The sequence below is a fragment of the Thrips palmi genome, unplaced genomic scaffold, assembly GCF_012932325.1.
Source record: "Thrips palmi isolate BJ-2018 unplaced genomic scaffold, TpBJ-2018v1 HiC_scaffold_11, whole genome shotgun sequence".
NCBI classification, from domain to species: Eukaryota; Metazoa; Arthropoda; class Insecta; order Thysanoptera; family Thripidae; genus Thrips; species Thrips palmi.
Genome location: NW_023144622.1, coordinates 1,989,248 through 2,124,009, shown reverse-complemented (window position 1 = coordinate 2,124,009; position 134,762 = coordinate 1,989,248). Strand labels below are relative to the sequence as shown.

General features: G+C 52.5%; 12 protein-coding genes across 33 annotated transcripts; 8 read left to right on the top strand and 4 right to left on the bottom strand.

The window, feature by feature from the left end:
- The first annotated feature begins 56,914 nt into the window (after positions 1–56,914).
- Positions 56,915–58,783, top strand: LOC117639182 (uncharacterized protein At4g17910). Its single transcript, XM_034374602.1, has one exon. It carries the CDS (start codon positions 57,073–57,075, stop codon positions 58,519–58,521), a length of 1,449 nt encoding a protein of 482 aa, XP_034230493.1. The 5' UTR covers positions 56,915–57,072; the 3' UTR covers positions 58,522–58,783.
- LOC117639178 (EGF domain-specific O-linked N-acetylglucosamine transferase) lies at positions 58,775–62,113 on the bottom strand. Of its 6 annotated transcripts, none has more exons than XM_034374590.1 (10): positions 61,972–62,113; positions 61,479–61,658; positions 61,203–61,409; positions 60,965–61,113; positions 60,717–60,880; positions 60,318–60,592; positions 60,027–60,227; positions 59,813–59,946; positions 59,627–59,729; positions 58,775–59,551 (listed from the first exon to the last, which is right to left on the bottom strand). In XM_034374590.1, the coding sequence occupies exons 1-10, from the start codon at positions 61,975–61,977 to the stop codon at positions 59,375–59,377; spliced, it is 1,596 nt and encodes a 531-aa protein (XP_034230481.1). In that variant the 5' UTR covers positions 61,978–62,113; the 3' UTR covers positions 58,775–59,374. The 6 variants fall into 6 exon arrangements, with proteins under 6 accessions (XP_034230481.1, XP_034230482.1, XP_034230479.1 ...); XM_034374591.1 differs by having other exon boundaries at positions 61,968–62,058; XM_034374588.1 differs by having other exon boundaries at positions 61,815–62,029.
- A 144-nt stretch (positions 62,114–62,257) lies between these two features.
- Positions 62,258–66,462, top strand: LOC117639180 (annexin B11-like). Of its 6 annotated transcripts, none has more exons than XM_034374598.1 (10): positions 62,258–62,395; positions 62,670–62,754; positions 63,132–63,617; positions 63,855–64,031; positions 64,106–64,310; positions 64,387–64,466; positions 64,553–64,625; positions 64,710–64,883; positions 64,965–65,146; positions 65,252–66,462. In XM_034374598.1, exons 2-10 carry the CDS (start codon positions 62,722–62,724, stop codon positions 65,306–65,308), a joined length of 1,467 nt encoding a protein of 488 aa, XP_034230489.1. In that variant the 5' UTR covers positions 62,258–62,395; positions 62,670–62,721; the 3' UTR covers positions 65,309–66,462. The 6 variants fall into 6 exon arrangements, with proteins under 6 accessions (XP_034230489.1, XP_034230490.1, XP_034230487.1 ...); XM_034374596.1 differs by having other exon boundaries at positions 62,346–62,474; positions 65,252–65,393; XM_034374597.1 differs by having other exon boundaries at positions 62,394–62,510; positions 65,252–65,393.
- Positions 66,463–66,641: 179 nt separating this feature from the next.
- Positions 66,642–72,856, top strand: LOC117639179 (ceramide kinase). Its single transcript, XM_034374595.1, has 10 exons — positions 66,642–67,490; positions 67,863–67,967; positions 68,043–68,180; positions 68,256–68,488; positions 68,594–68,777; positions 68,885–69,037; positions 69,114–69,263; positions 69,360–69,556; positions 69,651–69,811; positions 69,898–72,856. Exons 1-10 carry the CDS (start codon positions 67,364–67,366, stop codon positions 69,977–69,979), a joined length of 1,530 nt encoding a protein of 509 aa, XP_034230486.1. The 5' UTR covers positions 66,642–67,363; the 3' UTR covers positions 69,980–72,856.
- A 259-nt stretch (positions 72,857–73,115) lies between these two features.
- On the top strand, positions 73,116–81,810 carry LOC117639174 (tyrosine-protein phosphatase non-receptor type 23). 4 transcript variants are annotated; one of them, XM_034374577.1, is made up of 18 exons: positions 73,116–73,339; positions 73,690–73,892; positions 73,966–74,143; positions 74,220–74,364; positions 74,454–74,551; positions 74,650–74,826; positions 74,922–75,175; positions 75,309–75,441; positions 75,536–75,905; positions 75,979–76,178; positions 76,267–78,363; positions 78,439–78,633; positions 78,705–78,848; positions 78,911–79,039; positions 79,127–79,311; positions 79,397–79,701; positions 79,822–79,971; positions 80,815–81,810. In XM_034374577.1, exons 1-18 carry the CDS (start codon positions 73,256–73,258, stop codon positions 81,090–81,092), a joined length of 5,325 nt encoding a protein of 1,774 aa, XP_034230468.1. In that variant the 5' UTR covers positions 73,116–73,255; the 3' UTR covers positions 81,093–81,810. The 4 variants fall into 4 exon arrangements, with proteins under 4 accessions (XP_034230468.1, XP_034230470.1, XP_034230472.1 ...); XM_034374579.1 differs by having other exon boundaries at positions 73,256–73,339; positions 79,822–79,875; XM_034374581.1 differs by having other exon boundaries at positions 73,256–73,339; positions 79,822–79,966; positions 80,815–80,979.
- Positions 81,811–82,056: 246 nt separating this feature from the next.
- On the top strand, positions 82,057–91,060 carry LOC117639176 (uncharacterized protein CG10915-like). Of its 5 annotated transcripts, XM_034374585.1 has the most exons (14): positions 82,057–82,497; positions 83,049–83,150; positions 83,238–83,283; positions 83,371–83,471; positions 83,579–83,683; positions 83,771–83,950; positions 84,030–84,190; positions 84,271–84,392; positions 84,537–84,674; positions 84,752–84,861; positions 84,941–85,409; positions 86,001–86,289; positions 86,447–86,513; positions 86,608–91,060. In XM_034374585.1, exons 1-14 carry the CDS (start codon positions 82,372–82,374, stop codon positions 86,620–86,622), a joined length of 2,031 nt encoding a protein of 676 aa, XP_034230476.1. In that variant the 5' UTR covers positions 82,057–82,371; the 3' UTR covers positions 86,623–91,060. The 5 variants fall into 5 exon arrangements, 4 of the variants coding, with proteins under 4 accessions (XP_034230476.1, XP_034230475.1, XP_034230478.1 ...); XM_034374584.1 differs by having other exon boundaries at positions 82,058–82,497; positions 83,238–83,471; XM_034374586.1 differs by lacking the exon at positions 82,057–82,497 and adding an exon at positions 82,657–82,675 and having other exon boundaries at positions 83,238–83,471.
- Positions 91,061–91,175: 115 nt separating this feature from the next.
- On the bottom strand, positions 91,176–95,059 carry LOC117639183 (SPRY domain-containing protein 3-like). 2 transcript variants are annotated; one of them, XM_034374604.1, is made up of 8 exons: positions 94,714–95,059; positions 94,319–94,619; positions 93,990–94,196; positions 93,740–93,908; positions 93,299–93,637; positions 92,994–93,172; positions 92,755–92,905; positions 91,176–92,676 (listed from the first exon to the last, which is right to left on the bottom strand). In XM_034374604.1, exons 2-8 carry the CDS (start codon positions 94,561–94,563, stop codon positions 92,542–92,544), a joined length of 1,425 nt encoding a protein of 474 aa, XP_034230495.1. In that variant the 5' UTR covers positions 94,564–94,619; positions 94,714–95,059; the 3' UTR covers positions 91,176–92,541. The 2 variants fall into 2 exon arrangements, with proteins under 2 accessions (XP_034230495.1, XP_034230494.1); XM_034374603.1 differs by having other exon boundaries at positions 94,319–94,576; positions 94,714–95,058.
- Positions 95,059–104,245, top strand: LOC117639175 (zinc finger matrin-type protein CG9776-like). 2 transcript variants are annotated; one of them, XM_034374582.1, is made up of 15 exons: positions 95,059–95,332; positions 96,319–96,606; positions 96,693–96,908; positions 96,995–97,118; positions 97,220–97,429; positions 98,572–98,644; positions 99,043–99,168; positions 99,252–99,430; positions 99,581–99,694; positions 99,783–100,052; positions 100,135–100,231; positions 100,982–101,100; positions 101,183–101,293; positions 101,363–101,713; positions 101,954–104,245. In XM_034374582.1, exons 2-15 carry the CDS (start codon positions 96,518–96,520, stop codon positions 103,919–103,921), a joined length of 4,047 nt encoding a protein of 1,348 aa, XP_034230473.1. In that variant the 5' UTR covers positions 95,059–95,332; positions 96,319–96,517; the 3' UTR covers positions 103,922–104,245. The 2 variants fall into 2 exon arrangements, with proteins under 2 accessions (XP_034230473.1, XP_034230474.1); XM_034374583.1 differs by having other exon boundaries at positions 95,060–95,332; positions 96,995–97,082.
- Positions 104,246–104,460: 215 nt separating this feature from the next.
- On the bottom strand, positions 104,461–105,874 carry LOC117639184 (nanos homolog 2-like). Of its 2 annotated transcripts, none has more exons than XR_004587354.1 (4): positions 105,767–105,874; positions 105,568–105,683; positions 105,369–105,470; positions 104,461–105,288 (listed from the first exon to the last, which is right to left on the bottom strand). XR_004587354.1 is itself a non-coding variant. In XM_034374606.1 (4 exons), the coding sequence occupies exons 1-4, from the start codon at positions 105,850–105,852 to the stop codon at positions 105,147–105,149; spliced, it is 468 nt and encodes a 155-aa protein (XP_034230497.1). In that variant the 5' UTR covers positions 105,853–105,874; the 3' UTR covers positions 104,461–105,146. The 2 variants fall into 2 exon arrangements, 1 of the variants encoding a protein (XP_034230497.1); XM_034374606.1 differs by having other exon boundaries at positions 105,369–105,492.
- Positions 105,875–108,902: 3,028 nt separating this feature from the next.
- LOC117639487 lies at positions 108,903–111,151 on the top strand. The gene is made up of 5 exons (XM_034375193.1): positions 108,903–108,961; positions 109,709–110,113; positions 110,583–110,730; positions 110,815–110,922; positions 111,005–111,151. Exons 2-5 carry the CDS (start codon positions 109,746–109,748, stop codon positions 111,149–111,151), a joined length of 771 nt encoding a protein of 256 aa, XP_034231084.1. The 5' UTR covers positions 108,903–108,961; positions 109,709–109,745.
- Positions 111,152–111,370: 219 nt separating this feature from the next.
- LOC117639673 lies at positions 111,371–113,260 on the bottom strand. The gene is made up of 4 exons (XM_034375548.1): positions 112,857–113,260; positions 112,503–112,591; positions 112,088–112,208; positions 111,371–111,995 (listed from the first exon to the last, which is right to left on the bottom strand). The coding sequence occupies exons 1-4, from the start codon at positions 113,258–113,260 to the stop codon at positions 111,857–111,859; spliced, it is 753 nt and encodes a 250-aa protein (XP_034231439.1). The 3' UTR covers positions 111,371–111,856.
- A 4,651-nt stretch (positions 113,261–117,911) lies between these two features.
- LOC117639306 lies at positions 117,912–120,010 on the top strand. 2 transcript variants are annotated; one of them, XM_034374846.1, is made up of 6 exons: positions 117,912–118,096; positions 118,375–118,678; positions 118,762–118,909; positions 119,009–119,098; positions 119,210–119,410; positions 119,657–120,010. In XM_034374846.1, exons 1-6 carry the CDS (start codon positions 118,084–118,086, stop codon positions 119,849–119,851), a joined length of 951 nt encoding a protein of 316 aa, XP_034230737.1. In that variant the 5' UTR covers positions 117,912–118,083; the 3' UTR covers positions 119,852–120,010. The 2 variants fall into 2 exon arrangements, with proteins under 2 accessions (XP_034230737.1, XP_034230736.1); XM_034374845.1 differs by having other exon boundaries at positions 117,914–118,096; positions 119,006–119,098.
- The last annotated feature ends 14,752 nt before the right edge of the window (positions 120,011–134,762 follow it).

The window sequence follows — 134,762 nt, the reverse complement described above, 5'->3', positions numbered from 1 at the left end:
TGTTTAGAGATTCTGGCGCTCAAAACGCGTCCGGGATTTTGCCCGCCTGCACCGGTCGTCTGGCCCACTGTGGGGTCCAGGGGCGGGTCCTGGTTCGGGTGGCTGACTTCCTTTCCGTCCGAACCGTGTCGTCGGCTGAGGTTAGCCTTCCTGGCCCCCTTCCGTCGCTCTGTCTCTGTCGCTCTCACGGGACGTTGCGCGGGGGTGCGAGAGAGACAGAGCGACGAGGCGCGTTTTCGGAGTCGGGGTAGGGGTTGGGATAATCCCGATAATGCGTTCAGCCTTTGCTCCGTTTGGCCGTGTCGCCTCTTTCATTTCCTTGCAGAAAAATCTGATTAGATTGCGCCGTGGCGGCGGGACCGGGCGGCGGGACCGGGCGGCGCTACGGCAGAGGGAAGTGTGGGCGATCGCCTCCGCCGGCTTCCTGTGCAAATCACGCCGGCACACTGCCGGGCCGGGAGGGACGCAGAGACGGAGCTTTACTTTTCCTCGCTTTTTAGGAGCCACATTTTCGCGCCCCTTGCGTTTGGAACGTCAAACTCGGTCCATCCATCCCGGGGGGAGGCTAGGCGGCGAGCTGGAGGCACGCTGAAGGCGGGCTGGAGGCCTGGCTGGAGGCACGCTGGAGACCGCCGCGTCCACTGTGTACACTGTAGCAACTGTACACAGCGCCAGTGGCGGGTCCAGAGCCCGGCCCGGGTGAAGTAGCGCCTTTTGCCTTAGCGCAGTGTGGCGGTTTGCCTACCTTTCGGTCGGCTGCTGCCTCCCCCACTGCATACCGCACGGTCTTCGCCCACTGTGCGCGTTGCAGGCCGGGGGGAGCCAGGCCCTACCGGTGTTGCCGAAGCAGCTACAGGCACACTTTAAGGCGCGATCCCCGCGGGACGGGCCGCTGGAGCTCTGCAGGAGCACTCACTCCAGGAGCCCCGCTCCAGCTACCGCGGCGGGGCGCGGCGGGGCGGGGCGCGGCACTCCGGGGGCCCGCCGGGCTGGGGAGGCACGGGCCGCACCCCGGGGACGGCGTCAGGGACGCCAGGTGCGAAGCGGAGCGGAGAGCGCCAGGGATCCGGGTAAACTTGTCAGATGAAGTAGAGGACGGAGTGCGAAGCGTGCGAAGCTAGCTAGCACCATACCAGTGTTAGGTTAGGGTTAGGTATCCATCAATGGAAAGATATCGTCAGCCAAAAATATCAGACCAAAACCGAGCCAAAACAATCGTTCCAAGTCGTTTTGCCTTTAAGAAGTCTTAAGGCACTCTTAAATTATCAGAACGGTGTCAGCAAGGAAAGCAACCAAATTTTAACCAGTCTGTTTATCTTTCTCCCTTTTTGCAGTATGCGGCGCCTCCCCTTCGCAGCCAGCCGCAGCCACTCCAAGTAAGTGAGTCCACATCGCGGCGACCGCCGCCAGCGAACTGCCAGCCTGCCTGCCTGCCTGCGCCAATGTTAAATAAAAACGGGCCAGGCCGCGAGCGGAGCGAGCGGCGAGTTGAAGCGAGTTGAAGGTGTCGGATGATGAAACTGTCCCAAGTTGTGGAGCGCTGTGCGCGGTGCTCTCTCTCTCTCTCTCTCTCTCTCTCTCTCTCTCTCTCTCTCTCTCTCGCGATGAATAACGAGCCGAGCCAGGATGAGGGACGCTCTAATTCGGCCATCAGTCTGGCCGGCCTGCCCTCCGTCATGCGCCCCGTGTCTTAGGAAAGAAGCGAGCAGAGATGAGAGGAGAGATTGGAGACAGAGAGTGAGGGAGGCGCGCGTAAGGGTGCTTCTACTCTGCGTGGTTCTGGTTGCACATTGCCGTGCCGGACTGGACAGGTGCTTTGTCGCTCTGCCTCTCTCGCACCCCCAAAAGGACGCCCCCCAGAGTGCAAGAGAGAGAGAGAGAGAGAGAGAGAGACAGCGGCACGCTACCGCCGCATCGGTGGTGGTCAGTATAGTTTGGCGGGTCCACTGGGTCCCGGCATCTGCTTTGAAATGACAGCAATCTTGAGGCGTTCGGTGCGCTCCCCTGTGTGCTGCCTTGCTGCAGCATCGTCCATCTTCTTTCCTGGACTGTCGCCCACTTTGGCTCTCTCTCTCTCTCTCTCTCTCTGCCCTCCCCGCGGGCGCGCAAAGCCCGTCTGTGTGTTGCATCCCCTACAGGCCTCGGCGGGCCGGCTAGCCTCGCTCTGCCCTCCTGCCTCCCCTAGATCAAAGGGACACGCATGCAGGCTGTGTTGTCGCGCTGTTCTAGCGGGGCTGTGTGTGTGTGTGTGTGTGTGTGTGTGTGTGTGTGTGTGCGCGCGCGCCCGCCGTGCCCGCCCGCCCCGTATATACGTTCCGTTAAATTTTAATACCACCTTTGCCTTCTGAATAAGTTTGGCCCGACGTAATAATAATCCAGCTGTCCCTGTTCTCGCTCGGCTCCGCTCTATTTGGGCTCCGCGGTCGCGTTTTATTTTTCTCTTCTTTCTTCTTCTCCTTTTTTCGTTCTGCATCGCCCTGTTGCCTTTGGCGTTGCGCGCGGATACGGAACGCGCCGCCGCAAGGAATTCAATAAAAATTGCTTGCCGGGCAGTTTGTCATCCGATTGGCGTGCGTCGCGTCGCCGTGTCTCTCGGCCCGTTACGCCGCTGGCCCGCCGCGGCAGACCGTCGCTCTGTCTCTCTCGCACCCACACGGGACGCCCCACGAGTGCGAGAGAGACGGCGCGCTGCAGGCCGTTGGCTTGCCGTTGACTTGCCGTTGACTTGCCGTTGGCCCGGCGGCCCGTTAGCGCAGATAAGACGTTGTGACGGACACGAGTGATGATGCGTGGCGGCCGAGGCGGCACACTGTGCACAGTGGCCTCCGCCGAGACCCTCGCTGTCAATCCCCGCGACAAATGGTCGCTCTGTCTCTGTCGCACCCACGGCCGCCCCGCACCGGGTGCGAGAGAGACTAGGGAGAGCGCTGCAGTGGTGGCCGGCCGCAGTGGGGCAGGCAAATAAGAACCTGTTTCGAAGAAGAGGCCCATGGCTCGGCCCTATGTTTCGGATGGCTCGGCCTATGGTTCGACCTATGGCTCGACCTATGGCTCGGCCCATGGCTCGACCTATGGCTCGACCTATGGGTAGGCCCATGGCTCGACCTATGGCTCGGCCCTATGTCTCGGCCCTATGGCTCGGCCTTTGGCCACGCCGCTGCCGAAGCATCCCCGAAGAGGCGGCGCCGAGGTGGCCTTTTGTTTCGGCCCTCCAGAGGGGGCTCCGCTCGGCCCCGACCGGTCGCCGCCGTGCCCGGCCGTGCCGCCTCATGCAAGCCGCCGGATGCTCCGCGGGGCCCTCGAGTCGAGGTCCCCTTCCAGGCCTTCTTCCAGCCTGGCGGCCCGCTGGGCCCGCCGCGAGCCTCTGGAGTGGGGAACGGAAACGCTTTTGTAGCCCCTGGAATTTATATTGCAGTGGAAAGTTCTTGAGGAGGAGAGATGCGACGCGTTGGGCGCCTCCCTGTGTGTCCGCGGATGCCCCCCCTCCTTTTCCACCGCAGACACACACACACTCACACACAAACCGCTCGGCCGCAACTTCCACCCAACTGAAGCACATAGGTACGCCCGAACCGAGATCCACGCATCCCTCCCCCTGTTCACTGGAAGTGGTCCCGATAAAACTGAAGTGACCATTCCAGGAGCAACCGGACCTACCATGCGACTGCATTGAAAGATTTTTATTTGATTCAACAGGGTTTTTTATTTCTTCGCGAAAGCTCATGTTTCTGCAGGTCTTCCTGCAGGAAGGTTGTAAACTGTGAAGCAGGCGTTCTCTGGCAGTATCGTCTTTCCCTGAGTAGTTAAGTCCCGGACAAGGAGACGGGGCCGGGGCCGCCAGGGCCGCCAGGGCCAGGTCTAGTTGTGTCAGGAAGGTAAGGGTGTTTCCTGGAGGACTGCTTGCTCCTTGTCCAAAAGGGCTGCGGTAGCAGGGCAGGGCCTCTCCCTCTCTCGCTCTCTGTCTCTCTCTTGTACACACACACACACACAGGCACGTACTTTACGCCCATCGTGCTCTTAAACTCGGCACCCCGTAATCGCGCAGGTATTACAACCCCAGCGATGCGCCCCGGCCGGCCCCGGCGAGGGGCGCCGTCGACGCTCCGTCTCTCTCGCACACTCGGGGCGCGCGCCCTTGAGTGCGAGAGAGAGAGGGAGAGAGACCCTTCTGACCGAGATAAGGTATGGTAATGACCCTGTCGGCCCTTTGCCAGAATGTTGCACGAATTCATCAAGCTGCGCTGCGTGGCGTGGCGTGGCGTGGCGTGGCAGCCTCGAGGTCCTCCTCACAGTCGGAGCGACGCCTGCTTCATTAATCGGTTACACAACGACGACAAACCGTCAACAGCGGGCTAACAACATTTTTTCCACTGCCTCTTTTTTTTAAAAAAAAAAAAAAAAACATACGCTTAAAACGAGGGGAAAGGAAATGGAATTTTCGTTAATCTCTGCGTGACGACCGAAACGTCTCACACGGAAAAAAAGAAATTCGCTGATTCAGCGAGAAAATCGCTGATTCAGCGAACTTCGGCCTTCTAGATTTGAGACGAGGGGCAAATTCGCTGAAACAGCGAACTTTTGTTCGCCAGCAAATATTCGCTGGAATAGCAAACAAATATTGCTGGGATTGCGATTCATGAACGCTGGGGTAGACATGGGATATTGGCTAGGAATGTATTAGCGACTTCTGTTCGCTAAAATAGCGAACAGTCTTTGCCCTAGCAAAAAGCGTATCGCTGGCTCATCCAGCGTTAACATGCTTGCTGCTTGACGTTGGTCCAACCCAATTGATTTGCACCGTACGGTACCAGGTGACGCTCAGCTTGACAAATATTCGACCTCAGTAGGATTTGAACCCGTGATCTCCTCAATACGAGACGCACGCTTTGCCTCCAGACTACCATGTCATTCTCCTCGCATCAGCCAGAGGTTCGCACTTGTGTCCTGCGCCCACCTTTGGCATGGTGTTTGTTCGTTTAGCAAATAAATTCGCTCGTAGGTAGGCAAAATGCGATTGCTAAATTAGCCAACTGGGATTCGCTAAACTAGCGTTCTAAATCCTTGTGTCAGCGTTTATTTTCGCCACTTCAGCGAACTTGAGTCTAGCAAACGCAGTTTCGCTGGAGTAGCGAAATAATTTTTTTCCGTGCATCGGTTACCAGAAAACGGGCAAGGAGGAGGCGAACCAAGGACTGTCCTAGAGTCCCGTGGACTCTACCTTCCCCTCCCCCTTTCCCCTTCTCCTCCCCGCCAAGCCAAGATGTTTGCAGCCGGAAACGCCTTGCAGATCCCCCCCTCCTCTCTCTCTCTCTCTCTCTCTCTCTCTCTCTCTCTCTCTCTCTCTCTCTCTCTCTCTCTCTCTCTCTCTCTCTCTCTCGCAGGGCGCCGCGCGCGGAAGTCGAAATATTCAATAAGGAAATTCATTTTAGATTCAACTGTGCCAACAGGGAAGGGAGTGTGAGAGAGACAGCGAAAGGAGAGAGAGGGGAAAAAAACACTGAGGGCGTGCAGGGGGTTGAGCATAAATATGGGGCATTCGTTAGGATTGGGGCGGTCTTACGTCTTATCTGCACTCTGGCACACTGGAATGATTCGGTTCGCGCAACTGCACTCGCTCGCCATCATACACAAAGGCCTTTCGGCTTGATAGTGCAGCAACAACAACAAACAACAACAAAGCACGCCAGAGGCCGTCTTATTACAGCTAATTAATTTACGCCCGCAGAGCAAGGCACCCGGATGAATTATGTAATAGCCGCTATTTTCGCGAGGAGGACGAGATTTTCGCTGAAATTACGGCAGGCAAAGCGGGAGCCTGGCTGGCTTGGCTTGGCTCCGAGAGGCCGCGCTTTGCGCCGCACAGTGGGTCAGAAGGCCGGTGGAGGCGGCCGAAACTCCAGACGCGTTTTCAGCTCCAGAGTCGCTAAATGGGACTCGAACCGAACGACCCCACCAATGGATTCCTCGTTCGGAGAGCAATCCATTGGTGGGGTCACACGTTGGGTTTTCGAGTGCCGTTTAGCAACTCTGGAGCTCAGAACCCGTCGGGGATTTTGACCGCCTCCACCGGTCTCCTGGCCCACTGTGCGCTGGGGCGGAGAGACGAGGCCGGGCCGTGCAGTTTGCCTCCACCAAGTCGGGGAAGATGACGGCGACACCTCGTGCTCCCTCATGTCGATCACACGGGGTGTGTGTGTGTGTGTGTGTGTGTGTGTGTGTTTTAGGTGTGCGTGCTTGAACTTTGTGCCGGGCGGTTAACGATCATTTTACGTTGAACGTGTTTTCTTCTCGCCATGCTGCCGCTGCTGCCGGGCCCCTCTGATACAATGGGCGAAAATCTTGTAGTTCGGCGCGTCGTCGTGGCCCTGGGCGAGGCGTGGGGTGTATGCGCGGAAAGCAGTTGCCTCCCCGAGGCGTGTCTGCCGCCCCCGGCCGCCCCCAGCCGCCCCCGGCCGCCCCCAGCCGCCCCCGGCCGCCCCCAGCCGCCCCCACAAACCCCCTCCTGGAAGCGCCATGCAGGGCATGCAGGGTGACGCGGGCCTAGTCGTAGACCAGGCCTTATCGCGCCATTACACTGGAAGGGGAAAGGGCCCTCCACTAGGTGTGCCTGCACTGTGCACCGCCCTGCAGGGCATGCCGAGGGCACGCAGGGCTGTCAGTCGCTCTCCTCGCCTGCAGACTCGCTCCGTCCTCGGCGCACTCGTGCACAGTGGGCCGGAAAACCGGTGGAGGCGGACAAAACTCTAGACGCGTTTTGAGCTCCAGAGTCGCTAAACAGGCCTCGAACCGAACGACCCCACCAATGGATTCCTCGTTCGGAGAGCAATCCATTGGTGGGGTCACACGTTCTATTCGAGTCCTGTTAAGCGACTCCGAAGCTCAAAACGCGTCTAGAGTTTTGGCCGCCTCCGCCGGCCCTCTGGTCCACTGTGTCGTGGCGCGTCAGGTGCGAGAGAGACAGAGCGACGACTCTCGGAATGAGACTGCTGCACGGGGCAGCCTCCGGCAAGGCCTCAGGCCCAGGCAGCCCCAGAGGGCGCCTTGCCCCGCTCTGGAGCCCGGCCAGGAAGTCTGAGTGTGTTTGTGAGGGCAAACATGCGGTGCTGCTGGCCCTGGCTTGGCCGCCTGGCTAGCTTTGGCTAGCTTTGGCTAGCTTTGGCTAGCTTTGGCTAGCTTTGGCTAGCTTTGGCTAGCTTTGGCCGGCTCTGGTTGGCCTGTGCTGCCGGCCTCCTCTTGGCTGTCTCTTGGCTTGACCTATGGCACTGCGCCCTGCTGCGTCCCTACTTGGTGAACTCATATTAGCAGACCCCGCTGAGATGTCTTGCTCACGAAGGCGACATAGTTTGCTTTCCAAATTGGAAACGTCAATTTCTCTTCTGAAAAAAAAAGGAAAAAAAAATTTTTGGGACGTAGATGAAATTCGAGATGGGACTTAAATTGCTCCACACTGTCAAAAATAAATTGGTAAATCCTGAAAGCTTCTTCAAGGATTTCCAAAGGATGTTTTTGTTTTTACTAGGCCCACTGAAAACTCATCAAACCAGAGGAGGTTTCCAAATTTTCTGAAGGTTGGAGGCAATTTCTTTTTCCTAACTAGTTTCCCGGGGTTTTCCGAAGATATTTTTAAAACAGTGTACAAGACTGGTATAATCCCGGCGGTTTCCCGCCAAAAAACCTCGCGCCTACTCCACGAGGAAAGAGCTATTTCGTCGGTGACAGGCCGTTGTTGACCCACCTGTCGGACAGGTCCTCGAGGCGCCGTGCGCGCTCCGCGTCCCTCTCCGGGCCATTTCGTCTCCAAGGCTGCGCGCCGCGGAGCCGCGGACCGATTCCGAGAGTCGTTTTCGTCGCTCCGTCTCTCTCGCCCTCGTGCGACGTCCCGTGTAGGTGCGAGAGAGACAGCGCGACAGAAAACGACTCTCGGAATCGGTCCGCGGCGCGAGTGCCTCTTCCTCTTCCATCCCCCAGCGTCCCACAGCGTCCCGAGAGCCCCGGCGACAACGCCTAGAGCCGCCGCCGCTGCCGCTTCGGAGGACCCTTTAGGCATCTGTGCATCAAGCCCTTGACAACCACTCGCCGTGTTTGCCGTGGTCCCTTCCCCGGCCTGGCGGCCCAGGCGGCCCTGCCTGGTGTTTGGCTGGTGTGAGTCGAGGCTACACTCACAGCCCTTGTTCGCCGGGCGGGACAGACCACGGCCGCCCCTCAGTGGGCCAGAAGACCGGTGGAGGCGGCCAAAACTCTAGACGCGTTTTGAGCTCCAGAGTCGCTAAGCAGGCCTCGAACCGAACGAGTGACCCCACCAATGGATTCCTCGAAAAATTTTCTTTATTCAAGAAAAAATTGGATTAAGAAAAATTTTCTTGCAAAAACCAAGAAAAGTTAAATTTTTCTTGATCCAAGAAGTCGTTTTTTTTTTTGGGTGTGGGGCACATGGGCAATCTTGTGGGGTGAGGGGGTCGAACTTTCACTTGGAACCAGAATCTCCAAGCGCGTAAAAGCGTTTCCACCGTCGCCGCCGCGACACAGCTGCGTGTGAATCCATAAAGCTGTCGCGTCGCCCCGACAAAGGCGCCACCGCGTCCGCCGGCACCGCGTTGTCACGCTATTTGTTTTTCCTCTTCGGACAGCCGCACCGTTTCTGATTTTCCGCCCGGATGGAGAAGCGATTCTGCCCCGGCGTCCCCGCGTCGCTGCCACCGCGGCCGCCACGCCGCGCCACGCCGTGCCCGTGTTTTACACGCTCATCGTGCCACGTCCGGGCCGCGGCCTCCGTCTCACAGTGTCCGGGACGCACAGTGGGCCAGAAGGCCGGCGCAGGCGGCCAAAACTCTAGACGCGTTTTGAGCTCCAGAGTCGATGAATGGGACTTGAACCGAACGTGTGACCCCACCAATGGATTCCTCGTTCGAAAAGCAATCCATTGGTGGGGTCACGCGTTCGGTTCGAGTCCCGTTCAGCGACTCTGGAGCTCGAAGCGCGTCCAGAATTTTGCGAATCCAGAAAGCGCAAACTGGCGAGCTCCCTTTCCCGGCCGCGCGGTGCAGCGCTGCGCTCGTGGGAGGCGTGGGGACCGCCAGGGAAAGTTGCGAAATTTTGACACTTGGCGGCGCGGCAGAGCCACTGCTAGAGCTCAGGGCGGCCTGAGGCCTGAGGCGGCCGGGGGCGGCGGGCCGCGCCGGAGGGATTCCCAGGAGGAATGATAGTGGCCGGTAAGCACTCCTGGCTAGTTACTAATCCCTCGCGGCCTCTTCCCACGCACCTGAGACCCCCCCCTTCCCCCTCCCCCGGGGCCTGGATGAGGGCCACCCCGCCCTGCGCCGCCCTGAAACAAACTGTAAACCCTCTGCCCCGACCTCATCCGTTGAAGTTCGCAGACGGATTAAGCGGGGCCGGCCGTGAAGGCTACATTCCGCCTAACTTCGGCACGCCCAGCTGCTGCTCCAGTATCCCGCAGTTTTTCTCCCGCGGCTATACATATTTTGAAACACCACTTTACTCCCGCGAATGTGTGTGTGAGAGAGAGACGGTGTGAGTGAGTGAGTGTGGCGGTCTAACGGATAGAGCCCCACACATGCAGACAGACGGACGGACAGGCCCATGCTCACGCTACATTACACCGTGGCGCAGTGCCGTGCTTTGCAGTGCCGTGCCTCGCCGTGCCGCGCCTTGCAGTGTGGGTGCGCCACTGCACTGCACTGCAGCGGGGCTGCCTGGGCTTTTCGGCCGCCAGACCCGTATTACTCGGTGCACTCCTGGAACTGATAGGTCTGGACGTCTCGCCGCTGCAGGCTGCGTCTCTCTCTCTCTCTCTCTCTCTCTCTCTCTCTCTCTCTCTCTCTCTCTCCACTCTCACACACACACACACACACACCCTCGTGTGAGTGCGAGGGAGACGGAGCGACGCTGCGGAGATGGGCCCCGGAAATGAATGAATGAGCTTGGGCGGCCGGATATGGCCGCGATGAAATCCAGGATGAAATGGAGCTGATGGTCAAAGAAGCGGCCCTGATTCGCAGTGCTGGCCGGCCGACCCGGGCAATGCCTGGCGAGCGTTTCAGAAGATCGGTTTGTCGCTCCGTCTCTCTCGCACCCTCACGGAGAGCCCCATGGGTGCGAGAGAGACGGAGCGACGAAAACGACTCTCAGTGTGCTGGCCAATGCCTGGCCTTGATTGCGTTTCCCGGGGCCGTTTCTCTGTATCGCTGTGCGGTCCGGCCAGACTGGCCTCGCGCACCATGTCGGACTCCCGGTGCCCAAACTCGCGCCTGGCGGTTGATGTTTCCTTTCGGGCAAATGTGAATCGCCATCCCGTGATTCCGATGCGCTAATTTGTTTTCAAAATATCAGAATAACCGATGATTTCGTGTGTGGAAAAGGCCCTCTGTTTTCTATTACATCGGGATGATTCATATTGCACGGCCTGTTCGCCGTAATTTATTTTTAAAAAGTGCACTGCAATTACGTGGCGCGATAACCCTCCCCGGTCATGTGTCGTCCCGGGGGTGGGGGTGCGGGGTCGGCAGCGCGTATTGCGACGATTTCGCCTGCAGGAGGCTGTTTGTCATCCCGGGGACCAGGCCGGGGACGGGGCCGGGCCGGGACGGTGCAGCGTCTGCAGAGGAGTGGGGGTAATATCGGGAAACATCGATAGAAAAGTAATGGGGTTGTCGCTGCTTAGTATTCCCGTGACGCTCCCGGGCAGTAGGCCTCACGCCGCGCCGAGCCGCGCCGAGCGCACCTCCCTGACGGAGAAGGCGCAGGCCGCGCAGGCCGCAGGCGCACGCAGTAACTCATGCAATTTCGCTGCGCCGCCTTCTGGGAGCCGGCCGCACGACCCTGCACACTGATTCCGAGAGTCGCTTTCGTCGCTCTGTCTCTCTCGCACCTGACGCCCCATGAGTGCGAGAGAGACAGACAATGTTCTTATATTCGCGCGCGTCTGCGGCCGGCGAGGGCGCCTTGCGAGGAACGCATACCGGCCCGCCACACACGGGTGCGGCCGGGTTGTCTACCCGCACGGCGCTCGGAGGGCTACCATTACCATTAAGGGCTGGACCACACATGATCGTATGCCATTGCGGGCCCGACACATGCCCGCCTGCACTGCAAAACGAGGCATGGCCGTCCTTACTAAGGTGACGCTTTTGGCCGCCTGCGCTGGGCCGGGCCGCCTTGCACCAGTAGCAAAGTGCCTACCATGGTGGAGGCGAAGTGCAATCCCGATAAATCGTGGCAAACGCCTTTCGAAGGGGCCGTGCCGGCCGGCGGGCGGCGGGCGGGGCGCGGCGGCGGGGCGAGGCGGCCGGGGCGGGCGGGCGGGGCGGGGCGGCGGCGGCGGGGCGGGCGGGCGCGGTGCAGCCTGGCGGTGCAGCCTGGCGCAGCACATGCATCACCGAGTAGCAGTTTAGCACGGTCCGCTGCAACTTGGTTCTGCTTTATTTTCCACCCCCTTCCTTCATTTTGCCGGCTGCTGCGGCGTAGACGGGCGCAGAGTGGCGCCGCCGGACTCGATATGTGTTCCGTCTGTCTGTCTGTCTCTCTCTCTCTCTCTCTCTCTCTCTCTCTCTCTCTCTCTCTCTCTCTCTCTCTCTCTCTCTCTCTCTCTCTCTCTCTCTCCCTCTCTCTCTCTCTCTCGCACCGCTGCGGGACGCCCCACAAGTGCGAGAGAGACGGCGGCGCAAGCGGCGTGTGGAATCAGTCGGCGGCTCAACACGCTCTCAGTTGACCAGTGTAGTGGTCTGCACCTGGCTGGAGTGCCGTGCTTGGATCTGCCTGAGCGTGTCCAATCCGAGGGGTGACCCACTGTTAGATTCTGCGTACAATGAATGTGGGAATGTGCTCGAGTGCAAGATTTCTGCTGTATTTGTCACAAGTGTTGCCTACTTACATGCGGTTTTTCCTCCAGAGTGTGGAACTGTGTTCAAATTTTGTACAAAGAAAGTGGGTAGTTGTTCTCCCCTCGGTCCAATCCCCCAGCACTTCCTTGTACCATCTCCAATCTGAAACCGCTTGATTTTTACACTCGTTTGATTCTGGTGGTGTATAACATTTTTATTAAAGTTTGGGAACTGGCCTCTCCCTGCTTGGCGAGATTGCGAGCTCCGTCGTGTGGTTTACGAGACATCGTCCCTTATCAACGGCCGGGTGCGTCTCTGCGTCGCAAATAATCTGTTGTTATGACAGTTCCTTCTCGCCTCTGTGTGTGTGTGTGTGTGTGTGTGTGTGTGTGTGCGCCCGTACTTGTGTTGTTGTCACACGTCTGCAGACGCTCGCCTTACGAGTAGTTTTCTTTGCCGGTCTGCTGGGTACACTATTCGTGCATTATCTGGGTTTGTGGGAAGCCGGCCGGGGCAGCCGGAGGCCCGGCCCCTCCCCCGGAACACCTCAGCAGGTCTGGACGAGGGCAGAGGGCTCGCCGCCAGCCCCGCCCCCCCCGCCCCGCCGCGCCACGCCACGCGCATAAAATTACACTTTTTCATGCTAAACTGAGGAATCTGGCGAGGCAGCGGGCGGGGCGAGGACGCCACATAGCCACAGCCGGGCTAGCCGCTGGAGATTCCACAGTCGGGCGAAAAAGGGCAAAAAAGAACAAGTGGTTTGCCTCGGCGCGCCTTGGCGGTGGCCGAAAGCCGAACGTGGCCCGGGGCTGTGCCGTCGGCAGCCGTGCCGCCGTGGCACAGTGGGCCAGAAGACCGGTGGAGGCGGCCAAAACTCTAGTCGCGTTTTGAGCTGCAGAGTCGCTGAATGGGACTCGAACTAAACGTGTGACCCCACCAATGGATTGCTCTCCGAACGAGGAATCCATTGGTGGGGTCACACGTTCGGTTCGAGTCCTGTTAAGCGACCATAGAGCTCAAAACTCGTCTAGAGTTTTGGCCGCCTCCGCCGGTCTTCTGGCCCACAGTGCGTGGACGAGGCCGACGAGGCCGCGGACTTGGCCGTGACGGACGCGGGCCTTCCGAACGCCGTGCCCGGTGGGGGAGGGGGGGGACGTCGCCTTGATGGCGTCAAATTCTTCCGACTCAATGGTCTGATTCGGCGCGCAGCGGCGCAGCGCGGCACGGCCGCCTTCCCTGCTGACGACCATCGGAAGATCATCAACCCAAAGCCCCCCTCCCCTTCCCCCTCCCCCTCCCCCTCCCCTGCTCACTCAGCCGTTTTGTAAGATTGTCCGGCCCTTCGCTATGACTGTCGCCTCGCCCCCGAGTCCAGGCGGCCGGGCCCCGGGCAGGACCGGACGGCGTCGGCCGGAGCATTTGGCACGTCTCGGCGTCGGGCCGGGCCGGGCCTCGGGCCGCGCCAATCCGTGCCAGGCCGGACCCCCCCCCCCCCCTTCCCCCTCCCCCTCCCCCTCGCTCCTTGACCCTGGCATTCAAATGAGCCCTCATAGATAGGCAACTGCCGGCCGAGACGCCAAAGCACGCCAAGGGAGGGGAGGGGTCGGGCGCCCTGATGGGGCGGGACATCCAGTGGGCTGATTTCGAACGGGGGTTCTTTCGTCGCTCTTCTGTCTCTCTCGCACTCGTGGGGGAGCTCCGCGAGTGTGCGAGAGAGACAGAGCGACACTGTCCTGAGTCGCTCTTCAACCGATCCTGGAACTCGGCGGTGGATCGCTAGCAGGACGGAGGTGCACAAGGATTGGTTTCCTCTGTTCCAGGGGTTCGGCTCCAGGCCTGTAGGCTACCACTGCAGCACAGTGGGCCAGAAGACCGGTGGAGGCGGCCAAAATTCTAGACGCGTTTTGAGCTCCGAGTCGCTAAATGAGAATTGAACAGACCGTGTGACCCCACCAATGGATTGCTCTCCGAACGAGGAATCCATTGGTGAGGTCACACGCCCACTTCGAGTCCTGTTTAGCGACTCTGGAGCTCAAAACGCGTCTAGAGTTTTGGCCACCTCCACCGCGTGCGGTGCAGGACGGTCCGCGGGCGGCCAGCTTTTGGCCGAGAGAAGTAAGCTTGCGCAGGGACGGCGCGTCCGGGCAGAGTCCCCCCCCCGCGTTTTCCCGCGGCCCGAGAGTCCGCGCTGCATTATAAATGTGTCGGAAACCTTCGGGAAAGCGGCTTACGTGCTCGACGCGTGAAGCTCGCGGCAACGCGCTCTGCTCACGGCACTGCAGACTGAGAGACGTTTTCGTCGCTGTCTCCCGCGCACCTCGTGGGTCGTCCCGCATGGGTGCGAGTGAGACAGCGACGAAAACGACTCTCGGAATCAGTCTGCTGTCCGTAAGGCCATCCCTCACGCATTTGATTTTTAACTTCCCCAGCGAAAGCGTGGTGTGGGCGGTCGTTCCTCCCCTTACCCCCACACTTTTCCCTGCTTCCGAACCACGCTCATCTGTCTCTCTCGCACTCCTACGCGACGCCCCGTGAGTGCGAGAGAGACAGAGCGACAGCTTGCCGGGCCCCTCTTCTCTCTGTTGTCGCCCTGGCGGCGGGACGTGCCTTTGTAGTGACTGCAGGCTGATTCCGAGAGTCGTTTCCGTCGCTCTGTCCCTCTCGCACTCGTGGGGCGTCGCGTGTGGGTGCGAGAGAGACAGAGCGACGAAAACGACTCTCGGAGTCGGTCCGCTGTGGAACGGCGGCGAGTACCGCGCGTCCGCACGTCCAGCTAATTCAATCTTATTGTGTCACGTATTTGAAGAGGGTTGGCACTTCCCCTCTCTGCCCCGCCCCCGTGCCTCCAGGTAGGCGACGCTATGGCGACGCCGCCTTTGAGGGGCAGCGCGGCTAGCAGGGCCGGCAAGCGACAGGGAAATGGCGCGACCGGCGTTGGTCTGGCTGCCGAGGCGCAGTTCACATCGCAAGGCGTCTGGCCGCCCAGCAGACTGACGCCGAAGAGTCGTCGCGTGTCGCACTCGAGGGCGGTCCCGAAGGGGTGCGAGAGAGAGAGAGAGAGAGAGAGAGAAAGTTGTTTTCGTCGCTCTGTCTCTCTCGCACTCCTAGGGCGCCTCGTGTAAGTGCGAGAGAGACAGAGCGACTGAGCCCCGGCGGGCGGCGCATCGTGTAATGAAGGAAAATGATAAAAACGTCGGTGAAGACGCGCGCGGCCTTGGCGCTGCGCGTTTCGGTACAGTGTGCGTGGAAGCAATAAGGGGGCAGGGAAATTAAAGCGCTGCGACGGAGCCGGGGCCCTCAAACCCGCCCGGCTCGGCTCGGCAGCGAGCGCTACGGCGGCACCGCGGGACGCTTGCGTCGCAGTGCGCGCCTCTGACGTCGCAGGCCGAGCCACGCCGAGCCGGGCCGAGCCAGGCGTTTGACGACTGGCTCTCAAGTGCGTCGCTCGCAAACTGCCGCGTTCGCGGTGCCCGCCCAGGCGTAGAACGCTGTTTTGCATTGTTCGGGGGTGACTGATGTGAAGCCAACCCGATGCTGCGAGCAGTTGGAACCCCTACCTTAAACTTTGTCGAAGGGTATGTTGGGGAAGAAAGCTCAGGGTAAGAAAAGTGAAGTACACCCTCATGGAGCTGATATCTTGACTTTGAGCACGACCCGAACCAGTTATTTCAACTAAAAATGGAAATCTGGGTGTAATTCCTGTCAAATGGATGCTGAAATGTCTGCAGTGGGCCCGGGGTCTACCCAAATTACCCCCAACTGTGAGCTCAGTGCCCGCCCCCAGCGGCACCTTCCCGGCGCCAGTCTGTGACTAACGTAAGCTGGGTGCCTATACACGCGCCAAGGGATGTTGCAAAGACTTTTAACTTTAAACTATCCATCCACCTGTTGGCGTGTACTCGCTCACTACTGCACTAAGTACACACTCGAGTTTGCATACTGCGTTACCTCCTCGTCTCCGGTGTTTCGACAGGGCGAACCTCCTTGAACACACACCTACACTCTCACACACACCTACCTACACTCACACACCAATACACAACACACACCTACACATACACACACATAAAATATGAGGCCGCCTCCGCGACGTCCCGCCGATAAGCCCGCGTCGCTGCTTTCGGATGCAGACTGCAGACAGCCGAATCCATCGCCCTGATAAGGTCTCGAATACAGAGTACGCTAGCGCGCTAGCGTGGCTACAGACCTACAGACCGCTGGCAGCGAGGCTGGCGGGCCGCCAGCGGGGCGATGCCGAGCAGCGTCGCTCTGTCTCTCTCGCGCCCCTCGCGGAGCGCCCCGCGAATACCAGCAGAGAGAGAGGGAGAGCCTGCAGGCGGGACCGACTCGCGGCTGTATTGGCCGCGAGAAGGCGCTGCGGACTGATTCCGCTCGTGCTCATGGGGCGTGCCCCCACGGTTGCGAGAGAGACAGAGCGACGAGAACGACTCCCGGAATCAGTCTGCTGGCAACCGTTTGCATGCTCAGGGCACTGCAGTGGATTAGCCGGCCTCTAGCAGCCTGCACTTCCAGTGCCCTGCAAGGCCCTGCGAGGCTCTGCAGGAACCAAGGGAGTCGGCTAGACGCTCATCAACAGGGTGGAGCTGGCGGAGCACGCCAGTGAAGCACAAGGGCGCCTCCGACGCGTATGGTACACTCGGAAGCTACCCCTTTTTGGCCTCGGCCCAAGGCTGCGGCCGCCGCGTTGATTGGAGAATATGATTCGGGCGATTGCCGCTTCTACCCGTCGGACGCGCTCCTCGCCGACTGGAGCGTGCTGAAGATTTCGAGTTTTGGACGCGATGGAACATTGAATGCGAAATGGGCGAGACTGGAACTGCGCAGCTGTGCGTCAACAGGTGAGTGGCGTGCTCGCGTAATTAATATGGAGGGGCGATTTAATTGGCCGAGAGACTGGCTGGCAACCGCACGCACGCACAGGCGGCCCTGGCGGCCCTGGGCGGGGCGGCCCGGGGCGCTGGGAAAAGCCAATAGGGCTGCTTGTCGATTCGACCCCGACGCCGCGCCGCCGCTCGACTCCACTTAAACGTGCCGTGTCTGTTCGTTGGCCAGGTGCCCCGGTGCGCGAGGAGAGGGGGTCAAATTTGCATGATGGTGTCTATAGCTGGAACGGGGACACGCCGTCATATTGTTTCTACTTATTCGGGAAGTACTTCGTCGTCATCATGAAACATGGAGGAGTTCGTTTCGCAAAGTTAATCATTTCCGCACCGAGTCACCCCTTCAATTTACATTTTTTGTGCACCTTGCTCTGCGATTCTTTTCTCTCGCCGCGCCACGGTGTCACAGCCCCCACCACGCCGCTACCCCCACCACGCTGGTACTCCCACCACGCCGCTGCCCCCACCACGCTGGTACTCGCACCACGCTGGTACTCCCACCACGCCGCTGCCCCCACCACGCTGGTACTCCCACCACGCCGCTGCCCCCACCACGCTGGTACTCCCACCACGCCGCTACCCCCACCACGCTGGTACTCCCACCACGCCGCTACCCCCCACCACGCCACTTCCCCCACCGCTCAGCAATCACTGTCCGTAGAAGCCTACAGTACATACCCCGTTCGCTACCCAAACTTCGCTGCGACCCCGTTTCTCCGCTGCGTCGTGGGAGAGCTCTCTTCCACTACCGAGCTGCCAGAAAACTTGTTTGACTATCCCCGGCCCTGCCTGCGCCTCCTGCGTCATTCACCCGCCGCCGCAGTGGCCCGTACAACAACTGTAGTTTCTCAGGAGGGGAACAGCAGGCGGGGTGGGCGGCCTGGGCGGCCCACCGGGTGGGGCACGGGACCAGCTTCTCTCCGCGGGAAAGTTTTCTGCCACTGACGGCCGGATTCAATTTCGATGTCTCCCTTACACCGGTTCCCTCAAGGTTCCCTCAAGGTTCCCTCCCCTTATCGCGTTAGAGGTTCCGTTTCCGCCGCCAGCAGGCAGCCCACCGAATTCCGACGGCGTTTATTTTCCCCCCGGAATGAGCTGTATCGTTATCATTTTGGGGCGCGAAGCGGGGGGTTTGTCGCGGGCTTACGCCACAACAGCTTTTATACTGCCGATGGAAAGTTTAATGGATGCGGTGCTGGGCACGGGCCGCGCCTCGCCGAGCCGCATGGGAGTTATGCTAATGGAAAATGGGGCCGACTGACACTGCATGGATTGGGGGAGGGGCAGGGCAGCGGGGCCAGACACGGCCCGGCGGTGCGAAGCAGTGCGAAGCAAAGCATTATAACAACAAAATGATGTTCTGCTTGGGGCAGCCAAAACTAGGGGGCGGATTTATTTCTTCACATTTGACTGTTCATGGCTCGTTGGAGAGGCGACGGGGAATTACCATTATCACGGCGTTTATTCGACACGTGACATTGATTCGGCTTTGCATGTTTACACGAATGTAGCGAAAACAGTTTTCCGGTCCGGCGGGCTGACGCCGGGTGCGGATGCAGAGATAGAAGGGGTGGAGTCCCCCCTGTCCCATGGCACCTAGATGGCCACCTGAACGGTAGGCAAAGAGCCAAACTGCCTCCGTAAGGAGGCGAAAACTGCTACTTCGCGCCCTCCCTCCCCCAAGGCCTCCTCAGGCTCCGCCACTGGCTGACGCCCTGCCTGGCACTGCGGGGGTCTGGTCTGCGCAGGGTCTGCACAGGGTCTGCCCGCCTCGTTCCGCCTGGACAGGTGTGGGCCGGGCGGGCAATTTGTAATCAGGCTTGTGACAGGTAGTGCTGCTCAGGCAAAGGTCCCTCCGCTGCTACCCGCATGGCCCAGCCCGCCCAGCCGCGCCTCCTTTCAGGAACAGGAGATTGCGGAATTTGAGCCCGACAGACGGACAGGCGGACGAGACGAGCACGGCGCAGCACCGGTCCGAGTCCACAGCCATGCGGGTCATCATCAGGCTGGAGACGCTTTGATTCTGATTGGCCAAAGGGTGAATTTTTCGCTAGGCACAGCGCCTCCCCTTGTGGGGCGGCGAGCCTCCAGTGTCCTCCTGGGAACAGCGGCGGCAGTAAGTTGGCAGAAGTGGCCCGGGCATGGCCATGAGGGCGCCTCCACGCCGCTACGCCGCTATCTGACCACTGTGGTTGATAACCGGCCCACTAGAGGCGCGGTCGCGGCTGGAGGGAGGAGGTTAGTGGAGCACTCCATATGGTCCAGCGGCTCGGGGGGATATTTTGATGGGAGGGGAGCCGAGTCCTTGGCGGTAAAAGAGGGCCGTGTGTGTGTGTTCGGAGCGTGCGGACGTCCCTTATTGGTCCGCCTTGTCTTGTCTTTGGCTGGTCGCGTCGTAAAGACACGGCAGTCCATTGAATAGGCCCCATAAAGCCCCGGGCCGTTACGAGGGCTGAGCGCCGCGTGCCTCGGCGTGCTCGCTGCCGGTGTCGAATCTGCGTGTCCTGCGTGCGCGCGTCCCGGGTTTCGGAGGTTCGCGACCGGGCGCCAGCTGATCATCGTCTTTTTCGTTTTCGCACCGTTCCACGTAATACCTGCACGACGGGCATAAACTTGGCGCGTTATCCGTGTTCGCTGCCCTCATTAGCCCGAGGCGAGTACGGGAGAAGGTGCGTGCGGAGGAAACTTTGTTGTTTTTGGAGCTTTTAACGTGGAGCGAGGAGAGCAAGACCCGGCTCTGCCGCGCGAAAACAACGTTCAAGACGAGATCCGGCGCGCGCTCGGCAGCAAGTGCAAATATTACTCTCCGTCACTCCTCTGCGGCGTGGTTCGCGCTCCTCTCGAGAACCTCCCCTCCTCGCGCGGAGAGATACGTCCACTTCCCTCGGTGCGACAGCTTGATAATGGGGCGTTAAAATTTGCACCGCGGCTCCCGGTTACACTGGTTAACACGGCGGCGCGGCGTTAGGGCCGTGCGGCAGCGCGGTGCCAACTTCATAAGCGTCAACATTGTTGCAAATCCGCGCGGCGGCGCGTCGGGCACGGCTCCATCCCATCCGGCAGCCAGCAAGCGGCAGCAAGCGGCATCGAGCCCAACGAGAGCGCTGTTGCGGCAGCCCTTCGCCCAGGCGGCCCTGGCGGCCCTCGTGCCGTGTAATGAAGCGATACGGTGTAGCTTGCGGCCTGTGTAGTGGTGTGTGGGTGAATGTGTGCGTTTGTGTGATAGTGGGCGCGCGCGTGACAGAGGTTCGGTAGTTCCCCACACTCTTTATGGGCTATAGACGCCCAGCAGAGAATTAAAAACCACGTTAATATGTGCATGCAGGTGACAGAAAGAGACAAATAGAGAGCCAGCCGCGTACGTTGTAAGCTACTACAAGGAATCCTCACTGTAAATATTACAAATTGGGTTCTCAGGCCAGTTTTGAAACGAGGGCACTAGCTCGTAACAGCTGGGGACCACTGGTAACCTAGATATACGCTTCGCGAGCCCAGGTGACCCAAAGAACCCCATCGCGACCCCAAATTTTCTGGGCGTTTAATTGTCTTGGTAGTTTTACTGCCATGATTGGGGCTGAAAAAGTGTGGTGGAAGGGGAGAGCTGACACAAGCCAGTATTGTGACTCCACACATTGACCAGAGGCTGTGTCACTTTGGGACGGGTCGACAGAGGTGGAAACTCGGGCAGAGAAAAAAGGGAGCTCCGAAAAATGGGCTAGGAAATATAAAGGGAAACTTCAGGCGACGCGGGGTAGGCTTGTCTCGTCACAACAAGGCAGGCGGTGCGTGAAATTTATGATTTTTACAAAGTGACGCAGACGTGGGGCAGCACCAGCAGGCTCTGCGCGTCAGATCGGAAAATTCCGTGTTTCGAACAAAGTTGGCTTGAAAGAGTGCTTTGTTGCGACGAAAGGGGTGGGGCGCTGAGATAAGCTCGGGAAGGAAAGTGGCGGCAGCTGATTTTGCAGTCCCTTCTGCACTAAACGAATTCTTCACGTATTTTTACAGTTACGTGTTTACATGTCTTATAGTAGTCAGCGTAGCTATCTTTTCCACGTATACAGACACAAAAACAACACCATGTTGGTGCAAATAATATACGAGCTTAATACTCTTCCTCACGTTCCAATAAGGCGAGTGGGCCTGTGTTTGGAGGGGACCTTGGGACCCTCCCCTTCACTTCGTGCCGTGTGGAGGGTAGGGGCGGGGGGCTTCGACAACTTTGCCGCCACAACTTCCGAGGCTAAGTTTCATTTCGTCAACTTTAACGCGGTTGGCTATATCTTTGATTGGATTGCGGCCTGAAACAAGCCCCCGCTGTGTTCCCATCCGCTCTATTCAAACACGGGCCGTAACAGGCAGCGCCGCGACACGCTGTGACCGTGATGCATGGCACAATACGTCCAGGTGCACCTGATTGTAGGTCACCCTCCCCCCCCCCTCCCTGCACGGCTAGCCTCGCGCGGGGCCCCGCTTGCGGTTATATTGTGAGAGATTAATTAAGGTTTACCGTCAGAGGGGTTCCTTCTCTCTCCCACCCCATCGCTTCCTCGTGTCGCGCACTGCCGCCACAGAGCCAGGCACAGCCTCAAGGCGCCCCGGGCCGCCGGGCCGCCTCCACCTCGGCCACTAGAAGCTAACCGGCGCTCGTTAGAGGGGGCTGTGGGGGCGGCGGAGCGGGGTGGCTCCCGGGGGCTGATTAGCAAACGTCTCAGATAAGAGGTCCAGACGGGCAGGCCTGCCAACGGAACGGGTCGGAAGCGCCGCGGCTGGGAAATTTGTCGTCGACGTGGGTTTGGGTTAGCACTGGTGCGAAATGCCCCGCGCGAAACGGGAAACACTGCGACGCGAATGTGCAACGGTGGTTACAGAGCATGCCTGAAGAAGGTCGCCGACGGATGACGGGAAGCAAGAAAGTCGCTCTCCTTTCCGAAAAACAGACGCGGGTGCTTATTATAGTGGAGTTGTTTTTGCGCTAAGTCTTCTTTGATGCGGTGACGCCGTCCAGAGCCCCAAGGACGCGACACTGCGCCGCGCGCTCACCCCGCGCAGCCCCCACATGGCCCCACCCGTCTCCCTCGCGCTCGCTGAGCGCTCCGAAAGGGCGCGAGGGAGACGGCAGTCGCGAGTCATTAGAGACTTATTCGCCGGGGAAACGCGGTAATGCCGCTGTAACGAATGGTCCAATACCGTCCCCGTCCAGCAGCGCCGCATCATTCATCATGCCGCCCAGTTATTTTGCGCAAATAAAAATACAAAAAACGGGGAAAGAGGAAACGGGTGGGAAGGGCAGAGTGATACAGAAACAATCCCCTCACGCACACAGACGGGCGTGTCCACATTCACGGACGCACGTATTCACGCACACACGCGCGGCCGAATGAAAGCACACGTTGTAAAGCAGGCTTCATCCATTCTGGTGGGAGCTTGTCGGTGAGAGCTCCGGCGCACCGGCGGCACCTATAACGACAAGCGCGGCGGTAGAGAGCAGTTAACTGGACTTTGGCCGCGGCTAGATGATTTTTCGCTCCCGTTCTTTATAGGCGCTCGCCATTGTGTCAAAGAAAAAGCAACTACGACACCTTTTTATGCCATGTACACTCCCAATATCCTACTCAGATTTTTCTTCGTACACCCTTAAAACCTTACGAATTATTTTGAGCATACATACGTACAAATTAATGCACTTTGTTATACGAAGAATTTGTTCGTAAATTTCCTTTGTATTCTTATGTATGCTCAAGATACTTTGTTCTTACAAACTGTTTTGCTTTGTAAGGGCTGAAATAGTTTGCTCCGTGTAATACGAACGAAAAGCTAAGTATTATGACTGCTCGCTCAGCGAAGGTAGTAACACATATGGTGAAGAGTTCTCAGTATCGACCTACTTCTTCATATTACGAACAAATTTCTCTGTATCATGACAGATTTGAGTCGTAAAGTACTGTGAATTAGCTCAGTATTATGACTGCACGGCATTTTTCAGTTGGATATTGGGAGTGTAGAGCATGGCGATTAAGCGTCAACCACTTCTCCCCGCTGTGGAAATCGCGGAACGGGCGGGAGTCGAACCTGTTTCTCCCTCACGGCGCACAGCGGGGGCTCCTCGAGGCACTGCGCTCAAAGCAGTCAGCGCGGCAGGCAGGCAGTGGCGAGAACGACTCGCGAGAATACGAGAAATATCCCGCGTTGCTGATTCGCCGGGGCCTGGCCGGGGCTTGCTATTGACAGCGCTGCACCGCCCGCCCGCCTGCACTCGCGGCACAATTCCTCATACTTGTCACCCCGCTAGCGGCGCTTGCCTTATTTGCTCAAAGGGAGCGGGGCCACGGGCGCAGACGGGGGTAATGTCACAGACGATATTCATCTGCACGCTCCTGCGAGTGGGACCGAGTTTGCGACCTACAGTGGCACTGTTTACTTTTTCCGGTTCCACTTGTGAAGGGAGGGGAGGAGCGACGGGGTTCCGCGAATCGTTCCCCTACGAGTCTGCGATACCGAGTCATGTCTCCACGCCTCTCAGATGGACTTGCCGTTTGATTGGTGCTGTCTTTGGCGGTTTGCTGCGATTCTGTGCTGCGCAGCTCTAGCTCCAACGCGGACCCTTCCTCCGGGCTGGACTTTCCTAGATCCCTCCTTCCTGCGCCACTGGGCCGCCTGGGGCCGCCTAGAGCCTAGGCAAGAGCCGCGAGGCAGGGCTGTGCTTGGCTTGGCTTGCCTTGCCTTGCCTTGGCTTGCCTTTGGCCTGCCTTTCTTCGTGCGTGGCGCTGCTCGTATTTGACGTCGGCATCGTCAGGTGGTGGCTTTGTGTCGCCGCCCCGCTCTGCCCCGCTCCGCCCCGCCCCTCCAGGACGTCAGCAGCGCAACCTCGCTTTACCCTTGAAAGCCTCCCTGCTTGCTCTATTTGCTAAGAGAACGAATGGCGCGCCCTTCCCCTCTCCCCCCGCTCTCCGCAGTCTGCTCGCGTCGGCCTGAAGCTGCGGTTTGGTTGGAGTAAGCGTGGAGAAGTTTTGGCCCAGCGAGCAACGCAACGCAGGGCTCGAGTGGCCTGGCCGGGCTGTGGCCTGGGTGAGTCGGAGGCTGATTCCGAACACAGCTTTCGTCGCTCTGTCCCTCTCGTCCACTGAGAAGATGCCGTGTGAGTGTGACAGAGGAGGTTCAGTCGCCCTCCGCCGCTGTCATCAGAGGGAGAAGGGGTGAAGTTAGCCGTCCTCGCGGTGCATCCGCTTTAGCAGTTTGGGAAACTGCATCTGGCAGTCGCAGCTGTCAGGTCGAGCCCCGCACCCCGCGGGGCCTCGCCCGCCTGCCTGGACCACCACACTGGCCGGACACTGTCGGCACGCACGGCACCAGGCCCAGAGGGCGCGTGCGCCGAGCCCGGACACGACCTGAATGACACAGAAAGTCTTGGAATGAACATTTTCCAAATCGCGACGCTTTAGTGCGCTAGAAGGAAGTTCCACCGGGGAGACAGAAGAGGGTGTGGGTGCAGCGCTCTCAAATCCCCAACCTCCAATCACCGGGTGGCGAACCTCCCCGGGGACGATCTTGCCCTCCTGCATCGCCCCTACACCCCAACCGCCTCGTCAGGGTACTCTGCAAACGCGACCCCACCGCGATGACGTATGCAGGAAAAACACTGCGACGAGGAGTTGACCCAGTGGCCCCGTTGCCGAACTAGGTGCTGGAATCCCGGCTGAGGCGCCGGGTCGACTTCGCTCCGGCGATCCAGTTTCTTCAGCTCCAAAGTGCAACTTCGACCAAAGCCAAAGTGGCCTGATTTAGACATGCGGGCTGGCAAAGGAGTGGCAACCTGACTTGCGTCGTACTTCCCTGCAAAAAGAATCGTGCATTACTCTTTCGCAAGAATAAGAGTCAATCAAGATAAGTATGCGGTCGTCTGGAACTGGGCAGATCCTCGCCGCAACGGCCGTCGGAGTGAAGACGATGCAGACACATGCGAAGTACGTACCCGCTGACCCAGTGCCCCGCTTCGTGGAGGCCGCGGCGTCTTGTGCAGTGCTTATGTTGATTTGTGCGGCTGGGTCCTTCGGGACGTCCGGAGGAACGTTACACGGACAATGATAATGACCTGCATGCCTGGCCCTGCCTAGCCCCGGGTAGCGCTGAATGGATAGCCCCGGATAGTCCTTCTTGTCGGGTCTTTCGAGACGCCCGCAGTGTGGGCCACGCTGCAGGGTGGTCCGGGCCGCCGGGCAGGCAGGCGTCTTAATGCCCGTCTCTGGTCGTCCAGGTGAGCAATTAGAGAGACACCTCATCCCCGGGCCCGGGGCTGGATTAGGTGGAGGGGAGGGGGCAAGTACCAATCGCCGGTTAATGTTTCCGCAAAGTCCCGCCTGCGCCGCCAGCGCCTCCTAGGGTGGTGTTCCCGCCGCCAGTGGGGCGACGCGATTTTAATCACGGAGCTTTGCCTGTCCCGATTCTCGTCGATACTCTACCCAGCAGACTGATTCAGGGAGCCACTTTCGACGCTCTCGCACTCGTGGCGCGTCCCACACAGGCGAGAGAGAGCCAAGGGCGACGAAAACGACTCTCGAATCAGTCTGCAGGGAAGGGAAGGGCACAGTCAGAGGACGCCTGGGGAATCGCGACGAGATCAAATGCCTATCGGAGCCGAATCATCCGAGCACGCGGAGGCAGTCGGCTCTGCTTTATATTTCTCTCTCGTTTGTCAGAGGCTCGTAACGCGACTCCCGAGTTTGGAGCAGATGTATTCACAAGCGCCGAGTCACCCTACACGTCTATGAAATAGGCCGTGCTTAAACTTTCACAACACCATTTTTGGATTAAGGCTCTGAAGGTGTCGTCATTCTTTTTAGCCTGTCAATTTCAATAGCCGAACTGAATTTTTTGCAGCTCCCCCTCTCTTGAAAATGAAGTGGCGCCCACCAAGCCGTTGGCCCACCTCGTCCAGCCCCAGCAGCCTTTGGCCCCGCCGTGCTTTTTTCTTTTTTGTCTTCCATTTACTTATTCCTCCCTGCGGACGAAAAGCCCCACGTCTGCTCTATCGGATTTGGTCGCATCCCAGCTGGGCATGTGATCTCTATGTAAACTGGGCCGGCCGGTGCGGCAAAGGTGGCAGGGGGATCTCACTGCAGCAGGCAGCCTTGCAGCAGTGGAACCGTGCTGCCAAGGCACAGCCAAAGAAACGTGGAATTCCGTTCCGAGGAAAGGGTGAAGGCAGCAGTGCTCTTGGCGACGAATGTGAAGCAAAACGAACGTTAAAATTTTGGTTTCAGTTTCTGTCATAGTGTGTAAGAGACAGTGCGCGGCGGTCTTGTACGCGTTTCTACTTGACTGTAACGCGCGCGGGGAAAAACGGGTGCCACTTTTTGTCCGTGCCTGGCCGTGCCTGGAGTGGGGCCTGGAGTCAACGCCTTCCCCCGCGTGACGAATCCGACCATCCTCTTATTCACTGCGGGGCTGCCGCGGCTGCAGCGGTAGTTGTGGTGGTCGCGGTCAGGCCGTCGGGCCGTCGGGGCGGTGGAGCAGAACTGACTGGTCTCGCTCCGTTGGGCCCCTCTATACTGTCCGGCCTGCGACACAGTGGGCCACAAGACCGGTGGAGGTGGTCGAAATTCCGGGCGCGTTTTGAGCTCTAGAGTCGCTAAATGAGTACTCGAATCAAACGTGTGACCGACCCCACCAATGGATTGCTTTTCGAAAGAAAAAGCCATCGGTGGGGTCCGGCCCCTTAGTGGCTCTAGAGCTGAACTTGCGTTTTTGGCCGCCTGCGCCGGTTTTCTGGCACATTGCGCACTGCCCGACTCCCAGCCGATAGGCAACCCGTCAGGGAGTAGCCAGACGAAACTTAAGGAAAACCCAACTCCGGCGTTGTTTTTCGTTCCGCACGCTGTTTTGTTCCGCTTGTTGTAACGCCTGGCGGTGGCGGCTCTGAAGGGCCCCTCCTTCGACGTGTTTATCCAGTGGAGCAGAAATAAGATCGTGACCGTGTTCTCGGAATGATTAAACATTCGGACGTGACGTCATTTTCGGAGGCCCCCGCCCCGGCCGCCCCTCGCGCGGTGACACGGCTCGGGCCGCGCGGCTTCATGAAGCTTTCATTCAAATTAAAGCCCTGAAGAGCTGGCGGCGGACGTCACGAAGAGTTGCGGAGCGTCGCGGAGCGTGCCACCCGCACACGCGCAGGCGGCCAAAACTCCAGACGCGTTTTCAGCTCCAGAGTGGCTGAACAGGACTCTAACCAAGCGCGTGACTCCATCAATGGATTCCTCGTTCCATAAGTGGGGTCTACACGTTCTTTACGAGCCCTGTTTAGCTACTCTGGAGCTTTAAACGCGTTTCGAATGTTGGCCACCTGGCACCGGTCTTCTGGCCCACTGTGCTGCAGTGGCGTCGGAACGACGCGCCGCGCCGTCCCTGGTCTGGCAGTGTAGTTCTGGTGACACGGCCAAGTATTGACACTCGAGGGTGCCAGTCACACTGGCGTGGCAGGACAGTCACTCCGTCGCGATGGGCCCCCTCGGGTAAGAAGCGTGGCCCGGCTAGAAAGAAACAGTGGAGGCGGCAATTGCATAGTCAGTGCATCGAATCGGCCTGAATCAAACTCCCTCGGGAAGGACGGCAGGGCGGCCGAACGCGCAGCGCTGGAATGGAAACATTTTCCGTGTTTAGTTCCTCGGCTGGGGAACCGATTTCAAACGGGAGTAGTAAGTGAGCCCCTTTCTGACGGGCAGCCATTTTGGTGACCCATTCGACTGCGCTCGTCCAGTCGCCTAGTCCGGGCTAAGGATCTCGTCTGAGCCGCCCTTAACGCGTATCGCAAGTGAGGCTTTGCGCGCAGGCATCGCTCTTGCGCGCATTCGCAGCGAAAATCCTTGGAAGGACCTGCGACTTTTCCTCTTCCCTCCTTCCCGTCCAATCCTCCGGGGATACCTTCCCGCTCCTCCGCCGTCCTGTTTTGGCCTCGTTCCAAAAGCCCCGTAGTCCACCTTATCTAAGTTTCTGCTCAAGAGTTGTTGTTAGCAGCAGCATCGATTCGCCGGATCGACTAGGCCCTTTATGTGTGCTCGTGTGTGTGTGTGTGTGTGTGAAGGAGGGTGTTTTTCTTGCGCGCGTACACCAGCAATAGAGAATCTGCCTCCTGGCCTGGATTTCCATTCCGCGCGGTGCGGAAAACGGGGGCACTTGAAATGCACTGTACTGTACAAATCAACAGATGGTCGCTATTCTATTAGTAAACCCGCAAAAGTTTCTGCGAAGTTCCCTCGGTGATTGAGAGCAGTGATAATGTCGCTATCCTTCGCGGGTGCCCTCCCTGCGTAAGTATCATTTCACTCCCGACAGCGTCTCCCCAACACTCTGAAAAAAATAAGTGGCTTGAAGTTTCATTTTCTTCCTCGCGTTTTTGACGTTGTGTGCACCAGGTGATCCGAGGGGGCAACCACTTGAAATTTTTTTGTACACAGGATTCTTTAAAGGCAGGAATTTTGTCGAGATTCCGCGAGATTTCGCAGGGTTTCACGTCAAAATTATGCCAGATTTCGCGAGATTTTTGGTGTGATTTCGCCAGATTTTGATGGGATTTCGCGAGGTTTCGTCAAATTTCGAAAGGGATTTCACGAGATTTCTACCGATTTCACGCAAGATTTCGGCCAATCAAGTGCACACAGGATTTCGCGAGTGGTCGCCCTCTCGAGATGATCACTAATTAGCGAGAGTCGATTGCTGGCAAAGATCACCTCCCCGCTGATGATTGCCCAGGTTACTCATCGAGTGCACTGTTATGGAAGTGTCCAAGTCGACGCCCCGAGCCCGAAAACGCCTCAGCGGCACGGCGGTGCGCGTGATGCAGCACGCTGACGTCGGCCTCTGTCTCTCTCGCACCGCCGCGGCGCCGCGCGACCGCCCCGCGAGTGCGACAGAGACAGAGCGACGCGTCACGGTGCTGGGCACGGCCAGGCACGCCGTCCAGCAGCCCGCCGCCATAATGATCCCCGTCTTTTTGTTGTTGTTTTCTTCTTCTCCGGTCGTGGTGCGTCCCGCGTCGTCCTGCGTCGTCGCCCCGGCAAAGCGGCAGCCAGCGGCAGCAGCGCGGCGGAGCCGGCGGAGCCACGTCACAGCCGAAAAATAAAAACTTTCCTTGTTGTTTTTCACGCAAGCCGTTTGCGCGCGCGATATATTGTTGGGCGGACGTTAACAGGGCCGCGCTGCCTCGCGCTGCCTCGCGCTGGTTCGACCCCCTGTTGGCCCTGTTGCCGGTGACAAACTTACTCCCGCGCGCTGGACGCTTCCGGGCCCGCCTGGCCTGGCCCGGGCTGCCTGGCCGGCCCACTGTGCGGCCTGCCCTCCCGGCCAGCACTGTGTCTCGGCCGCGCACTTCCGGCGGTGTCACGGCCAGACGGCGGCACATTCCGAGAGTCGTCGCTCTGTCTCTCTCGCACCCTCACGGGACGCCCCATGAGTGCGAGAGAGACAGAGTGACTCTGCTGGCCCGGCGGCACGCTGGCTCGGCCAAAGCCGCTGCGGGTAGCGCGGAACTTTAGTTGCGATTGTGTGAATCGGACGCTGGGGCGCCGCGCCGCCCGTCTTTTTACCACGCAGTGGCTCACGCCGTCGCTCTGTCTCTCTCGCACCCGCGGGGCGGCGCGTCTGGGCGCGAGGGAGACAGAGCACAATCAGTCCGCCGATCCGGACGATGGAGTGTAGATCCGGTTTCTTGGATTTCGGTCCGCTTCCTTGGCCGCTTTGCGCGCCTCGCGTAGCCCAGCAGCCTCGCGCAGTCGCGCCCGGCTGTCTGTCACTCTCGGCCGCGGGGCGGCGGGGCGGCGGGCAGCGGCAATGACAGGCGAAAAGTTCGAAGCGAGAATAGAGCCCGACAAAATGGCGCCGGCCCAACCGGACTTTTGAAAGCCCCAAGTCAGCGCTCGGCGCCGCCGCACGGTGTTCCGGCCAAAGCCTTCCTCCGGCGCGGCTGCTGCCCGCGGCCGCAGACGCGTTCCGAGAGTCGTTTTCGTCGCTCTGTCTCTGTCGGACCTGTACGGAGAGCCCCACGAGTGCGAGAGAGACAGAGCGACGACAACGACCCTCGGTCTGCTCCCTGCGTCGCCGCGGCGGCCGCGCCATCGACGACAGGGAGCGCGTGTGTGAATTAACGAGCCGCCCGAGTCGGTTTTCTATCTCGTTTACCAACAGAATTTTATTTTATCGGCACGTGCTTTTTTATTAATTTTTGTTTTCTCCCCCGCGTTGTTGTGTGCGAGGCGTTATCGTGAGCGACGAGCGCGCACACTGGCAGGGCCACCAAATTGGCGCCAGGTTTAAATAGTATTTACGGGCGCCGCAGTGATTTGGCGCCAGTGCGGTGGGCTTCCCCGGCTCGCCGTCGATGGCTGAGTTACGGCCGCGGATGAGTAGCGGAGGCACGCAGCAGACTGAGTCGTTTTCGTCGCTCTGTCTCTCTTGCACCTGTAAGGGATGCCCCGTGAGTGCGAGAGAGACAGAGCGACGAAGACGACTCGGAATCAGTCTGCAGTCGCAAGGCGACGCGGCCAAGGAGCAGTCTCCGTCTCTCTCGCACACAAACGCGGCGAGCGTGAAACGACAAAGGACAACACAATTAAAACTGGATTTAATCATGGCGGTTGCTGCTTTTGTAAGACACACTGGTATTTGCACTCACTTATCCCATTCAAAAATTTTCTCATCGACAAGTTATACGTACTTACACGCTTCGGATGCTTTCGCGCGGCCAATGCTTGTTTCTTTTACCACCGCCTACTCTCAAAATGAAATTTCTTTTAGTGATGTGCTCTTTTTTTTTCGCGACGAAACCCCTCCGCTCCGCATGCTGCCTCTCTCTTTTTTTCGAATCTGATCCGTCGGCACTTCGGATTGATTGAAGCCGGAGGCGCGGTTTGCTGAAGGCAGACGCGGCGTACTGGAACTGGAGGCCGAGCGAGAAGCCGAGCGAGAAGCCGAGCGGCCGAACACTGACTGGAGCGCCTGGAGCCGGAGGCTAGCCGCTGTCATTTGGAGAAGCCAGCGGAGTGACTCCGGCGCGCCGTCTCCGTCGCACTCGCGGGGGCCGCCGTGGGGGTGCGAGAGAGACAGAGCGGCTCGAGACAGGGCAGCAGGCCTGGAGGTCCTCGGACACGGCGAGCGAGACGCGTTAATTTTTCAAACGCCGCCAGCGTGCGCTCCGTGGGGGGGAGGCGTGTCAGGTGCGGGCCGCGCTTCGCTCGCTCCGCGCTCTCCGCGCTGGCTTGTCTGCCCAGAGGACTGGAGCGAGCAAGCAAGCAGTTAGTCCGAGAGCGGCAGGCCGGCCGGCAGGATGTGGGGTTCAGCTCCGCTCGCTCCGCTCCCACCGCGCTACGGGGCCGCAGCGCCACAGCACCACAGCGTGGCGGCAGCGGCAGCCCCTCCCCGCTGGGGCCTCGCTGGCCGCGGGCCGTGGGGGGTCCCCGCCAGTCCCCGGCAGGCAGCCCGCGGCGCCTCCAGTAGTGCGCCAGCGTCGACACCACCACCACGGCCTCCACGGCCGCGCCAAGGATTACGCCGCGCTGCTCCGCCACGCCGCTCCGCCCCGCCGCGTCGGGCCGTCAGGGTGAGTCAGGGGGTGCTTCACCTGCTGCGCGCCGCTCGGCGTGATGCGACGCGACGCGCTCGGCCACCAGGTTCATTCCGCACACTGCGTCGTTCCGTCCCTATCTCCAGCGCGGAGCACGCCGGCAGTGCGAGAGAGACGGCGCGTCGAGCTAATTCGATTCACGGCGTCTGCTATTGGCTGCCGGGCCACTCCGTGTTTGGCGTGTCCTGCCCCCGGGGCTGGCGGGGCTGGCGGGGCTGGCAGCCCGGACAGATAAGGGGAGCCGTGCCTGCTGTTGGCTGCCGCCTGCCAGCCCTGCCTGCCTCTGCCCCGAGGTCAAGTCCGATACAAGTTCGGCCCCGACGCCTCCCCGACGGTGGCACCGCCAGGGCCACGCCAACCCCTATCTGCGCGTCGTTCCCGAGACGGCCTGCCTCCCCGCGTGACTCCCCACTGCCACACTGCAGCGTAGCAGCGCACTGGCTGTTGGGCAGATTAGCCCCGCTGTGTTGGGAAGCTGTGCCCGGCTGTGCCCGGCTGTGCCCGCAGAGCGAAGTGCGTCGCGACCAAATTGGCTTGGCGCACTGGAAAAGAAGGGGATGTCGTTACCATGGTGGAAACCTTGCGGATCCGTTTTGAACTTATGTGAGGCTTTACAAACTGTGTATTTCGCTGTACCAAGAATGATTTCGTAAATTTCAATGTACTTTCAATGCGAGCTTGCTCAAAATACCTCGTAAAAACATGCCAATTTTTTTGTGAGGCCTGAAATGGCTCGAAGGTTTTGAGAGTGAAGGAGCGAAATAGAGTGGCCATCGGACAGAACAACCTTTTTTCACTGGGTTTCCCATGCGACTTACGTCCTTATGCCCAAAGGCCGCTGAATTACTTCCCGAAATCTACTTTTCGTTTCAATTTTGAGTGCGTCATTTTTTCGGAGTGGCTGCGGTGAGTTTCCTCGTGGACGCCGCAGGAATGATAGTGCAGTTTCCCCGCGGGGTCGCGCGAGCCGCGGCCTGATGACGATTCTCGTGGGGCAAGGATCCCCTCAAGGAAGTAACAAACTACCCCCGCTGGCTCCGATACCTTTTTTATACGGTGGGTTTTCCTCCCCCGCTTTTTTGTGCTCTTCCAGTGCTCGCGGTGCAGGCGGGCGCTCCGGGCGTTTGGCGGGGTTGGACACGCCACGCACAGTGGGCCAGAAGACCGGTGGAGGCGGGCAAAACTCTAGACGCGTTTTGAGCTCTAGAGTCGCTAAATGGGACTCGAACCGAGCGTGTGACCCCACCAATGGATTGCTCTCCGGGCGAGGAATCCATTGGTGGGGCCACACGCACGGTTCGAGTCCCATTTAGCGACTCTGGAGCTCAAAACGCGTCCAGAGTTTTGTCCGCCTCCACCGGTCTTCTGGCCCACTGTGCCACGCCACCCTGGCGGCCCTACTGGCCTGGCCACCGCACCGCGGGCACGCTTGACAGCCACAGTCCTCGTTGAGTAATCGGCCCGGATCAGCTTGCCAAACTCTGAGACACTGTCCGCCTCCCGATGCCCCTCCCTCTTTCCTTTTTTTCCAGCCTGTGCCATTTTTTGGGGGTCCTTTACCGAGGGAAAAAAATGGTCATTCCTCAAAACTTTTTTCTCGTCGCTCCCTGACAGACCCGCATTCTCTGTTTCCGATCATCGCGCTGTGTGTGTGTGTGTGTGTGTGTGTGTGTGTGTGTGTGTGTGTGTGTGTGTGTGTGTGTGTGTGTCTGTGAGAGAGTAAGGGTCGGCGAGCTGTCTCTATCGGAATTTCCCAAGTACACCCCTTCGCGAGACGAGCCTTGCTATCAGACTCTGCTCGCTCATTCTCTTCGAGTGAAACCAAAACGATTTCCGCCTTCCATTGCCCAGCCATCCGCCGCCTTGCGCCGTGTGACGGCCCCTCACAGTGTACCGCCATGAATCACCGAGCTCCTCCTGCCGGTCTAAAACGGCTAAAACGTCCACGGCGACTCCTTTGTATAATGTAACTTGCTCTGATTTTTCACCCCGCCTTTTTCGTCCCCCTGGCCCAGTCTGCGGCCCAGTGTTCGCGGCGCGATAAATCTGTTGCAAGCAGCGGGAAGCCCGAAGCGCCAAGCGCGAGGCAGCGGGAGTGCCCGATTACAATTTTTTTTTATCAACCCTGCCGACCGCACCGTGTCATTTCAAGGAGGCAGTGTGCTGTTTTCTTGTTTTGTTTTTTTGTTTCGTGGCTCGGTGAACCAGAATTTTAAAGCCCCTGTCAGACCACCGCGGCGGCGCCGGTGTGAGACGGACACAGCATGTTTTTTTTTTCTTGGCAGTGTACTTGAGGGCGCCGCCGCGCTGCCGTCGACACCTCGGCTGCGGCTTTGCGAGACAGACAGGACAGCCCGGCTTGGCTGCACGCCGCCAGCGCACCGAACTTTGCACTGCTTTCCTGCCTGTCTACGCGGGGCGTTCGCGGGGCGTTCGCGGGGCGTTCGCGGGGCGTTCGCGGGGCGTTCGCGGGGCGTTCGCGGGGCGTTCGCGGGGCGTTCGCGGGGCGTTCGCGGGGCGTTCGCGGGGCGTTCGCGGGGCGTTCGCGGGGCGTTCGCGGGGCGTTCGCGGGGCGTTCGCGGGGCGTTCGCGGGGCGCTATCTTCTAATCACTCCTCACACCTTTTATGCGCTTTCTTTTCATCAATATTCTTAACACCTTTTATGAATTTGTTTCTCCAAGTTCCCACATTGTCCCTGCTCTTTCTCCCCTTCTGTCCGCACACCTTTCCTGCCCTTTCCTCCCACCTGTCCTCACACCTTTCCCTCTCCCTTTTCACCAGTGCTCCCGTCCCCGCGGCAGCCCCGCCGTCGGTCCATCAGTCACGCGTGCGGCCATGGCACGGGCCACGCCACGGCGCGCCACGGTCGCGACAGCCAGCAAGGGAGGAAGGGGTGGGAAGGGGTGTCACGCTAAAATTCGGAACGTGTTCGTTACGGCGGGCAAACGTCGGGGGGGGGGGAGACTGGCAACTTTTAGGGCCTGTTTGACGGGGTGGCGCGGCAGGGCCGGGCGGGGCACAGCGCGCACAGACATAGGTAGGCACACAGGCGGACAGACACTCACGCACACAGACGCAGGCATTGTGTGCCGCGCAGCCGCGCCGTGGACAGAGATTATATCGAGATGGAGCGAGGGCGCTGACAGTGGCGGACCTGGCGGGCCCGGCGGGGACGGAATGGTAAACGCGGCCTGATCCTCTGGTCCGGCACGCCATGGGCACGCCATGGGCACGCCATGGGCACGCTAAAGCCCTAGGCAGACAGCCAAATATTTGCACGGGCTCAAACCTAGCCCTCCTGGCCCTCCTGGCCGCGCTGCTGCCTCTGCGCTCCGCGAGAGGTTTGCTGTGATGACGGTTCGTGATTCTCTCTCTCTCTCTCTCTCTCTCTCTCTCTCTCTCTCTCTCTCTCTCTCTCTCTCTCTCTCTCTCTCTCTCTCTCTCCCTCTCTCTTTCTCTCTCTCTCTCTCCTCTTTTCCTTTGCCAAGTGCCCTAATGAGAATTAAGGTCCTTCACTAACATGTAGCGGATGTGAATAGTCGCTCTGACGAGCCGGCCCGTGTGGGCCCACCGTAAATGACCAAACTGGGAGGGGGGAGAGAGAGAGAGAGTGTGTGTGTGTGTGTGTGTGTGTGTGTCCGGAGGGATGGCTTTTCGCGATTAAACCCCTCTCCAGCGGTATGGAAAATTGCGATAAGGAAGGCAGACTCAGCGACTCAGCCTTTTGACACACACGGCCGGCCGGCCTCACCTCCATTCCCGGGAAGGAATCCTCATCAGGGACCGTCCTGTCAACAGGCAAGCGGCACGCCAGCGGCACGCGTGTGGGAGGGGGGCAGAGCCAGGCAGGGCATAGGGCGTCGAAGTGGAGCGCCGGCAGAGGCAGCACTGGCCAACAACAGCAGCACCAACAAACAACAACAACAACGTAGATACGTTAGTTTCGCCGGAGAAATAATCAGCCGAGTGAAATTGTCGGGCATGACGCAGCGCTCTGACGTGGAGGCGCGCGGCGTGGCGCGGCGTGGCGTGGCGTGGCGTGGCGCGGCGAGGTGTACGGAGGTCCTTGGACGCGCTCTTTGTCCTCGGACGTCCTCATTACGGCCTACATGTATCCTTATTGAGATTAAGAAGACACGCTTTCGTCATTCATTGGGATTTACGTCCCTTTTATTGTTGTTGTTTGTCGTGCCTTTTCCCTTGTTTTTGTTTTTCGTTTTTCCGGCCGCGCGTCCCTTTCCGGACTGGAACGCAGCGCACTGTGGCGCGGTGCGGGTCAGCTGAGCCCAAGGCTGCAGACTGGGAGTCGTCGCTCTGTCTCTCTCGCACTCGTGGGCCTCCCAGTGCAGGTGCGAGAGAGACAGAGCGACGAAAACGACTCTCAGCCTGCTGCAGCGCGCACCGCGGCTCAAAGTACCTCAAAGTGTAGCAGCCTGCCTAGTCACTTTGCTCCTCCTCACTTTGGCGGTGGCAACCGGAGGGAAAAAAATAGAAAGAAGAGGAAGGAAAGAAAAGGGAAGAAAAACGGGAGGAGGGAGGGAGATGGAGGCGTCATTTCTTGGACCTAACGCGCCGCTGCCGTCGGCTGCCGTCGCCTCAGTCCTTCCATGCGGTCGTCCGGGTCTTCCACTCGCTTGGCAGCGCCAGGCAGCGCCAGCAGCTTGTGCCGCGCGCTGTGTATCCGCGACGCAGTGTTTCTAGTGGCGTGGAGCCCGTGGAGCCCCAACCTTTGTAGTAATGCGAGTGTGCGCTTGTATGTGTGGGTAGCGTGTGTGTGTGTGTGTGTAAGAGAGAGAGGGGGGAGGTATAAGACTGTGTATGTGTGTGTGCGAGATGAATAGACCCGAGGGGTCCCTTGCCTTGCCCTGCGATCTAACCGTGTAGGAGCGCGCTGTGCCTGGCTGTGCCTGGCTGTGCCTGGCGGTGCCGCCGTGCCAGGCAGGCCGTGCCCGCGCGCACTCCGTGCAGGCCGCGAAGCGCGAGGCGCGGCGCGCCGCCAAACCAACCAAACGCTCGTAAGGCGCTTAGAGCAGCGCGGCGTGCACGTGGCGGCCCCAGTAGTGCTGCCCCGGCCCCGGGCCCTGCAGGCCGATGAATCCGAGCAGTGCTTGATCGTCGCTGTCTCTCTCGCACCCGTGCAGGACGCCCCGTGAGTGCGAGAGAGACAGAGCGACGACGACAGCAGTGCTCCCGGTGCGCGGGTACTCACTGGGGCCCACCGTGACTGCGAGGCGTCCGTCCCTCTCTCTCTCTCTCTCTCTCTCTCTCTCTCTCTCTCTCTCTCTCTCTCTCTCTCTCTCTCTCTCTCTCTCTCTCTCTCTCTCTCTCTCTCTCTCTCTCTCTCTCTCTCGCTGGGCGCGCGATGACAGCAGCGTGGCCCGGCGCGGCCGAAGACAAGCAAGAAACGCGGGACGTTGATTTGATCGAGAGCAGAAAGAGAGAAAGACGGAAAGCGGGGCGCCCGTCCAGAGGGCGACTCTTTTTCGGCTCTCTTTTTCAAGTGCATCTGATCGGCGAGGCAGCGCCGGCTGGTGCCGCGCCGGATTGTGACGAAGGCGTGACGCCGCCGTGACGCTGCCGTGACCCTGCCGTGACCACGCCGTGACGAGCAATGGCTCCGCGCTACGCGGCTACGCGGCCCGGTACACCGCCCAAAAGCAGCAGCGAGGCGCGCTGCCGACGCCGGCAGACTGATTCCGAGAGTCGTTTCCGTCCCTCTGTCTCCCTCGCACTCATGGGGCGTCGCGTATAGGTGCGATAGAGAGACAGAGCGACGAGAGCGACTCTCGGAATCAGTCTGCAGACGCCTTGAGACACTGGCCGAGCGGTCCGAACCGTGTCGGACGACTGTCGGCTGGTTCCGAGATTAGTTATCGTCGCTCTGTCTCCCTCGCACCTACACGGGGTGCCTCATGAGTGCGAGAGAGACAGAGTGACTCTCGAAATCAGTCTGCTAGCTGGACTGGCCGATATTACAGTGTGGCGCACCCTGCGGACAATTTTGTCCAAGCCGCGGAAACTTTTGTCCCATGTTCAATAACGTCGTGAAGTCGACTCGCGCCGTGCGGCTGAAGAGAGAGAGAGAGAGAGAGAGAGAGAGAGAGAGAGAGAGAGAGGCCTGATTGGAACGACGATTCTTTTGGAAACGCGCCGCTCGCATTGGCGTCCCCTGCGGGCGGGGCGGGGCGGGGCGGGGCGGGGCGGGGCACCAGGGCCCACCTGAGGGACGCGGGCCCCGCGCGGCGCCCCCGCCATACATTTTTAATTTATTTATCCTGACGGCCCGCTAAATTCTTCAGTGACAAAGTTTGGCAACTTTGGCTGGGGGCGCGGCCCGGTGCGGCCCCGACCCGGGCCGGGCCCCGCGGAGGGGCGGAAGGGGCGTGGGAGGCTCCTTGTGGCGGCTGCGGTCTGCGGAGTGCCTGCCGTGCCTGCGGTCTGCGCGAGCTTCCCTGACTGCCCGACTGCCTTGCAGTGGCGCGGCAGCGCGGTAGGCAACCGTATCAATGCCCTGCACAATGGAGCGGCCTACCGCTCGCGGCAGAGCCCATGCCGCCCGTCTCTCTCGCACTCGTGGGGCGCCCCGTTGGGGTGCGTGAGAGACAGAGGCGGCTTGGCGGCTTCGGAAGCCCCGGAGGGCCACAGTGGGCCAGAAGACCGGCGGAGGCGGCCAAAACTCTAGACGCGTTTTGAGCTCCAGAGTCGCTAAGCAGGACTCGAACCGAACGTGTGACCCCACCAATGGATTGCTCGTTCGGAGGGCAATCCATTGGTGGGGTCACACGTTCGGTTCGAGTCCCACTAGCGACCCTGGAGCTCAAAACGCGTCTCGAGTTTTGGCCGCCTCCGCCGGTCTTCTGGCCCACTGTGCGCCCGGAGGCCGCCGCCAAGACCCTGGGGCGGCGCGCGGCCCGCTGGTATTTGGAGAGGCCCTCGGCCGCCTCGGACCGCCGCGGACGACACGAAGGCAGCCTTTGAGGACGGCGGGCGAGGCGGGCGAGGCGGGCGAGGCGGGCGACGCTCCGAAGGCCACGGCGTGGCCGCGGCGTCGGGCAGGACGGGCGGCCCGGTCGATTTGCCCAGCCGTGTCGAATCGAATCGGGGTCGGATGGTCGGATCGGACCGAGTGGGCTGATGCCAGGCTGAAGCCTTGTGTTTCCCACGACAGTGCGGTGGCCGCCTGGCGGGCTGCTGCCGAGCGCGTCGCTCTGTCTCTCTCGCACCCCGGCAGCACGCCCCGTGAGTGCGAGGGAGACGGGCAAGGCCCTTGGTGGCCCAAAGGGCCGAAAGGACCGAGCTGGGGCCGCATCAAAGATTGACGGCGCCAAGAGATAATGGCGCTGGGCGGAGGCGAACCCGCGCCCCGCGCCGCCACTCGTATTATTGATAATCGTTTTCAGCCTTCAGCGAGCGCGGCCAGCGTCCGCCTGGCGGCGCACTTTGCCAGTTTATCGAAACATGATTTCGTTTACGGATATTCTCTCATGCAAGACTGTTTTCCCTAGTGGTCCGTAGGTGGGCCGATCTAATACACAGAGCCCTTTTCGGATATTATTATTCATAATATCGGGGGCCGGGCTGGGCTGGGGCGCTCTAGCCGCCTCCCGATACATTCGACTGGGTGGCGCCCCGCGGGGCAGCCTCCGAACCTCGAAACATGTTTCCGCGTTTTCGCATGGCGCCAGCAAGGCTACGGCGCAGTGGGCCAGGAGACCGGTAGAGGCGGCCAAAATTCGAGACGCGTTTTGAGCTCCAAGTAGCTGAATGGGACTCGAACCGAACGTGTGACCCCACCAATGGATTCCTCGTTCGGAGAGCAATCCATTGGTGGGGTCACACGTTCGATTCGAGTCCCGATTTAGCGACTCTGGAGCTCAAAACGCGTCTCGAATTTTGGCCGCCTCCACCGGTCTTCTGGCCCAGTGTGCGGCGTGGAGCAGGCCCCCGACAAGGCGACGGCGCCTGAAAAATGTATCGCTTTAAGTCAGTGCCGCGGCGATCGGCCCATTTGAATGCGGGTCACTCGGCAAAGACGCGTTTGGACATTACAATTTCAAAGTTTGTCCGGGCGGCCGAGGGCAGGCCGGCAGGCAGTCGCCGTCGGGGCGACACGGCGCCGCTCGGGACACGCTCTGGGGGTAATTGTCCGTCCGGTGGACGCAGGCAGGGCCGGCCGGGCCAGGTTGTTGCGGAGGGGGCCGAGGTAAGCCTGCTATCCGTCAGCCGCGGGCCGCGCGGGAGTCGGAGACGGGCCTCGGACGTGCGAGCGGTGCGAGCGGTGCGAGCCTCGGCCAGAGACAAGCGGGGGCTTACCAGCGCCAGGCCGCGCCGGGCCGGCCGGCCGGGACAGCGCGCGGACCGGACCGCCCCATATCATTTCCATAGGCAAAGGCGGCGGCCCGGCAGCACGGCCTCGGACAATGACAAATGGGCCTCGATGTCTTCGGAGGGGCCGAGGCCGGCGCGAGGGCCGCGGCGACGCACCGCGCGCTCCACCGCGGGGACAGACGAGAGAGAGAGAGAGAGAGAGAGAGAGAGAGAGAGAGAGAGAGAGAGAGAGAGAAAGAGAGAGGCAGGTGAGGACAGTTTGCTGCGGCTTGGCCCGGCCGTTTCGCTTGCCGAAGAATGGTTCCAGCTCGAGCGATTCAGAGGGTCGGTTTGTCGCCCTGTCTCTCTCGCACCCTTATGCAGAACCCCCACAAGTGCGACAGAGACAGAGCGACTCTTCTAGATTCGGCCGTTTTGACGATTGGCATCCTGAAGGACGAAATTCGTCGACATTCAATGGGCTCGACCTCTCCCGGCCCTACCTACGCCTACCTACGCAAAACGCGTCTAGAGCAGCGGTTCTCAACCTTTCTCGGCTCGCGACCCCAAATTTGTAGCCAAAAATTTCCGCGACCCCCAGGAAAAGTTTCGCGACCCCACGGGACCCCTCCTTTAGCATGCCACTGCGTCTGATCCGAGGCGGGCATTTTGCTCCCTCAACGGGCAATTGGTCTTTGGACCTTCCTTTAGCATGCCTCTGTTACGGAGTGCGATTATCAGTCTTAGTTTGGGAGCAGTATTGTCTCAAAGTTGGCCAAAACGCTCAGAAATGTCTTAAAAAATCATGTTTTGGGTCGATTTTAAGCAGCCACTGCGTCTGATCCGAGGCGGGCATTTTGCTCCCTCAACGGGCAATTGTTCTTTGGACCTTCCTTTAGCATGCCTTTGTTACGGAGTGCGATTATCAGTCTTAGTTTGGGAGCAGTATTGTCTCAAAGTTGGCCAAAACGCTCAGAAATGTCTTAAAAAATCATGTTTTGGGTCGATTTTAAGCAGCCACTGCGTCTGATCCGAGGCGGGCATTTTGCTCCCTCAACGGGCAATTGTTCTTTGGACCTTCCTTTAGCATGCCTCTGTTACGGAGTGCGATTATCAGTCTTAGTTTGGGAGCAGTATTGTCTCAAAGTTGGCCAAAACGCTCAGAAATGTCTTAAAAAATCATGTTTTGGGTCGATTTTAAGCAGCCACTGCGTCTGATCCGAGGCGGGCATTTTGCTCCCTCAACGGGCAATTGTTCTTTGGACCTTCCTTTAGCATGCCTCTGTTACGGAATGCGATTATCAGTCTTAGTTTGGGAGCAGTATTGTCTCAAAGCTGACCAAAACAGGCACAACGATTTTTCAAAGACATTTCTGAGCGTTTCGGCCAACTTTGAGACAATACTGCTCCCAAACTAAGACTGATAATCACACTCCGTAACAAAGGCATGCTAAAAGAAGGTCCAAAGACCAATTGCCCGTTGAAGGAGGACGAAATACCGCCTCGGGTCAGACGCAGTGGCTGCTTAAAATCGGCCCAAAACACGATTTTTCAAAGACATTTCTGACCGTTTTGGTAAACTTTGAGACAATACTGCTCCCAAACTAAGACTGATAATCACACTCCGTAACAAAGGCATGCTAAAGGAAGGTTCAAAGACCAATTGCCCGTTGAGGGAGCAAAATGCCCGCCTCGGATCAGACGCAGTGGCTGCTTAAAATCGGCCCAAAACACGACCCCAGCTACCTCGCCGCGACCCCTTAAAATTTTTTCGCGACCCCACTTGGGGTCGCGACCCTAAGGTTGAGAACCACTGGTCTAGAGTTTTGGCCGCCTCCACCGGTCTTCTGGCCCACTGTGCGCCGGGCGGAAAGGGTGAAGGGTGTCGGGACCTTCCCGGCCTGCGCCGCCTTGGCGCTGCCGCCGCCTGGCAGTCGCTCTGTCTCTGTCGCGCTGGCGGGGCGTGCCGTGCGGTCCCGTGTCGGTGCGAGAGAGACTGGAGACAGCAGCCCCGGGATCCGGTTGGCCCGAGTTGCCAATTAGTGGCGTCGCTGCCATCGTCGGCATCGCACCGCCGAATCCCCGGAGATGTCTCCGTCGCGATTACTTCGCTCCCCACGCCGAAAATGGGAAATGGAAAATGGGAAATGGGGGGTGTCGCGCCGCGCGTCTCGGAAGCAAGGCCCTTCCATGCGACTGACAGACTGTCCGATTTTCGCCGATTCCTCATTTTACGTTTTCATAGCCTGACTGCACAATTGCACGGGCAGTAGGGGAAGAAAAGTACACCCCATGTGGCCTAGTGCCTACATCTCGGCATCCATATGACAAGAATTTCATACTCGGATTTTCATTTTAGTCGAAATAACTAGTGTTCGAAGTCAAGATATCAGCTTCATGAGGGTGTGCTTTTCTCACCCTATGCTTTTCTTTCCCAACTTACCCCTAACGTATTCACTGCCCATTTTGTGCTAACGTTGACAGCGTGAGCTTCCCTGTGCACCCAGGCACTGTAGTGATTCCTCCTCCCCTTTTTTTCGTGAAAATGTTTCTGGTTTCCCCTGGAAGGCTCCGCGACAACGACAAGATACACGCAGTCATCCCCTAGGCATCAGGCCCAGCCAGGCCCGGGCAAGGCTCCGCCAGGTTCGCCTCGCCTCGCCCGACTCGTTGGGTTCATTATTCACTACACCTTGACAGGCTGTCGCCTCGCTGCCTCGTCGCCTCGCCGTCGACGTGTTTTGCAGTGTGCCACGCACTGCCAGATCGACAGCCAACAAGGCCCTCCGCTAGGCAACACACTTACACACTCTCTCTCTCTCTCTCTCTCTCTCTCTCTCTCTCTCTTCTCTCTAACACACACACACAGATTAACTCGGTGTGGCACCACTTTCTTTTTGCCCTTCACTCGGCAGAGCGATTTCGAAGAGTCCTGTCGTCGCTCTCTGTCACTCCCTCGCGCCCCTTTGGACACGCCCCGCGAGTGCGAGAGAGACGGAGAGAGCGACACGAAAAGACGCAGGCCGGCAACACCTTGGCGGGAAAGGGAAGGAAATTGACTGGCGGCACTGGAACTCCCCGAAAGTGTTTCCCTGCGAAGCGAATGGAATACCGTTTTTCTTTGAGCCGCGGCGTGGCGGCGTGGCGGCCTGCATGGCCCTGACTGGAACGCCTCGCACACACGCACACACGCCACTCTCTCTCTCTCTCTCTCTCTCTCTCTCTCTCTCTCTCTCTCTCTCTCTCTCTCTCTCTCTCTCTCTCTCTCTCACGCACACATGTTGTGATCCCCGCACATCATGGGGAAGTCCGATTGCTCTTGCGTTAGTTCGCCAGCGAACACAAGGCGGACGGGGCGAAAGATATGGATGGAGGCCTGCTGGAGAAATCAAGTGTGACTTGCAGTGATCCGGAAGGGGAATAAGAGAGTGAGGCAGAGAGAGAGGGGGGGGGGCGAGCGTCACAGTCACACCCTTCCACTTCCCGTATGAAGTTTGCTGACGTTGGGGCTGTGTTTGCAAAGGCGTCCGCAGGGGCGGTGTGTCCACCTGGGGGGGGGGGGGGGGCAGGTAGGTAATAACAGTTGGGCCGGCGCGTTCGCCGGGCCGGAGGGGCGGAGCGGGGCGGAGCGGGACACCAAACAGGCCAGACACCGAACTCTCGGGGGACGTTAAAAATGAAAACCAAAAGGCCTTACTTTCCGGCCCCAATGCCACGGCGTGACGCCCTGTCACCTTGCGAGCCGTTCTCGTCGGACCAAGTGTTCAAATATTCGCGCGGAGCAGACTGACCTGACGACGTTCTCTCTTGCTGTCGTTCGGACCGGACTGGGTCGTGCAGAGAGAGAGAGAGAGAGAGAGAGAGAGAGAGAGAGAGAGAACCGCGATTCTGTACGTGACGTTGATTGGCAATAATGGCCGTGGGGGATGAAAAGTTTTATTGGAATATCATTTTTGCGTTTTTGCCGGAAGAGGAAAATCAGGTGCAGGCAAAGTTGGTTCGACCTGCTGTCAAAAAATTAAACCGTGTCCTGAAATGAAAATGTTTGCCAGAGATAGGTTTCGGCAACCGCTGATGAATACAGTTTTCAGATAACGATGACAGTTTCCTTGATAACGGTGACTGCGCCGCTTCCGAAGTAAGTCGCGCTGACTTCTTTTCCGCTCCATCGCGACGTCGCGACCCCCGACAGATTTGGGTCGTTTTTCCCGGACCGGCGGGCTGTGCCTCGACTCCATGAATGCGCGGCGCCGCCAGCGGTGCTGCTGCCCCGGGCTGCCCTGGGCTTCCGCTGCACCACTATTATTGAACTTTGCTGTTCCTCCACTCGCTCTCCGCTGACGCGGGGCCGGGCCTGGTCGGGCCTGGCAGGGCCTGGCGGGGCTAAGGAGCCCTGCAGGCTGGCTCCCAACCCCGTCGCTCTGTCTCTCTCGCACCCGTGGGGCACACCGCAAGGGTGCGAGAGAGACAGAGCCGCGCCGGAAGCAGCCTGCAGCACGTCTGCATGTAAATGCGGCCCGCTTCGCACCCCGCGCCTCGCCGCGCCTCGCGGAGTCCTCCCCGCAACTAGCTGCGTATTCAAGTGCAAAGTTTGCCCGTATGCAGGGCGTTCCGGGGCGTTCCGGGGCGTACCGAGGGGCGTACCGAGGCGTACCGAGGGGCGTACCGAGGGGCGTACCGGGGCGTTCCGCGGGGGAGCCTGCAGGCTGCTGCGCCGCTCCAGCTGCTCGCCGTCCCTTCCCATCCCTGGTGCATTTCCAGGGATTTCCAGGCCGAGCACCGTGTTGCCAACACCTTTTTGTCGACTGGTTTTCGCTTCCCGCGTCCAACGCGTCGCCATATCCGTCCTCGGAATGGCGAATGGCGCGTCCTCCTGCCAGGGCTGCCAGGGCTGCCACGACACATCGCGGCCATGTGTCAGCCAGTGTCGGGGTGGCAGGCCTGATCGACAGCGACAACGGCCTATCAAAGCATTCATTTCCAAGCCCGCCGCGCTGCCAACGCGCCAACGCACCGGGGCCGGTTTTGTTGCAGCGATGATACGCGCACCATAGGGGTGAGGCGCCTCTCTCTCTCTCCCTCTCTCTCTCTCTCTCTCTCTCTCTCTCTCTCTCTCTCTCTCTCTCTCTCTCCTCTCTCTCTCTCTCTCTCTCTCTCTCTCTCTCCTCTCTCTCTCTCTCTGTCTCTCCTATCCCTCCCTTCCTCTCTCTCCCTGTCTCTCTCGCTACACACACACACACACACCTATCCGGGAGGGCAGAGGCCTGCCCGGGATATGACGTGTCCTGCCTGCAGTCTGCCTTTGGCTTATTCGCAGCGCCGCCAACTCTGACTGGCTGTAATTTCCGGAGCCGTATATGAAGCTGTGTTGGCAGCAGTGCGAAGGACTCGCATGGCGAACGTGTGTGTGTGTGCCCGCGTGTGTGTGAACGCGCGTCGGGAGGTGAGGCGGTTTGATGTGTCGCTCGCAACTTCCAAGTGGCGCGAGGGAGGTTCTGCAAAACTCCGCTCATGTGCCACCCCCCACCCCCGCGCGCCTCGTCGACCTGGCCTGCCTGGCCTGGTGGCACTTCTGCGGCCGCAGCGCGGGAAAACTTTTCCGGAGTGCAGGCCGCAGATTTGGCTCCGTCGGCGCGCTGCTCCGCTGCTCCGCTCTGGCGGACGGGACGGGGCGGGACCGACTATAGAAAGGGCGGGAAGGGTCGCCTCGCCCTTTGTGACGTGCACTGCTAATTTAGGGCGCGTCCCTTTATTTTCCCGCCGCGCCCTGCACCGTTTGTGCCGGTGGCAGATTAATCGAACGAGTGTGCTGTTGTGCCGACCGACGCGCCGCGGCGGCCGCGGCCGATGGGGACTCCAACGCGAAGCCGCCAAGCTGAGACGGCACTGTAAAAAATTCCGTACTTTTTTCTCACAGTGGACCGTTCACTGGAACGCAGGACGCTGCTATGAACGCATGGCCGTGATCCCCAAGGAATGGTTTATCAGGACTGCAAAAAAAAAAAAAATTTCAGAAAAAATTTGGGATAGCTGCTGTTTTTTTTTCGTGGGCTCGGCTCGCACCTCGGATACAACCCAATGCATGATTCTCGCACCCTCTCACCGTCGCCGTCGGCTCCTTTGCAGCGAGTGTAGGGGGCGCAGGGGTCCTCCTCAAAGGACAGAGACCGAGAGGCACGCCATCCCCCCCCCCCTCTATCCCTCCGCTACATCAAAGTCGCAGCGCCCCCGCGGTGCTCGCTCTGCTTGCTGGCTGGAGGCTCCTGATAATAAAATAATTCTCTGCTCATGCGTGTAACGTAATACAGCCGTCAGTGTGTACACTGTAGTGCGCGTCGCGCGACCTGGCCCCGCCATGCTCCCCTATTATCTCTCTCTTCCCGCGTCTTGGCTTTGGCTTTCGTTCTGCGGCCCGGTTTCGCCGGAGCGGCACACAGTGGGCGTTTCTGGAGCTCAAAATGCGTCTAGAATTTTGGCCGCCTGCGCCGGTTTCTGGCCCACTGTGCGGCGTAGCCTGGCGTAGCGTTTTGTTTTGGGTGTCGGGTTTCGGCACAGCGCAGCCTGGCTCAGCCCCGCGGTGTTTGGACAGACCTATCGGGTGGAGGACGAGGACGCCGTCGTCGCGGCCCTGGATGCCTGGCAGTGCCCTGGCCGTGCCCTGGCCCTCGGCCAAGGCGCCTTCCTCCCGAAAGATGACACTGTCGGAGAGCAACACAACCAAGTTGGCCTGCGGGCAGGGCCGGGCAGGGCCGGGCGGCGGGGGTTGGATTGCCAGGGTGGCTTAGGCTGTGCGCGAGTGAACGGATTTTTGCCTACCTTCAGGCGCTAGTCAGCTGTGGTTTTCGACCTGCTTTGCAAAAGGTTTTCCGTCGCGCCCTCTGTAAGAAAATAATCTCACTCACCCACGTTTGACGCGAACGAAAATGCGATATAACCCACCACCGCAAGACATTCAGAAATATTGTTTTCTCCGAAATGAACCATGAATTTTGATTGCAGGTGGCCAATGGTGGAAACTCTCGAGGACGGTGCAGCGGGCAGGAGGCGAAGCTGGAGGCGAGGCTGGAGGGCTGGCCGCGCAGCCAGACCGACCTACGAACCGCCGTCTCGCATTCGCAGTTCGCACCGTCGGCACCGCGGCACCGCCGGCAGCCCGCGAGTAAGTAAGGCCAACTTAATTCACTCCTCCTGTTCCCAGTTTATTGCATTTTTCTTTTTTTTTCGCCCTCACCGCGCCGGCGGTCGGCCGTCTCTTAAAGTTCCTAATCTGCATCCACCTCTGGCCGCCGGTTGCCGCCCCGCCCCGCCCCGCCCCGCCGCCACTCCCATTTCCAGGCGGGTGTATTTTACGCCCGGGACGGCGGAGATATACACTACCGCGTCGAGCGGCAAAAAAAACACACAGAAGAAACAGATGGGGGCGAGAGCGTGCGGCCAAGAAGCGTGCGCTCAACACTTTTTCATACTGTACTTACTGCCGCCGGAGGCCCGCAGTCCGCAGGCAAGACGGTGGCGCCAAAGTTTTTCAAATTTTTGGCGCGCTTTTGCTGGGAGGATGCATCGCGGAGGGGAAATACTGCTAATATCCTCCGCCGCTCCTCTCCTAATTGGCTGAATAACGAGCCGGCCGGAGCCATTCCAGTTCATTTTAATTTTTTAAAGAGCCGGCCCAGTCGAAACGGGGAAAGACTCCCACTTGCCGGCCTGAATTTATGCTGCCAGCGCGCTAGCGCCGCCGGCAATGGGGACAATCCGACAGCCTAATTTGGGGGATGTTTACCTTGATGGCGCCCGGCTAGGACGCTACGCGCGCTACGCTGTATTCCGAACGGCACTTTGAGGGCCGGCGGCTCGGCCCGGCTCGGCCCAAGTAAGCACGAAGACGGGGCGATCCTCGGCCCACAAGCCGTCGCTCTGTCTCTCTCGCACTCACGGCACGCGCCCTGCAGGTGCGAGAGAGACAGAGCGACGTAAAGGACTCTCAGCCTGCAGGCGGTCTCCCGAAGGCCACTCCAAGTAATAGCTTCCACATTAAATAGTATCAAGAGAGGCTTTGATGTCGCCTCGGTCGCCTCGGACCGTGGTGGCCGGCCGAGGGCCTTCCAAGGCTGAGCCGCACAGTGGGCCAGAAGACCGGTGGAGGCGGCCAAAACTCTAGACGCGTTTTGAGCTCCAGAGTCGCTAAATGGAACTCGAACCGAACGTGTGACCCTACCAATGGATTGCTCTCCGAACGAGGAACCCATTGGTGGGGTCACACGTTCGGTTCGAATGCCATTTAGCGACTCTGGAGCTCAAAATGCGTCTAGAATTTTGACCGCCTCCGCCGGTCTTCTGGCACACTTTACGACCACAACCAGGACGTGGCAGGAAAGACTCGCCGAAAACGAAAAAGGGTCGAAAATTGACAGGACCAGTATCATTACTGTGTTATGACGCCGCAGACTCGGGAGTCAGTTTGCTAGCAGACACTTACTACTTGAGGTATCATCTGCGAAAAACAGGACCCGCTAGTGTAGCGCAACAGCGTCCCCCTCCCCCGCACCAAAAAAAAGTTTTTGAATGGTTTTTCTTATGCGCGCATCGTTAGCAAGTTGGCAGTGGCGCTCTGCTCGCTCTGCTCTGCCACACAAAGAAGAAGGAGGAGGAGGAGCAGTCCCTAATTCCCTCCTGATTGCTCCCCTCGGTCGCCCATACGAGTCGCGCCAATACGGGCAGAGAGAGAGAGAGAGAGAGAGAGAGAGAGAGAGAGAGAGAGAGAGAGAGAGAGAGAGAGAGAGAGAGAGAGAGAGAGAGGGGAGGGGGAGAGAGAGAGAGAGAGGAGAGATGGAGAGGAGAGAGAGAGAGAGAGAGAGAGAGAGAGAGAGGAGAGAGAGGAGAGAGAGAGAGAGAGAGAGAGAGAGAGAGAGAGAGAGAGAGAGAGAGAGAGACGCCCCATTAGCCCGTCCTTATTCCGACGCATCGATGGACACGTTAGTCCCCCTTCTCTGCCGTTACTCTGATTCCGGGATCCGCGACCGGCGAGTGGAGTGGTCGCATCGCCACTGCAATCATCATCTCATTTTCGCCGCGCAAACTCCGCCCGCGCAAGCACGTCTCTAAAATTTTGAAGTAAAAAATTCTGAAAAGGGGAGAAAACGGAGGGCAGCCCGCTGGCGCTCCGCGGTTTGGTGCGACCCTGTGACTCGCGGAGGGATTCCAGTCGACGAAAGTGGAGAGTAATGCAAGCAGTGGCCAAACACAAAGACAGGAGAGAGAGAGAGAGAGAGAGAGAGAGAGAGAGAGAGAGAGAGAGAGAGAGAGAGAGAGAGAGAGAGAGAGAGACCGGGCCCCGCGGGGGGCGGGGGCGGCTTACTAGCACATCGAGCTAACGAGGAAGTCATTTAGCAAATCTCCCGCCACTGTTCATCCCCGGGGAGCACCTGGCCGGAAGCGCAGGGGGCGGGGGTGTTCTTTAAGTCACGTGGCGCGGGGCCCGGGGCGCGGAGGCAAGGCGGCCCGCTGGAAGCAAGCTGGAAGGGTGCTTGAGCCCTCGCCGGCCGGGCCCGGGCCCATCCCTGCTAATAACACAATGCTGTCCAACTCAGCGCCAACTTTTTCATCCCGGACTCGGGCTGAGCCGCGCCGCCCCGCGCCGCCCCGCGCCGAGCCACCGTAAGCGCGCGATCCTCAAAATGGTGTGCCCTTGAGCGTCAGCTTCAGGAAGGCGAGTCTCGAGTCTTGTGTTTTTTCGGCTCGGTTGTTCCTGCCCGGGCTGTGCCTGCAGACTGATTCCGAGAGTCGTTTTCGTCGCGCTGTCTCTCTCGCTCTCACGGGGCGACCCGCATAGGTGCGAGAGAGACAGCGACCAGCAGTGCAGCCTCCGGGCGGCGCCACGGCGTGGCCCTCAGAAGGACAGTTGTTCGCACCGTCTCCCTCGCACCCTTTACGGAATTGGGAAATGGAGTGGCCGCCCCTCGAGTGTGTGTGGAGAGAGAGAGAGAGAGAGAGAGAGAGAGAGAGAGAGAGAGAGACTGTGCAGTGCAGTGGATCGAGATGGCCGTTGGGCCGTTCGAGCCGTTTGCCTGATGACCGCCACGGCTGGACCGTTAATTAAGAGGGGGTGCGCTGAAAGTTAATGGGCTATGCCCGCTATGCCGTGGCCGGCCGTGGCGATGTGGTGGCGAAGTGCAGCTGCTGCAGGCTGGCCGGCGGAAGGACAGACAGCAGCTGCGCCACACGAGCGTGTAAAAGAAGCGGGGACACTGTCAAGAGAGGAGGCTGCAGGGGTGGAATCACGACCAAAGTAGTGCGAATGAGTTGCCCATACACTGAAAACGCGCACACTCGAGTTTTCCGTGCAGTGTACCTCAGGCTATCGATACAGATGAACTTAAGTGTCTGACAAAATCGTGCCTTTTGTTTTGTTACAGTGGCGGCGTGCGTTGGCGACTGACTCCTGAAGGCCGTGATGTCTGAAACTCCCTTAAGAAGAGACGAAAAAATAAAAAAGCGAACTCTGGTGAGGGTGGTCGCGGCGTGGGCCACTGCAGTGCCTGCAGCTAGCGGGGTGTCAAACCGGCGTGGGGCTTAAATGCTTCCGTTGAGTTACTGCTTCGCGAATTCCCCCCATCCTCCAAACGGGGCCAATGGGCAGTGCCAACCCCCCCCCCCCCCTCGGATTTGCCGGCCCGCAGTCCAGCCTATCCCGGGGCCGTTAAATTATTGAGTCATTAATAGCCAATGAGTCGCCGTGGCGTCGCCGCCAGGCTGTACCGCTGCAGCTTGCGGGGCCGCAGTGCACGCTTCACACCATGTACGCCCCCCCCCTGCCCTCATTTGGCTAGATCACTGCACGGAGGGCCGAACGCCCTCTTGGCGGCGCCACGCGGTACACAGTGGATTTGCCAGAAGGCCGTCACGGGCGGCCGAAACTCTAGACGCGTTTTGAGCTCGTTCGGAGAGCAATCCATTGGTGGGGTCACACGTTCGGTTCGAGTCCCATTTAGCGACTCTGGAGCTCAAAACGCGTCTAGAAGTTCAGCCGCCGGCGCCGGTCTTCTGGTGTACAGTGCGCTGCGGGCGATGACGGAGGGAAAAGAGGTGTCGGTACTTGAACCCCCGACACCCGGCGCGCGACGACGACGGTGGCGGCTCCCCCGGGCCGCTGGATTGGTTGGCGCCGAGCGGCAAACGCGCGCCTTGGCGGCACGCTGCGGGACGGGCGACACGTCGGCTGCCCTGTTTTCGGGGCATATTTTATTTAGCTTCATCGCGACGCGACGCGACGCTCCTCCGAGGGAACGGCAACGGCGCGTCCGCTGGCGTCCGCTGGCGTCAGCGCGGACAGGAGAATGGGGAAAAAGGAAGGCCGCCACGCGAATGGAGTTGCTGGAGGGGGGGAAGGCTCGCGGCAAATGTTCCACGAGGACCTGACCTGCCGAGCAAAGGGGATGAATATTCAATGAACGAGAAGGCCTTGTCCGGGCGTGGCGGGGCGGGGCGGGGCGGGGCGGGGCGGGGCGGGGCGGATGTCCGAGCCACGGGGGAGCGTCACCCGAGGCACAAAGCGACGCGCCGCGTCACGCCGGCGTGCCCTCCATGCCCTGCAGGGGGCCGCACGGCCGGCCCTTGTATTCACGAGTATTCACAGGAAAGCGCTGATTTCGTGTTTTTCGCCTTCCTCTCCTCACCGTGTTTGTCTATTCTTTTCAAACGAACCCACTTCGATCGGACTTTCCGCGTCCGCGTGCCTGCAGTGTGGCGCCAGCACTCTGCCCCTCGCGCGCCTGCACAGTGGAGGCGGACAAAACCTCGGAGCTTCAGAGTCGCTAAATGGGACTCGAACCGAACGCGTGCGACCCCACCTATGGATTTGCTTTCCGAACGAGGAATCCATTGGTGGGGTCCCACTTCTGTTTCGAGTTGCTGTTTAGCGACTCTGGAGCTCAAAACGAGTCTGGAGCTTTGGCCGCCTGGGCCACTGCGACAGCCACGGCGCCACGCGTCCACCGCCAATATTCGCCCCTTTGAGAGGCCACCGGCGAGGCGTGCGGCGTGCGGGGGGCGGGGCGTGGCGGGGCGGCGGGGCGTGGGGCGGGGCGGGGGGGCGGGGGGGGCGGGGGGCGGGCGGGGCGGGCGGGGCGGGGCGTGGGCGGGGCGGGGCGGCGGCGGGGCGGGCGGCGGCGCGCCCCGCAGAGACGTTCATTCCGGCCGTTCTTGTTTGCAGCGCGGAAGAAATTCAAAGCGGAGCGGCAGCGGCGGCAGCGCGGCGGCCTCGGCCGAACTAAACCGCCGCCAGCAGCAGCAGCCCCCCGGCCGCCCGGCCACGAAGCCTGAAGCCACCCAAGTGGAAGCTGGCCGGAGCCGTCTACTTTGGTGCGGCCCCCGCCCCCCGCCTCGTCGCCGGCCGCCGCCTCCGGCCGCCTCCGCCTCCGGAGCCCGCTGAAGAAGAGCCAGATGTCGCTCCCCTGCCGTTGTTTATGTCCCTGCGAACCCGCCGCGGGGCGGCGCGGGGCGACGTGCAGTGTGTGTTCAGGAAGCAGGGTGGAGCGGGAGCTGAAATCTTGAAGGGAGCGCCTGACGAATATCAAATACGTCGGGTGCCCGCCAGACGGGCGGGGTGGGGGAAGGGAGGTACCGGCGAGCCGCATACGGCAGCAGGCAGCAGGGTGTAGTCTCATTCCGAACGGGCCCCCTCTCCGTCTCTCTCGCACCCGCGCGGGACGAGCCACGCGTGCGAGAGAGACAGAGCGACGGCTGGCGCTGCCGGGTTCCCGTCCCGCGTCCGGCCAGGAGGGCGCCGGGAAGGCAGGCCACCCGGCGCGGAGCCCTGCGCGGCGGGCTGGCCTACCCGGCGGTCGGCGGGCGCCGTGGCGGCGGCGCGGCGGCGCGCGTCACACCGCAGCGGCCTCTCTCTCTCTCACTCGCGTGGGTGCGAGAGAGACAGACCGACGACCCCCTCGCTCGTCGGAATCAGTCCGCGGTCTGCGCGAGGAGGCACGTTCGCGTTCTCGCCGCGCGTGCGGTTGGCGGAGCCATGGCGGAGCCCTGCAGACTGATTCCGCACTGTCGCTGTCTCTCTCGCACCGTCACGGAGCGCCCCGTGAGTGCGAGAGAGACGGAGCGGTGCGTGCGCAGTCACTTCACTCGGCGCGTGCTGCGCGTGCTGCGCGTGCGTCCCCCAGTCTGCCAGTGGAGGCGACGTGGACGCGACGCCGCCACGCCCTCGCATCCACTCCACGCGAAACGACGCCGAGTGAAATAGGGCGGAGGGAAGCGAATAATCGTGTGGCGTGACGAGGAAATAAAAGAGGAAGAAAGGGACAAAAAATGGAAAAGGAGTGCGGAAGAGAGGAGAAAAGTGGTCTCGCTTGCTCGCCCCGGTGGCCGTGATAAGGCTAGTGAAATGCGTGCGGCCACCGGGTCAGGCGACGCGGCAGAGAGAGAGAGAGAGAGAGAGAGAGAGAGAGAGAGAGAGAGAGAGAGAGAGAGAGAGAGAGAGAGAGAGAAAGGCGCTTCATAAATCTTGCGGCCTTAGAGTGTTGGATCAGCTGTCAAAACCCCACGCAAGACAAATTGCGTCTTTTCGGGGTGACGGTGCGAGGGAGAGGGAGGGGGGGCTCATCAGGCAGCAAAGGGCTGTGATTGGTTACGAGCAACAAAGACGCCGTGGGAGTGGGAAAAAGAAAAAAGAAGAAACGGGGAAAATGGAAAGGGGGGGGGGCATGGTGACACCGCGACAGTTGGCCGCTGTGTGCTGCTCGCCGGGGCTGGCAGCGCTGGCGGCACGCTGAGCCGTGGCGAGCCGAGCAGTTGGCTGCTGTGTGCCTTTGGCTGTGCTTTGGCTGTGCTTTGGCTGCGCCACTCTCTGAACTGTTTCAATGCGTGGTCTGGTCTGATGGCAATAGCAATGTCGGCGGCATGTGTGCAGCCAACTGCGGGGCAGACACAGCTCCAAGAACGCCTCCCGCACCGCCCCACCCCACCCCGCCCGGCCGCGCCGCGCCGCCACGCCCCATCGCTCCGCGAGATTGACTCACAGGGGCTCAGATGTGAGGCCTGTACACACAACACCACCCGGGGGGAGGGGCGCCCCAGTGGGGATGCAAAGACACTCGCTAGGACGGACGGGCGCGCCCCTTCGCGCAGCCCCGCGCGGCCCCGCGTCGCGCGCTACATGCCGAACTTGATTGATTTTAAACTCGATCCGTCTCTGTCGCCCCCAAAGGGGCCCCACCACGCCCCACCACGCCCCACCACGCCTCCCCGCGCGCTACACGCTCCGCGGCGTGCGAGAGAGACAGAGCGAGGACTGGCCCGGAAACAAGTTCGGTGGCCGCTGCTTCCAGGGGCGCATTTTCAGAAGTCTCGCTTCGACGCGGGCCCCTCAGCCAGCCAGCTAGCCAGCCAGTCGGCCGCCTCGACACCCTTCAGCGGCGCTGGGGGGCGACTCGGCCGTAACATTACCATATTTATTGCTAAGCGTTCGAGATCCGAACACATTGACCGCGTTGAGCGGGGCGGGGCGTGGCGGGGCGTTGCCGACGACAGTCCGTGTTCCCACACGGTCGGTCGTCCCCGCGAGAGAAATAACGCGACGCGCTTCCCGGCGACACTTGCAGCTTTATCGCGCCGCTAAACTCGGCCTCGCTGCCTCGCTGTGTCGCTCGCTGGAGCTGGAGGATCGACTCGGCGCCCGATGGCTCCATTTAATGATTCCACGTGATAGTCCTGCCGCTGTCAATCTTGCCGCTCGCGCACAGTGGGCCAGAGGACAGGCGGCCAAAACTCGAGACGCGTTTTGTGCTCCGGAGTCGCCAAACAGGACTCGAACCGTGCGTGTGGCCCGACCAATGGCCTGCTCTCCGAACGAGGAAAACATTGGTGGGGTCACACGTTCGGTTCGAGTACCATTCAGCGACTCTGGAGCTCAAAACGCGTTTAGAGTCTTGTCCGCCTACACCGGTCTTCTGGCCCACTGTGGGGCGCTCCCCCGCAAAGTGCAGCGAGACTGGGCGGCAGGCCGATTCCGCGGAGTCGTGGCGTCGCTCTGTCTCTGTCGCACTCGCGGGGCGTCCGCCCGCAGTGGCCCTGAGTGGGCCTGAGTGGGCGGGGGTGCGAGAGAGACAGCGGCGCGGCCGTCCCCGTCGGCCCGGCGGGGCGGCGCGGCCCGGAGCTGTACTGCAGTGGGACGTGCCGCGTCCGACTGGCCGACGCTGCCGACGCTGCCGACGCGACGCGCCCCTTTGGCCGCCACTCCGCCACTCCGGTCGGCACGTCGGCCAATCACAACCCCTCCCCTCCCCCCTCCCCTCCCCCCAAACCGCAGCGTGACCCGAAACCTTTATCATTTCCATTATCGCCGAGCAAAATGGGGTCCGAGGACCTCTAATAGAGTTGGACTGCCGCCGTGCCGCGCCTGACCTCGTCGGCCTGCTAGAGGGGGGGGGGACAAAAAGCGCGTCCTCGCTCTGTTTCTGTGACACCCCTATGGGACGCACCATGAGTGCGAGAGAGACAGTGACAAAAGCGCTCTTCGGACTTGGCCCATTGCTGTTTCATTGATGTTTTCTGTTCCTCTCCAGATCACCGCCGTCGCCGCTGCAGCCCTGCGCCGCCTCGCCGCCACACGACGCGAAGCTTGATTTTGATTGTTGCTCAGAAAGCCGTCATGTTAAATGGCTTTCTAGTAATAATCAAAACCAAGGAGCGTTGCTCGTCGAATCAGCCGCAGCTGCGCCGAGGCAGCATGCTCACGCCACGTCCAGGCTGCCACAGATCGCCGGGACTTGTGTACATGATGTTTATTGCTATTCTGCTGTACATTGTTTCGAAATAAAACTGCTGAACAGTATTGGAGTCGAGGCTTATTATTCGTGTTTCCACACCCTGAGTCCTTGTTGAAAATCTTTTCGAGATGACAAAACCCCCTTCGATAAACATGCTACGGGCCTAAGAAAAAGATGTCCGCTGCCCCATGTTCTTTGACACATTCGCTCCGATGCGAAAGTTGATTTAAGTTCTGGTGCGGCGGGGCCGGGCGGGACGTACGCGAGGGCGTACGTGGGGTCCAAGGCTGAACGTGGACCGAGGCCCTGTCCGGCCAGGCACCCTCAAAATCTGTGACCCGACTATTGCGCTATCACGCTCTATTACACCTCAAAATAATCGGGATTTAGCTAAAAACACCCCCGAAATAAAAATTGGAGAATTTCCACTGGCGAAAATGGTATAGAACATGGACGAACATAATCTGTTCGTCCGCCTAGTGCCGCGTTCGACCATGGAGTAAGGTCGAACGATTTGCCTTGGCCCTCGTTCGGCCATGCTGTGAGGTCGAAGCAGTTTGTTCGACCGGAGATGGACTGTGGTAGAAGACTGTTCGACCGTATGGTTGACGGCTATTACGCTACTCTTAAGCGTGGTATTACAGAGTGACCCGACTATTACGCGACTTCATACCCCCTCGGCCGCGGCAGCCTCTCATAACCGCCGCTGGATCCATCTACCTGCATCATCTGCTCCTTAAAAGACTGCTCCCACCACAAATCGGATGTTCGTGTGTCATACCCGGATCTGCCGACATAAACCACTCCTCTCAGTAAGGACGCACGCCGGGCGGGCCCGGCCCGAAAAGGCATACGATCCATTCGATCATGTGTGGTCCAGTGGCTGTGGACGATGGGTTGCCTACCTTTCCGGCGTATGTTCAAACGATCCCAGTTTTTCGCAACAAAAACACCGTTTATGGCCGAAATGTTCCTCGAAATAGTCACCAGCACCATTTGGGGCAGTTCCAATAATCCCCACCACGAGCAGAGCAGGCTGAGCTTTACCTTTTCTCGTCTTGACAAACAGAGGGGTACCTTTTCGCGCTTTCCGTTTCTGCCAAAAACATAAAATTACTGTCAAACTTCAAGGGTTTCCAAACGAAAATTGGATTTGAAATTTAAACTTCATTCAATTACTTACCATAGAAGTGTATGGTATGCAGGTGGTTCCATGCATATAATTTAGATTCTAAAAATAAAAGAGCCATAAAACGGCATAATGAAACTTCCAACAGGTGTCAGTCTTGGAGGTCGGTACCAACCTCTAAAAGTAAATGTGTACATTTGTTTTGTCTTCAGATTAGCCTGAACCCCGTCTAAAAGTGTAAAATCAATTTAATTTCTTCAAATAAGAATCAAAAATGTAAATTACAACGTTAATTCTCTTGGATTAACGGTTTTGTTGTTTTCTAGGCTGGTTTCTAGGTGTGTTGGTTATGGCAGGTTAGAAGGCCGACGGCCGACGGCGTCTGCTACGCGCTGTCTGCTGGAAAACAAATCAGCATCAGCAGAGGAAGACGCTTTTGGCGCAACACTACAGACTTTTTCCTTCAAGAAAGCCCACACCCCTTGTGTTTGGAAATCGTCCTCTTCCAGATTCAAAATGCTGAACCAAAGTGACTACAGGGCTTACCATGAGCGCATGATTTCGGGCAACAAAGGAACGACAGCCAAGGATGTCATGCTGGTCGTGCTGCCTTCAATCTTGTCGCTGCACATTTTAGCTGGCTTGCAGTCTCATCACTTGGTTCCAAGGACCCTCGGCAAACACAAAATTGCCGCATTCTTTGCCGAATTCTTCGTCGTCATCATGCCTTCTATTTTAAGCTTAACTATTTGTTCGTACAATACTGCCACCATTCCTATGTTTATGTGTTTTGCTGGCCCAGTGCTTGGTCTCAAGTGGAAGATAAGTGAAAACAGAGGAAGATGGTCCCATATTTATGCTGTTTTTTTTAACAGTCGGACATTTAGCAATATATTATCTTTTAAACTACCTGCTAAACCTCGATCCTATATAACAAATTTTCGGGCTATCACCAACATGTTGACTGTATTGGCTATTTTTGCTGTAGATTTTCACATATTTCCTCGACGATTTGCCAAGACTCAAACTTTTGGGTTTGGTGTTATGGATCTCGGTGTTGGATTATTTGTCATAGCAAATGCATTAGTAGCTCCTGAGACAGATAGCTCAAAATCTTTATCAGTACCTGTTTTGAAAACATTTCTTCAGAGCTTACCATTGGTGATTCTTGGTTTTGGAAGGTTAATAATGACTGCACAAGTTGACTACCAAAAGAATGTCACAGAATATGGTGTACATTGGAACTTCTTCTTTACGCTGGCATTTACAAAAGTGGTAAGCTGTATTATTCTCAAATATGTTGATCGCAGCACTTACGCATATGGGCTCATGTTTGTGGGATTAACAGTTACTCATGAAGCAGCATTACAGTTGGGTTTGCAGGACTGGGTCTTCAGCAATGCACCTCGACATGGTATCATTTCAGCTAACCGAGAAGGCATTGCATCAAATATGGGATATGTAGCTCTTTATTTTGGTGGTATTGTATTGGGTCGGGATCTACGTTCTTTTGATACTTTCAGTATGATGGGTAACATGAGCATGTTAGAAAGGCTCCTTTTTGTTAGTATTATCTTCTGGTCTGGTACAGTCGCATGTGAGCACACATTTGGAGTGTCTCGGAGACTTGCTAACATGGGCTACATTCTTTGGGTTTTGGCATTTACATCTACTGTTATTGCATTCTTACTCTTTATTGAAATAATTGTAATCTTGTCTAAAGTAGTGGATGAAAGACGATTTAATAAAAATGTACTTTTTGTGCCCAAAATCTTCGAAGCTATAAATAGGAATGGGCTCCTATTTTTCCTCTTAGGGAATGTTTTAACAGGTATGTTCAACATACTAGTGCGTACTTTTACATTAAATTCTGTCACCAGTTTTGTTGTTATTAATATTTACATGCTAACCAATTGTGCAGCTGTTGCAATCTTACAAGCATGGAATTTCACTCTGAAATTATAACTTACTGAAATTAGAATTTATTTCTCAAATTTACTTTGTAATTGAAGCAATGTCCTCTGACATAAGAGACTAAAACAAGTAGAATGTGTGAAATTTGTTGAGTATGTTAGAAATTCTAATACAGTAAAACAATTCTACAGATGCCAAAGCAGGTCTTCTGCTGTAGTTCCCAGCTGATTAATTTTGAGGAAGCAGTAAATGTAAAATTCAACAAATGTATTCAAACAATCTTGCCAAAGAAAATAAAACAAAATGGAGATAAGTTTGTGATTGTTATTCATACTGTTCTTACTCATCAATCAAAGGCAAACATGAACTTAATAAGAGAGAGTTGAGATTCAAGTCACTGGCTCTCAAAGTACTGAGAACATAAATCACAGGCACCACATTTACTAAGTTGCTTTGATAAAATAGCATATAATATGAAGCATAATGAATGCCAATAATCAAAAATACTGTAAGCACAAAATGTCAGTCTTATTAAACAATTCATACTCTAAATATGATAATGCCCAATTATTTCACAAAAACATGAATTTGAGGCATCCAAGTGCACAAACTATCTGCACACATTCAGCACTTTCAACCCATAGCAACAATGTAGTGAATTTTAACAGATCTAGCATATCACATACAATTATTAATCTCAATCAAAATATAAATAATAACCAGGCAACCTTGAAGTTTCCCTGTTTCCACCATGGAGCCTGAAAGCATGCTTTCCCATCAATGTATTTTTTTCCCCTTTCTGTTTCTGAAAGAGCAATCAGAAAACTCCTAAGCAAAACTAAACCTCACAACAGAAAGAATGAGTCCCAGTCAATTCTGCATTGAAATAAAATTTCATGTAAGGCTACAGCTCAATGTGAGTTGCGGGATGTCCATATTTTAGACTGGTAGATAGAAATTCTTTAAATGCAGGATGTGCCTGAACATGGTCTGTTGCTTTTTTCACAATTGCTTCAAATTCATCCACATCAAAACGGTAATTTGTGAACTTGGCATGAGCTCCCATCTGAGGATGATGACCCTAAAAATAATTCAACATGTATCAAAAATAATAAACTGAACACTGCTACCCACATTGAGGAGAGTATTCACTTACTTCATCCTCCTGGTGGACTTTTTCTGAATCTTCCCATGTCAAGTACTTGACACCTCTCAAGCGTGCCAAATCCATGTAGCAATTTTCATCCTCACAGTTATATCTGTCAAAGAATAGTTTAAGGACAAAGATGAAGATATGTGATCAGTTTTAAAATCAAATTGGAATACTTTAACCTTAACTCACAACTCAAATACAGCAGCCCAATCAGGAAGAAACAATAGATGTGTTAACCCTGATCCATGCATTCCAATGAAAACATCACTGTTGTGTGTCAGCTCAAGTTGCTCAGAGAATGGCATTTGATGAGAGTAGTACACCTGAAATTAAACATACGATCCACCTCACTTTTACTAGAGAAACAAGGAATTTGTTTTGATTTTAAGGATAATCATCATACCCTTTGTACTTCATAGTTTGAATTTTCTTCAAGCCTTGTAACAAGTTCATCTTCATTAAGAATGCGACGGTACTTAGTTTGACGAGAAAGCAATGTAATTCGTATTTTGTCATCCCTCCGTTTGAATTGTGGGATTTTCATGCGGTGGAGAATGTGTTTTGAAAAGGCATGAAACAACCCACTTTTTTCACAACCATGGACCTACAAAATATTTGAAATGTTAAGTTTAATCAAAGTATACAACACATTAGAATTAAGAACCATTAGTACTTTAAGTTGAAAAACACTTACAACAGGGGTGTTATAGAAAAGTCCAAAAATCATCCTTGGCAAGAGGGGGAAGACAACATTGCGAAAACAAACAGTTTCTCCTCTAAAAGTCTTTAGGTCCCACACTGGGTGCTTTGTGAAAGTTTCCATAACAGGAGCAAAGTTTGAAAGGTATGAATAACTCTCCCAAATCAGGATGTGGACATCACGGGAAAACATCTCAGGATGGGAACCATTTAAATGCAGTGCAGCATAAAGGTTGAAAAAATCACAGAAATGGTGATACATGTTAACTGCTAAACAGGAAACAAGGAAAGGTAATTCACTGTGAGAAATAAATAACAAACAAGAAGTAAGTAGAGAAGAAATGCTTATCTCCAATGATAAAATTTTAGAGAGAAATCTAAAGGGATGTCTCACTTGCATCAATCTTGAGAATGAATGTAGGCTTCTCAATAATTACATCGCATTCATTATTTTCTACTGGCCTATGTGGCATCTCAACAAAATTTCGTAGCTCAGGTCCCCATGATTGCAATGCACTTAAATGATCACATTGATCTTGAAGACGTTTCTTGTGTAACCTGAGGGAGAAAGGAATTTTTTGTTTCGTTTAAAATGGTGTTTCAAACATTGAATAATGCGCCAGTCTTCAAACGGTGACTTACTTGCAATATCCCCCAACCTGGCCGTTTTTAAGGACATCCATAGCATATCGTATAGGTTCTTTCCTATGAATCAGGTCAGTGAAATTAAACATAATATTTCTACCTCTGCAAAACCGCAAGTGATCGGCACATTCAAGCGAAGAGTCATCCTTAAAAGAATGGAAAAAAAGAGAAAATTGGCATACAAAAAATCTAAATCTAACCTGAAACTAAAATTTTCAAAGAATCAATGACTCACTTTGAAAAGTGGTTCGCACATTATTTTCATTTCTCGATTCCTTTCTTTGATGTATCCAAAATCAGCTTGGTTATTGAAACGTTGAACATGTTCTTCACTTGATTTTGCCCAACCCTTGTAATCACCACTACACACAGGAATTGAATATGCTTTTGATTTTGGACAGATGTCCTCATATCCCCAACATTTCTTTTCCTTAGCAATATCCTGTAAAATAAAAATATTGTAATACATAATAATACTGGATCAAGGAAGCTCAACATACCGCCAACTTACCCTATATGGGCAGTCTTCATCATTTGCACATTGTTCTGCTAGATCGGGGAAGTTGTTAAAATAGAATGGCATATGCTCTGTGGGAATGTCAACATCCGAAAAATTTACAGACTTTTCCCCAGTACAAACAACGGTCAGACATGTAATGGGAACAACTAAACTCCACAGCAAATGCATTTCCTGCAAATTATAAGTAATAACACTAGAGAATGAAATTTTACTTTCAAGTCATGACAAGGACCAAAAGATTAATTTCTATTTAGTTCCTTGTTCAGAGCGCATACATGAGGAGCCTCTAACCTACGTTTATTGAGTATTACATGAACAGGAGCACACCTGTGGATTGTCACTCAAAATTCTTCTAGTGCACAGAACAGGCCGGACATACCGGTCAGGTTTCACGGTCATACAGGTATGAACCACTCAGAATAACTGCTCTTTAATCATAAATTACGATATATTATAAATCACATTAAACTTAATATTTACAAACATTCATGTTGCTAGGGACTTGATGCTTTATTCGCAGGTAAAGTTGGAGAAAAGGGGTGGTGGGGGTGAAGGAACAGTTATTCGCAGGAATACGGCCCGAATCGACAGAAACCGCCGGTTAAAAGACGACACGATTAACAAAGATGTCTTCTGAAAGCTCTTATCCTTCCAGCCAGCCAGACGCCCTCCGAAGCGCTTTCGCCTCCTCCTGTCATTGCGTTCGTCACACGCACACGCACACGTCAGTCACACAAACACGTCATCAATCTCTGACGTCATAGCTTTCTGCTGAAGCTAGCGCTTGAAGTGAAGTGGTGACGCATCGCGTGCGTCCGTGTCGTGTCGTGTAGGCTGCTGGGCGTTACTCCCGTCACCCGCACTGCAACTCAACTCCAATTTCTCGCAGGCTATCTGGATTATCTCTGGTGAGTGCTGACTGTCAAGTTGTGCCGTTGGTCCGAACCGCATCACTTGCCCCGGACTAGTCTAGCTGAGAAGCCGCAGGTAACCGTTCCATTCCCTGGTTTTAGTGGAGTCTTCGTGAGTGCCGCTTTCACCAGTTGTGAAATATTTTTTCTGGCTGTTCAGTCTACTGTTCACCATTTGTTCATATGCTTGCTTGAATGAGTCTTGACTTTGCTGCCAAGTGGTTTGTGGGCTGTAGGTCATGTTTTGACATTGGGTCATTTTTTGTTTCAGAGAGGACCAAAGCAAGAGGCCTAACGTTAACCCTCAACAACAAACAATCACCATGAGCTACCCAGGATACCCATCACAGGGCTACGTAAGTAGATACAGACAAGTGTATTGTTGGTTTGTTGCACTCCGTGTCGTAACATGAATGGAGTGCTTTGTACAGGCATTCTTGTGAATTGAGGCTGCTTTGGGTGCTGTTTAAATGTTACAATCTCTGAATTTTGTTTTGTAAAATTATCAGTAGTTTTCTGAAGTGTGGGATTGGACTTGCTGGCTATACATTGGATTCTTCGTGGACTGTCACTTTAAGGTTTTAGATATTTAGTAGGCATTTGAAGTAGTGCTTATGTGTGGTTGAATGATTAACGCATGTCCATTTATAAGTGTGTTCTTAGGCTTATACTGGGAACCCTTCTAAAGTGAATGAGTTAAGATTGCCAATGTCTTTTCTCTGTTCTGTTAAAGGGTGGCGCAGGGCCTTCGTACCCTCCGTACCCCAACTCTCACCCCTACCCCCCGCCTCAGCACGCTACTACAAACTTGAGCTACCCTGGTATTGGCTTCCAGGCACCACAGTCTCCTTATCCATCACAAGGTGCCATGCCCCAGCCAGGTGGCTATCCTTCTCAAATGCCTTACCCACCTGCTGGGCCTCAGGCTGCAGCTCCTCCTTCCTATCCGCCTTATCAACCTCAGCCTCCTCCCACTGTCAGTCCATATGGCTCTGCCACTCCGTACCCACTCTCAAGTAATCAGCATGCTCCAACCCCCAGCCCGTATCCCCCTGCCCCCAGTTCCTACCATTCCACTCCTAGTCCCTATCCACCAGCAGCTTCGAATTACCAACCGCCCATCCCCCAAGCTTCGATGCATGGCAGTCCTTACGCTCACTCCCAACCAGCAAACATGTACCCTTCTGGGCCCAGTTCTCACAGCTTGACAGTCAGAAAGGTAAGAATACCTTTCAAATTGCCAATCCCACGCATTCCAATTTCATCTTGCTGTATCTGTCCAAATATTTTTCATGTTGTGCCGCTTTACATTTAGAGAAATGGCTAGTCTCCTTGTAGTTCTATTAAGTTCATGCTTTTGTGGTGAGAAGAAAATTCAGAGATGGGTCATTCACCACTTCCATACATTTTATTTATTAAAATTATAAGTTTTGCTGAGGCTTTTCTTTCCTTACAGGGTAACCCCACCGTGCACCCTGTCCAACCATTTGACCCACGATCAGATGCTGAAGTGTTGCGCAAAGCTATGAAGGGATTTGGCACGGATGAGAAGGCCATCATAAATGTTCTTGCTCGCAGAAGTAATACACAGAGGCAGGAGATTTTACTGCAATTTAAGACTTTGTATGGGAAGGTAAGCAATCATTAGTTATCTTGAAATTCCACTTTAATAGCCTGCCCTTTCAGTGCAATTGTTTTTTCCTTCAGGATTTGATTTCCAATCTGAAAAGTGAACTAAGCGGCAAGTTTGAGGACTTGGTTATTGCATTGATGAAACCTCACTATGAATTCATGGCAAAAGAGATACATGATGCCCTGGCAGGCATTGGTACTGATGAAGAAACTGTTATTGAAGTTGTCTGCTCGGCTACTAATGGAGAGATTCATGCTATAAAATCAGTTTATCAGAACAGTATGTATAAACTACTATACAAAACGTATGAGCTTAATTGTGGCTTGTGTTAATGTCTTCTCTTTTCCATTATCAGTGTATGGCAGAAGCTTGGAAGGAGACCTGAAAGGAGACACATCTGGCAATTTCAAGCGACTCATGGTTTCCTTGTGCATGGTTAGTATCATAAATGTAGTTGTCAAAAAACTTAGCTTAACTGCTGGGCATTGTCTCATTTTTTTTTTTTTTGTTGATACTTTAAGGGAAATCGCAGTGAAGACTATAATGTGGACCCTGCTGCTGCTCAGGCTGATGCACAGGCATTGTTGCGTGCAGGTGTGTAGCCCAGGCACTCCATTTATTTTTAAACTGTGTGCTGGATTATTTTTTTCAACCTCTAAAGGTTTGTTTTGATTTTAGGTGAACTCAGAGCTGGAACTGATGAATCAGCTTTCAATGCTGTGATATGCCAACGCAGCTACCCTCAGTTGCAGGCTGTTATGCAGGAGTACCAGCGTATCACTGGGCATAGCCTTCTGAAGGCTGTCAAGCACGAGTTTTCAGGTGACATTGAAGAAGGACTCATGACTATCTGTAAGTGCTATTTAACTGATTTTCTGCTTGCTGAAGTTATGTTCGAATTATTAATTTAAATTATTATTATTATTATTCCAGTAAAATGTGTGGAAAATCGTCCTGCATACTTTGCTGAGCGCTTGTACAAGAGTATGAAGGGTTTGGGTACAGACGATCGATCGCTAATTCGATTGGTGGTCAGCCGGTGTGAAGTTGACATGGGTGATATCAAGACAGCATTCGAAGCAGCCTACGGCAAGACACTTGCAAGTTTTATTTCAGTAAGTTCTCATTTCTACCTGGTCAAATTTTTTTCTTATCTTATTGTGTTTTGTTATCTAATCACCATGTTTTGTTTTTTTTTCTCCTTTATTCCCATTATCCAGGGAGATTGTTCAGGACACTATGAAAAGTGTCTACTGGCTCTCATCGGTGAATACTAAATATTGACCATTTCCATTCTTTAAGGATATCTTTTTTCTCTCTTTTTAAAAATTTAAATTAGGCTTTCCTTTATTGACTCAAATTTACCCTACTTTGAATTTGTTAAACTTCATGTGTGACATGAATCTCTATGGTCTTTTCTGACAGTGCTGATAAATGGTATTTGAGAGAGAAATTTTTGTGAGCAAAATTGTTTGTGAGTCTGTACAGAGCTTATAAAATCCTATTCTAAGTACAAGTTTTTAAAAACTGTATATTTTGAAACCTGTTTTGCTTGTGAAAAACATTGTGATTTAATTGCCAAATTTTCCTGTTGAACTGTCAGCAATTTTCCAATAAGTTGAATACTAAGTTGAATAGCTCTTGCCTGAAGTTTTAACCATAAACAGTGCATCTTAGCCAGTCTTTTAAAAGTGGTTATAGCCATTTTACATTGGGGATTTGTTTTCTTTGCACTTTTTGCTATACTGCTTTTTTATAGCAGTGTGGGCAGAAATCCTTGTAGGTATTGCAGGGACCATTGCACTGTTTTCCTTTGCACTTTCAGGTGTAGTGTAATTCCTTGTTGTCTATGAGTAACCAGTAGTATTAATAATTCAGATACTAAATTTAATTGTAGTTTGGAGTTCTGTCTGTCTGCTTTTGACAACTACCTAATGTGTATTGTAAGTTGATCTATGAGCTAAGAGGTTTGGATTTTTTAACTTTTGCACTTTCAGCTGGGATTGAAAGCTTCATCAGTTTTTAAAATTGAGTGTGATAACTTTTTATGTCTGGTTGATCCTACATGTGTTGGAACTAGTATTGGAACGAAGTACAATTGAGGTTTTTAGATAGAAGAGATTTTTCCCTTTGTCTTGTCATTTTTCCATTTTCATTGATCTGTGATGTTTGAAACATGTGTGCCTTTGTAATTGGGTATATATTTCTAAGTTAATTTAAAAATATGAACAAAACAATTTTTTTCTGTTTGAACGAGTGGACAGTACCTTGTGATATCAAAACATTTTGCATTTGAAATTGTTTTGGACGATTGATTTCACCATCAGCTCTCATGTGCCTCAGGTCAGTGCTGTTATGCAAGTTTTTCTAAAATTTATTTTATGAACGTGTTGAACACAGTTAAATTTCAATAAAAGATCGAAAACTATTATCGAGTGTGCGTTAGTAATAATTCCTACCCTGGTATCAGATAGTAACTTCCGTGAAATAGTGCGACAAGAAAGCTATGATTCATGTCTTAACTCTTGAAACATCACTAATCACAGCCGCGACGACGCGACACTAGCAGTGTTCAGCCGTGCTTTGATTGGCTGCGGTACCAGTCGCACCTGGGCTGCCCTGCCAGCAGCACAGCAGGCTGATTACAAACGGCGCTTCGTTTGCGCTTTTGTCGCTCCGCAGTCTCTCTCCCACCTGTACGGTGTGGAGGGGAGGCCCCATGAGTGCGAGAGAGACAGAGCACGTTCGGAATGAGCGTGCAGCTGTCGATATCCAGATGCTTGCCCTATCGGCTATCGGCCGCCACACGCTACGCGACACGCGCCTTGGCTTATCTCCCACTTTGTTTGGAATGCGCGCTACGAGCCAGCAGTCGTGTGGCCTTCCCTTTGCGTTGCGAGGCCGACTCGCCTCAGTCGCGCGCAGCCGTTCCCCGGGGCCCCGGCGCTGAGCCTCTCTAGAAGGACTCTATCGCGTTCTCGCGACACCAGTCTCCAGTTTTACCGTCTTCCCTGTCAATTTACCTCTTTGCCGCGCAAAGTGACGGAAAAAGTGACAGCGCGGTCAGAAACCCAGTGACATCCCTGCGCGCCGAGTGGAAGGCACCCGACGCGAACAGCAGAAAACAGCTGTGCGTGTGTGTGTGAGTGCGTGCGTGTGTTGACGTGCGTGAGTGTGTGGGAGGGAGCCTTGTTGTCGACGGCTGTGCTGTCTGCTGTCGCTGTCTCTGTCTCTGTCTACGGATCTCTGCTTTCTTCTCTCCTGCTGCTCCTGCGGCAGTGCGAGTGCGAATGTCCTGCGTGAGACAGACCTAACAGAATGGACGCGTAAACATGGGGGAGCCAAGTGGCGATGAATGTGAACCTGTGCTATTGAACACGTTCGTAATCAAGAAGCAACGATGCAGGGTCTACTTTCACCGTGGTCTGCTCAAGTGGGAGTCGGAAGCCGATCCTTACAGTAAGTCCTGACAATCTGACCTTGAGGCTGGTTTTAGAATGCAGGGTGCAGCTGTACCCAGGAAATGTTGTCTAAGGCCTTCCCAAACTGCTTCCCACCTGGGTCCGACTTGGAACTGGACCTGGCAGGTTGTTGGAAGGTTAGGGCCTTGAAGTTCCACATTTTTGTTGGGAAAAACCTGCCACTCTTGCCTTGAACTTAAAAAAATGGGCAGTTGTTTTGTTTGATTGGCTTCTGGATTTAGGTCCTCTCAGTAGTTTTTTGCTTTCATGGTTTTTTTAGTGAATGACGAAGCCAAATATCCTCTCGTTTTATTGTACTTAGTCTAATTCACATGTTAACTTGTATGTTTATTTTTTTGTTTTTGTACAGTTCGTGTGTCATTACCTTCGAAGAATGTTGTTGGTGTGGAATACGAACACCCCAGTGAGCTTTCTGCTTACACCAACGAAACTGTTTGTCAGGGAGAAAGTCCAGGTACTACAAGTTAATTAAGGAATCTTGTTATGTTTTGAACCTTTGTTTTTGTTCCTAATCTTGGTCTGTTGTTAGATGAGCATATCAGCTTCACTCTCCACTATGTGGTTCGATCGAAACAGCATAAATTGCGGCCCAGCAAAGTAACACTTACTCATAGCGACCCCAGACAAGTAGCATTATGGGTTAAAACCATAAGAAGCTTCATCAAAGGTGAGTCTTGCATGCAACTTTCTCTTTCAATACTCACTGTCAAAATCCTCTCTATGAGACAATTTTATTTTACAGATTTAACTTATCGTCCGAAGAGTCTGCTACTATTTGTTAATCCTTATGGAGGCAAAAAAAGAGGACAAAAAATTTATGAGAAGAATGTTAAACCTCTACTTGCCAGAGCAGGCATTGAAGCAAGAGTTGTTATTACACAGCATCAAAACCATGCTCATGAGACTATTCTGTCATGTTCATTTGAGGGCATTGATGGAATAGTATGCATTGGTGGTGATGGAACTTTGGCAGAGGTTCGTGCAAGCAACTATTTTCTCCTGAAGTTCCGGCACATTTGTAAAATCCATCCGAAACCCTTCTTTAAAACACATTCTAAATTTTCTGTTTCCCCCCTACAGGTGTTGAATGCTTTGGTACTGCGTACTGCAAAAGAGAAAGGTATTGATACAGACAACCCCAATGCAGAACTCCCACAACCATCTATCTGTGTTGGTGTCATCCCTGGAGGAAGCACTGACACTGTTGCATACACATTACATGGTACAAGTGATATTCAAACTGCTGTTTTCCACATCATTTTAGGCAAGTTCATTGTTGGTTTTGTAGCCATCACATTTTTTTAAAAAAATTGACTTTTTGGTTTACATTGATCAAACCTTTAATAATATGTATGTTTAACTGTTACACAGGTGAGAGTACTGGGCTGGATATTTGCAGTGTCCACAACGAAACTAGCCTTCTTCGTTATTATGCTAGCATGCTTTCCTATGGCTATCTTGGAGACGTATGCAAATCTAGTGAAAAATTCCGTTGGATGGGTCCAAAACGTTATGATTACTCTGGTAAATATCTTTTTGCCACATTTAGAATACTGTATGAAAGCATAACATTGCATACTAACACCTTTCTCTTCCATAGGGTTTAGAAAAATTTTGGCTAACCGTGGTTACTTGAGTGAGATTACCATATTGTCTAGTGATGAAGACTCTCCTGCAACTGGACCTAAGTGCTACAAAAACTGCAATAAATGTGGTGATGAACCAGATAAAATAGAGAAACCACCCTCAGGTAAAATTTCTTGTTATGCTTGTTTGTTTGTTTCATTTGATTGTCAAGATTCCTTTTTTAAATTTTAGTTTAACGACTCAATTTGAACTATTCCAGATTGGAAAACTGTTCGAGGACGTTTTTTTATGGTAAATGGATTGAATATTTCATGTGCGTGTGCAAAGGCCCCAAATGGCTTCTCGCCATTCTGTCATATTGGAGATGGTTGTCTGGATGTTGTGCTAATAAGACACACCTCCTTGATAAATATTTTACGTTTACTCTTGCGTGTTTCAAGCAAGACAAGGACAATGGTAACTGCATTATGTTTGATTCTGGCTTGTTTTTGTTGTGTGCAAAATTTTTCAAATTCAGTAATTTTTATTTTATTTTCTTTGCTTTTGATAGTTTGACCTACCTTTTGTGGAAGTACACAGAGCTCAAGAATTTACTTTACAAGCAATGCCTGATCCACAACTTCAACTACTGGATCCTGACGCTCCTGATGCACAAACAAGTGTATGGAATTGTGATGGTGAAGTTGTGTATGGTACCAATATTAAGATAAGGTGACTGATTTTAAGTAACTTTTATTTAGTGTTACAAGTGTTGTGTCCATGGGAATGGCAATTAATGCAAGGTCATAATTTTTCAGAGTAAGGCGTCAACTGGTCCGCATGTTCAGTCAGAGAATGGAAGAAGATGATCGGGAGCCCTCTTGTATTGTGTGCAAGTAGTGGGATAACATTTACAATCTCTGAGATCAAGATGATGATGGTAAGGATCACTTCAAGGGGCTTTTATCACTATCCTTGGTAAAATTGTATTACCGGTATTATTATTATTAATTATTATTGACCATCACCAGCTCTTCATTCTTTGTTCAAAGTTTTATTGTATCATAACTGTTTTTGATCATGAATGAAGTTCTCACTCAACTTTATAGTGCCATTCTTCTGAGTGAAATATTTTCTCTTATGAATATTTGTCTACTGTTTTTACAGTCAATCCTTTATTTTAAGTGACATCACCCAATCAGGCTCAATTTATTGCTCTGTGAGAATTTATTTCCTTGTTATATGTTTAGTATTAGTCTATTTATGAAAATGATTATATTTAAATATTTTTGAAATTGGTGTTCTAGTGCATGAGTACTTAAAATCTAATCTGTCTGTGGTACAAAAAGAAACATGTGTCACATCACAGTATAACTGTTCCTCTTATGAATTCATACATCACTTCCCTATGAAAGGTTTATAATGATATGAGCAGAATTTTTTTTTCTTGGTGGCAATGTAGAGACCAAACAAAAAACGTTGGTACATATTCTTAGGCTTGAAATGGCTATGAATATGTCAAGTTCATTCAGTTTTATTTTTGTTGAGACTTGCAGATTTTATGCCACTGTTTAACTATTCCTTTCTCCTTTTTTTTTACTTGACTTTACTTTGCTCTCTCTTGTGTGTGTCAAGTATGGTTTGCATTTGATTGGTTTCAGTTACAATACGGTGCAGTATATTACTCAAACATTATGTCATACATTCTTGTGCCAAATGCAGATTCTTTATTTATATTTCTGTAACTTGGAATCTAGTCATCTAGTTTCCTGATTATCATTTTGATTTTGTGTTCTTTATGTTTTGATGATAATGTCAGCAAAAGTTACTTCCGAAATAATCTGTCATATCATGCAGTATTGTGATTCGTATCTAGTATTGAATTTCGAACATCATGTTTCTTGTGTTTCTTCGGTTCCTACCAATTATACAGTGTGCTGGCATTATGCTTGATTGTAATGCATATGACCTCCACAGTTTGTTCTCGTGAGAAAATAATTGTTTCTCTCAAACAAAAGTATTAGGTGTGTCAGTGTCACACGCCTTGTCAACTTACCCATGATATTATTTTTGTGCAATAACAGTAAAAGCATTCTAATGTTACAAATTTAGAAAGCAAGCTGCCCATTATTTAGCAGACAGTACTTGGATACAGAGCGTTTTTGGTTTATGTAGGTTTTTCCTCAGATTGCCACAAGGCAATTGAAATTAGGTGATCGTTGTGCAGTTGGTATTTTGTCATAGTGATATTATGGTGATATTTAGAAACACTTTCATCAAGTGTTTGTGATAAAAGGGAATCTGTAATTTTCTTGTTTTCAATTAGTCTATGAACCAATAACTGTTCAGTCATGTATAGCACTTGTGGACAGTTTATTCTCTCTAGCCTTTCCTTTTGCCTTCTGATTATTTCAGCTGTTGGATGAGCTATTCATTTTCACAAGGCTGTATTTTAATAAGTAATTACACCTGTATTAGCTTAAGGTTGTGGTAGTCCAGTTTGTAACTTCATACATGTATTGGCTTATGGTTATCATAGTCCAGTTTGTAACTTCTTAATGTTCTGGCAAATGGTCAGAAGCTACACCAGGTATAATCTTGAAGTGATGTTGAGCGATTCAGTATTTGTTCCATTCGGGTACATTCCAAGCTCGAATTTTAAGTCTGTTAGCCATATAATCTTATCATGTGTAGTATTGTGCCTGGAGCACCATCACATATAGGGGAAAGAAATGAACACTTGCGTATTACGGCTGTATCAGTATCAACATTTGGTTCAAAGGTGCAACCTACCCAGTATCTAATTATTTGTATTGAATGCAGTTTTTGTACTAACCACAATTCAGTATTCATGAAGAAATATAAGTATTTTTAGTGCCTTTGTTCTTGGGTCAGAATGCTGTTTGAAACTGTTATGACTCTTGAAACGTATTTTGTCAGGTCCTTCTGAATAACATCAGTTTGATAGAAGGTAAAGATTTTACTATTGATGTGAGAAAATTCTTTACATTGCATTTTCGTGTGTGCATTTGCATGGTTTTACTTTTGACGTTGCCAAATATCAATGTGGATGCTGAAACAGCCCTAACTGACATTGGTTTTATTGTTATACTTTTTTATTAATTTATATAAAGATATATTTAGTATGGTTGTGGGATAGACATATAGTCACTTTTCCTTTTTAACTAGACTTTTTTCAAACATTGTGCACTAATCTCGCCTCAAAAGGGGCTGAGAGAATAGCATGTAAAATGTGAGTATTATGAATAATTATTTCTGTGCTCTATCTAGTTAATGCTAGTATCAATTGATGGTAAGATTGGTATGTGTCATTTGGCACACATTGTGAGGTGGGTAGAACTTTATTTTACAGTGCATAATAATACACAGGGCATTTTAAAGAATTTCATTCATGTAAACTTTGTGTTGTGATGCTAAGGACTCAGGTAATTTCAGTACAATGTTGGTGATGGGATGATAACCATTGTCAATTCTTCGAAAGGAGAGCAAACACAACAACTCTGATGTAAAACTTTTCTAAACACATACTTGAGCATTACATCCCAAGGCGACTTCCCCAAAATTGATCATGGAAGGTTCACCCTCCGTTACTTTTTTCTACTTACTTATTGCTCAAGAGGGATTCCAAGCATTTGTTATAAAAGAGTGATATATTCTTAAAAAGTATTGTCTTTATATTTCATATATTTTGTTGTGACTGGTTAAACCTTTTGTGATGCTTGAATGTTGAAGAATGATAAATTTGTATGACATGGATTTGTGTTTGGCTTATTTCTCCTCTGTCTTCCTTGAAACTGTTCGAGATGAACATTAACAAAAGCCACTATGGTTTTTTTTTAACATTTTCGATCAAAAGATTTCAGTAGCACAAACTTTAGTGCTGAAGCACTCTCTAATGAAAACCTCGAGCCAGTTGAGTGCTGGTTCCGGCGCTTGAGCTCCCATTTGAAAAACGCGCTGCTCCGTCGCCACCTATCCTAGTTCCAGCTCGGCCACCAGAGGTCTCTGACTTTAGAGGGGGGAACGGGAACGGAATAGGAATGCACCCTCCTCTCGCCCAAATGTCATCACATCACAAGACGACAAGACAAACAATTTTATGATTGACAGTATCAGAACATTTGTGATATAGGTGTCTTTTCTTAAGCGTTAACAATGGAAGCTGTTCCGCGACTCCCTATGGTCTGCTTTGAACTTAGATCACCATCGGAAAACCCGAGCTTTGGAAGGCTGAAGGAGGTAAACACTCGAAAAAGATTGCATTCTATTGCGACCCGCTATTGTTGTGTTTCTTAAAAGTCACCATACAATTGTTGGCGTAAGAAATCTTCTTGCTCACTTCAACGGATAGTAATTGACTTCAGCTGCGTTGTTTACTTTGTCATAGTCTATCTGTCAAACATTTGGATTAACCTCAATTTCACCCGGTTTTGCGTAGTAGGCTTCCGTCCTCAGTCAGTGAATATTCTTTTCTATTCCAAGTTGACTCTTAATTGTTTTGCTTTTAATCTTTGTTCACTGCAAGTACTCTGTATCACTCGGAGATATCGTTTAACTTAGGAGTTTTAATGCTGCGTTGATTTTAACAGTACATTAAGAACTTCTACCATGAAGATCCTGACACTTACTCTCAAGAAATTGGTGTTATGGAGGCATTACGTGCTGGGGCTGTGAGGCCAGAAAAAGATGTCCTAGGCGTTGCAAACTTGAAGCGCTATTACTGTCAGCTCCATTTCTTAATGAGCAGATTCCCGATGGTCAAAGATGGAGCTGCTGCAATCACGTTTGGCTGGTGTGTAAAATTGTCTTTTGATATGATGTATTCCATATCTTGCATCTGCAATTAACTCTCATTGTCCTCCCAGGCGGGATGTATATGTCGGCATAGCATACTCTGTGGCGGACATTCGGTATGAAATATCGTCAGTTTTGTACAATATTGGTGCCTTACATACACAACTTGGTATGTTGGACACTCGAACAACAGAGGATGGAATGAAAATGGCTTGCACTCATTTCCAGTGTGCTGCTTGGGCTTTTCAGGTAGAGTACCTATTCTTGAAGCTGAAAATAAACATAATGTTCTTGCCAGCATTTTTCATTTACCTATGTTTTGCAGCACTTGAAAGACACATATCCTCCCTCTACTGACGCTGACGTAGCTCCTGATATAATGCTATTTGCATATCATCTCTGCCTAGCACAGGCTCAAGAGTGCATTCTTGAAAAGAGCATGATGGATAACCGCAAAGCATCAATTATAGGTATTAATCCGAATTTACATTCAAAATATGGCCAGTACTTGCATTAATATTGTCGCTTCTTGAAATGCTCTCCTTCTTTTTTTTTTCAGTGAAAGTTGCAGTCCAAGTAGTAAATTATTACAGTCAAGCTTTTAATGCTTTGAAACTAAGTGTCTCTGAAGAATCTGTGGGCACTAAAGTTTACACGGTAATTTCCTTGTTACTTATCATTATACTCAGATTTAAGTGTAGCTTTGTTAAGAATCTAGTTTTCTTCTACTGTCTTGTCCTATCTTTACATTTCAGTCATGGCGAAGGTTAGCAAAATTCAAGGAAATATATTATCGCTGCGTAATTCAACTATTTCAAGGCATGCAAGCAGAAGAACAACAGAAGATGGGAGAAAGGGTGGCCTTTTATCAATTAGCTCATGAAACACTTGAGGAGGCCATAAAGTTGTCAAAAAATCTTGATAAATCTGATGTGAGTCTCAGATCCACTTATTTCTTACTATGGATTATCGATTACACTATAATAATAATAATAATAATAATAGTAATAATAATTTTTCTTTGTAGATGAACCCTAAGCAGGTACAAGAAGCCTTAAGTTTTACGCAGGATGTTGTTGAAGGCAAAAGGAAAGCTGCAAAGAATGAGAATGAATTCATTTACCATGAAGAGGTTCCTGATCGAGATCAACTGCCCAAGGCAATGGGTGTGTCACTTGTTAAGGGCATCCCTTTTAGTATTAATGACCCTGAGGTATCTGGACAAGATATTTTCCGAAGATTAGTTCCAATGAAAGCTCATGAGGCATCATCCCTTTACAGGTATGGACTATACAATTTTCTTTGTCAGATTTGCTAACTATGTTGTGTTTGAGAATCTCTTCTCCCTCTTCTATTTTACTTTGCTGTTTTAAAATTTATCTCTTAATGCTGTAAAATGTTGCCTGGTTTGTAGTGAAGAAAAAGCCAAGCTTCTTCGGAAAGTTGGAGGATCCATTGAAGAAAAAGATCAGCTCCTGACAGCATTTCTTTCTTCATTGCAACTGGATTATTTGCATTGCTATTCCGAACCAAATCAACTACCTCAGGTACTATTCTGATTTTTCGTTTTGTGAATGTACTAGATATCTAACTCAAGGAATATTGAACTTTGAAACATAAACATATTTTTATATGTTGCAGGAGCTAGTGGATCGATGTGCAGCTCTCAGTGCCAAACCTAATGCAATTCAAAGCTTAGTTGAGTCCATGTCTAAGCTCTCTGATGTTTGTGTTGGAGTGGAAACAATGCTTCAAGAAATAAAAATTCTAATTGAGGAAGAAGAGACTTTGGAAAAAGAGTATCAGTCAATTATGGGTAAAAGACCCCCATCAATTGTTGCCACTGACATGACCCGGGAAATGACCAAATATCTGGAAGCTCATGCAAAGGCAAATGATTCCAATCAAGCTCTCCATAGAGTTATGTCAACACATATAAGCAATTTGCGCATTCTATCTCTTCCTCTTGGCCAATTACAAGAACAAATACCACCACCACCATCTCTTTCAGGTTTGTACTTTTGCTTTAAAGCATAACAAGTCATTACAGCAGTGTTCAGTTCGTTTCATTTTTGTTGTATCAGATCCTGAAAGTGAAAAAATTGTCAGAGAGATGCAAAATTTGATGGAGAAGGTTGAAGAAATGCGCAGTCAGCGAGCTATGTTGACATCTCAGCTACGAGATTCTATTTGCAAAGATGATATCACTCAACTTCTTATCACCCACCCAAATGAGAACGTTGATATTATATTTCAAGAGGAACTAAAAAAACATCAAGATATTGTAAGTCCTTCTCTGTTTTTTCCTTTAAAAAATTTTTTTCTGGTTAATTGCTTTTTTTTAAAAATATATTTACTTTTTAAACCTGTAGGTGAAATTGATTCAGCAAAATCTCTCAGCTCAAGATAACATTTTAAAAGCTGTGACTGATGCCTATGCTCGTTATAGTAATGTTCGAAAATCCACTGCTGAAGTAGTGAGGAAGAGGCAGTCAGTCATCAATGCCCTCATATCTTGTTTTGATGCCTATGAAGATTTACTAGCTAAATCTGCAAAAGGTCATGAGTTCTACAATATTCTGGAAACAAATGTCAGTAAGCTACTTGGCCGAGTCAAGAGCACGTGTCGTGTTCAACAAGAGGAAAGGGAGCAAATGCTACTGAAGAGTAATAATGTTTTGCCCCAGAAGATCCAAAACAAAGCTGCAATAATTTCGGATCCGTCTGCCACTTTACCGAAGTCATCTACACCAAAACTTAAGGATTATTTAAATTCTGATGGTGGTATCAATGTGTCATTGAGAAGCAACTACATGAGCACTGAGTTGGCACCTCCTGCATATCCCTCGAATGCCATGTATAGTCCAATGCCAGTAGACACTTCGGCCCACTCAGGAGTATACTATGATTCAGGTCCAAATGCATCATCGAAAGTACCTATTGATAATAAGCCTCAGAGCTGGATGCCAGGAGTTAGACCGGCTCCCTTGGGATCTGAAGCCACAACATCGGCTTTGAAATCTGAACCTAGTGATATGAAGAATGCATCATATCTCTCTCAAACTCCAGCTGCCCTTCATAACACATACCCCCAACAAGTTTATAATTATGCTGGCGCTTGGGGATATGGAAGTCAAGCATCCACAATGAGTACCTATCTCCCTACGAATGTCCAATATTCTGTTGATGCAAAATTAAGCGACATGTCAGTCCTTCCAACAAACCACCGGATGGACACCTACAGTATTGACCAAGGACATCGGTATACGCCAGTGGGTGGCACATCTTATCAGAGCACGATCGAGATTCCAGGAACTAATCTACAAGCTTCTCAAGAAAATCATTTGGCATCCGGAGGCTACAAAAACCCGTCGACCCAAATACCACCGCCAATGAGCCAAACAGCCGAAAACACTATCCCGGTTTCTATGTATCAGTCCAACACTGGCTATGAATCTTATCAGCCGACTGTTGCAGCCTCTGTTGGTACCACTTACAATGCACAGAATAATTCATCAGCCTACCAAAGCCCTCCCTATTTGGCTGGTAGTTCTTCTGGTCTTCCTTCTGCTTATCATTCCGCCAGTGGATATGGTGAAACATCTGATCAAAGTGGAGTTTCTGTCTACAACAGTGCATCCAATACTATTCAGAACTCTGGAGTGAGTCAGTACCCTAACCAATTCACTCAACCAGCAAACTCCTACAATCCACAAGTTTTGCCTGGGTATCAGAATATGTCTGGAAGCAATGCTGTGTCTGCTACCCAACCTAATCAATACTCTTATGACCAGCCCTACCAAGCCCAAGTAGTTTGGCCATCCAGTTTGCAGACATCAACAGCTTTTAATTCAACGTATCCGACTTATCAAACAGCTGGCTCCAGCAATTCATCGCAGTTCCAATATATGGACAACCAAAATGTTTCATCCTATTCCAGTGCTGGATCATACCCAACAAGTCAAACATCCTCCAGCTATACCAATCAAGCGCAAGCATACCCCTTCAATTCGAGTTCAACAAGCACTGCTGGAAGTTACTATGCCTCTCCTCCTTATGGCTCTCAAGGTCAGACCAGCATCATGGAATCTACTGGTTCAAATCAGAGTTCATATGCCGGGAACCAACAGAATTACACTACACAGGGGATGTACATGCAAGCTCGCATGCCCAACTCTGACTCTTACACTACAGACACACCAAATCCCTCCAGAAGCTCTCACTCTGAGGATTTGTCATCTAATATTGATCTATTAGCTGGGCTAGATTTTTCCATCAATCAGCAGCCTTTAGTTCCTCAACTGCAGCTGTCTAAAACCCCCTCTGAAGGCAAGGACTTTGCTCCAGTCACAGAACTCCCAGTCAGCAAACAGCCAGCTGAAAATAATGTCGTCAGTACTCTACCAATGAAGAGTCCTGTATCTGATGAGAAACCTGAAACTCTCATGGATTCTATGGCTGCTTTACAGGTAAAGGAAAACTATTCAATACTATCCTGCTTGCTTGATTTCATTGATAAACTCATCCAATTTTGATATGTACAGGTTGCAAGTGATCAGAATGTGAAAACACAAACTCAGAAATTTCCAGTCATAGATCCTTTTCAAGATAAAGACTACCTCCACCAATTTACTCAAGAAGTAGAGAAGTACGAGAAGTTTGTGGAAGGTCTGACACTGAAAACATTAAATGGACCAACTCCTCTTGATATAAAATGGAAAGAAATCACTGAACTCCAGGTTATTATTGATCTCTCTATCTAATGATCTTAGTTTTTGCATCTACATTTATAACCCTTGATTTGTCATAGGAAAGAGATTCCCACCGAAGAAGTATTTCAGTGGCTAGATGTTATCCCATGAAAAACCGGTTCCCGGATATTCTGCCGTATGATTGCTCAAGGGTTGAACTTCCTTCTACCAAAGATGACTACATCAACGCCTCGCATTTGAAGGTATTAGAACTTGGCATTCAATTTCCTTATCTTAACTACTACTAACTACACTCTTATTACAGGATTTAACTCCATCTACACCTTCTTTTATTTTAACCCAACTACCCCTTCCCTCCACTTTTAATGATTTCTGGATCATGGTTCATGAACAACAAGTAGAAGTTATAGTATGCTTACTGAGTGATATGGAGGTAGGTTTTCCTTTTTCCATATTAAGACTCCCAGAAAAAAATCAATTCAATTTAAAATTTCTTTCTCATTTTTATGACCGTTTGTAGCTTGAAGGACAAAGGTACTGGCCTGCTGAAAAAGGTCAAGAGCTGTCTCTGGGCAGGATGCGTCTTAACTTACAAACTGCCAATGTAAAACAGCACTGGACAGAGCGTATTATTTCTGTTTATGATGCTGAAACAAGAGCCTCCAAAATAGTTGTTCATTTGCAGTTTACTGCATGGCCTGGAAGGTATGCATCATCTATGCACTCTCATTATGTAACTATAAGAATATACACTGTTGACAGATCCTCTCTTCTCTTTTCTGCATTTCAGTTCTTTTCCAGCATCACCTGGCCCTTTCCTGTCCTTTGTGTCTGAATGCCTTGCCTTTCACTCGCAACAGAGGGTGGTTTTGCACCCTATAGTCGTTCATTGTCAGTCAGGAGTGGGCAGGACTGGCCTCTTCTGTCTAACTGCTGCTGCTGTGTGTGAGGTGCAGGCTGGCCATGGGCTGATTGATCTTGTCAAATTGACTGCAGCAATGAGTGAGCGCCGGAAGGCGGCCCTCAGGGATCGTGAGCACCTCAAGTTTGCATACCTGTCTTTGCTGTATTATGCTCAAGACATATTGATGAAGTGTGAGTGTATTTTCATTATTCTCAATTTTGTGCCGTGCCTTAACAAAATATTGCTTGAAGTAACAAACAGTGTCATGCTCAAAATATTCATATATAACTGATCACCAATTTGTTTCTTAGGCGGGATCTTGACTAGTGGATCTAGTTTTGAGGATAAAAGGAGTCGATCGGAAGGAAAGTGTCACACTCGCCATCCCTCGCAAGATTTCCTCCTTGGCCCTCCCACTGGCTTGAGTCAACTACAGTCTGGACTTGAGAAAATGGGGTTAGGTAGCGCCTAAAGCTTGCATTTTGTTGCTTTTCTTTACAGAAAGTCACATTCCAATCTGGACCATTTTTTTTTTTCAAATGATGATCAATCTATAAAATCAAGATTTTTGCTTTTAGCTCAAAGTTTGAGCTACTAAACATTTTTGGAACCCTTTTGGAATTGTGAAAATAGATTCTGAATGTTTACTCCCAGTAAGAATTATTGGAGATGAGTTCCACAATGTTCCTTGTAGTTTCTGGTTCTCTGAAAAAACTGGTCAAGCATTTTGACCACAGACTAAGTTTTGATACATTGTGCATATGCTTTCCAAAAAATTGAAAATTTGTAGCACGCATGTCAAAACATATGCATGTTCACTCCATTTTAACAATTCTAATCATTGTTTTTTGGTTGTGAATTACTATTTTCATTGGCTCAAACTTTAAGGCACATTCTTATCTGTGTAAGTTGGTTGTCAAAGGATTGTGTCTTGTTTTTGCAATTTTTTGTTGCTCTAAGCTATTTTGTAAGCTTTGTATAGGATCCAACCCTCTACTTTCATGTTGCTTTTCGGAATGACATCTAAAACTGCACTGCAATTGTCTTTTCCTGTTGAGTTTTGCACATAATGTATTGTGTGGGATGTTCTCTCCGTATTGCCTTGCTATCTTCTCCATGAATTGGGGGACTTTCTACCATTCACCAAAAGCTCCTTGACTACAGCAAGTTGCTATATTAAATTCACTTCTCCAATTTGGCTAAAACATTTTAGAATCAGAACAGAATTGAAGGAAACAAATTAGGTATAACCTTGTGCACTCATCATCCTTTATTGTTAATTTTGGTTCGCTTTTCTTTTTCAGATGTGCCAAACCAGAGTCTTGAAGTGGCCAACCAAATGCCGGGTACAGAAAGGGAGTTGCCTGCATCCATCCCGACAACCCCATCACCTGGTATTGAAGCCTCACATCTTACAGATTTGTCTCAGTTAAAAATGCAAAGCAAAGCAAAAGAAGTAAAATCTTCACGCTATACAGCTGAAAGCTTTAAGAAGGCGAACCAATCATTGGAACTACTGACGTCAAATCCTACGGACCCATTCAGTGAAATTGATCCATTGTGGCCCCTCAAAAGAAATTAAATTGTTATAAGTTTCTGTTTTCTCAAGCTGACTAAATCTTGTTTAGTTTAAATCATGCAAGGACAGAAGTATTACAATTTGTGCTCTTAAAACCCACCTGTAACCAGAGCTTATCATTGCTTTAAATTTTAAGATCCTGTTTTGATTATATCTCGTGGTTTTTATTGTATGAGACTGACACTGAAAGTTGTGATGGAGAATGCTGCTTATATTGTGTATTTCCTCTTTATACTATGTGACGTTTCAATCTTTGCCTGCCACTGTGATAAACTGGCATTGTATCTTTCTTATTGTTATATTTTGTTTAGCAAATATTTAATCTTTGTAGATTTTGACTTTAGTCTTTCATTAGATTTGCATCTATTGTTTCTTGGAGTCCTGAAGTCGCCCTGTGTCTGGAATATACTTTTATTTTCTCATTCTGCTTGTTGCCATGCCTATGTATTCTATTTATTTTTTCAGGCAGTGAACTGAGCCATAATCTCATGACTGAGCTTTTATGAGTTTCTTTCTTACATGCAATTTATTTGTTACTTTTTGTAATAATTTTATCATTACCATTCCCTGTAAATTGTACTTTGTTTTTTATCAAATGATTTTCACATTATTTTCTGTCTTTATGGAAATAATCAATCAGTGCACTTTCATCTTGTGATATTCATACTGTATTTCTTTGACCACTAAATCAACATGAAATAAAATAAAATGTTTCAATCAATGTTTATTTCAAGTTAATGAACTTCGAACAGTACTCATCAATACCTATCCAATGATACCAAACTTTCGCCCTATAGGTAGAGCCGCTATTCGGAATAATTACCAAAATATTTTCTCTCGCATCAACAAAGCTCTATAGTCCCAAAAGCCTCGTCACGAAGTATTGTCGAATTTAAACACGAGATTGAAACTTCCCTTAACACCGCTGACGCTTTGCGACCACAGCGCCCCTTGCGGTCGAGACATGTAGCTCCGACAAGTGACGGGCGGTCCCACCCTTTGCTTTGCATTGCGGGCGGATAGCAAAGTACTCAAGTCATGTGTGTTTATTTTCAAGTGAATTTGGCGCTGCGGCAATGATAACCACATCACCGGGCTGTGCAAACCAGAAATGCTGTTCGTGTGAAAGCCTCGGTCCGGCCGCGGTTCGCTCGGGTTTGCTCCCGGATATATCAATGGCTACTGCTATCTGTGATATTACGAACCCTGCGTAGTTGACCCCGGATCAGGATCAAGATCAAGCGCCGCTGAAGGCTGCAGGGCCAGGCCAGGCCTATCCAAAATGGCCTCACACCCCAACGCCAATAAAATAGAATGCCAGGCCACATCTTCCAAGTCACCCCAACATCAGAAAGGAGCCGGGTCTAACTTCGAGCCTCTGGACAAAACGACTAGCAACACCCTGAAAGTAAGGCTGCAGCTGCAAATCGGCTTGGCACTGACCACCATTTCTTCCCTGGCTGTGGTCCTGTCTTTCCGGCCACAGATACACAAGTCCTTTGTTTACATCAGTCAATCCTTGCTCCTCCTTTTCTCTTCACATGCAAGTGTGGTTCCTAATCCCATTCAGCGCCCCGTGAGACCTTGTAAGGTGAACGCTAGGACTTGTAGCTGATGAGCTCACCATGCTATATTTGTCAGGGAAAATAATAATACTGACACTTCCCGCTCTCAACTCTTGCTCTCTGTTCACAATCTTCATTCAAACTGTACACTCAATTTCCTGTAGTTTCTTGAAATGTTCATTATTTTTAATTCGCTGTTATCTTTATATCTAGTCTCACCTGCACTACCTCCCCTTGTTTGTGTACTGAGATGAGGTTAGGGCCCTGTCCTGTCATTACACAAGACTTATTTTTAGTTGAAAATTTTTATGACACCAAATATTTTTACAGCCTTTAAGGGACCCCATTAATACTTCCCTCAATCCGTCATACTCACCGACTGTTTCGTTTTCAGCGAAATCCAAAGATGGAGCTCAGTAAGCAGGAACTCCTGAAACTTCTCAGTTACCTAGAGGGTGAACTGGAGGCAAGAGAAGTAGTAATAGCAGCTTTAAAGGTAATTATGCTGATTCCCAGTTTTAATTTTAATTCTTTACTTTGGCATGTTTTGAGCACCCATAACGCTGATGCTATTTTGTTACAGTCAGAAAAAGTTAAGCAACTTGTTCATCAAAGCCGGCACAGACCAGGTACACTAACACAGTCACATTTAGCTTTGCAACAAGATAGCTTTGCTGTTGCGGATTCCCGACTAGGCCTAGACTGTCTTTTAGCAGACCATCAAATGGCGTCCCTAGATAATGTTATATTGCAACACAAGCAGTCACAACTTCGCATGGCAAAGATGTTGCGGGACATGGAACTTCGTCATCTTAAAGTATGTTACACGTGTTGAAAAGATCTTAACATTATGTTTAGAATGTACTTTCAGCATTTTGTGCAATTGATTGATTTTTAGTAATAATATTGCTCTTATTTATTTAGGTTGTTCAAGAGCTTGATGAAGAGAAAAGGAAACATGAACATGACACTGCCCAAGGTGATGATATTACTTATGGTCTGGAAAAGGAAAGAACAAGATTAAAACAGGTACGTCTTCTTTAGAACTTACTCAGCAATAAATCCTTAGTTAAGGAGGAATTTTCCTACAGTCTGAAGCTTGTTTTATTGCTGTAGGAATTAGAGTTAGAAAAGCAAACACGGAAGAAACAAGAAAAAGACTTAAAGAGAGCCAATGAAATTCTGGAGGAAGAAAGGAATCGTCAGAAACAAATTGTCTTATTACTTCTTGCTGAACGAAAAAAACTTATCATGAAGTATGTTGAAGAACGTAAGCGATCTGAAGATTTGGCTCAGGTGAGATAAGTGCATTTTTAAGTCGCTTATATGAAGCGGGAAATTATACTCCTGAAAGCTAATTTCTGTTCTTTTTTAGATTGTTAGTGAAGAAAAGGTCCATATGAATGCTATGGCAGACGGTCTTGAAGAAGAAAGTAAAAAGTCATTACAAATGGAAGCTGAGCTGGAAAAGCAAATGGCTAAGTTCGAAGTAGAGCGCCAGCATTTAAAGCAGCAACTACTACGAGAGCAAAGAAGGTACATTATTATCTTAATTATTTGTCCGCCTGCTTTGTAATGTATATGCTTTTATACTAAACTCAAAACTTTACTTACAGAGTTACGGAACTCGAATCTGATTTGGAAAAGTCTAAAACCGAGTTGCTGTCTGCAAACAAACAGTTGGCAGAAGCTCATCAAGTTGCTATGTTCCAAGCTACTGTGAACACATCACGCCCAGGTATGTTTGGTCCTGTTTTCTACAAAACTGTTCCACAAGGATCAGGTAGAGAACATGTGTAATGTAAATTGTTCTTTTTCTCCCCTTTTTGTCTTTTCATGCTAGATAAAATTCCTACTTCTGAAGTGTCAAATGTTGTTTCAGGCACTGTCAAAGGTGTTCCTTGGTCTGGTTTGACTGATGGTGATGCTGGTGCTCAAACTGGAACCCCAATGCTGAGTAGTGTAGCCAAAGTTGTTCAGCCAACTGCAACTGTATCCAGTGTACCTGTCTGTGCTCCCAGTATGTGTTCTTAAGTTTGGTGATGCATTGTATGTAAGTGGCTCTTGTTTCCTGATAAATAACCACACTGATTTTAGCTACAGGTATTGCAAGGTCTGTCTCCCCTGGCCAGAGCGCTAGAACTGCTCTCTTTTCCCCAAATTCTGCTACTTCACCAGCGGTTCAAGATGAACAACCGCCCAACACTGTATGTTGAAATGACTCTATGTATTTATAGCTCCCTCTGTTTTCTTTATATTAATCATTTGAACTGTTTTTCCCCATAGGCTGCTCCCCGCCCGAGCCATGCTCCGACTCCAGGTGCCAAACTCTATGCCACATCGGCTGGTGGCAAACTCACTTTCCATGTGTCAGCAGCAGCTGCTGCTGCAGCCGAGGCTGCAGCTGCCTCATCTGGCGATTCTACGCCTTCTGCAGTACAACCCCAACCTCCACCCAAGAAAGCAACTCTAGGGCGTGGAGCGCCACCTCCTGTTCCACCCAACAAACCTATAGTTCCTCCCAAAAAAGACTCTGCAGTAGGGAGGAAAGCAGATGGAGGAGCTGATGGCTCTGCAACGGGGGCTAAGCTTGGCCTTGTCAGCAAGGATAAAGCCCCTCAGGTGGGTCGTGTGGGCGAGCTGAATGTCAGCCCATCAGTTTGCAGTGTTGATAGTTTGCATGCCACTGCTGCCTCTGCACCTGCACGCCCAGCCTCTTCGCACACTCCCTCTCCTAGCAGTGGCGAGTTGTCAGGTAATACTAAAGATAATAATACAATTTAAATTAAATCAACCAACTTTTCAAAGTACAGAGAGAATTGCTACACCTGTGCATCAACCATTATGAAACTGGAATAATCTGAAAGTTCCAGTCACTTATAGAATGATTTTCATCTTTGATCTAGGATGTCAGATCACATTGCTTTGCTGTAGCTTTCACTTTAATGTGTGGTGTTAAATTAATAAGTTGCATTCATTGAAATTCTTGTTCATGATTTCTTTTTGATGTTTGGTTTCTGAGAAACCTGACTTTTGCATTTAGTTCTGCAGTTTTGCTTAGCTTTTTTCCTTAAAAAGTTTATTTTGTTTAAGGCTATTCAAGTAGTTGTAGTTTTCCCTCTTCCTTTTTTTTTATATCCTTTGTGTGCGTGTTTATTTCTATTGTAAAATTGGGGGAAAAAATAGTGTGCTATTTTGCTTAACATAGTTTGTTCTTAGTTAAATTATTTTCAAAAATATTTATTGTTGTATAGTGTTCAATCTCTTTGCACTGTACATTCAAAACACTCAAAATTGAAAAATCAATTTTTCTTCTTTTGGCTTAGTCTATTGGTTCTTTGTGCAGGTTCCGTTGACTTAGTCAGTTCAGCCTGTGTCACCAACGAAGCTTCACACGTTTCTCCAGTAGTTCCAACCAGCCATGCTCTCCACATCATTGCTTCATCAGACCACTCAACCACGCCCAATAGCTGCCTTGACGGGGCTAGCTCTGCCGCTGCCACCACATCTAGCCAGTGTTCTATTGCCTCACCATCGCCTGATGCCGTTCCTCTCACCACACCTGCCCCTGTTCCCAGCTTGAATGCTAGCACTGCTCAGCCACCAGCCTCTATGCCAGATTTATTACCTGAATGGTAAGCATGTAGACAAAAGTTCACACATTCCAACACATCCACATATGTCATTTGCCCTGAAACTTGATTAATTCCTGTGTTATGCCATTATTTGATTAATGGGGAAGAAGTCTGTTTTAGTTAAACTACAATTTTACAATGTTTTTATTTATTTTAGCGTCCCTAATACCTTGGACTCCTGTAGCCGGCCACAAAAGCAACCAGAGGTGTGCATTACTCCTAAGGTCAGTTTTAAAATTAAATTATCTCAAGATTTTCTCCCTGTCTATTCAAACTCTCCGATGATTTATCTTGTTTTTGTCCTGCTTTCTTTGATAGGTTGATGCAGTTTGAGGTTCCCTTTACGTTCTCGACTACACTAAAATGGTGTTTCCTATTGGTGTGACTGCTTTCATTCTACAACAAAAAAAGTAATGGACGTGAATGTGTTCTCCATCCTCATTGCTCAAGCCTTCATCTACATAACATCAATTGCATTATTTTGGTGGTGACCATTGCTGCTTGTGCTGATGTTTACCTTTAAAAGACTCATGAAGTTAGCTTGGAAATGGCACAGTAGGTTTTCAGTTTGAGGAAAGCGAAGCATGTTGTTTGACTTTTAGACAAACTCCTGTTTTTTTTAAACAGGACTTTTTTTGTGGAATTAAGGTCCATGGATGAAGCTCTCAAATTGTTCACAAAGTTTTTGGAATGATTCTCTTTGTGTTGTCAGACTGGGGTGTTGGTGGCAGTATCTCTAGATTTAAAAACAAATGTGTGTGCTATATCCTTATGTACCTTATCCATCTACTTGTAGAAAACTTCTGTAATTCTATTAACAGAATTATGGACTGAATTAGACTGACATGCAGAGATACCCTACTTAAAGGCAGGCCTTTCAACTGCTGATGTTAGAGCCTTTCACCTTCCGTAAGATAAAGTATCTCATGGTAATGTAGACCCTGATGCCTTAGATTGAAACCTTTTCAGAACCATGAATTAAATGCTCAGCTACACTGGAAATGCAGTGGTCAGTGTTAACTAGTTTTAGTATGAGGAAGAAAGTCTCAACGGCAGCTACTGCCTTGTATTATGCATATATCATTTTAATTTTATCAAATGGACTGGGAAATTGCTTTTAATATGTTATGCTGTCTTTGATTTGTAGTAATGAAAGCACATCAAAGTAATAAGCCGTACGGTTTGATAAAGGTAGAGCACCTTTTTTCTTTTCATTGGCTTGTGTCATTGTGCTTAGCTCCAAGATATTATCATTGTTGCAAAGTGTCCTTCCATTTAGGGATGCCTCATGCATTTTGTAAGAAAGCCTTTATTATTGGCAAGGAATGGGAGAGTTGGTGTGGTAGACATGTACCCAAGTATTGTTTGGAAAATTAGTACCTCCAGTACAGGAATGATGCATTCCAGTTACTTTCGATGTAAGATTTTTCCTAATTTGATCCAATATGGTCATCTATCAGTTCCATCCATTACTGACTAGCAGTAAGCAGCTGGAATTGATGTGACTCATCTAGGCAATACTTTCAGATTGGTGTATTGTAGTTATATTCTTCTTTGAATATTATTTGAATGGCAGCAATTGGACTGATAGATTGATAAATTGTTTTTCCCTCAATGCTATTAGCTGAGATAATTTCAAAGTTTCTGTCAGTAGACTTGTTAATACCCATCCCCTACCACTTAGATACCACATATATGATGTAACATTTTCCCTAGTCAAACTGTTATCACTATCAGGAAACAACGTCTTCTTTGGTGAATTGTTTGTTGTGCATGTCTGACCAATGTGATGCTATTGGATTTCAATTCTGTTTTCTATGTAAATACCTGGTAGAATAACTGGCAGAAACACTTATTTTGTCACGGAGACAAAATTTTGATTACAAAAATGCTGTTTGTGAGAAAAGCATCCATTGTCTAATAATGGAACAATGTGGCTCAATTTATTCTATTCAGCTTTACTCTAAACCAGTATTTTTGTATGTGTGAACCTTTTGTTGCCCTGGGGGCATGGAAGGGTTGAAATCAGATCTTCCACTAGCAAATGTAGTACACATCTGGAGTTGAAGGCAGACTTTAAATCCCTGCCTTCCATTTATTCATTTTTTTTTTTTAAATTGATAGATTTTTTTCTTATTTAGTTTTGTTTTGTAGGTGCTACATATTTTTTATTCCAGTGCATTTATTATTTTTTTACTTCAAATTTCTAATTTGTGTATCATAATGGTGTTTTCTCTTTTTGACAGAAAACTCATTGACCACCATTGAAATCATCTTTTCCATTTTTCTCCCAATTGAAAAAGAAAATGTTTTGTATGATATTATTTGTCTATTGAACAAACTCTGTGTACCTATCCTGCTTTTAAGGAATGTTTAAGGTGTTGCTTTCTTTAGAGCCCTAGGACTCTAGCTTTATGCAGTCGTTTCACTTGGAAAGTATTACTCATGTACTTACTTCAATAAGATTTTATTTTGCCAGCTGTAGAGTATAGTCTATTGCTTGGTCTGTATATGGTGTGTCATTAGGTCTGCTCAGTATTTAGGGATGAGGGTTGGGAGGGCCGGGCGCGGTCGGGCTAGTGCTGCATCAGTTCAGACCTGCCCGGTGAGCAAAGGGGCCCCTCTGGAATGACATCTAATTTTACAGTGGTGCCTCTCCGACCCGCCCAGCGCTCGTCTTTCTCAGTATTCTAGCTTCATCTAGATCAATATTTTTCTTGGAATACTAAGCACTGAAGTTTTCTGTTTGACTTTGTGTTTCAATCAAAATCTATACTACAGTTAAACATCACAGACTCTTTTTTTGGGGGATACTAAAGTATTGCTATCATTTTTATGATGAAACTGGATCAAAATAATGCTAGCCTGTTTTTCTTTTATTCCCTTTTGTAGTTTAATAAATTGTTCTATTCTGTTTACCTGAAATTCCTTCTGGTTGTGACATCAACCCTGTCATTTTAGCTATTTTATTGTTATTATTTCTTACTTTTTGGCATGATGAGATGGTGATCACGAAGTCCTTGTTTGTGATGCTCTACCTCTGGATCTTTTAAAAGCTGATCTTGGCAGCTAACATACATTGTGTTATTATTTTTAGAATGTCGTCTTAAGGAATGTATATTTATTGTAATTATATCTTTGATATCATTGTACAATTTTAGATAGTGGTTACAAGTCTTAAAATGGTATAGCTCTTCATAGTTTTGCCGGTGTCTCACATCACATCAATCTAGTGTTCATTTGGAACTTTTCATTTAGCTGTGGGCTGAGTAGTGCTGTGACTATTAGAGGGTTGTGCTAACTAAATTTCTAGACAATAATTGTTAACTTTAGGGCTCATAATCTGGTCGACGAAGCATTACTTTTATACCATCCTTTTTAATCAGTCAGTTAAAATTTCAGACGTTTCATTGCACTTCCCTGTGCATAAATAGCTGTGTGAATACATTCTGTGAATGTGAAAAGAATTCTCTTTGTTGGTACAACCCTCAATTTTGGGCCATGGTGCAGGCTGGACTGTTGAATGAAGGCAGAAATGGTCTTAGGATTTTTGTTGGTGAAATGATAGGTACTTTTCTCAGTTCTTAGCTATGTTCTGTACTGTGTTAATGGATGATGTTTTGACTGAGCTGTACAGACAAACGAAGTAACGCTTTAATTTATTTGTTGTGTGACATTAATGTCAGCTTGTCCAGTGAAATTACTTTTAAACTAACCCTCAGTAAATCTGTGATAAATCTGCAGTTACGAGGAGGCCAAACATTTGTTGATGGTCTGCTGTCATCAGTAGGAATTGTGAGTCTGTAGCATACTCTACTTCCAAGGCCAGTTTAAGAACATACTCAGGACCACATTGTGTCAACCATTTATATCACATGTAGATTGCAACCGCATTATTCTGTTTGTAGGTTGGCTGCAAATTATTCAAAACAAGAAGGTCTAATTACCTACCTATTTGCGAGTAGGTGAAAGTTGAGTCAATGTGAGCTCAGGGTGTCTTCGGTTTGTTTCTTAAGTCAAAGATGGTGAAGCCCATGTAATGAAAACAAACTGTATTCTGTCAAGAAAAAATTTCTTTAAGAAGAAATGCACTTCCCTTAGGATTCTGATCATTGCTGCTTTTTCCTACAACAGAACCACTGTTACTCACGCTGCTCTAGATGCTGTCTTTTTTTGTTTTTGTTGTTTTTTTACAATTACAGTACTTGTTGTTTTATTTTGATTGCCTTGGATTTAATTTTATCATCACATTAATATTTTCTTGCTCTTTAAGACACAAATGTTCACCTGGTCTTCATACTTGTTTAACACGTTCAGTGTGAAATAAGTGTTACCACCATCTTTCTACATTGATAAACCCAGATTGGTCTTGTTCACACTAAATGTGTTAAACCCAAAAGGGTTGTTGTTGATCAAATTGTACGGTTTTTATTTGTATCCTCTAGTCAATACAACAAATCAATTTATGTAACCTGTTTTATCTAATAATGGCCGTAAAGCAGCGCTGGAGGCCAAAAAAAAATCAATTGTTGATTCAGTTGTCTTTGACCTTGAAAGTTTGCATTTACTGAATTTTTCTTACATTAAGTTGTATCCTTTATGTTAAAGCTGTGAAAAATTTGTATATTTTTCTGAAGAGAAATTTCTAAAGCTTAAAAAGTTGCTTCTGTGCATACATGTGTAAATACTTAATTTGCAACATTCAGTTCAAAAATGTATGTAAACATGTGATTAAATGAATAAATATTAATTACTGCCAACTCCTGTAGTACATGTTCGTCTGAGTCATTCATTGCCTTTCCTACCCTGGTTTTGGTAAATGCAAAGCACCCAGCACAAGCTTCTCTCCAATAGTTAAGAGAAAGAGGAGAATCAGGGGCATCCAGTTCAATACAAAGGTGAAAGTTTTAATTAGAAATAAGACATTCTGGTTAGCATAATAGAAATCGATATAGACTACACACAATTGCAGACAGTTCAAAGATCACAAGGTTTGGATGAGACAGTAGAAAACAAAATAAAAAATATTCCTCTTGAAATAGGATGGAATTTTAAGAAAGTAGGTCCCACACAGGAATGTTTATTCGAAACTGCAATCACAAGTGAAGGTACACAAGTCAAAATAATTAAAGAAAAGCAGATATTTGTAACAGTTTGGGACAGCCTGCAGGCACTAAATTTAAAAATATTAGAAAAAAATAAATGAAAACAAAAAGAAATTATGATACTGATACATGAGATGTGCCAAAACCAATTGCCACGAATAGCTGGAAGAGTTCCTACAAGATAGACAGTGAAACATGAGAAACTATTGAGCGAACTAATGCCACAGAAAAAGAGAGAGTGGTTTACCAAAAACAACAAACATTCTGAGCAAATTGTGAAGTGTTTCCTTTTGCTACACACTGGTAATCATGACATTGCTTAATTGCTTAATCCATGTCAGACCACAAATGGACATACATGGCTCCAGTTGCTTAATCCATGGCAGAACATAAATGGAGTTTTAACACCCAGTGTCAAATTCTAAAAGCTTGTTAATAAACTTCAAAATTTGGTAGAAAAATAGTGTGACTTCACTTAAAAGTAATTGTCACCCACCCTGATTTAAAGTTTGGCCAACAAATGGCATTTCCAAATGGAGGAAACGGGAGATTAGAAATAATTTCTAAAATGACTCATGGTGGGGGCACAGACAAATGTGCTTTTTCTCCCACTCTTTGAGATGTATTCTGAATTCATGGCTGAATACATACCCTGAATCGCACATGAACAATAAATTATATTTGGAAATCATAAACCTACGCTCCTGCTCTTTCTATTAAGTAAAGATTAAATTAGAGACTGAGTTAGGTCATTCAGGGAATAAAAATATAAGACTTTCATCTTTTTGATAAGGACAAACTGGTGGAGGCCGTTCGATATTCAATATAGTTGGAATACAACTCATATGCCTTTCCTCACAGCTATGAGCCTAATGATCACAGATTATGCTTTGGTAAAGATAAAAATACGACTAGCTAAGTATCACTTGTAAAGGTTAATGTGAACTTACGATTCACTCAAATCTTTCATTGAGATCATAATGCATTAATGTTTGTCTACAACAAACATCTACAGGTCAAGAAACAAAAGACAGAAAAGTTGCCTTTGGGCCTTACTTTATGGTTCTTGCAGTATTATTATTATTATTTATGAACAGTCGGTACAGTAACGCCCTGACTAGATAAATTAAAATTTGATCTGATATCTTCAACCTGTTAATGGTCGTAAATCCACTCTCACCTTCTCATTTAAACCTAACATGCCTACGGTTGGATAAAAACCTCCTTTTGGTATCCGAACTTGGCGCATTCCTACAGTTTTTCCATTTCGGGTGAAGAAAATCTAAATGTGAAAAGGTTATTATTGAAAAACGAGCGCCACGATGAATAAATAACAATCCACTTCAACTGCATTACATACCTCAACCTTGCTGCCACATTTAACCTTCCCTTGGTGAGTCCACCACTCATCATCTTCACTTCCACTTGTATCGACAGTCAGGTCAATTAACTCAACATCTTTACCATTTGAAGAGCCAGCCCGAGGAGGACTGTTCCCAACATCACAGTCACTATAAACAAAAAAAACATCAATGTCAGGGGGTCTATTTTTAAATATTTTAAGAAAGAATATTTGTACACCAGAAGTTATTATTTTACCTGTCATATTCACTTATGTAATCTGGAGCAAAATAAATTCCACACCCCATTCGATCCCCCTTGTGACACCTAGGTCCAAATGGGTCTCCTTTACCACTTCCCATGAAAATTTTTCCATCATCAGCATGATATCCAATAGATCCTTTATTCCAGCCTGGATTTCTTCTGTCAGGGTAGTCCTTATGAAATAAATGGAGAGGAACAAACAACTTGTTAACACAAAAGATAATAAAAATTTCACGCTTTTTTAATTCTGCACAAGAACAGAGCAGGAGGGCATATGAACAAAACGAGGCTTTGAGTACCTTTCTAGTTAATCCAATAGCAATGTAGCAATTTTCTCCAGGATCAACAATTTCAATTTCAAAATAGTGGTGTGTTGTATTTAAGGGAAATCTTGCTTGAGCTAAGCCAACATCTGCAATACTTTGGCCTTTTCCACAATATTCAAGGTACTGTCCTCGTTGATGCACATCACTGAGGCGACACCAATCATCTTCATTACTATCAACAATCATTTCATCGTCATCATGCATAGGATGTCCAGGTAAACCAAGGCACACTCGCACTTCTTCACCAGGTGACTGCATAGATACAGCTGGATGAAAGCCGCCCAAGGGCAGATGTGTCCACAAAGAACCAATCTGTACAGGAAGCAACAATTATTTTTTTAAAAGGAATATCTCACTGCTTTGTTTCAACATTATTTCTTCAGAAAAAAGAAAATCTGGACAGAGTTTAAATACCTCTTTTCCATTTAATGTGAAGTACACAAGTACAAAGGACTCTGTATCATCAGCATCATCTCCGGAGTCAAAATGTTGCTCATATCTCAAGCCACATCCCACTCTATCATATTCCCGAGCTACTTTTACTCGGACTGTATCAGTAGCCATTTCACCATCTTTAAATAAACTAAAAGGAAGGAACTTATTAGTAAGTAAAGGAGGCAATTACCACAACAACAAATGCGGAATTAACTTAAAATAGTCTTACTGGCCATTTTCTACTGAAAGACCGATGGATCCCAAACTGTGGCCAATGTGACTGTGAAGCGGGTGTTTCCAACTTGCAACACCAATATGTATCTTGCCATCAACGCCGCAGTCAGTAATCTCCATTTCAAAATAGCCTACTTCAGCTGTTAGTTTGGACCCTGATATCCACAATCCTATTTTTCCAACAGCAAGTTCTGGGGCATAACTTTACAACACCAATAAAAATGGTAATTAGTTGTCTTAACACAGAATACAGTAAAATGGATTGATATATGGTTTCTACAACAGTTCTGGCAATAAGAAAGTGAACTAGTATCAAATTCTTACCTAATAAACTCATTGTCATCGGTGCAAACATTGGCATGCCGGCAGACACTGGGAGTCCTCTCAGTGCCTGCCTCCTCACTGCTACCCGCAGAATCATGACAATCTTCATCAGTTCTGATTGTTGCTGCTCCTGACCCACCCTGGCCTTCCATTTTCTTTTTTTCATTCAGAGTGTCAAAAATTTTACGAAGGGCCACGACCAAGTTGGATTGCCCAAAGAACTTGGGACGTATGCAGCTCTGCATTAGACACAATCAGCTGATTGAAAAGAAAATATTTGATGACGTATTAGTGGCTCATGCTAAAACACAGGAGATATTCCAAATTTTGAACTAAGAAAGGTCAGAAAACAATTCTAAACTGGAAAAATTGGAGAAAAAGTTAGAGTAACTTACACTAGTAGAAAGAGCGTTATCCAAACACCTCATCTGTTGTGAAATTTCATTTTTCTTGGTTTTGTTTTGAGTTGTTGATAGGTTAGGTTAGGTCACAAATGCACTTAATCTTGAATTTCTTCGAGTCACGGGGCATATTTCTTTTGAAATATACAGGTTACATCATACTAGAAACAAATGTCGACAATTCTGGACCTTATTCTTGGGAGATAGGCTAGCCTGAATGTGCCCTGCCGTTAAAAATCCATCAAAACAAAATCCGAAGTTGAACGAGCCGTCTGCTAGTGCTAATGCTGCTGGAACTCTAGGAAGTGAGAGACTCGGAAATGGACCGTGCCCCGGCTAACACTCCCAGGGTACAACTTCCGTGGAGAGCACTAGGCTTGGTGAACTTAGAAAATGGCGGTGTGCAGGGCTTAGCGTTTGCTCAGGTCGGCGTGTTCGTCTTTCTGTTTGGATAATCTCTGTATTTACGTTGCTAACTTAATTTTGGCAAGTGACTTTGGAGCATTTCGCCCTGCACATTTTTGTAGTACGTTTCATGTTGAACTGTCAGAGTTAGAAGAGGACTTTCGACTCGGCTTCTCCCCTCGGGGATAATCGTACCGGAGCCTAACAAGTGAGTGATTTGATAAACTTCGTTCATTCATTTAAAATTTATTATTTCATTAGCTGACGTAAAGAAATCTACTGGAACGTCAGCATATACTTCGTTTTTAAACAGCTTTGTAGTATCTCCACTTCGTTAGTTTAACCGCTTTTGTTTTGATGCCGAATGCAAAGGCGTAAAAGTGTGGTTAAGAATTCTGTAAAAAATTTGGTGTTGAAAAGAGCGATTGTAATTGTGTGGTAATATAGGGACACCTGTCCGTTAACCGTTGCCACCCTTGTCGTCCTCGACTCAACACTGCTCAGGTCGTGAGTCGGCCGTCATCTTCGGAACACTAGGGCCCGTTGCATGCAGGCGAATTTCGCGCGGCGAGGAGAGCCTAACTTTTTTCGTATGAATATTTTTTCCCCCCTCTCAAATGATTAATTTGGCTGTTTTATGTGCCAGACTTGGTAGTCACCTTACTTTTAGATCCGCTGGAACAGTCCAAGTATGATTTATTTAGTAGTTGACATATCGTTCTGTTGGATCCTGAGCTCGTTCGTTGTATGTGGACCTTTCATTAGATTGAGTTTTGCCTGGCCGGATAATTTGGATGGTTCATTGTCATGAGAGACCCAGTACGTTTCTGCACATCGGCCTTATATTCCCATGTTTTAATAGTAATGTCCGTAAAAACGTCTTCACTTCTCAACACAAGCTTTAATGTCTTGTCACTAATACAAATGAATAGCAATTGTGTTCCCCTAATTAGTTTGGCTGTTGTTTTTGCTGATTCTATTGCGGCTAATGTTTTTGAGCCAGTGGATCTCATGCCTACTGGCCATACATCTCAAAATATGTATAACACTTGAAATCACTGCCAAGTTGTGACTTGATCGAAGTTCACTTAAAGAATTTGGAATCTAAATTTTGTCTGGAGCTGCTCACCCTTGTTCATTATTAAGTTTTTCTTTTGTGTATCATGTTATTATTTTTGTTTTTCTTTTCCTTAGATTCCATAGAGGGCCGTGAAGACTTTGGATGTAAAGATGACCAAGCAGAAGCAATTTCCTTGAAGATCATGAAAGAAGCAGCAACTCAGTAGAGTATTCTGGCGATCAGGATTAAACAAGTGTCAGGAATCTGGGATTTAGAGTTGTATTTACAGACTGAAGCAAGAATTGAAGAGGACTGAAGACACCACAAGTCAATATGGAAAGGGGAAGGTTTATGAGGGATAGAGACATGGGGAGAGGGAGGGGGAGATGGAATGCAGAAAGAGGGAGTCCTGCTAGCCCAAGGTAAATGGATTTTGTCTGTACCGTTTCTTTTCTATTTAGGTTTCAGCCATATTTCATCTGTCTAACAAATTCAATTTATTTTGCAGAGGTCGTTTCCGTGGAGGAGATCGATCCAATTGGGGCAACCATGGTGGTCGAGATCATCGAGAACGTAAATTCAGAAGTCCTCAGGGTAGGAGATCACGATCTCATTCTCCTCAGCGGAAAAGGGTTCGCTCTAGATCATCTTCTAGGTCTCGCTCCAGGTCGCGAAGTGACTCTCCCAGAAATAGAAGGAATTTCAGCCGTAGTCCTTCTCCAAGGTGAGTTGTATTTCTTCACACCTAATTTTCTTTTTGTGTTTTTCCATTCTACCATTTTTTTTAGTAATTTTTTTATTTCTCTGCAGGAATCGAGGGAGAAATGTAAGTGGTTCCCGCAGCAAGACGCCACCCAGCAGGCAACATGTACAGACTTCTTCTGGCTATGCTCAGCAGGTACATCATTCTTCATCGTACACCTCGTACAATGAGGTACATTACAAAGTTGTGCCCATTTGTACGATCTATCCTATATACACCCTGTGTATGATGCATCAAACTGAACCGTATTGTGTTCTGTTGAATCATTGCAGGATCCCTATCGTGGTACACATCCTCCGGGAGTTGACTCACCTGTAGTTCGCCAACAATATCCTGCACCATTCCAGCATCAGACAATTGCTCCTCCGGGAATAACAGCACCTCCTCAAGGGCACCCTCCAGGGCCACCTCCAGGATACCCCGCCTATGACAGCTACTATCAGCATCAACCACCACCTTCACTTTACCCGCCAGGAGTGATGGTAAGAGAATTGTAATAATGTAATAGTCCTTCTGCACCGTTCCCTCCCTTCCACTCTCATTGAAAGTTTTCTTTGAAATAGAAGTACATAGTACACAGGCGTGAGTGCCTACATATATCTGCTCTTTCAAACTTTGCTTTTATTCAAATTCCAATTTGTTTGAAAAAAGATAAATATTATTCCAATCATAAATAGTTTTTCATCTTTTATGATTATCTAATGAAAAGCTTCAAAATGCAGCAAGGTCACTAGCCAAAATTCCAACAAAAGGTTCCTTGCAAAAAGATGAGACATTAAGACTGCCTCTTAATGAAAATTTTTCTTTCCTTCATCCTAAATATTCATGTCGTACAAAAATTATTTATTACAAACAGTATGTCTGATGTTTGTTCCTGCATGTCATCAATGGCATTTACTTGTAAGTACATTGTAATGTATTAAATGGGTGTTACTTAAAGTACTTTTATCCGATGCAGTGCAGGTAGCTCCACTAAGCTAAGAATGCCTCTGCAACATGTATGCTGGTGCCTTTAACAGAGAACTTGAGTTGTGAAGATGGGGTTTCAAGCATGTCTCTCATATTATTATTTTTCCTGTACATCTTTGAACTATTTTACATTATCAATCCCCTTCTGGTAACGAGAGAGCACCATTTTCTCATCACCTGTACTGTCAAAAATTGAATGAAGATGCCGGTAATTGTGTATTGCGACTAGAACTGTGTCAAATTCGAAATGTGCGGAACCCTGGCTGGTTGTAGCAGTAATCAATTTGTACACTGGCAGTCACTTCATAACTAATAATCATCTGAATATGTGACAAATTTCCCTCATTCTAAGATGTGTTCTAAAGGTGAGTTCTTTATTTTAGATGACGATGCTCAAGGATACTCCAGGATATTGCCTGAAGGTTAATGTTCACGAACTTTTCCTAATGTAGGCTCAAGTGCGTGTCTTTGATCTCTTTCAACTGTTATTTGGGGAGGGAAGCTCACTCATGGCTTTTGGCACACCTAAATTTTTTACAAACCCCATCAAACTCAGTGTAAACAGGGAAAGGGTCTTGCACTGTTCTTATGTGAGTGTCATTTTGTCAACTTAATAAAGCTGCAGAGGTTTTAAGAAAATTTAACTTTCTTGCAGGATTATATGACAACGCAGGCCACAGCACCTTCCTCGATGTCTTGGTCTGCTCCTACATCTGCACATGTTGCTGGTTAGTGGTTTGAAGATGTTTCGTTATGTACTGTGTTTTATCATCTATCTTATTTTATCAGTCATATGGCTACTAATTATAGACTCCATCAATTTTGTGGTCAGCTTATTAGTTGAAGCGAATCACAAAGTTATGTGACCAATGCTAATGGAAACAAACCTGCTGTGTATGGCTCCTTGCATGAAGCGTCAAACTCTCCACAGCTTTATCTTTGTGGTAGAGCGATAAGGATCATAAATTTGTCAAGACAATGTGTACTTCTCAAGTTTTTTCTTTTTGAACCCATCCGTCATGTGCTTCAATAATTGTACTTTCAACATGGGCTCTGAACTCTTGAAGCTTTATCTTTGACCCTTTGTACTTCTTTTAAATTTTGTTATTACCAAATGTGTTTCCAGACATCGTGCATAATAGTTCTGCACCCACACCTGTCCCAGTACCTGTTCCAATGCCTCAAGCCCATGATTCAAATCTCAGTGTGCCTCCACCTCCAGGAACAGCAGATGAATCTGTCAAGCAAGAAGGTTTGTAATGGGGAATTCACGGCATTGTGTCTCCTGTTTGCACTGTGACTATTATTATTATTATTGTTGCTGTTATCTTCCAGCTATTGAACGTGAACAGCGCACTCAGAAACAACATCTGCTGACTCAACGTGAAGATTACTTAAGGAAGGCAAAAGTGTTTGATCGAGAGCTAGGATTGCTTCGGGGACAAGAAGAAGAACTGTCATCTGAAAGCTCTCGAGATAATGAAAGGATTCTTCTTGAAAACCATAAACTGCAGGTTTGTTAATCAAATGTCGTCTTTGTGCCACATGGGGCAAAAGGCCTCTGGCCCCCCCTTTCTGGTTGTGCAATTTTTATGGCTTATGCGCAGTGGTGAGTATTTATTATTAAAAGTATCTTCTGTTTTCTCGGTTTTATCCCAATCTAGGTTGAGATCCAAAATAAGTTGAAGGCCATCCATAATGTCATTGACATGCTGACAGGGATAATTGGTGACAGCAAGGAGCAAGCTCAGAGAAAGATTGAACTTGATGGAGAGAAGGTAAGATCAAAATCTGGAATTCAAAGGCTTTCTTTCAAAGTCATCTGAAGTTTTAGTTCACTTTCCTAATCTATCATTTTTTGCTCAGGCTGCTAAGAAGAAGGGCAGAGAGGTGCGTGAACGTTCCAGATCAAGTGGTAAAGCTCAATCACGATCATCATCAAGTGACTCATCCGCAGAAGAAGTTAAACAGATAGAGAAACCTGACAGCACATCTCCGGAAGAAGATTTTCAAAAGTACAATTATATTCATTTTGACCCTGAAAATCATTGGTGCAGGGTTTGCAATGCCTTTCCCCGTACTGCTAAGGAATATTTGCATCATTTGCATAGTGCAGATCACAAAGATCAAATAACGGTAAGATACATTAATAGCTTATTGTTTACTTTTGATAATATTTAAGTGTATTTGTCTTCTAACCTTCCGCTCATGGTTGCAGGTACGTAAGTTGGTAGATATGCCTTGGCACAAGGACCACCCAGCTGAGGAAGTGCCTCAACTCCCTGGAGCTCCAACCAAGAGGACTCCTATCAAAGGTACTGTATTTTATGGTTTCACTGTAAATTGTAGATAACGTAATTTAATTTAGAAATGTAAGTTGAGCAACCGAGGAAACAGAGACAAGATGAAGTGAGTTTAACAACTATCAGTTGTGTTACTTGATTAAATTTCATAAGGTAAGAATCCTTTCTTTTTTTTTTGTCTGTGTGTATGTTATTTGGTTACATGATTACCAACACCCAGGTAAGAATTGAAAAATCTTCTGCTTATAATGTCAACAACTCCAGACAGCTTGCAAGATCTTTGAAGACTGATTGAACTTTTGGCTTAAGCTTAAGTAATAAACCAATATTGGGAGCATCAGACATCACATTACTTGAATTAATTCCCCCTTTTTATTTCAAATCTTGAAATGGTTATGTTTTAATTCTTGAGATGTTAGCTTTTCATTTGTAGCTTATTAATTGGTCCACAAACAGCAGCTACTTTTTATATTTAAAATAAAATGACTGATTGCTAGTCCCATCTACAAAATGTGAGGGCCTTCCATGTTCAGCACATATGTCTGCTACTTGTTTCTTTTTTGTTATTTGTGACTTGTTTGTGAAGGTTTAATAAATAAATTATTGATACCAATTTGGGAATATTTTTTTATCTGTTACATTGTTATTTTCTTGTCTCCAGAAGTTTGCTTAACCAAAATCTATTTTCAGATATCTGTTATTGTTTTTGTTCTCTTTTTTCTTAATATTGAATTTGATTTTGGGTTGTGTATCTGATTACAGGATTGCAGTTCTTCATCTCTGCTCCAGCTTGGTACTGCAAACTGTGTGCTGTCTGGATGGGTGACCTACACTGCGCTTCTATTCACTTGAAGTCCAAACAACATGCTGCCAAGTATCATGTGAGTTCATAGTACAATCTCACACACCATTTCATAACCATATGTTTTATTTCATTATTTTATATTTTAAATTGTGTTAAAGGACTACCTCAAGGAAAACTCAGGATGGGAGTCCAACTGGCTATCAGAGAGGGAGCAAGCTTATGAGCGCCTTTCGGAGGTTAAGAATGACAAGAAGTCAGATGGGCATCAGGTATGTCGGAAATTATCACCCACAGTTTAAACTAGCACTGATACTAACAACATATAATTTACCTCATAGGTATCAAAAGAAAAAAAGTCAGACTTTGCTGATCCACCTGCTAAAGAGCGTCTCTCTCGACTTGAAAGGAGTGAAAAAGCTGAGCCTAAAGCTAAGAAAAGGGACCGCTCATCCAGTGCATCCAGCTCTGCATCCGCTGATCGCAGTCAAGACATTGAAGCTACTGGTGGCTGGGTAAAAGAGCGAGTACGTGAAAATGATAAGGATAGGGCCAGAATGCGAGAAAAGGAGAAGGGTAGAGAAAAAGCTCGAGGCAGAGAGAGGGACATTAATGAATGCGATTCTGAAACTGATAAGTCAAAAAGTATCAGAGTGGCTATGAGGAACAAGGAATCTCGACACAGTATTGAAGTAAGTATGCAAAGTCTTGATCAATGCAGGTGCGGCTCCAAGAGGTTGCTAAGGGTGTTCTTAGGAGTGCTTTTTGCAATCTTCAGGGCAAATTAATGCTTTTTTTCCCCACCTTTCAAGCGGATTGGCTGTATTCTGGGGGGTAATCCCCCTCCCCTTCCCCATGGAGTCGCACCTGGATCAATGAAAGTATCTTCATGTATTTTTCAACTAACACATCATCATCTTTTTCTTTTCTAGAAGTCATTTGTGGAACCTACTGAGCAAACAATGGTAGCATCCTCAGCTCAACTGAAAAGTAAATGGGATTCACCTGATCGCAAGAATGGAACTAGTCCGTCCCGCACAGCCACAGCTGGTCGCCATCCTAACGCTCCAGTGGATGATCGCATGATGAGAGAATGGCTCCCTGTTGAAGAACCAGGCAATCAGCTCTTAAGCAATCTGAAGGACCGTATGAAACGCAAAAATGTTGACAACCACAAAGAAAGAGAGCCTGACAGAGAGTCGAAAGGAGACAAGGACAGAACTCGTAGGGACAAAAACTTTTATCCGGAACCTCAGTATGGTAGAAACAAGTTTTCTGGAGATGTTACCCCACCAAAAAATAGAAGATCAAGAGGAACCAATGAAGATACAAGATGGGATTCATCTGCACGAAGTGGAGGAGCAATGCGAGAAAGTCCTCCCCCTCACCGAAGAATGAATGAGAAAAACAGGGACAGAGAACGTGGAGATCGGCACAGAGAGAGAGACCGAGATGGAGACAGAGATCGTGACCGTGAGCGGGACAGAGATCGAGATCATGAAAGGGGGCGCGACAGGGAAAGAGGAAGAGATGAAGATGTGCGACACCCTCCCCAAAGAGAAGAGGAGGACGAGGAAACTCACTTTGAAAAGCAGAGTGGAGAATATAGGAAAGGAAGAAAACAGCAACAACCGGTTCTTACAATTAAGTCCAAGTTACCATTCATAGGACGAATGCCAGTATTCAAGAACTTTTCAAAGAAGGGTAATGATGACAAATCCAAGTCTGATGAAAACATGTCGCCACCTCATGGTGCTAACATGTCTCCTGGCACTACAGACTCAACTCCTGGCAAACATATGTCTCCAGGAATGGGTGCTTCTAGTATATCCTCTACACCAGATGGAACCTCATTGAAAGAGCGTATCAAACAGCCTATACCAAGTGCAGCTCAAATCAATGCTAGCATAATGGAATATCAGGCTAGGCTTTTAGATGGCACTGCAACACTGGAGCCCCCAACCCTTATCAACCCTGTTTCTCTATCAGGCACTCCCATGCCCAAGTCTACTTTAATATTGTCAAAAACACCAGCTGTATCCATAGATAATTTAATGAAAAACAACAAAGATTCTGACAAGAAGCAGGCACTCAGGAAGCTTTCCGAACAGATGCAATTCATGGAGAAAGTTCAATCAGCACCTGCTACTACCGAGGCTGTGCCCATGGAACTTGAAGAGGAGGCTGAAAGTGGTCCAGGCCTTTCCAAAGATTTCCAGGATGCTTTGGAAATAATATTCCCTGATCCGAGCAAACCACCAGAACCCAAGGTGGACTCTGACGTTTCAGATTTACCTGATGTAAAGAACCCACCACCCAACATGCTGTCAACCATGCCAAATTTGAGTAACCCACCCCCCAATATGATGGCTACCCCAGCCGTCCCTCACATGGGAATGGATGGAATGTTCGCGCCTCAAATGAACTTGGATGGGACACCAAATCTAATGGGATCCATGCCCCCAACAATTGGCATAAGTATGGATGCATCAAGCCAGAATGCCAGCCAGACCGCAGTCCCAGGAACACCAGTGGGAATGGATGGAAGCATGCAGCCTGCACCCATGGGGATGGCTATGTACGACGGCCCTCCTGGCACCTACCCAGGAACTTACCCACCAGGCCCGATGGGACCAATGGGTCCGATGGGGCCTATGGGCCCTATGGGTCCTATGGGTGGTCCAAGAATGGGTTGCCCACCGATGGGTGGCCCCATGGGCCCTCCACCTATGGGTATGCCCCCAATGGGCATGCCTCCTATGGGACCTCCACCTATGGGCATGCAACCTATGGGAGGTCCGCGCCTGCCAACCACACCTGTCAAGAACTCAAAGTTAGATGCAGATGATATGGCAATGTTAGGTATTGATGCTGATGATATTGGTGCACAAGGTATGTGAGTTGTCATACCTTATGATTGTTAATGATAGAGTTACATCCGAGTGAGGCTTTATGAAGTATGAGAGTTAACATCTGTGTGTAATGTTTTATATTTTTGGAGACATAATTGTGCATTTGAAAATGTCACATTTAATAACTCTTAATGTTTATTCCAATCTTATTTGTGTTATGTTTAGTTTTATGTGGTACAATTGCCATTCTGTATTGTTCACATAAGTTCTGTAGTAACTACATAATTATGGTATCAATTTTAATTCACCTAAATGGTTTCAGCTTTGTATAGTAGATTTGGAATTTGTAATTAAATGGAAATTCCCAAACCAGTTTTCTTCATCATTTTCACTCGAGACGACTTAAAAGTTACCTTGTCTGCGGTCTCATTTTTTTTTTTTTTATATTGGGCGAGTTGCAAACTAAAGGCCTGTTGGGGTAGGTGATGGAAACCTAGAGCATTTTATTGCTATTGTCATGTAAAGGAAAGATAAAACATGTTCAAATGCACGAATCCAGACAGACATTTGCGGTAAGGGAATGCCAAAACCGCCCCAGCCCATCCACCCTCTTGTGGGGTGTCGCCCTTCACCAGGACCATCAACTCTGATGGTACTCTCTAAAGCAAGTTACCCAGGGTATTTGATTTGAACAGCTGTTATCCAAGCTGTGGCCAGTTTTTAGTTTCCACACAGACATCTCGAACCACACAGACATCTCAAAATCAGCTTGGTTGGCCATGACCATACTCTCTTCAGGAGAAGTACTGTAACTATTTTCCTAGTTTAAAAGTATTTAACCCAGAGATTGAGATTATTTTACTTGGCTGAGGTCAATAACAGATACTTAAATTTTAATTCTTTCTGTTCAGGTTAGTGTTTAAGTGTGCCATATGTAGTTGGTTGCTTGGTACTAACTGCCCTTGGCCATTTCTGAGTAGTGGTGCTTGTGTGAATGCAGGTAATTTGAATTCATAGGAAAAGAAAGTTCAGAACAAAAGTTTATTCATAAGGCATTCATACTTTTATGCATTCGTAAGTTTGTCTCAATATGGCCCTTATTCTTATTGAACAAAATGCAAACAAAATAAGTCATAATAACATAATTTTTGACTCAATAAACCATGATTTTTGTAATAAGCTTTCAGCATAGAGGGCACAGCACATAGAATGTCATTGTAACACAGAACATGCATTCGCAAGTTTCTCTAACATGAAACTCACACATTCACAATCACTTCCTGTTTTTTTTTCTCAATGTTCCATCACATCTCCTGGGCGTATTCTTTAATAATACGGCCACAGATGGTCCGTGATTGAATGGACAGTGTGAGCGAGTATGCGCTACGTCACCACTCGCACCGCACAACTCACACCTGCAACAGGAAGTTTGTTGAAAATTACTCTTTTCCATTCATGTACGGGAGCTAGCGAGTCAAGATAACTGTGGACTTACTTGAGACTTCGGAGGACTTCACAAGTCACGACAACTGTGCCATCTGGCAGTTCCGTGTGTAATGCGTGGCTCAGGTAGGTCCTTGCGAGCTCACCATTGCCTCTACAAAAGGCACAAAACATGCCTAGAGAAAATCCTTTAAATTAAACATTTGCGAGTAACACCATTGATGAAAGTGGTCAACAAAGAAAATACGCACCGGATTTTCTCTGTCCATTCTTTCGAGGTTTCGAGTTTCCACCAGGCTGCTGCTGCTGAGGTTGCATCCCCCCACATGATCCTTGCAGTTGGGCCATTGCCAGGGCCAGGGCATCACTGTGAAAAATTTTAAAACATGTGATGCTGGCAAACGCAGAAATCAAAGTCAACATGTAAGCGCCGCAGTACGCAGTACTCACACGTCCGAGGAATCAAGCATCGAGGCTCCTGGTGGGGACGACGACGACGGTGAGGAGCTGGACAGACCAGCCGACAGCGATCCCATGGAGCCCAAGGACCCCGCCACCCCCGCCACCTCGGAGGCCGGGGCCGAGGACGCGTAGGCCGCCTCCGTCCTGGCGCCGAACGAAGGCAGCTGGGCCTCGCGTCGCTGCTGGCGCTGCTGGGGGCTCTGGTCTTGGCCAAGGCCGTCCTGGCCGAGACCGCCCTGGCCGAGGCCGCACAGGCCGACACTCTGCCACGACCACACCGGCAGCTCCTGGCGGCTGGCTCCCGGGGCCGACGATCCTGGCCAGGATGCCGAAGGCGGGGGGCTTCGGGGCAACGGCGAGCAGGGCGCTCGGTCCAGGCCCGCTTGACGTGCTTGACGTGGTCGGAAGAGCGGCCCAAGCGAGAGCGGCACTGGCGACGACACCGGGGGCGGCGGCACGCTTGGGGGCAGGCGTCTCGGCGGCGACGAGCTGGTGCTCCTCGGCGAGGTGCTGGAGCCCAGGCTGGAGCCCAGGCTGGAGCCCAGGCTGGAGCCCAGGCTGGAGCCCAGGCTGGAGCCCAGGCTGGAGCCCAGGCTGGAACTCGGCGAGCATGTGCTGCTGCGCAAGCTGGGCGCGTCTCCGCGGGGGGCCGACATCGCCGACATGCGGCGCGCGGGGGCGCGCAGCCGCGGCCAAGAGAGGTGGTGCTGCAGGCCGAGGCGGTGCATGGTGGCCACGGAGACGGGCGCGGGCGGCGTGGCGGACCGCGGCACCGGGCGCAAGGCTGGCATCTCCTGCAGGGGCGGCGCGGGCGCGGGCAGCGCAGAGGGGAGGAGCCCCCGGTTCACGACGATGGCCCGGCGGACGTTGTCTGCGGCACGTCAAAGCAAAAAGACGCGCTCGCTGCAGTTCCTTTCCATAAACAGGGCCATATATCATCGCTCTGCCTCTCTCACACTCGTGGGGTGTCCCGCGGGCTGCGAGAGAGACAGTGCGACGAGGCACTGTTCGGAATCGGGCTGCTGGAGAACTTCCTGGAGAACATCCCAACGCACTGCACACTCACCTCTAGCGGAGTCCATGGCGGCTGCGGGCGGAGGTCTGTCCCTATCTCAGCTGGAGGGTCCTTACGCGGCCAGCGTTGCGTCTCAACTGGCGGCAGGACTTGGCCTCCCCCGCAGGCGGCGGGCGCGGATGGCGCGGAGTGGAGTCCTGCAGCGGGGGAGCTTTCGGCGGGCCGACGGTGCCGACGGACGCGGGGCGTGCGTGGGAACGCGGGGCGGCGGGAGGCAAGGCGGGAGGGGTGCGGGGCGGCGGGGGAAGGCCACGCCGCGGTCACGTGACCGGGCTGCCGGCTCCAGCGACTCCAGCGGCCGCCATTTTGCCTTCGAGAAACGCGGCAGCGCGCTGGAGGAGGCCGAGCCCAAGCGCGACGCGTAGAATCTAACTTTCAGTTTTCGCGTCTGAATAGTTCTGATGCGGGCAGTGCCCCAAGTGCCCCTGCCTCACACGGGACTCTTCCTTTCTCCCCCCTGGCGCGATAACGCCCTGACGACTTTGCTTTCCTTCGCCAGGCTGGCTGGAGTCGTTGGTTTGGATGCCGCGGCACATCAACATTTTGAGTTTATTGCGGGGCATAAACGCGGCTACGTATCGTGCAGCCGACTGATTTCGAGGATCGTTTTCGTCGCCCTGTCTCTCTCTCTCTCGCCTGTGAGGAACGGCCCATGAGTGCGAGAGAGACAGAGCGACGAAAACGACCCTCGGAATCAGTCTGGCCTTACGGACGGCACTCCCCCGACCGCACCGCACGCACTCAAAGGGCGGCGTTCCGGTGCGGCGTGGCGCGCGGTGTGAGATGGAGAAACGCCAAGTAAGCCAAGTTGTCGTCAAGGCGGCATGCGGCGGCCGCCTCTGCCGCTTCCAGGAAGCAGGTACAGACTTAGAGGATGCAGACAAGGATTACGCCGCCGCCACCGGCCGGCCGGCGCGCGTTGCGGCGCGTTGCGGTCCTTCGCCGCTGGCCTGCAGGCAGGCGTCATCGCCGTGCTGGCTGATCCAGCGTGTCCCTGCGAAAGGCAGCGCGCCGCTCGCCGCGGGGCTCCGGGGGGGAGACCCCGCTCCAGGAAGGGCCACACCAGCAGACAGATTTCCAGAGTAGTTTTCGCCGCTCTGTCTCACTCTCAATCGCGGGAAGTCCCGGCCTGCGCGAGAGAGGGCTCGGAGTGAGTCTCCTGGAACTGGAACCCTTGCGGCCCGCACGGGGGCTTAGCACGCGTCGCCTCGTTTCATTCCAGTCGCCCGATTCCGCTTCGCGCACTCGTCGCTCTGTCTTTCTCGCTCCCCTACGGCCTACGGCACACCCCATGGGTGCGAGAGAGACAGAGCGAGTAGTGTGGAAAGCGGGCTCGGACTAGTCAGGCTTCTCGCGATGCTCTCGCGTTCTTAGGACCAACGCCGCTGTCACGGCCTAAGCGCCTAAGGCAGCCGAAGGCCGGCCGCATGGCTGCGGGTTTGATTCCCGACGACACTCTACAATTTTGGGCACTGCCGTAAAGCCCTGCAGTTTGAATCCAAAGGACGATTTCGTCGCTCTGTCCCTCTCGCACCTCTACGTAACGTCCCATGAGTGCGAGAGAGACAGAACGACGAAATGGTCCTTCGGCATCGCTCGGCTGCTTGCAGCCTGCTTGCGTCAACAGCGCGGGCCTGCCGGCCTGCCGCGGCCTGGAGGAAGATGGAGGAGAGGACGAAGCAGTGAGTGAGCAGCAGGACGAGGTGGGAGGAGCTTCGGCGCGGCAGCGTTCCCCTGCGTTCCCCCACCGCGCCGCCTTCGCTCTTGGCTCCGCTGCGGGCGGTCCATCTCCCCCCTCTCCCCCTCCTCGCGCGCCGTGCCCGCCCGCCGCGCCCTCCCCGCTTCCCCGCCGGCCCGGGGACTGCCGGGCTGCCGAGGCTGCCGGGGCTCGGCGCCGTGCTCGCCGCTTGGCCCTGCTTGGCCTTCGTCGCGAAGTCCTCCGTGCTCCGCTGCTCACTTTGCGTTTGCCACTCGTCTCGGCTTCGTCTCCGTGCCTCTCCGCTCCGTGCCCCTCGCGAGCCCACGCCCCTCCGAAACGCCCCGCCCGCCCTCCCAGCGCCGCCGTCTGTTCTGCTGCTGATCAGCTCCGCGGAGTGCAACCAGTGAACGTGAGTACTTTCCCCTATTTTTACAGCGGGCTTTTTACCCACTTCTCCATTTTAGAGAGCTTGAAATTTCCCTGCAGTTAGCGCCTCGGACAAAGTGAGTTAAAACAGCTTAGTGAAAAAAATAAAATTAAAAGTAATTTGAGCCTCCGGTGCACAATTTTGAACTGCCGCGCCGCAGTGGATTCCCCTCTCTATTTGCGTTCGTGCGTGAGAGGGCAAGTGTGTGATTTTCCCTGTGTAAATTTTCCGCCGCCCGCGCGCGCGCCGTACAGTGCGAAGAAACCCTTCTGGTTTAAGCGCGAGGCAGCGCGTTCAAGTTTCCTCCAGCTCCTCGTGTCCCTGTTGGTCGCCCCCTCCCACCCTAGGCCGATTCCCAGGAGTCGTTTCCGTCGCTCTGTCTCTGTCCCACTCATGGGCCGAGACGTAGGGGCGCGAGAGAGACAGGGTCGGCCGTCCGCAGTCAAAAGTGCGCGCCGATCGTTTGAAACGCACAGTGCCATGGGCCAGGAGACCGCCGGCGGCGGCCAAAACTCTAGACGCGTTTTGAGATCCAGAGTCGCTAAATGGGACTCGAACCGAACGTGTGACCCCATCAAGGGATTCCTCGTTCCGAGAGCGATGCATTGGTGGGGTCACACGTTCGGTTCGAGTCCCATTTAGCGACTCTGGAGCTCAAAACGCGTCTAGAGTTTTGGCCGCCTCCACCGGTCTTCTGGCCCACTGTGAACCGCTTACGTCGTGTTGCAGGGGCCCAGCTTCGATTCGCCGGTTCCCTGCATCCTCGATGGAGGCCCAAGGTGCCTGGATCCTGGAGGAGGCCGAGGACCTCGGCACGCTGCTGGACTTCCTGGAGGAGCCCGAGAGCAGCTTCGGCATGGAGGACTCCTGGACTCTGGTTGAGTCAGAAACTGCCGGCCTGCTGGACGAGTCACTGCCGCCGTCTTGTGTCCTGGAGGAGCCCGCCAGCTTCGGCATGGAGGCCAAGGACTGCTGGACCGTGGAGGAGGACTACACCACCTGCAAGCTGCTGGAGTACGAGGACGGCCCGGCGCTGGCTGGATCCTGCTTCCTCGAGACTGACGAGCAGGACCAGCAGGACTTCATGGAGGCTGACAGTGGCTTCCAGTCTGGCTGCAGCTCCATTAGCCACTCGTGAGTACCGATATTTTCAGACAATTCTATCACAGTTTGGTCACTGGCCCGGTCTCCGCAAAGCCCTGGGACAGCGAGCCGTAGGGCCCAGGCTTTCGCAGGCTTCTTTGGCATCCTGTGCTGTGCTAGGTAGGGGGTATGCGTAAGCATCAGACAACCCTGCATTGCACCGGCGTGTTGCAGCTGCAGCACTCCCTTACGTCCTGCGAAGTTCGATTTCCTTGACTCAAGTTCAACTCATTTAAAATTTGTGCTAGTAGATTTTTTTCATGCAAGATAATCCTGCGAGCCAAAACGCGCAAATCTAAAGCAAGTTTTAAAAAAAGCTATTGACAATAATATTTTTGTGTTGTTTCAAGACAAGTTTTGCTTGTCCTCGGTATTCATGCATTTTGTTGATTTGCATTCAGTGCTCTGAATTTTGTTGATATTATTCTTTTGACTTTATATTTTTTTAATTGTGTTGCAGTCGGAAGACTAGTGAGTCTAATGGATTGGAGTCCGAGTGGGCTCCCAATGATGTCATTTTCTCTACGCCATCCGTCTCCTATCCGTCCTATGGCATCAATCCGTGCTTCAACATATGGAGTCCTTCATCTGACGATGAACCTCTAATGGTGAGAGAAATATTATTAGCAGTTGCCTTCAGGTTATTCTTAGTCCGAAATTGATTTTAACGCGATGACTTCTAATTGCGGCAGGTGGCACTCTCCACCCGCACCAGCTCATCTGTAACTCACTGGGAATCGGATTCCTATGAGTGGGGCGATTTTCAGAACTGGAATGCAGTCCCATCACCTGCTGAAGCGGTAAGTTTGAATTTTACAATCTCTCTGTAGAAGTTGGTGGAATATTTAAAAACATACCTAGTAAAGAATTTTCTTTTTACAGGCCGTCTTGCTTGAGTTGCAGAAGAAAGAGGAGGAGGTCATACACGCCAGGGCTGCGGCAAAAAGGAGTCTAAAGAAGGCAAAGTTCTTTGCCAAAATTAATGCCAAGGTTTTTGCCCGTAAGGATAGAATTAGATCTCGTCTTTGAATGATTTGGCAGATATATGTAATGTTATATTGTTGATTAATTTTAGAATACAGATAATTTTAATTGCCAGCCTGGTTTTGCTGTTTTTTCTGCTACCCTAATTTTTTCACCCAAGTTGTCCTTTTGAATGGAATATTGCTGAGGATACAGACAAGATTTTTATTTAAAACAACAAATTTTTATTAAAATTTGATCTTTTGAGAACAGTAACTTGCATACAGTAGTTATTGGTTGTGCAATATTCACAAGCTGTCTTCCTTTCACAAGATACTTACTGGAAAAAACATATTTTCACTTGAAACAACAAATTTTAATTTATATTTTAACTTGCAAACAACACTTGTAAAAAGTTGAAACAGTCAGTTATACATCATACACTATTATTTCATCCAACACGTTTAAGCAATAGTAGCAAATGAGAATTAGGACAATAAATACATTGGTTCTGCAAATCTATCACTTCCACCAACACATTTGCCTTAGAAGCAAATTGAAATTAGGACACATACAGCAATGATGCTCCATAAAACATAATCAGCAGATTTTCAAAAATGCCATACTATACAATAGAAATCTTATCCACAACACAAACTGGAAAATTACGAACACAACACATGATTCAAAATTAAGTCAAAAATAAAGTAAATGATAAAGAAATAAAATACTCAGATTAGAAAAAAAAAGTCAAAAACAGTCATAACATAATTAAAGAAAAGATCTTTTAGATCCATCACACCTTCGTTGGGTACTCTTCAAAATGGTTGCAACCGGTAGAAGGGACATGCCCATTGGACAATGAGTCCTAGTGTGAGCTCGATCACCAGTTGAGCCACAAATTTCACACCTGCAACCCCAAAAAAATCAGAATAACAGAAACAATTTTCAACAAATAGTTTAATAAAACTAGCAAAATAAGCAAGATTTATTCAAGCCCACCTCAAACTTCTTAGAACTGGACAAATGACTCGAATGGACCCATCTGGACTGCGTTCATTAAGCCCGTGGGCGGTGTAAGTCTCCTTCCGCTCCCCATTCTTCTTACAGAATGGACAGAAGACTGTAGGAGAAAAGAAAAACATAGATAAGCGACCACAGCTTGGGAAAAAAATGCATGTAATGGCAATAATCAAAATCTGAATAGTGGTGACTGTAAGTGACTGTAAATGATTACTTGATTACTTCTGCAGGTGCCCCAAAACAGTCAATCTCATTTACCATTACTATTTTTAGTTGAAAATTGACAGTAATTGATAGTAAAACTGACCCATTCAGCTCCAAATGTCCCTCGAAAGTCCAGATGGACTGCACACAGTTAGGCTGTACAAAGAGTATAACATGGCAGAATAATCACCTTTTTTGAATTTCTTCTTTTGACACAACGCAGAGTCCAATGGGCTGTTGTCAAGACCGCTATGCCCTGACGTTGACCTGTGGCCAAACCTTAACAAATTGAAGAAAAGAAAATAAGGAAAAAGTAAACCAGTGATACAACACTCGTGCAAATTTTGTCAGAATGTCAGAAATCCTGATCAAAATTCGGGCACCTCTGAAAGCTGGAAATTTATTCTGAATTTCTGTAGAACTTGGGTCACCATTACATGCGCAAATTTTGATCAGGATTAGTACAGACATGTTCCTGACACGCTGACAAAATTGATATGAGTGCACCAGTGCACTGGGCACGGCAGGCCGCAGGCGTACTCACACTGGGCCTCCAGGGGCCGCGCTGAGCAGCTGCTTCGCGGCGGCCGTCCTGGCGCCGAAGGACGGCAGGGTCTGGGACAGGTCCTCCGCCCTCATCGAGTCCGTGTCCGTGTCCGTCGCCGTGGAGTGCACCGCGTGCACCGCGTGCGGCACGAAGGGCGGCGAGGTGGCCGACAGCGCCGACGACCTCGACGACCTCGACGAGGACGACGTGGAGGACGCAGGGCTGGACGACAGCGACGCCTCCCTGCGCGCGGGTTGCAGCAGCTGCTGCTGCTGCTGCTGGCGCAGTTGGTGCTGCAGGATGACATTGGCGGTCAGGAGGCGCGTCCGGGCGTCCTGCAGGCCGAGGCCCTCGCGGTGCTGCACCGTGCTCACGCTGCCGGCCGCCATGGCAGTCGTCATGGTGGTCGCGCTCATGGCGCTGACGGCGGTGACTCCCAGGAGGCGCGGCAGGGCCGTGTGGAGGCCGTCGCCCTGCTGCAGCGTCTGCAGCGTCTGCAGCGCGGACACACTGGCCGCCTGGCCGGCCTGCTGCACGGGGACCAGCACCAGGACGGGCACCGCGCCGGCGCTCGGCTTCCTCTGCTCAGCCCTGGAGGTGGACGACGAGGTCGCGTTCAGCGCGGCGGGGAGCGCGTTGCGGAGGTCTGCCAAAGCCAAACACACATCGGGATCAGTCCACAAGCCGCGTCTAGTACAGTAACACTGATTTCGTCGTTTTCGTCGCTCCGTCTCAGAGACAGCGACGAAAACGACTCTCGGAATCAGTTTGCTGCCGCGAAACACAAGGGATGGCGCAGGGGCGGCTCAGGGTTGCGCCATAGGGGCGCCGTGCCGCCCTGAAGGTAGGCAACAAGCACGACACTCCACCTGAAAGTAGGCGGAAGGTGCGCCACGCCCCCCTCCGAAAAACAATTCTAGAGCCGCCCCTGGGCGGGTAGTACCTTGCCGCGACCGGTAGCGACCTGCCGCGCGCTGGACCGTGGGAAACTGTCGCGACGCGCACTCTCACACTCACACACTGGCAAACGGCAGCAACAGCTCGCCGGGAAATCGCGGAGGAGGAGAGGAAGCCGCAGGCCATGTCCGAGGAGTGGTGGCACAGTGATACTCCTTACGGCCTAGAGGAGTATCAAGAACCGCACCACTGCCACCAGTGAACGGGCCAAGATGACGCAAGGAGTGCGCGATTGGGAGTGAGATTTTAAGAACATCACATTTCACCTCAGCTCTTTCGGGCTGGAAAACGAACCAAGCGATCCTCTTCGGAAATGCGCCTCGGGTCACAGTTAGAAACGCCACCCGCAGGCAAGATCTAAGAGCATCCCTCGGCTGCGTCGCGCAGTGCCGCGGTGCGTCGGGGAAGTACGAAGTGCGCGACAGCAGTCCGATTTTACGAAGAGTCGTTTCATCGCTTTGCCTGCGAGCGAGGCAGGGCGACCTCAGAGTCGCTGGGCAGACTTATCGTCGCTCTGTCCCTCTCGCACTCATGGGGCGTCCGCTGCAGGTGCGAGAGAGACAGAACGGGGAAGGACGGCGACCGCGGGACTTACCTCCCACGAAGAACGTCATGTTGGGGCCGAGGTGCGGCGGTGGCGGGGAAGGCGGTCCTGCTGCTGCGAGTCCTGCTGCCACCAGCGTCCGAGAGTTGCTGCCGTCGTGTGCTCAAGTTGGACTTGGACTGATTGCGAGGTCTCCTCGAGTTGCGCCTCCAGGGCTGCGCTGGCTGCGACGGCCCGGCCGCTCGGCGGAGGGGCGGAGCGCGGGGGAGAGGGAGGGTGCGGCGGGGCGCGGCGCGAGGTGCCGCGGAGGCGCGGGGGGCGGCTCAGGGCTCTCAGGCCGGCGGGGGCAGCGCGGGGCAGGACGGCACCAGGGCGGCGTTACCAAGAAGCCTATCCGGGGCGGCAACAATGCCCCCTTTGCCGCCTCCCTGCGCCGCCGCCCGCCGCACCGCCAGCACCGCCAGCAGCGTCAGCACGTTTCGGCCGCGAAAACACTCGGCGGCAGTAAATGAGCGCATAATTGCCTGGATGCACAGATGTGCGCGCAGCGCCTCGCCGCCACCACCGGTCCGCCACCGGCATCGCTGCAGTGCATGCTGCAGTGCGGGGTGGAGTGCAAGCGCCTGGCGTCGGCCGGCGGCGCGGCGGCGTACGTCTGTGCAGACAGGGGAGGAACACAACGGCCTGGTGCCGCCAAAAGGCCAAACGGTCGGCCGGTGGCCCCGGCACTCGGCAGACTGATTCCGAGAGTCGCCTTCGTCGCTCTGTCTCTGTCGCACCCGCACGGGGCGCCCCATGCGTGCGAGAGAGACAGAGCGACGAAGGCGACTCTCGGAATCAGTCTGCGGGCTCCGGCCTTTTGGGGACAGGACCGGACACGTCAGCACGTCCGCGCGCGTCAGAGCGTGCTGGTGTCCAGGTGGTCTGGCTGGGGTGGCATCCGGTGGTGGCCCATGTGGTGGCCCGCGCGCTCCTGCCGTCTGATTCCGAGCACTGCTTTCGTCGCTCTGTCTCTCTCGCACTATCCCGTTAGGGTGCGAAAAACAGTGTTCGGAATCAGACGGCTGGGGACACTTCCCGACGAGCGCGACAATAGCCTGAGTCCGAGAGTCGTTTTCGTCGCTCTGTCTCTCTCGCACCTACACGGGACGCCCCATGAGTGCGAGAGAGACAGAGCGACGAAGACGACTCTCGGAATCAGGCTGCAGAAACGGCGACGCAGTCGCTGTATCTGTCAAGAGCCCCGTCGCGCGGACCGAGGGCGCTTTTATCCCCTAAGAGCAACCGCGAGAGGATGCCGCCGGTAGCCGTGAAGCGAAAGCTAAGCTTGCTGCCCCGGGGAGGCGGGGACGGGAGGGGGCAATTGCGATTAGGTGCGACACCGCGTGCGACTCGAGACGGGATGGGTGCGGGGCACGTGGCGGGGCGGGGAAAGCCGACGCCGTCAGCAGCCTCTCACTTGCGGGTGTCACTCAGCCGGACAAAGGCGCTGTAATCCCATAATAAACAAGTCAACAAACACCTGTTGCTGGAGCCGATGGGGCTCGGTGGCCCGGTCCGGATGCCGTCCGCTGGACACTGCTTGACCTGGCCTGGCTTTGAATGGCCCGGGGCCAGCCGAGAAGGCGCCAGGCCGCCAGGCGCCGTGGCACAATGGACAACAGCAGATGCAGACTTATTTCTGGAGTCGTCTTTGTCGCGCCCCATGAGTGCGAGAGAGGCAGAGCGACGAAAAGGACTATGGGAATCAGTCTGCTGCAGGGCAGAGAGTGACAACGCCGGTGAAAGAAAACCGGAGGCAGGAAATCGCATTCCGCGGCGAAGGCGTCAAAGGCCTGCCGGCCTGCCCCGTCGAGGACCACAGACTGAATCCGAGAGTCGTTTTCGTCGCTCTGTCTCTCTCGCACCTGTGAGGAACGCCCCCTGAGTGCAAGAGAGAAAGAGCGAGCAAGTGCAAGTGAAGGGCGGACAACGCCTTGTCCAGGATGCCCCTCTTGACCGCCTTGACCGCACTGTGCGATGGCCACAGCCGCATCCGCAGCGTCGGAGTCTCCGCGTTGCTCCGCGTCTGCACCGCGCCAGCAAGTCCAACCCATGTGGCAACGGTGCAAGAGGGGAAATAAAGCAAAACATTCGGCGAGGCGAGGCGGCATGGCAGCGGCGTTTCCAGGATCCCAATCTCGAGTCTCGAGGCGGCTGGCTGGTGGCGGCTCGCCTTTCGGTGCTTCGAGCCGAGCCGAGTCGCCAGGACGGCCAGGACCCAGCCGAGCCTCGCGCCTAGGCGGCGGCAAGGGCCGAGCCGAGCCGAGCCGAGCCGAGCCGAGCCGTGCGGGGGGGAAACTGGGGAAGACGGTGCGGGAGAGACGACACACGGGGCCACGTATGCCAGCGGCGAAAATGAAAAGAAAAGGAATAACGAAGAGGAGAATGCAATCTGGCAAGCAGGCCGCGTCGGCCGGCCCGGCACACCGCCGCTTTGTTTTGCTTCTTTTTCGGCCCTCGCCTGCGCACTGATTCCGAGAGTCGTTTTCGTCGCTCTGTCTCTCTCGCACTCATAGGGTGTGCCGCGTAGGTGCGAGAGAGACGGAGCGACGAAAACGACTCTCGGAATCGGTTGCTGCCCTCGCCGCCATCCTCCATCCTCCGGCAGTGTGGCAACGCTGTGCCGTTCGGCGGCCGGCCCCTCCAGGGCCCCTCCTCGCCTTCGCGCGGTGGGCCCAGAAACAGGCCCTGGTCCCGCCCCTCCCCTCCCCGCCCGAAAGGCTCGAATGGCGGCGTGCTCGTCGAGTCCTGGAGACTTCCCGGACTCCAGCATGGCTCCGGCCACACTGCCAAAAGCGTTTTTGTTTCTAACCTACCGCGACACTCTGAGTTGGCGGAGGCACACTGGAGGCGCGGTTAGCTTGCCTTGGTTGGCTGGAGACTGCAGTTGAGCCGCGGCAACAAGTGACACGTAACAACTCACACGTACTTCGCCTCGTTGAAAAACTATTTTTCCCAGCTTCTTAGGGTTTTCATAAGTTCGCTCAGGTGCCTGCACTGCAGTGCAGGCTGTGCTTTCGTCGCCCTGTCTCTCTCGCACTCGCAGAGCGTCCCGTTACGGTGCGAGAGAGACAGAGCGACGAAGCAGGTGTTTGAAATCGGCCTGCTGGTGCCCGGGGATTCCAGAAACCAAACATTGGTAAATCTGACAGCGAATTTGAGCCTTTATTATCCACGGCGTGGCGCATCCAGAGGGGGACTGGGGGGGGGGGAGTACACTTACTGCAGCAAAGTATGGCTTTTTGTCGGCTTTTTGCCTACCTCTCAGGCGGCTATCTCGAAGGGGTCGGGGGTGGGGTGGGGGAAGCCCCATTGCCCCCCCCCCATCTGTACTTACGTGACACTCCAACACGGCCCAGGCCCTCTCCACCAATACATAGTAAGTTCCGCCCGAAAATGCATTTCTAGCGCTGCGCCGCGTTGCCGGCGCGTTTCTAAATTGCCGCTCCTCGCCGTGATGACGTGGATGACGTTGGAGGAGGCGCGCTCTAGTGTCCGACACTGGAAGTGCGGGCTGTGGCCGTCGCTGGCCGTGGCCGTGGCGCTCGTCGGCAGGCAGAGCCACTGGACCATATACTGCAGCGGCACCTGGCGAAGTAGTGACAACTGTGCTGAGAGTCGCTGAGAGTCAGTCCAGTCACAACACTTCGCCGCCCTGCGTTCACCTGCGCCCCCGCCCCAATGCCTAGTTCCAGTGAGTACTCGGCGCGCCTGACTTTGCGCGCCCGTCGCGTGTTTATGTTTTGGTCCAGGCCGACGGTGTTGATGTCGTGGGCCGGGCTCCGCGGCCGCGCGCCGTCCAGCAGACGGATTCGTTTTCACCGCGCTGCCTCTCTCGCACTCAAGGGGCGTCACGTACAGGTGCGAGAGAGACAGAGCGACGAAAACGTGTCTCGGAATTAGTCTGCAGCCGCCGCCGCGCTTTTTCTGTTTATCGTTGTGGTGTTTACGTTTTCTCTTGTTTCGCTGCAGCGCGAGGACGCGGACGTCGGTCGGCAGGCCTTGTAGACCTTGCTGGTCTTCCGTGGCTCGCCGGGCCCGTCCCTGGAGTCCATCGGCTTGCCTGGCCTGTGCCTGGCCTCGCCCCACTGACGGACTCTACCACCAGGGCCCCGGCCGCCCCCGCCCTGGCACTCCCCGCACCACTGCAGTGCATGCACGGCGTTCAACGTGTCGACCTGTGGGATTGCCTCGACGGGGTCACCGAGGCCACCGAGGACGACGTCCGGGCCACCTCGCCGGCGAGCACCGACTCCAGCGGCTACTCCAGTTACGGGTAACGTGTTTTGAACGAAGGCCCCGACGCAATGCGCAATGCGGACTGTGCACGTCATGTCATTTCCTCGTCTCTGTTTTCAGGGACGTCTCCTCGTCTAGCGCCGATTCCGGCGATACCTGGAAAGAGAGAGAGGTTTACGCCTCTCTCAAGTATGAGTCTATGGGAATAGACTGCACTTTTAACTACTGGTCGCCGATTACGGAGGACGACGCCGTCCTCGACGAACTGGTGAGTACTGCCCGCCTTTGCACCTCCCCGATTCCGCTCAGGTTTGAATGAACGAAGTGCCGCCGACGCGTCTGACTTCCCCGTTTCGTTTTGCAGCAGAGCCGCCGCCAGGTCCCGAGTCATCTTTCACGCGACCAGGATCAGGATCAGCTCAAGCAGGCCACCGACCTCGACATAATGTCCGTCGCGGTGAGTGGAGCGCCGCGGCCTCGGCCCCGGGTTCGAGTACCGCCGGAGCCAAGCATTTTCCGTCCCGTTTTTTTTTTCGGTTTCGTAACCAGTGTTTGTATGATTTGGCAGGACGTTGGACCCACTGGAGCGCAGGAGGCCAAGGACGCAAGAGGGTGCTCTGAGCCTGCCTTCCTCCGAGAGGGCACCGCCCAGAACGCACCGTTTGCCGAGAACGACGAATTGCGACGTGCCGCCGTCGTGGCCTCCAACCGGCTGGACTGGGGAGCAGCCTTCTACAGGTGGCTCCCAATGCCGACCCTGGAGGAGGCCGTGAGTACTGTGTGCCTGCAGACTGATTCCGAGAGTCGTTTTCGTCGCTCTGTCTCTCGCTTTCGTGGGGCGTTCCGTCTACGTGCGAGAGAGACAAAGCGACGAAAGCGACTCTCGGAGGCAGTCTGCCGTGTGCGAATACACCCTGTTGGCCGGGGGTAGCGCCACGCCCTCCGCGCCCCGCCGCTGGCTCCAGCCGCGCGGGGTATCTCCGATGACACTAATGGAATTTCCTCTTCTGTGCAGATTCTTCTCGCGCGCATTGCCGAGGCCGAGGAGCTGGAGCTGCGGCGACAGTCGGCTTTGAGGAAAGCGGCGAAGCAAAAGAAATTTGGATCTCGAAGAGAGAACTTCTCGTCAGTTTCTTCGGAACGCCCAGGCCGCAGAGGAGCCTCAACAACTGTCAGCCTCGAATTTCCAGAAGTTTGGAAGAATTTTTAGATGAGATTTTACTCACGGCACGCGCACTTGACATGAAATCATCACATTAATTCACAATCCAATTAATGACTTGCATGATTTTTTTGTTTTGACTCTTATGTAATTTATACGCCGTTTTATTGTATGATTGAGTGACGTTTTTAATCAGGCTCAAAGTCTAAGATATGAATAAATGCTTTTCAATCAATTAAATTTACTATGTTTTTTCCTTACCTGTGTCCTTGGTAATCGGTAGATCAAGACATGATCCTGTCGATGCCCCATGCGTGGAAGTTAGGACTGGCGAGGGGTAGTGACGTGAACCCCTTTATCGGAATCCGGGCAACTATTCCTCTCAGTTCGGACGACCCGTCACGTTTGGTGTCGCACTAGCGAGCGGGGCCTGTCGGGTCCGAAAGGCAAACGATCGTTTGTGGTGTGGTGGTCAGTAGCCGGCAGCAACAGCCTGCGAGTGCTGCATCCCGCCCTGCCGCCGAGCACGAAGGGCTGCCTACCTCGACGGCGGTCGGTTCGTCGTTCGTACTGTACCGCACCGCGCAGTGGCGTGGCGCCCTGTACTTCGCTCCACTCGACAGTGTCGGCGTACAGGGAGCGCACCGCACCGGGTCAACTCTTTTGCCGTTGACTTGACGCCCAACAATGATTTATCCCTGGCGACACGGCCATGGGCCATGGCGGTTGGTGGTGGGGATGATGTAGTGATTGCACAGCCCTGTCTACCACCTGGCCGACACACCGTTCCGTGGGGGGTGGGGGTGGAGGGGGGTGTCAGTATCATACTGTTAGCCAGGGCACCGGGGGCACATGCCGCTTGGAGGAGATAAGTGTAGGGTAAGCGGATTGGATCGGACCACGAGGACGGCGGGGGAGGGGAGGGGGTTGACAGGCTGTCACTGGCGTGATAGCGCGGTGCGCTGTCTGGAGTCCGTGGCCCGAGGCCCCACCCGAGGCTCTGGCCGCGTCTGGGCCGACGTCGGACGCCGGGACGAGCAGCAGACTGATTCCGAGAGTCGTCGCTCTGTCTCTCTCGCACTCACGGGCGTCCGCAATGGGTGCGAGCGAGACAGGGCGACGATGACGACTCTCGGAATCAGTCTGCGGGGTCGGGGCGCGGAACCGCGAGGCCGCGGAGCAAAGACCGCGAAGATGGCGCGCCCACACTGCACACACGACGCGGGCTTATTTGAATCCCCACGGAGTGGTGCACAAACACACTCCGACACCTCGCCGGGCTGTTGGGACAGTGGGGACCGCTTGCAGGACACGCGGAGGGTCCCAGCCAGGTGGGGGTGGGTGGGGGCGGGGGCAGGTGGGTGGAGGTCGCGGCCACGTCACGACGCTGGGTCCGGGGCAGGCCGGGGCAGGGCGGGGCAGGCCGGGGCCCCCGCAGCGGGGAGTACCATTGTCATCTCTGCAGATAGCGCGTCCCCCGGATGAACGATGAATGGTAAACGGGAGGAGGGGGAGAGGGGGGTGGACGCCGCAGGAACCGAACTGGGCGCGCTCCGTTCCGTTCCAGTCCGTTCCAGTGTGCCGGTGGAAGATGTATCGCGGAGCATTATCGACTTCGCTTATCGGACCGCCACCAATAGAGGACCGCACTGTGGTGCGCCACCGTGCCCTCTGTGTGCAGTGCGAGTGTGTGCGTGTAGACGTACCGCTCAGTGTGTGTGTGTGTGTGTGTGTGTGAGGGAGGGAGAATGCGGTGCGTGTGCGACCCTAAAAATCCGTGTGGTTGCCGGTTCGAGGCTGCAGGTGGAAGGGAAGGGCTTCTGCTGCTGGTGTGGTGGGTCTGTTTGCGCGCGCGGGGGTGGCAACCAGTGTAGCCAACGGAAGCGAGTGAGCGCGGGCTGCACTTTGCGCGCGAAACGCGAAACGTGTTTCAACGACTGCCGTGTATATTATGCGAGCGTTCGCCTCACCACTCGTTTGCACATTAAACTAATGGCGGGGAATAACAACTGCACCACCTGCGTCGCGCCCCACGTGTGTGTGTGTGTGTGTGTGTGTGTGTGTGTGTGTGTGGCTTCATTTTGTCCGGCCGCGCACGCTGCACGCTGCGCACGCCATGTGTCACGGCACGTCACGCGGCAGGCCAGGCTGCCAGGCTGCCAGGCGCGGCGAGACGAACAAATGCACGCGTCACGATGGTCACGACGCGGACCGCCAGCCCGCAGTTTGTTTGGCGCCGGCGTCGCCACCGTCACACTGGGAAACTGCCAGAAATGAAACACGGAGTGTATATACACAGTGACGACGGCGCGCTGGCTGTGGGTTCGACTCCCGGCCGTGCCAGTTTTCAGCGCGGACCAGCAGACTGATTCCGAGAGTCGTTTTCGTCGCTCTGTCTCTTCCGTACTTCTACGGAACGCTCCTCGAGTGCGAGAGAGACAGAGCGACGAAAACAACTCTCCGAATCCGCAGGAGGCCCGTCCCGCATCACTGCCGCGTAGAATGGGTTGCCTACTCACGAGGCGTTTCGGCCTCAACCCCGAGTCCCTCGCAGCAGCTGCATCTCGAAAGAAAGACCGCCGGAAAAAGACAGAAATCAACTCAACAGTCGGACATTTCTAGCACGGCCGGAAGTGAACAAGGAGAAGAAGATCGTAGATCGGAAACTGTTCAAGAAATTGGCCTTTTCGGGGATTTTGGCAGGTTTACAACATATTCAATCAGAGAGTTAATCTTTCTTGAATTTTTGGATTGAAAATGAACACATGTCACCAACAAGTAAGCACTATTCGGCATCTGTTTCCCTTTTTCTTCCTCCTCACTCTGGGTTCTGCTAGAAGTGTTTTGTGGAAATGCGTCAAATGCCGCTCGCCGGCCGCTTACTTTCCGCCGTAAGTACACCGCAGAATGTTTTCGAACGGCAGGCGGCGACGCAAAGAACGCCCCAAGTTCATCAACAGCTGATCGGCCGGCCGCAGCCAGGCCGCAGCCCCCCGGCGACGAGCGCCCCGCGCGAGTAAGTCCTGGCCTACGCCACGCCTCCGGGTTGCGGCATCCCCCGGCAGAGGGCGCGACAGTCGGCTCGTCCGTCGGGGAGCGCGGCCGAGAGCAACCCCTCTCTCTCCCTCGCACCGGCAGCGCAGCGCGGGGGAGGAAGAGAGAGGGAGAGGGGCGCGCCGGCCGGTTGGGCCCGACGCCGCGGGCACAGGCGTTGCGTTGCGCCCCGCTCAGTCTTCAGTCTGTGGCGAGCCGGCACCGCGACAACGACAACGCTGCGCTACCCTGCAGGAAGTCTGCGCCAACGTCGAGTCGCGTCTTGCTTCACGCGTCGCCGTGCCGCCAGGAAGCTAGGGGGACCACGTGGTCGCTCCAACGCCCCACCGCCCGGACGCCAAGCAGTGACGCACCCAGTGGCAACCCTAGCCGGGTGGAGGATGGCAACTGTCGGCTGAGACGACCGTCACTCCCGCCTGGACTTGGAACCGCCGGAACCCTTACTGGTGAGTAACGACTGGCCGACGAGTTGTTGTCACAGTTTTGTGACAAAAATTTAACTCATGTCCGGGCCCTAATTGTTAAAAGAAAAATCCCCCCAATAAATCATTTTAAAAACTAAACTCTGTCTCTCTTTCCTCTTGAATGGCCGTTCGGTTCGCCCGGCGTGCCTGGTCAAGCTTTCCGTCTCCTTTCACGGTTTGGCGCCAACAGGTGCCGCCTTGCCCGCCTTGCCGCCGACTCGCTTCGCTGTCGACAGCGGTTCACAGTCAAAATGGCCGCGTTGTTGTTGTTGTTCGGGGCGGACGCACGCAAATCAACCCCCGTCCAACGCACCCGCCGCGCTATTTTCATTTCAAAGGGCCGCGGAGAGCCGCGCCAAAAATGGAAATTCCTGGAAAATGTAAATTTGAATGTCGGCGGATGGCCGTTTGCCGTGCGAACGCGAATCCGCCCGGTCAGCCCCCCCCCCCCCCCCCCCCGCAGCGCCGCGCTGCAATGTGCTCGATGTTGGTATCGACGCAGTGGACCGTCAAATTAGCACCGGAATGCGTCCGCCGCGAAATGAAGAGCCAGGCCCGGCTCGGCTCGGCGCACCGGAACCGGCCGGCCGTTGAGTTCCCCGCGGCCAGCGGCATGGCCGAGGCCGTGGCCGTGCCAGGCCTGAATTGATTCCGAATGGAGCCCGCGGGCTGAGTCCCAACACCGTTTCGTCGCTCTGTCTCTCTCCGTTTCCCGCGGGGTGCACCAAGAGTGCGAGAGAGACAGAACGACGACGGGGGAGTCAGCCTACAAGGGGAACCGACAGACGACGCCGGTGCAAGGTGGGACAGAAGACCAGTGAAGGCAATTCTGGACGCAAAATTCTGGATTGCTCTCCGAACGAGGAATTCATTGGTGGGGTCACACGTTCGGTTCGAGTCTGTTAAGCGTCTGTGGAGCTCTAAACGCGTCTAGGATTTTGGCCGCCTTCACCGGTCTTCTGGCCCACTGTGCGGCGCTACCCCGCGCGCGCTTGCGGCTGGCGCTGGGCGTCCCTGGTGCGCGGGGTAGCGCCGGCGGCTGGGCCGTCATCGTTCCGCGGTCAGACCGCTGGCAGCGAGCGCGCTGATTGGCGAGGTGGCGGGTTCGATTACTGGCGCTGCTGCTCGTTTTGCAGCCGGCGGTTCAGCCATCGGGTTGCATCTGGGGCAGTGTTGCCACCCTAGTGGGCAAAAAATCACACGATGCACCAGTGTGGCAAGGGTTGCCAACCTCAGCCTGCCTATAGGCAACTTCTCGAGAACAACGCGCAGATGTTTGTTACCTCAGTAGACAGGGCGAGGTTGGCAACCCTTGTCGGGTGGAAACTTTTTGCCCGCTTGTGTGGCTACGTACACTGCTGTAGGATGGGACTGGCCCACGCCCCTCGCTGCCGCGGCCGGCGGGCTGCCTACCTCCACGTTACGCAACTCGGCATTCGAAGCCCAAAAAAGATGGAAGCTTGTTAGCTGCTTGTTTCCTGGGGCATCGGAACTGATTTGGACCAAGTCCTCGCGATAAGGACGATGGGAGGGCGGAGGGGCCGGAAGGGTGGCGAGGAAGGGCAGGGCGCGGCGGGAACTGGCGGGAAATCCCTTTTGCAGCCCTGCAGCCGATAATTGGTAGGAAGGGGCAGGGCGGCCCCGGCCGCTCCAAGGAGCTCCAAGGAGCAGGCGGACGAACTGCCGCCACACTGCAAAGGCAACAAACAGCCAGCGGATTTTGTTTTGCAGCCAGTCGGTCGGTGTCGAACCCGCGACCTCTCGCTCGGAACGCTGGGTCGCTGTGCTCCCAGCCGTGCGTGTCCGCCACAGGCTGCGGCGGATACGGTTGGAAAACTACGGGGCGGAGTCAGTAGGCCCGATGGCCCGCTCGGGTCTATATATTTTGTTTCATACACAATTTTAATTACTATCTTTGGAATGAGCCCGCATACTACCCCGTATAAGGAAACCGAACGAGTATTGACTGAGAAATTTGAAAGGGAAAAGAAAAAAATTTGAACTCTACACCCCCTCCCCAGTCTTAATGGGGAGGCCTCCTGCTTTACTTCGGTGTTCGGGATGGGAACCGGTGCTATCAGGTACCTGGGGTTAATCCCGTCAGCGACCCAAGCGTTCGCCGGGGGACCCAGTAGGACCCCAAAGCTCAGGCAGCTGGGTGAGAGCACCCAGTACGAAGCTCTTTGAGGGGCGGGACGTAGAGTGAGACGACAGAGAGACAGAGAGAGACTCAGACAGAGAAGAGGTTTGGTGGGAGCTTTTTGTTTTCGTAGGGTTGGTTGTGTACCCCATGGTACCCCCACTGTCCGGCGCTCCCGTACCGAACATACAGCGTTTTAGGCCAGCTTCAAAGGACTTATCATCGCCTCCCCGACGAGTCAAGGAGGCACCACCCGCAACCACACACCGGATGGTCTGGATTGATGGATCAAATACTCCATCGCTCCAGTGCCGAGGCCAACCCGCCGAAGCGGATTGCTTTTTAGACACCCACAGCGGAGTGGCCAGGTGAATGTGACTCTGACCACTACGCTATCACGCTTGTACGTCTGGCAGCGTGTTGGACGACGGGTTTGAGTTGCACTGGGAGGAAGGCGGTCGAAAAATGTAATGAAATGATGGGATTCGATCCCCGGACCCCGCCATCGGGATCACACGACTTTACGCTCTCGGCCACCACGGCCCATGATGAGGGGATCGGCGTGAGGTGGGTTCTTGACGCAACAGGACTCGACCGACCCGGTCAAAATTTCGCAAGAAGTTGGGGGAGTCGAACCGCCGACCCTAGCATTGGGAACCGACGCCTCTACTCCCTGGGCCACCACGTCCCATGCACGGAGTGGGCTCACGTTCACGGGTTTCAACCGCACTGGGTGAGGCAGTAAAATTAAATGGAAACATTTGTTAGGAGTCGAACCTCCGGCATGTGGGTCTGTTGCACACGGCTCCGCTCGGATGGCCTCGAACCACCACCCTTAGGATAGTAAGTCGAAAAAACGTATATGACGCTGGTATTCGAACGCCCGCCTGCGGGAACTCGATCCCACGTCTCTAACCTCTCGGCTATCACAGCAGTTGTGAAATGCGACGGATCATCTGCTTTCATTAACGTTCGTTACATGAGATTTTTTTCAAAATGCACTAACAAACAAACTGTTTTCTTTGCTAGGCTTATAACTTTTTTCAATGTTTCGACCGAGAGTGCACGGCAGAGGTAGGAGCGCCTCGTTTTGCACCCTGGAACGCCGATCTCATTGATTCTCTCATTTCCCGGCTTCGCCGAACCTGCACGAGTCCGACTCTCTTGTCTCCGCCTCCAACTCTGCGGGACTCGCGCGCGTCTTTGAGCCCCCCCGCGCGGCACGCGCAGGCGGGGCAGTTTTCCTCGTAGTGCCCCCTGTTTTCTCCCCCCCCCGCTGCTCCTCCATGTTCGGCATCCGGCTGAGTCTCTGACTGGAAACCACCCTCACACTCACACGGCGGCGCGGCGCGGGACGAGACGACTTGGCTTCCCCAGCCAGCAGCGCCCGCGTCGCCGCTCAAGGCAAAGTTGTCCTCAGTCCTGTTGCTGTCACTAACCACTGGCGAGAAGAGAGATAGAGAGGGGGGGGGGTGGCGAGGCTTGGAAGGGGGCGGCCGAAGAAGTCTCGGGGAGCACGGTGCCGTGCGACTTTACTCTTCGGCTTAAGGGCGTGGCGCGTGTCACACACACACACACACACACACACACACACACACACACACACACACACACACACACACACACACGTCGAACCGTCGAGTCGGCCCTGGAATGCCGCGTTGACGTTTCCAATGACTGCTCCAGTGCTCCGGCGGCGCGGGTCCCTTCCTAATGGCTCGGCCCGGCTCGGCCGCGGTGCGCCCCGGCCGAGGCCCCGGCTCAAGCCCTGGTCCCTGGCAGTCCCTGGCAGTCCCTGGCTGGCGGTGGAGGCCGTCGTAAAGACGCAGGCCGGGCACGTCTCGGTTTTCTGTTTTCTGAGCACTCCAGCAGACGGCGCCGCCATGGCGCCGCCCGCCCGGCCGAGGTCGCCGCAGCGGGGCGCACGGCGAGGCGTGGGTCCTCGCGGGTCAGATCGCGAGCTCCGCGCTCTCCGAGCGGGGCCGGGCTGGGCCTGGCCAACGGCCTGGCCGCCGCGGCTCAACGCGATCGGATGGCGACGACGCACAGTGGATTTGCCAGACGACCGGCGCGGGCGGCAAACTTTAGACGCGTTTTGAGCTCCAGAGTCGCTGAACAGGACTCGAACCGAACGTGTGACCCCACCAATGGATTCCTCGTTCGGAGAGCAATTCATTGGTGGGGTCACACGTTCGGTTCGAGTCCCATTTAGCGACACTGGAGCTCAAAACGCGTCCGGGATTTTGACCGCCTCCACCGTTCTTCCGGCCCACTGTGCGACGACGACGGCGACTCGGCGCTGCCTCGCCCGCCTTGCCTCGCGGCTCCGCGGTCCGCCAAACTTGACGCGATAAATTTTAATGGGCACATCCGAGGAGCAACAGTTTCCCTCGAGGGAGCGGCACCGGGAAGACAGTCTGGCGGTCCTCGCAGTCCTCGCAGTCGTCCTGGGGCCGGCTCCGAGGACGCCTTTCGTCGCTCTCTCTCTCTCTCTCTCTCTCTCTCTCTCTCTCTCCTCTCTCTCCTCGGAACGCCCCCTGGGTGCGAGAGAGACGGCGAGAGCGGTCTGTGGAACCAGCCCCCGGTACCGCTCCGCATTGCTCGGATAGATGGAGGACGGATGGATGGATGTCACGGGGAGAGAAGCCCGCGCGCATCTTGGTCGGAATTCCAATTTTTTGGCGCGGATCTCATTATGGAGCACCGCGCGTCTGTCTGTCTGTCTGTCTGTCTGTCTGTCTGTCTGTCTGTCTGTCTGTCTGTCTGTCTGTCTGTCTGTCCGTCTGTCGCCCACCTTGCTGCTCCTTGTTCACTTGTTCCATCCCGCGCTGTCGGCCTGTCACCGCGCCTGTTGACGCGCGCGTCGTGCGTCGGAACGAGAACCTCATCCCCCCAAGCCCCAAGCCTCCCACCAGCCTGTCCATTCCATCCCGCTCATCCCCATCCTCTCACCGCCTCCCCTCCCCCTCCCCTCCCCTCCCTCCATCTCTCGCGCGCTCTAAATCCCTCCCGCGCCTCGCGCTCACTTTGCCGCCAACTCATTCCAGGGGCGACAAGGATAGACAAGGACAGTGAGAAGTGAGAGAGAGAGAGAGAGAGAGAGAGAGAGAGAGAGAGAGAGAGAGAGAGAGAGAGAGAGAGAGAGAGAGAGAGAGAGAGAGAGAGAGGAGCAGACGGCAGCGTGCATCGCCAAGTAGAAAACTGTCGTAAGCCACTGCTATAACAAGTTCGGTGTTTGCGTTTACACATCTGTGAGTTATACGCGGGCGGGACGGCGGGACATTCGCGCCCTGTGTGTGTCTGTGTGTGTGTCTGTGTGTCTTTGGGCCGCGCCAAATCTTCCGGCTCAGGCGCACCGCTCCGCCCGGCTATGAGAAAGTTAAGGCACACACCGCGCTGTGCTACGCTGTGCTACGCTGCGAGAGCGGTGCCGCAGGGACGGCCGGGCCCCACGGCCCCACGGCCCCACCGCGCAGTGCTGCCACATAAGCAGGACAAAATTACCGCCATGCAGCTGCGTCCTAAGGGTTGACAACCTCAGCCTGTCTTTCACAAGTGTAAGAGTAAGAACATTTATTTTCGATTTCGGTACCCGTACTAGAGGGCTTCGATTTCACGATTTCACCACCAGGAGGCTTCGATTTTTATCCTACTACCAGGTGACTTGGATTTCTACCCCTCTGCGACGGGGTTTCGATTTCCACCTCACTACCAGACCAGGGGGCTGCGTTTTCAATGCAAGCGCGAGCAGTGGCCAGAAGGACGGCGAACGGACACGTCCCTCTTTGCTGCTGCACGACCAGCCGAGTGATTCAGGAGATCGCTCTGTCGCTCTGTCTCTCTCGCACCCTTACGGAGAGCCCCGAGTGTGAGAGAGACAGCGACGATACGACTCTTTTGAGTCGCTCGGCAGCAGGTGTTCCCTTCATCCGTCCGGTCTTTGAAGCCGGTCGCGTTTTGGACAACCCGCGGCGCAGTCCGACGCGCCACGCCCCGTCGCTCTGTCTCTCTCGCACCCCAGCGAAGCGCCGAGCGAGTGCGAGGGAGACAGAGCGACGAAAGCGGTGGAAAGTACGCGATGAGCCAGCTGTGCGCTGCGAACAAGACCGTCGCCGAGTCCGGGCAAAAACTCCAAAACACGGCGCTTTGTGTGCCAGTGGGACACAGTCGGACACACTGGGATACAGTGGGGCATGTGCTCGCCCCTGCACCTCGTTGGTCTGCTTGTTCTGCTGCAGGCCGTGCTGGCCGTCTGATAGGACCGCTGCGGCGGTAGCTCCTCTGGCGGGGACGGGACGGACGGGACGCGCGCTTCCCTGCAAAGCACAGCGGCGTAGAGCTTTCCCTGCCTAGTTCGCGACCACTTGGACGGCGCCAAGCGAAAGTTTGCCACTTCGAGAGCCGGGCCGAGCCGGCCGGCCGAGCCGAGCCGAGCCGGCCGAGCCGGGCCGAGCCGAGCCGGGCCGAGCCGGGCCGAGCCGAGCCGAGCCGGGCCGAGCCGAGCCGAGCCGGCCGAGCCGAGCCCGCGGGCCAGTCGTGCGAGTCCACCCTCTCCACTCTTTCCCGCCCCGCCAAGCCAAGTCCAAGTCCTTGATCCTGGCCGGCGGTCTTCTTGAAGGCGCGCGGCTCATGCAGTCAGTCTCACGGCCCGGCGGCTCCGTGACTCGCTGGCTGTCTGGCTGACGGCCTCATCAATACGAAATGAGGCGGGGTGCGCATCTTCGCCATCCCCTCTCCTCTCTCCTCTCTCCTCCCTCTCCTCTCCTCCCTCTCCTCCCTCACCTCTCATCTCCTTCCTCCCCTCCCCTCCCTTCCTTCAAACCGCGAGTCGCGACTAATTATGCCGTAAAGTGTCACTAGGAAGAAAGTGCGTGGGGAAAAACTTGTGTGTGTGTGTGTGCGTGTGTGTGCGTGTGTATAAATACCGTGACGGTGTGGTGGCCCCGAAACAATGCCGCTCCGGTAGGCCGTGGCGCCGCAGCCTGGCTCCGAACGTCGCCCCGTCTCTCTCGCACCCCGACGGGACCGGACGGGACGCCCCGCGAGTGCGAGAGAGACGGAGCGACGCGGTTCGGAGGCAGGCCGCCGCGCTGGCGCTAGCATGGCGCTAGCATGGCGCTAGTTAGGCCCGCGATGCCGAGGCTGCCGAGGCGGGGGCGGCGCGTTAAGGTGATTAGGCGGCCCCCCTGGCTCCCGCAGCAGACTGATTCCGAGAGTCGTTTTCGTCGCTCTGTCTCTCTCGCACTCGCGGGGGCCCGTGTGGGTGCGAGAGAGACAGCGAGGAAAAGGACTCTCGGAATGAGTGGGCTGGATGCCGCAGGTGCGGCGTTTCGGAGGCTGCCGGACCGCGGGGCGGGGCCAGGCGGGGCCCCACCGCGGCGGCAACTTTAAATTCAGGGGAGGTGGCGGCTCGCGGTCGCGGTACGCCACGCCACGCCACGCCACGGGGGCAAAACAACAGGGGGCTTGTTTGACGTTGGATTTAGAATTTAGCAAAGTAGACGCGCGCGCGCGCGTGGGGATTCGAACCCGGGAACCTCTCTCCCTCTCACGGCGACGCCGTGCCTTGCACTCACGCGGTCGTAGTCGCCCGCTTCGCTGATGTTGCCCTCTGAAGAACTTTACCGTGGACCGAGTCTTCTTTCAAACCAAACAGGAGTCCTTTTTTGGCGCCAATACTCGTTTCTCCACGGTAAAAACGGTACCTGGTTTTCCCAGGAACCCCCTGGAAATCGCCTATGTCTTAACCAGAGACTTCCCGGGAAAATCAGGTACCGTTTATTACCGTGTCCCTCCTCCGGGGAGTTTCCCGAGGCTGTCGCGCCACTGTAATTATGAATGAGCCGGCAGTGCCGTGGCCGTGCAGTGCATGCAGGGCCCATGTGCCCCGCCCCGCCCCGCCTCGCCCCGCCTCGCCCCGCCCCGCCCCGCCCCGCCCCGCCCCGCCCCGCCCCGCCCCGTCGGCGAGTCGTCACGCCCCGGCGATACATCAGGGCGCAGGGCGGGGTCGGTCGGTCCGTCTAGTCGGGCGGGCGGACAGGCGGTTGCACCCGATTTGAGCATTTTACGACGGCGGTAAAATATATGACGAGAGCATGCTGATATTCTATATTTCATGTTTGATGGCGCGAGCGCCGGCCGCGCAGGGCAGGGCGATGCTCACGGCGCCTCCAGGTCCGGCCGGCCGCGCCTGCGGTCTCATTGCTCTGTCTCTCTCGCTCTCGCGGGGCGCTCCGGGGGGGTGCGAGAGAGACAGGGCGACGAGAGCGCCGCGCGGAATGCGCTCGCTCGGCCCCGCGTCGGCGGTCGGTTGGTAAACGGCCGGGGGTCGTCAAACGGCCGTTCCACGGCTCGTGCATGCCACCCCGCCCCGCCCTGCCCCGCCCCGCCCCGCCATCGGTCTGGCATTAGAGAGACTGTCTCTCCAGTCCGGACTCTCTACCGGTGCTGCTGCGAGAGCGTTTTGTCCGCCTACACCGGTCTTCTGGCCCACTGTGCTCAGCCTTCGCAAATGAGTGATCTAGTGCGGGAGAGAGACCGCGACAGCGAGAGAGAGACGGCCAATGCAGTGCTTTGTACCATTAGGTGGTTCGGGCCTTCAATCCATCGCGGCCAACCAATCGGAAGAATGGACTTGGTCCGCCCAGGCGGACAGACAGGCGGACAGGCAGCCGGACAGACAGGCGGACAGACAGGCGGACAGACAGGCGGACAGACAGGCGGACAGACAGGCGGACAGACAGGCGGACAGACAGGCGGACAGACAGGCGGACAGCAGCGGGACCGAGAGCGGCCGAGCGGCAGGCGTGTGAATCTGTCTCTGTCGCTCACGCTGTAGACCGATTCCGAGAGCCGTTTGCGTCCGTCTGTCTCTCTCGCACTCACGGGGCGTGCCTTAGCGGTGCGAGAGAGACAGAGCGACGAAAACGGCTCTCGGAGTCAGTGTGCTGGTTGGCCGGGCCGTTGGCCGGGCCGGCCGATGGGCGATATAAATGAACGCAAGGCGGGGGAGGTCGACGCGGCAGCGCGTGAGGGTATCGAATGCTTGCGGACGCGCAGAGTGCGAGAGAGAAAGAGAGAGAGAGAACGAAAAAAGGGGAAAAAGTCGGCAACTAGTCGAGCAATGAGGGTAGTCAGTGACGGATCACACCTCGTGCGACTGCCCGCTGCCGCTGCTGCAGACTGATTCCGAGAGTCGTTTCCGTCGCTCTGTCTCTCTCGCACCTGTACGGCGCGCCCCGTGAGTGCGAGAGAGACAGAGCGACGAAAACGACTCTCAGTGTGCTGGCCCTGCAGGCCCTGCTGGGCTGGGACGAGATCGGATCATGAGTGCCTGCACTATTTCCGGCCCTTTTCGGCAGCTCTTTCGTTTCGCCGGTCGCTCCGGCCCTCCTTGCAGTGGGGGCGTCGCGGACACCAACCTCACACGCATCGGAGAGCGAAGGGACGCACAAAGCATTTTTGGCAGTGTTGACGGATAGTTTCGATTGGAATGGTTCCGGGCCGTGTCTCGGCGGTCTCGGCTCTCTCCCTTCTCAAACGGCTCTCCGTTCTCGGTCGCTGGGGGGTGCGGCGACCCCGCCCCACCCTGCCCCACCCCGCCCCACCCCGCCCGAGAGAGCGCCTTTGCAGTGCAGCGCCCATCCCGAGTTTTAAAATTTCAAATGACGCGCCCGGGGGAGGGGCCGAGTGCCGCTCCGGGACGCCGCACAGTGGGCCAGAAGACCGGCGTCGGCGGCCAAAACTCTAGACACGTTTTGAGCTCCAGAGCCGCTAAACAGGACTCGAACCGAACGTGTGACCCCACCAATGGATTGCTCTCCGAACGAGGAATCCATTGGTGGGGTCGCACGTTCGGTTCACGTCCTGTTTGGCGACTCTGGAGCTCAAAACGCGTCTGGAGTTTCGGCCGCGCCTCCTCCGGTCTTCTGGCCCACTGTGCGCCGCGGCTCGCTCGGTCCGCCGGTCTGTTTGTGCCGGCGGTCGCCTGGCGGTCGCCTCGGCCGTGACGACGGCGGTATTTAGGGTGCACACAAGTGGGGTCGCGACTCGACTGGTGGGGAGTCGGCAGTCGCCACCGAACGACCATCGCAGTAAAACGAGTAAGACGGGGGGCCTTGCCCGGGCCTTGCCGAAACGGCGCTCCGTCATTCCTCGCGTTCCTCCGCGCCTCTCTCTCTCTCTCTCTCTCTCTCTCTCTCTCTCTCTCTCTCTCTCTCTCTCTCTCTCTCTCTCTCTTGTCGCGTTCGTTTCGCTCGCTTTTCCTTCGCTAAGTGATTTCGTATGAATGGCGCCGCGGGTCCGGAATCAAAAGAGTGAGCTCGGAAGCGCGGACCCCCTCGTTGCAAAGATGGCATACACGATGCCACACTGTGTGTGTGCGTGTTTTTTTTGGTGAGTGCGTGTGTGTGTGAGAGAGACTTTGCGCGAGAGGCAGCAGCGCGCTGGATGTAATCGCGATTATCAGACCCATTATCTGATTGTTTTTTTTTTTTTTTTTTTTTGCGAGGTGAAAAGGTGTATGTGTCCGTTTGTGTGTGCGTGTGTTTAGCTTGCAACAACCTGGCTACACACACACACACACACACACACACACACACACACACACACACACACACACACACACACACCTACACATACACACCTACACATACACACACACCTACACACACCTACACACACACCTACACACGCATACATACACACACCTACACACCCACACACCCACCCACCCACACACACACACACACACGCACACACGCACACACGTTTTTTTGGCGCCTGCCTGGAAATCCAGGCCGTCGGCCTGTCTACCTGTCAGCTGTTCCCGGACGTGTGGGCACTCCGAGGCAGGTCCCCCTTGTTGTATCCAACTCTGCTCTCCCCGCTGCGCTGTCGCGAGGGGGGCACGCCTGGGTGGGGGAGGCGAGGGTGCCGGACTGCGGCGGTGGAAACAGCGCGCCTCACCGTCCTCGCCTCGCGGGAAGGCAAGAAATGCTATTATGTCGGCGAAGAGTGCGTGCGTTATTGTACTCCTGGGGCGCCAGAGAGGAAAGGTGGAGGAGGGGGCGGAAGGAAAATAATTTACTCGTCTGCGGCGTGGCGGGGCGGGGCGGGCCGGGCCGGCGGGCGGGGCGTTCGCGGTCCCAGTTGTCTCCGCTGTGGTCTGGCACGCGGCGGTGGGCGCCATGGGTGCGGACGGCGTGGCTTCACGCAGCAGGTTGGGCGAAGAAAAAAAAACACGTAAAAACCACTCCCGAAAAAAGCGACTCTGTGAAAACATAGCTTACATTGGTTCCGG

Bases quoted from the DNA above. Each gene is read 5' to 3' on its own strand.
- LOC117639182 (XM_034374602.1), top strand. From the start codon at position 57,073: ATGCTGAACCAAAGTGACTACAGGGCTTACCATGAGCGCATGATTTCG.
- LOC117639178 (XM_034374588.1), bottom strand. From the start codon at position 61,886: ATGACCGTGAAACCTGACCGGTATGTCCGGCCTGTTCTGTGCACTAGA. The intron at 61,410-61,478 runs GTAAGTTGGCGG...TTTATTTTACAG, and splicing joins ATGAAGACTGCCCATATAGG to GATATTGCTAAGGAAAAGAA. The intron at 59,552-59,626 runs GTAAGTGAATAC...AATTATTTTTAG, and splicing joins AAGTCCACCAGGAGGATGAA to GGTCATCATCCTCAGATGGG.
- LOC117639180 (XM_034374598.1), top strand. From the start codon at position 62,722: ATGAGCTACCCAGGATACCCATCACAGGGCTAC. The intron at 64,467-64,552 runs GTTAGTATCATA...TGATACTTTAAG, and splicing joins TCATGGTTTCCTTGTGCATG to GGAAATCGCAGTGAAGACTA. The intron at 64,626-64,709 runs GTGTGTAGCCCA...TTTTGATTTTAG, and splicing joins ACAGGCATTGTTGCGTGCAG to GTGAACTCAGAGCTGGAACT.
- LOC117639179 (XM_034374595.1), top strand. From the start codon at position 67,364: ATGGGGGAGCCAAGTGGCGATGAATGTGAACCTGTGCTATTGAACACG. The intron at 69,038-69,113 runs GTAAATATCTTT...TCTCTTCCATAG, and splicing joins AAAACGTTATGATTACTCTG to GGTTTAGAAAAATTTTGGCT. The intron at 69,264-69,359 runs GTAAAATTTCTT...GAACTATTCCAG, and splicing joins AATAGAGAAACCACCCTCAG to ATTGGAAAACTGTTCGAGGA.
- LOC117639174 (XM_034374577.1), top strand. From the start codon at position 73,256: ATGGAAGCTGTTCCGCGACTCCCTATGGTCTGCTTTGAACTTAGATCA. The intron at 74,827-74,921 runs GTGAGTCTCAGA...TTTTCTTTGTAG, and splicing joins AAAATCTTGATAAATCTGAT to ATGAACCCTAAGCAGGTACA. The intron at 79,972-80,814 runs GTAGCGCCTAAA...TTTCTTTTTCAG, and splicing joins ACTTGAGAAAATGGGGTTAG to ATGTGCCAAACCAGAGTCTT.
- LOC117639176 (XM_034374584.1), top strand. From the start codon at position 82,372: ATGGCCTCACACCCCAACGCCAATAAAATAGAATGCCAGGCCACATCT. The intron at 84,393-84,536 runs GTATGTTTGGTC...ATGTTGTTTCAG, and splicing joins TGTGAACACATCACGCCCAG to GCACTGTCAAAGGTGTTCCT. The intron at 84,675-84,751 runs GTATGTGTTCTT...CACTGATTTTAG, and splicing joins TGTACCTGTCTGTGCTCCCA to CTACAGGTATTGCAAGGTCT.
- LOC117639183 (XM_034374604.1), bottom strand. From the start codon at position 94,563: ATGCAGAGCTGCATACGTCCCAAGTTCTTTGGGCAATCCAACTTGGTC. The intron at 94,197-94,318 runs GTAAGAATTTGA...GGTGTTGTAAAG, and splicing joins GATGACAATGAGTTTATTAG to TTATGCCCCAGAACTTGCTG. The intron at 92,906-92,993 runs GTAAAATAATAA...TTTTGTTTATAG, and splicing joins TACATAAGTGAATATGACAG to TGACTGTGATGTTGGGAACA.
- LOC117639175 (XM_034374582.1), top strand. From the start codon at position 96,518: ATGGAAAGGGGAAGGTTTATGAGGGATAGAGACATGGGGAGAGGGAGG. The intron at 97,430-98,571 runs GTAAGAGAATTG...ACTTTCTTGCAG, and splicing joins TTTACCCGCCAGGAGTGATG to GATTATATGACAACGCAGGC. The intron at 99,431-99,580 runs GTTTGTTAATCA...ATCCCAATCTAG, and splicing joins TTGAAAACCATAAACTGCAG to GTTGAGATCCAAAATAAGTT.
- LOC117639184 (XM_034374606.1), bottom strand. From the start codon at position 105,852: ATGGGATCGCTGTCGGCTGGTCTGTCCAGCTCCTCACCGTCGTCGTCG. The intron at 105,493-105,567 runs GTGCGTATTTTC...GATTTTCTCTAG, and splicing joins GAATGGACAGAGAAAATCCG to GCATGTTTTGTGCCTTTTGT. The intron at 105,289-105,368 runs GTAAGTCCACAG...TTCCTGTTGCAG, and splicing joins GAAGTCCTCCGAAGTCTCAA to GTGTGAGTTGTGCGGTGCGA.
- LOC117639487 (XM_034375193.1), top strand. From the start codon at position 109,746: ATGGAGGCCCAAGGTGCCTGGATCCTGGAGGAGGCCGAGGACCTCGGC. The intron at 110,731-110,814 runs GTGAGAGAAATA...TAATTGCGGCAG, and splicing joins CTGACGATGAACCTCTAATG to GTGGCACTCTCCACCCGCAC. The intron at 110,923-111,004 runs GTAAGTTTGAAT...TTCTTTTTACAG, and splicing joins TCCCATCACCTGCTGAAGCG to GCCGTCTTGCTTGAGTTGCA.
- LOC117639673 (XM_034375548.1), bottom strand. From the start codon at position 113,260: ATGACGACTGCCATGGCGGCCGGCAGCGTGAGCACGGTGCAGCACCGC. The intron at 112,592-112,856 runs GTGAGTACGCCT...CAATTTGTTAAG, and splicing joins GCGGCCCCTGGAGGCCCAGT to GTTTGGCCACAGGTCAACGT. The intron at 111,996-112,087 runs GTGGGCTTGAAT...TTGGGGTTGCAG, and splicing joins CCAGTTCTAAGAAGTTTGAG to GTGTGAAATTTGTGGCTCAA.
- LOC117639306 (XM_034374845.1), top strand. The intron at 118,679-118,761 runs GTAACGTGTTTT...CTCTGTTTTCAG, and splicing joins AGCGGCTACTCCAGTTACGG to GGACGTCTCCTCGTCTAGCG. The intron at 118,910-119,005 runs GTGAGTACTGCC...TTCGTTTTGCAG, and splicing joins ACGCCGTCCTCGACGAACTG to CAGAGCCGCCGCCAGGTCCC.